Genomic DNA, 128257 nt, shown 5'->3' with positions numbered 1-128257 from the left:
CTGGGCTGGGCTGGGCTGAGCCGAGCTGGACCAGCCAGGTAGGGCCAGCACCACATGTTTTCTGGGCACAGTTGTAGCACACTTGGGAAGTAATTCCCTGAGAATAGTCCCGAACATGTGGAACACAGAAGGTAAGCAGTCCAACCCATATGGTCCTCAGTTTAACAGGACTGGCTAAACTACCTATAGTGCAGGGGAAAGTGCCGCTGAACCAGGCTGCTCATGCTTTCAGGGAAATCGCACCTCTGGTCTCAGCAACTCCTTCTCCCCACCAGAGGTCACCCTCCCTTCCTCCGTCTGCATGAAGTAGCATGGCCCCTTCTGTGCCTTTCCCTGCATCTGTGTGATGTGCCAAGGCAGGAGGTGCCTGGCTGAGCAAGGAGTTTTCCACATGAGGACTAAAGAAAGGAGGGCTTGGTGTCATGAAAAGGTTTATCTTCTTCAGCCTTCCCTGACATTCTTTTGTGAAGATAGACATGTAGTCTAAAGTGTAGAGATGTCCACAGCAAATGACAAATTCCAACAGCAGGCTCAATGTTTGAGCAAAGACCCAAACACACTGAACGGGAGAATGGCCAAGCATGACCCCTGGCAATCTACAGGAACTCACATGCCATTTTGGCAGGAGGATTTCATGTCCCCTGTTTCCCAGGAGTCTTCATGGGAAGGGAAGCCTGGTCACCACCAGCTGCTTGGAGTGAGTGAGATAGGGTTTTCAAATTATTTGTCAACATACTCCTGGGCAAAACTGCCTGTTTTTAACTGTAGTGTGATATAAAGCAGCCTTGAATTGCCCTGGTCTGAGCTGATTTTTTCATATAACAGTATTTGTTACTATTGCCCAAGTTCTCCTTATACTTCAGTTCCTATATGTAAGTGCTGTAAACTCACATCACCATGTTGGCCCCGTTTGACAGATGAGAAAACCAAGGTTCAAGGGAGTTAAATAACAGAAGGTCCCACCTTAAGAAGTGAAACCAAAGCTGCTGCCTCAGACATGCTCACAGTCCTGCACCTCACCACCTGCAGAAGGAGCTTCATTTCTCTGGATTCTGGTAGAATTTATATGATTTTCCTTAATAACAATCATTCAAGTAACATGACTTTTCAAATGACTATAGTTTACACATTAGACTCAGTATGCTTAAAATAAAAATCTTGAATTTTAGTCTTTTTCCATGTGAAATTAAAAGTTTATTTTCTAGGGAAACTACTATTACTTGATCCTTTTTTTTTTTTTTTTTTTTTTTAAAGTTTTGGGACATTTGACATTCTGTCATTAGAATTACAATTGTAACCCTTCCTGAAGAATTAAGGAAGAATCCTTGGGAAGGCTTGCTTCAGATTGATGAGTGCCTCAAAATAAAGATTTGGTTAGGCATTCTTTATTTACATTTATAAAGCTTAGTAATTATACTGATGGATTAGTGATGTTAATTATGACAATGTCTGACAAAACATCTGCACAGGAACTCAGTGACAGGAACAAAATAACTATAGAGTGTAGAGTTAAATCTAAAATCCTACTGATTATATGCTAACCACATGTTCTGCATAGGTCAGATCCCATCATGATAAAATCTTTGGAAATTTTCCAAATTTAATAACCCATTTTTGTCAAGAAATAAAAGAGAAATAAAGAGTACCACAAGCTGCCCCATCTCCCATTACATTTCTCTCCGCTAGTAACTTATGTGGCTGTTGTCATATAAAAGAACTCATACAAAAAAAAAAAAATGATGAAACAGATCAGAACAGGGGCTAGGTGCAGCCATTTGCTCCTGGGAAATGCCAGCCATGGTGTGACCAGGACCCAGTAGGGAGGCAGCTGATTGATAACTCTTGGGCCCAGTCAATGCCCACGGGTCCCTGAGCATTAACATTCACCAGCAGCAAATACTGAGCTGTTTGTGCCAGGAACTGTGCCACATGTTTACCCAATCTTCATATTAACCCTGTCAAGGAGGCAAGTTACCCCATTTACAGATAGGAAACTAAGGAGATTATTTGTCCACAGTGGTACCGCTGACAAGGACAGAGGGCATAGCTCCAGAGCTGGGCTTTACTGCTGTGATGTCCAGGCAGCAAATGTGGCGATGTTCCCAACCGCAGCCCAGGAGCAGACTTCATGTACATGAAATGTGACCTGATATAAGACCGGGTAAGCTTTCGTCACTGACACAGCCATTCACTGTTAGCATGACGGAATCAACTAGCAGCACATACAGTCAACCACTAAATGTCCCATCAGTACACAGGACCAAGTGGCTGAATTATTCATGCCAGACCTTGCTGGCAAAGTAGGCACCTTTTGAGGTAGAGCAGAGCGGGCTGAAAACTTGGCACTCGATTGTAGGCTTTATTAAATTTGTGTTGACTTACTAGATCAAAAGTACAGACTGGGGGCTGGGGATGTGGCTCAAATGGTAGCGCGCTGGCCTGGCATGCGTGGGGCGCTGGGTTCGATCCTCAGTACCACATAAAAATAAAATAAAGATGTTGTGTCCACCGAAAACTAAAAAATAAATATTAAAAAATTCTCTCTCTCTCTCTCTCTCTCTCTCTCTCTCTCTCTCTCTCTCTCTTTAAAAAAAAAAAGAAAGTAAGTACAGAATGGGATCAGTGGGTGTCAGAAGAGAAGGTGGCATAGAAGATGCTAGAGACTAGCAAGAGGCAAAAGGCAGCCCAGGAAATAAGGTGCTGGGGTGCCATAAACAAAGATGTCTCACACAATAATGGGTGGTGAGCAAATGAGGGCGCTTGTATTACAAGCCTTGGAACCATCCAAATCGGCACTGTGCAGAGGTCCAAGCGAGTCTGTCTCAAAGCAGAATGGCTGGCATATGCAAGCTCTCCTTTATTCTCTTTAGACCTTCAAGAAGCTCCACTGAAACCACAGTCAGACAATCTTTTGTTCACGTGTCTCAGACACTTGGTTCAGTCACCTGTTCCCTTGGTGGCAAGGTTTGAACTGGAAGGCATCCAGACCAAACTCCGTTGGTAAGACACAAAACAAAAGAGAAGCTGGGCGAGGAAAGACAAAGGAGAAGTTGCCTCCACCCATTCACTCTGGGTCAGCATGATTATAGCTAACTTGATACACATCACCATGCCAAGAAGCAGGTGACAGTATCTCCAGTTCTGAAGGGTGAGAATAAGGTTCAGAGTGACGCAGCTAGATCATGAACTAGATCTGTGCCTCATCTGTGGTGCTGGGTCTGTCCTGGCTAAGCCAGTGCATGTCCCTGTCTGGGCCCAAAGATGCAGATGCCATTGTGTGGGCCCTGGATAATTATTTATTCATAGTTCTTTAAAAATTATCATGAACACAATGGTACACTCCTGTAATCCCAGTTACTCGGGAAGCTCAGACAGGAGGACCAAAAGTCTGATGCCAGCCCAGGCAATTGAGTGAGACCCTGTCTCAAAAATGAAAACGGCTAGAATATAGCTCAGTGGCAGAGCTCCCCTGGGTTAAACCCCAATGCCACGAGTAAAAGAAAATAAAGGTCAGAAAGCGACCAAAAGCAGGCAGGAACTAGAGGTGAGTCCCCATCTGGAAGAAAGGCACCGTGCTGGACAAACTTCCTGCACTTTGTTTTTCACCACTTCGAGCCAGAGTTTGAGTCTTAGTCTACACAATGCAGAACATGTAAGCCTCCAGTGGAAAGTCTCTAGTCCTGCTGGCTTGAAGAGCCAGAGCAGAGGGTCTGGAGCAAGCATGGCCTCTTGGGAACAAAGGGGGATCAACAGAAGAGAGCCAGAGACGGATTCCCAAATTCTGCTATATAAACCCTGCTCAAGTCTCTGGCCACCAAACTCTGTACATAGGGCTAAAAACAACACTTTTAAAAGCTAAAAATTCAGTCTCTTAATTACACAGACCACATTTCAAGTGCTCAGGAGTCACTACATATTGAATAGAACAGATACAAGATATTTCCATTATGCACTAAGTTGCAATGGACAGCATTGGCTTAGTTCAACCCAATTAAAACATGGAAATCGTCAGAACCAACTCAGTGCCCTCCCAAAAAAGGGCCAACTCTATACTGCTCATAACAGATCTGCTTTAAAGGTAAAAAGACGGACAAATTAAGTGACTTGGAAAAGATAGATACAAATGTCAAGCAAGAGGAAGCTATGGTGACTGAATTAATGTCAGATAAAGTAGACTTTGAGACAAAGGGGTATTACCAGTAATGAAAAGAGACACTTCCTAATGATAAAAAATCACTACATCAGGAAGGCCAAATAATCATAAAGACATATAACCTAATTACAGCTTTGAAGTACATGAAAGAAACATCAACAGTTAAGGGAGGAGCAGACACACAATTATACCTGATAATTTTAAACTCACTAATTGATATAACTAGAACTATAAAGACAAGCAGAAGATCTGAAAAACACAATTATCCTGACTTACCATGATATTATAACTGTAGAATATACATTCTTTTCAAGTACATATGTACTAATGTAGCTGGACCACAAAACAAGCCTCAATAAATTTAGAAAGACTAGACACATGCTGAATATGATTCTCTGACCACATTGGAAATAAGTTAGAAATAATTTGCCTTTAAAAAAATACAAATATTTGGAAATTAAGCAACACATGTAAATATTTTATGGGCCAAAGAAGAAAACAAAACAAAAAAAAAAACATTTTGAACACAACATGAAAATAAAACATTAATTTCAGGATGCAGATAGCACTGCGCTAATAGAGAAATTTAGAGCTTTAAAATGCCAACATTAGCAAAGAAGAAGGATCTAAGATCAGTGTTATAAACATCTACTACAAGAAGCTTAAAAAGAAGAAAAAACCAATAAGAATAATAAAAATAATAGAGTAGAAGCTCCAAGTGGAATTTATCCCAGAAATGTAATGCTTTTCTTCTTAAAAGTTAATGCTTTCTTAAAATGTTCATGCTTAACAGTAGAAAATAAATTGATGAAATTCAACAAATATTAATAGAATAAAGGAGAAAAGTATTGCAATAGATGAGAGACAGCATGAAACAAAATTAAGTACTCATCCATGTTTCATTTAAAAACTAGAATGAAAATAAAAGGAAACTTCTTCAACCAGATAAAGGGTATCCATGAAAAACCTATAGCTAACACCATATATAATGATGAGAAACTGAAAGCCTTCTCCTAAGATCTTCAGTAAAGTACCTACTTCCACCTGTTCTACTCAGTAATAAACTAAGGTACTAGCCATTGTAATAAGACAAGAAAAAAAGATGGAGAAGGAAGAACCAAAACTCAGATGTCATGATTATTTATATAAAAATTCCTAAAGGAATCAGTAAAACAATCATTATAATTAATAATCAAATTAACAAGTTTGGAGGAAAAAAGTAATTCGCAAAAAGTCATCTGTATTTTTATATACCAAGGCAAAAACAAATGATCGAAAAACATTTTGAAATTCCATTTACAATGGCATCAAAAGAACATGACTTTACAAAATGATATGAACATGGCTTTACAAAATGACTTTATAAAAGTTATGCAAGATCTCTATACAAATTTTCTAAAAAATCAAAATAAATAGAGGGATATACATTACTCATGAACCATTCAAGATATCAGTTCTCCCAAAATTCAACATAATCCTAATGAAGATCACACAAGACTTTTTCTGATGAAATTTAATAAGCTGGTTCTAAAATTTTTTCAAGGGAAAAAATTATTCAAATAAATCTTGAAAATGACGAATGAAGTTGGAAGACTCACACTTCTGGAATTCAAGATCTACACAGCTACAAAATAGAACAGTAATCTGCATACTGTGGTATTAGCATGGGAGTAGAGAAATAAGATAACAAAATATATATTCCTGAAATAAATTCATTCCTATTGTCTTTTCAACAAATGACCCTGGAATAATTGGATATCCATGTGGAGAAAATGAATAACCCTGATCTCACACCATATAGAAACAAACTTAAAATGGATCAGGGACCCAAATATAAAAGCTGGGGGAAAGGAGACAAAACTGTGCACTCTTGAGGGAGGGTGTGTATGTTTTGTTTTTGTTTTTTGTTGATGGTCCTTTTTAAAAATTTATTTATGTGCAGTGCCTCACACATGCAGGCAAGCACTCTAGCACTGGGTCATAACCCTGGCTCAATGATTTCTTAATATACAGAAATTGAAGAAGATTGATACATTGAATGAAACCAAAATTAAAACATCTGTCAGAAAACATTTAAGAACATAAATAGGCAAGCCAGAGGTAGAAAATAGTTGCAAAATGCATGTCTAAGAAAGAACTGATATCCTGGATATATAAAGACACTCTATAACTCAATAATAGAGAAAACATTGTTCAGTGGGCAGAAAATTGACAAAGATATATAAATGTCCAACCAAGGATGCAAATTAAAACCACAGGAGATAATGCTATGCATCCAACAATATACAGTTTATTTAAAATTTAAATGACTGATAATGCCAAATATTCACAAGGATATGGAAGTTTCTGGAACTGTTCTACATTGTCAGTTATGATAGTTACTTTGAGAAAATGTCAGGTAGTTTCTTACAAAACTAAATAAATGATGAAACCCTATGATCCAGCAATTTTACTCCTAGAACTTTACCCAAGAGATATGAAAACACATATCATTATTTATAATGACCAAAATTTTCCAACATCCTGGTTTCTATCAATAGAAGAGTGAATAAAACTCTGTTACATCCAAACAATAAAAAACTAGAGGAAAATTACTAAGATATATAACATGAGTAAGTCTCAAAAATCTCTCAGGAGTAAAATTGCTGGATCATAGGGTATCATCATGTATTTAGTTTTGTGAGAAACTACCTGACATTTTCTCAAAGTAACTATCATAACTGACAATGTGGAACAGTTCCAGAAGCTTCCATATCCTTGATTTACATAAAAGACTCGACTGTAAGATTCTGTCTAGTTCCAAAGCAGGCAAAACCAAGTTCTATAAAAGCCGAAATAATCCATGGTAGGAGTATTGAGAGCAGTGGTTTCCTCCGAAGGAATGAGGGTGGGGATTTACTGGAAAGGGACTTAGGGCCTGTTGGTGATGGTGGTTGATAGATTGGATAGATTAGTGTTTGGCTTCCAAAGGTGTACACATTTGTGAGAACTCACCTGATGGTACCCTTGAGATCTGTCCATTTCATTATATGTAAAATTTACCGCAAAATTTAAAAAAAAATCTGTCAATGTTAAACTCTAGGTAATGGCAGAAGTACTGGGAATGCAGGCAGAAGTGTATCCATGTCCACCACTTTTTGAAATGCATCCTAACTGCGTTGATGATGGAGAGAGGGACAGAAACTACATAATAAAGTATAATAAATGTTAATTGTAGAATCTAGATTGTGGGTATCCCTGTAAAATCGGCTGAACTTTTGGAAATGTTTGAGTTTTTCATAATAAAATGGGGGTGGGGAAGGATCATTGTGGTCCAATCCTGCAGTGTACACATGTCCCTGTACTATTTACCCCTTATGCTCCTATCCCAGTGGGCTAAAGAGAGGCATTGGGGAGTCAATAACGGAGCCAAGGAACGCATCGGGGCTTCTAATGAAGTCGCCGGAGCTATTTATTCGCTTGGTTCTACTAAACAGGACTGGAAGCCCTTCTCTCTGTGTTCCTACTTGAGAATACTGGTAGGTGGATTCCCCTGGGAGCACACTCTGGGAATACGGAAAAATTCGACTCAACTCGCAGGTGCCCACGTATCCACTCCTTCTTGCATCCATATTCAGTCCCACGCGCCCGGGGCGGGTGACTCTGGGGGGGGGCGGTGTGTGGCTGGGTTCACGCGTGGGGGCGAGATGTGTCGGAAGAGGACCGAGCGCCCTCTCCTGGCTCCGGAGGGACCCACGCAGGCCGCCTAAGCACCCGACCCGCCTCCCCAGCACTGGCTCCCGGGATCTGTGCACCGGGTGGGAGCGCTGCAGCCCCGAGGTTGGCCCGCCGAGCGCCGCGAGCCTGCCGGCGGAGACCAACCCAAGAGGCGGCCCTCGCGGCCAGGAGGCGGGCGACAGGGTGGAGTCGCTTCGGCTGGCAGCCGCGCGGCTCCACCTGTTGCGGTGTCGGAGCACGCTCGCTAGGAAAGGCCGAGCTGCACTCGGCAGGGCAGGGCCAAGGAGGAAACCCCGGGACAATCCTGACAGAGCGGTACAGAGGGAGGTGAGACTGAGCGCAGCCGCGGCGCCCACACCTGCTACGAGGGGTGGTGCCTGGGAGGGGGCCCCGCGGTCTGCTGGCGAGCCTTGCTGTGGATCTGCATGGAGTAGCGGGAGCACCTGCGCGAAGCCCCTGCCTCCCTCCCCCAAGAACTACGAGCTGAGACAGCCAAGACCCGGTGGGCGAAAGGGAACTCTTTGGGATCTCCTGGTCGCTGTCCTTGAGGGGCCGCCAGCTCTCTGGAGAGCTGGCCTGGCCAAGCCAACAGGTGCGTGCAGAGAACACCCCGGCGCAGGACCCAGAGGCCAAGGACACGCCGGCTGGGGAGATGCTCCTAACTTCCTTATTCCTCCCTTTCTGGTCTCTCTCCAGCCGATCCACCTGCTGGATGCCACGCTGCGTGGGGGTCGGGCGGGAGGTTCAAGCCTGCAGATGCCACTCTGCACAGTCCCTCAGTTCGTGCGCCTGCCCTGGACGGGTATCCAGCTTCTAAGCCCAGGCAGTCGGGTCGGTGACTCGGGGGGCAAGAGGCTTGGCGCGACAGGGCGACTAGGACGCACCACTGCGGATCCGACTGGGTGGGCAACTCCAAAGCCAGTAGACACCCCACCACCCGCTTCGTAGGCATCGGCGGCTTAAGAAGTGAGGTCGGAGGGACAAAGACCCGAGGGCTCCGCTGACCTACCTACTACCTCTCTGGACTCCGACCTCCGATTCCCGGGAAGTTCAAGTCCTCTCCAGTTTGCCGTGAAGACGCGCCACGCCCCCTCCCCAGTCTGGGCCCAGCGGGGACCCCGAGGTGAAACCCCTCGCCCGCGTCATCGTGCCAAGCCTCAAAGGGCTCTGCGCTCGGACTCTCGAGTCGTCAGTGTTAAGGAGAACTCCAAGGCCGGCAGGAAACGGCGGCGACAAAGCGGATTCGAAACCAGGACGTGGGGAGCTGGTGCCGCAGAAGCGGCGGAGGCGCTGTGGGAGCGCCCGGCGGTCATGGGTGAGCCAACCGCGGGGCGTCCGGGAGCGGGCTGAGTGCCCGCCGAGCCGCGACCTCCCCGGGCTGCGGACCAGAGCCCGCCTGCGCCCAGGGCGGTCTGGCACGGGGCTGTCCCGGGGGCCCGGCCATGGCCGGCCGGGGTTGCAGCTGTGGTCCCGGCCACTTGAATGAGGACAACGCGCGCTTCCTGCTGCTCGCCGCGCTCATCCTGCTCTACCTCTTGGGGGGCGCCGCCGTCTTCTCCGCGCTGGAGCTGGCGCACGAGCGTCAAGCCAAGCAGCGCTGGGAAGAGCGCCTGGCCAACTTCAGCCGCGGCCACAACCTCAGCCGCGAGGAGGTGCGCGGCTTCCTCCGCCACTACGAGGAAGCCACCAGGGCCGGCATCCGCATGGACAACGTCCGTCCGCGCTGGGACTTCACCGGCGCCTTCTACTTCGTGGGCACCGTTGTGTCCACCATAGGTAAGTGAGCGGGGGGCCTCTAGGGGTCCCCACGGGTCCCCACTCCCCTCTGCCCCCGCTGAGCAGGACTGAGCCTTTCAGCCTTCCATTCATCTCGGGGCGCCCCGCCCGCTCCACCAGGTGAGCTGTGGCCTGATCCACAGGTGATGGTGCGGAGCCGCCTCGACTCTTATTAGAAATTCAGTCTGTCCCCTCCCCAGACCTCCTGACTCAAAGCCGCAGGTTAATCCGCCCCTGGGGATTTGAATGATCCTTAAATTGGAGCAGCTCTGCTGCAGGAGATTTTTGGATCTGGTTAAGGAGGCAGGACTTGAGTTCCTGGAACTTTGAGGAGAAAGCTTTCAAATAGAGACAGGAACCTATGAACGTGTACTGAGTAAGGACTTCACAAGCCACTGGTCAGAGGAGAGGCCCGAACTTAAGAATTGACTCTGGCCATGACTTTAAATTTACAAAGAGAAACCCAGATAGAATTCCAGATTGAATGTAAGGGACAGAGGTTTGATAAATGTTCAAAGGACAGAGGGTGTTCAGGGAGGGACGGGAATAAGTGACCCTTGGGCTGAACCAGTAGGCATGATTTGGGTTTGCATGGTGGAGCAGACGGGAATTGTATTCAGGGGTTCCATGAGCTGGTGGCTCTGGGGTAGTGGAAGGAAGGTGGGAAGGTCTGCTGGCTAATGGGTGGAGAAGGAGGTCTTTTCTGCTACTCTGGGCACTAGAACTTATCTGGAGGCAGTTGGGAACCATGGAGAATCTTGAGCAAGGGTGTGGCATGGCTACTTTCAGCTGTGCAGTTACACCCCAGCCTCAGGAAGCAATGGGGGGCGGTCTTTGTACCACCCTCCTAAAAATGCATGATCCAGAAGGTTGGGGGAGGTGCTGTGGAAATTCTGAGAAGAGGGTTGGAGCAGGGAAAGAGTTTTGAAAGACTAGATAGAGAGAAAGGAAGTGGCTTGCAGCTGCCAGAACACCAGGACAGCAAAAGGGCTCATGCTGGCAGCAGCACAGGGTGTGCACACTTTGTGATCTGCAGCTAGGTCCCCTTGCTCTCTAAAGGGCCTGTCGGTGAAGCAGGTGACAAGGTGAACCTCCTTGAGCCTCCCACACAGCCTCATGGCAGTAGACATTCTGCCAGGGGTACATTCTGCACAGAGTACAGAAGAGATCAGCCTCCATCCTGATTAGTCAAGAAAGACTTCCCAAGGTCAGTCCTGGAACCCGGGGTTCAGCGACTGAGTGGGAGGCAAGGCAGAGGGGATCAGCATGACTGGGAACACACAGGCCATATCTGAAGAGCTTTGTGATAAAGAAACCAGATCATGACCCCCTTCCCATCCTGGTGGCCCTGCCCATTAGCAGCCCTGACAGCACCATGGTAACTGGGTGTCTGGCAGGAAAACTCTCAGGGAATTGTCCATGTGACTAGAAGCCTAGGGCCCTGCAGGGGATGGCCCGGGGAGTATGTCCTTCCCCAGCTTGTATCCTCTGCTGGACTTTCTTAGCAGTGTTCTATGAGTCCCTCATGACATCACTTCCCATGTCTCTGAAAACCAGTTTCAGAATTTCTACATATGGGACACTTGGCAGTGAACAGACTGATTTGGAGGTGTCACTTTGAAACTTACCTTGAATCTGCTGTGTTTGCATAGCAAGTTCAGGTTTCAGTTAGATTGAATGATATTTGGGGTGGCTTGGTGTGAGATTAGGGGGCTGAATCCTCCCCACCATCATAAACCGTATGTTGGTGCTTCCCATGGACATGGAGGTAGGAGGAGCGTGCCTGTGCATGGGCTAGTGAACCTGGATACCATAGGCACAGGGAAGGCCATGGGCAGGGGACATGTAGGAACGTAGGCTTTGAGCTGAAAATATGATAAAGTAGCTGGTGAAGCAGGATGAGACCTGCACACAGAACCTGCAGCGGAGCCTCTGTAACTTGGGAAAGTTCCTTAACCCTTCTGAGTCTTGTGCTTCTCATCAAAGGTGTCTAGGAAGTGCCCACCTTAGAATCTGGAACTATGTAACTGTTGGGTGAATCAGTCCTGCTTCCTTCTCTCCTTGTAAGTCTGCAATGAGTCTGGGATGAGAACAATGAACTCCTGTAAGGAAACTTAAAAAATACAAAGCATTCTGAGTACGGGGGTGCACTCCTGTAATCCCAGCTACTCAGGAGGCTGAGGCAGGAGGATCATGAGTTTGAGGTCAGCCTCAGCAATTTAGCAAGACCCTGTTTCAAAATTAAAAAGAGCTGAGATTGTAGCTCAGCAATAGAGTGCTTGCCTGGAACGCCTAAGGGTTCAATGCCTACGACTACAAAAAAAAAAAAAAAAAAAGAAAGAAAAAAACAAGTCCAAAGTGTTCCATGGGTGGATTTATTTTGGTTTCTTATTTTTATAATATTTCTTTTAAAATTATTTTATTTATTGCTATTAAGACAACAGCTGTTCTTTATTAATCCAGTGAGAAGATACTTGTATACCCATGTTCACAATGGCATTATTCACAATAGCCAAAAGGTACAAGCAACCCAAATGTTCATCCATAGGTGTAGGATAAATGAAACGTGGTATAAACAATACAGTGGAATGTATTCAGCCATAAAAAGTTAAATTTCTGTGCAGTACAGATGGACCCTGAAAACAATTCTACTTGATGAAATAAGCCAGACATAGAAGGACACACATTGTCTGATTCCACTTGCGTGAGGTGCCTGGAATAGGAAAATTCACAAGAGACAGTAAAATAGAGGTTGCCAGGGGCAGAGAGAAGGTGAGAGGGAGCTTTGTTATTTAATAGGTAGATGAAACAGTTTTAGGTATAGATGGTGATGCTCATGCAACATTGTGAACGTGTTTAATGCTTTCAAATTGTGCACTTGCGTATGCATAAAATGATAAATCTGTATCATTTTTCACAATAAAAAGGGAAGCCAGAGCAGGATATTAAAACATGATGTAGGAGTGTTGATGGTAAAGGGTCGGTGACTGGCCTTGAAACGAGATTCAATTTCAAGTTCTCAAAGACATAGCTTAGCAGTATAACCTGTAAATGGTCTTCTGCAAATAGCTTTTTCCTGAAAGAGGCTTTACCTGGGATTGTGTTTCTGTGTTTACCTACTTGTTTATAACTGAGCACCTGGACATAAAGGATTCGAGGTACTTTGCATGTGAGATAGTCAGCAGGCACAAATTATGGTGCATTGGCCAGCCACCCCCAAAATCTTGATAGATGACAAAGTTTACTTCTGCCCGGCACAGAGTCCCCTTTGGACTCAGGTGGCTCCCTGGGGCCGTTGTCTCCTGCGTGGTCTCAGTGCTCCAGCTGCTTTTTTTTTTGCGGCTTCTCTTCATCGCCACCTGGTCCCAGGACTGACTGGGAAGGGAAAGGAAGGCTCAAGAATTGAGCACCACCAATGACGTGGCCACCACAAGTCATCTTTCCTCTTGTCTCCTTGGTCAGAGCAAGTCACATGGCCACACCAAACTTAAAGAGTCAAGCAGTGGGAGAGATCTGATACTGGTGGACAGAATGGATGATGCCTCCCATGCATCCCTACACACTGTTCTAGAAAGGATGCCAATAGACGTAAAACTCCAAGGAGGTGAGAAAAGATGAATGGGATGGGAAAATTAGCCCCATTTGCTGATACACAGGGACATATGGCAAAAGGACCTGTATCATTGCCAAACTGAACCCCAAATTTGGCTCTGAGTTTTTCCATTGTCAGAGAGGCGACAATGACCATTAAATGAGTCCCTTATCCAAGCTGGCTTCTTCAGTCTGGAATAAAAATTCCTCCTGCATCTTGTCATAAAGGGGCAAGATAATGTGGTGAGAGAGTTTCTCCACAGCTTAGCCAGAAGTATGAAAGAGAACTGTGGGCCGTACGTGGTGTGGCATCCCTCAGGACAAGTGCGATTAAACAAGAGCCCCTCTGCCAAAGCCCAGAGCTGCACAGAGCAAGTAGGCAGCTCTGGATGATCCCATTCAAGGCCATTTGAGTCCTCTCTGGTGGTCCCCAAGCTTTGAGTCTGGAAGAACCCACCTGGGAGAAATACGGTTAAGACACAGGTGCATGAGGCCTCCTTTTTCAGAGATGCTGGTGTGGTAGATGTGCACTTTCAGAAACTTCTTTGAAGGTGATTCTGTTGGGCAGGAGATTGAACAAGCACACCTGGAGGGACCTACATCTTTAGGCGTGTATGATAGGAGTGGGCATCGACTTGAAAACTGAGACCTTCCTCAAGGATCCTTGCTACTTAGAATGGCCTATTAACCAGATGCCTCAGCATCACCAAGAAGCTTATTAGACAGGGAGTCTCAGTTGGACCCCAGACCATTGGGATCAGAGTCTGCTCTTTAATGAAACAGCCGGCAAGTCCTGGGCACGTTCAAGGCTGGGAAGCCTGGAGCCTGGAGGGCTCTTACCTGTGGTGTTGCTGATGAGGGTAGGCACCCCTGGGACTTCAAACACAGACAAAGCGGGGCCAGGCTGGTCAGCAGGAGAGATTGCTCATCTGTTGCCTTGCTGGAGTTCCTCACCAGCTGGAAGCCAAGCACGCCCAGGGGCAATCAATCAAGTGTTATCCAGATGTGGGGATATGCTGGGCTTGAGCTTGGGCCACACAGCTTGTGGGGCCTGAGACACAGAGAGGCTTGGCCCTCCTTGTGGAGACCACTCAAGATGTGTGATCTGATTTTCAACAAGAGTTTTTATTCATTTTAGTTAAACAGAATCAATTCCACTGGTGCCCATTTGGGCCCGGCAGAGCTCATGGTAGCAGATTCCCGAGGGTCTTGTAGGGTCCCAGATCTAAGCTGGCAGGTGTGTGGCTTGGCCTGGTTCGTGTGTAGATGGATGGAGTACGAAACTGAATATTGCTTGGGGAATCATTTTTTCCCCACAAGGGAACAAGGCTGAGAAAAGAGTTTTTTCAAATCAAATGACATGAAGTCTAACCAATAAAATATTAGGAATTACTATTTTATAGTATCAAAATGATGTCAGCCGACATCAAAGATGAACGGCCATTCAGAAAGAATATAAACACCAATAAATGTCATACATGTGTCAAGATTGGAATCACACATTGAACGGGCACTTTACACTTTGTGAAATATCCATACACAAACCTTATGAGGTAGGTAGGCAAGTTGCCATTAATTCCATCTTGCAAAGGGAAACAGAGGTGCAGAAAACACCAATACCTTACTTAAATTGACAGAGTCAGAATTACAATCAAGTTTTGTTTCGTTCAGTGTCTGGTGGAAAAAATAAATGCATATTCGTTTTAGAAGACCAGTGGGTGTTTCAGTCTGTTTTCTACAGCTCATAACACAATATCACAGACTGGGTAAGTTATGGAGAAAAAAGATCTCTTCTGGCTCACATTTCTGGGTCCAGGTCAAGGTTTGAATCTGGTGACCATAGCCTTCTTGCTAGTCCCTAGATGATGCAAAGTAAGATGTGGTGAGGGACCCTGAGGGCATGTGTACATGTCTCTCTAATAAGGCCACCAGGATTCAGTCACGTAGGTCCCAACCTGCTGACTTTATGGATCCCTAATCACCCCAAAGGCCCCTGTCAACACGAAGTGAGATCGATCACATTCCCACACTCTGGAGCTCACAGCAGGGATTAAGCTCATCATGAGTTCCAGGAAACAAACCATAAAACCATGCCGAATGAAAAAATGTAAAAAAAGTAGGAAATCACCCCTATCCTGTCTCCCAACAAGAACCACCATTAATATTACAGTGTATCATATTATATTGCACATAAATGCTATTTTATTGACTGTACGACATGTCATTTTATGTGCCATTCAGAAAGAAAAGCTGCCAATTAAATTCTGACGTGCTAGCGGCTGTGAGGTACCTTTCAATTTCTGATATTAAAACCTTGAGGAAAAGTGTATCTTAAAGATGCTGAGATATGTCACATTGTGTGTCTCGTTGTTTTCCATGGAACCATTAACCCATGGACATAGTTTGATAAAAATGAATCTCATAATTTAAATGTCTTTAATTTGTACCAGAGTTGATTAATTTTAAATATTTATTCACAGTACTTTAAATATTTATTAAAATCATCCCCTCTTTAATCAACCGGCTCATTCTTTCCCCATTTTTCAATTGAGCAGAGGGATGTGGGTTAATTGATGCGACAGGTGGGCTTTGTATTTTAAGGATTTGCGCCTTTCATCCCAAGGCTAAATGTTTGTGCCATGCTTTCCGTCTTCGTTTTCTGTTCTGTGTCTACTACTGATCATTTAGAGGAGACATATTTTTCATTCCTCTGCAGTTTCATGTCTCAGTCTTTCCCTGCAGTGTCTGTGCTTAGAAAACCCAGAGGCTGTAAGAACGCAACTTTTGTTGGGTCCTTTCCTGGCTGGTCTGCACTTCCAGCCACAGTGGTAGCTTGAAAGCACTTTAATGTACTGTTTCAAGTGAGCAATAGAAGGTGCCTTTAGCTGGGCATCGATGCAGGGTCTGGAGAACGAGGGGACAGCGAGGCCCTTGGGGAGCGCGTTCTCTCGAGGCAGGGCGCCAGGGCCTTCTCTCTTGAGATTCCCCTTCTAAAATTTCCTGGGGAAGTTCAAGATCATTCCGAGAATCCTGGATTTGTTCCATGATTCCTTTTCTTTTTAGAACATTTCTGAGTCTGCTGCAAGTCACAGCCTCTCACTCTGTGTCCCGATCCTTGTCCTGTGTGTGCTCAACCGAGCCCACAGCATTAGGATCAATCGTGTGTCTGTCATAAAATAGAATGATTTTCTCTTTTTAACCCCTAGATTCCATCCTGTTTATGTTTTCTTTTGTGGCTTTCTCTATGAAGGAGGCATGGATCTGGTATGAATGTAACCCAAACAGTTCTTGGGTTTCTTTGGGGTCCTAAGAGTAGCTTTCTATTCAGAGGAGTGTGGTTAATAGGTAAAAGGAATGAAAGATACATATTTTTTTTGTTTTTTTTTTGCTTGCACCTTTAAAGAACCTTATAGAGTCAGGCACGGTGGTGCACACCTATAATCCCAGATACTCAGGAGGCTGAAGCAGGAGGATTGCAAGTTCAAAGCCAGCCTCAGCAACTTAGCAAGGACTTAAGCCATTAGACTCTATCTCAAAATAAATCCTAAAATGGGCTGGGGATGTGGCTCAGTGGTTAACTGCCTCTGGGTTTAATCTGTAATACCCAAACAAACAACAAAAAACCCGTATGGAGTCTCCAAATGATAACACAAAGGAACCGTCCCGCTTTCCTCCTCTCCCAGCCTCTCGTATCTCAACTCTGGGGCCTCCTGAACCTAAACCCCTTGCCAGTTTCTTCCTAGCTGTCAGCTCTCTGGTTTTTGTTTGTTTTCTGTCCTTGCTGGTGCCCTCTCCCTGATGTCTCTCCAGCTGGTATCAATATTGAAACAGCCTCCACAGTTTTATTATTCTCTCATTTTGTCTAATACCTGGGTTCCCAAAAGCACAGTGTAGTCTTAGGAGCTGACCAGCAGCAATTCTTTCCCCTCAGGAGGAAGGAGAGAAGAGGAAGGTATGATTACGATCCCCAGGATTAGGATGACTTTTGACATGGGGACCTTCTCAGCCTTTAGAGGACACTACCCAGGGCATGGTCCTGTGGAGGCGGGGAAAGGCCCATCCTGCTGCTGCTCTCCCCACCCCCACCCCTTGCCAGCCTCTGCCTCCTGTGGCTGCATTTATCTGAGACGCCCGGCATTTCACCACTGTTCTGAAATGCTGCACCTTTACACGCCCATCATGCCTTCCTCTGGCCAGGGAGCCTCGGGAGAAGCCTAGGCAACTGCCCAGGGTTTATGGTTCCCAACGTTTGATCAACCGCCTGCATCTCTCACTGAGCACATCTCCCTGGAAGGAAACTGTATGGTCAGCAAACCCCGGGGTCCGATCATGAAGGGAAATGAGTGCAATTCCAGGTGTAGGGCATTAGGGAGTAGTGGGGCCTGAGCCCTGGAGGCGTCATAATCTAACTTCAGAGCAACACTGGGCTGTCCAGACAAATCCAGGGAGCCCGGGGCCCCTGGTTGAAGCTTAGGTCACCTGTGAGCTCTAAGCCTTCTTGCCTGTGGGGTGAGAAGCACAGGGCACCCCAAGTCCGCTTGCTCTGTCACTGCATCTTGATCTCACAGTTCACGTATGTACCCATCTCCTCGCGCACCCACTTACCTCCTAAAGGAACAGGGACAGTTGTTTTCTCTTAACTCCTCCAAAGAATGCACATGGGTAGTCATCCTTAAGTTCACACTATGTCACTCTTCTTTCCTTTTACTTTCTTCCTGTATATTTTCTCAGGACTTTCAAGTTTATATTAATGTAGAAGAGCTGAGCTGTCCTCAAGAAGTTAGACATGGACAATATGTGTGATTTTTTTTTTTTGTGTGTGTGTGTGTGTATAGTAAATTTTATGAAACTTCTCAAATGCTCGCTGAGGGCTAAATCCAGGATACATCCTACAAGAAGCCCAGAGGGTAGGACCAGGAACAGCCTCCTGCTCAGCAGGGGTTCTGGGGCTCAGAGAGCTGCTGGGCATGTCTGCAGTTGCCCAGCCGGAAAGAGTGTGGGCTCCCCTCTGAGCTGACATGGAACCTTCATGCCCTCCTCCTCTTCCTTTGATGTCCTGGATGTGGAAGAATCACCAGTTAAACACGCCACCACCCCTCTCGGTCGTGGTCCTTAGGTGTCCTGCGGGGGGGTAAGCAGACAGAGACACTGTGGCTAGCAGCCTCCTGGGGACATTCGAGATCTCATAAGGTCTGCGTTTCCAGGGGCCAGGTTGGAGGAAGGCCCACCTCCCTCCCAGGAGACCAAGTGGACAGAGACGTGCCCCTTCCCCTTGCCAGGTTTCCTGGTCCTCTCAAAGTTGCAGCCTCCCTCCCATCTCCATGACGACTCGAGATACCTGCCCCCAGACCCTCACCTCCATGTTCAGACATGTAGGACCCCAGAGCCACTTCGGGCTTTGCCTGTTAGCTCTCGGCAGTTGGCACCAAGGTTCTCTGTCTTGGGTCTTCTTGTGGCATCAATCCTACTGATCAACCAGGGCAGTGATTTTCAAACTCTGTCCCCAGGAACCCATGGAAGTTCTCTGAGGTACTTTAAGGGCCCTTATTTATCCTCATTTATCCCCAAAAGCTCACGTGTGAGACAATGCAAGAATGTTTTGAGGTAAACGGAATGGGTTGAAAGAGTTTTAATGTAATCAGTGCATTATTCCCCTGATACGGATTAATTGGGGGGTACCATAGGCTGCTAGGGTGTGGCTGGAGGAGGTGGGTCACGGGGCTGTGCCTTTGGGGTTTGTATTTTATCTCTGTGGTGAGGAGAGCTCTCTCTCTGCTTCCTGGTGCTATGTCCTGACCTGCTTTCTTTCACCACACTCTTCTGCCATGATGTTCTGCCTCATCTTGGACCTAGAGAATGGAGTCAGCCACCCATGGACTGAGATCCCTGAAACTATGAGCCCCAAGAGCCTTCCTCTTGTAATTTCTTCTTATCAGGTCTTTTGGTCACAGCAGTGAAAAAGCTGACTCAAGCAACGGATCTTTATTGACTTGAACTCTTTTTGGAATGTAAATACCCTCATCTGACTAATTTTTCATAAATCCCAGTCCCCAGCATGGCTGACAAATATTCTCACCCATTCTGTTTAGCTCTGACTCTTCTCAAATGTTATTCCAAAAGGCTGCATTTCAAAAGGTTCTGTGAGGTTGGCTATATAATTATGCTTGGATTTATTGCTAAAATTATCACATAATGATTTGCCAGTGTGCCGGTTTCCTGGTTCCCTTGTTCATTTCTCGAGTGTTTTCTTTGTATCCTGTGCCTGTATCTATTTCAGCTGAGTTTCCTCTTGTGTTACAGAATTGGGGGGCTGGAGGGAACATCATTCCCAGCCGCACTGCAGACCTAGTAAACAAATGCAAAATAACATGCCCCGGTGTTTCATGGCGTATGAATTCAGGATCATTGCTTTTAGCACCGGCAAAACTTTGATTGTTAATAACTTTTTATTATCTTATTAGCGTCACCTTGCCAATTAGTATCACTCTTCATACTTTCTGTGTTTAAGCATAGACATTATTAAACATGTACATTGTGTTAGCAGATACTCGTTCCCCCTTGGACCCTCTCTTTAGTTATCATCTTTAGTGATTTTGAAGCCACCACTTGCCTCATTTTTATATTTTTATTTGTTAACACCTTTGGACAGTTCTCTTTGTAGGAGAGATCGGTGCATTTATTATTTGGTGCCATTTATATCTCCTTCTTCTTTGCCTCATCTGTTTTTCTTTGCACTGTTCTATTTCCATCCTGAGCTTTAGGTATTCTTTTTGACATTGTAAGTGTGATTAGAAGGAAATCTTATCTAAACTACCTGAGGATAAAAAAATCATTGCTACCACTGTTTTTCATGTTCCTAAATGAAACCGAGATGCCCTTCCTGGATAATAGTGAACCTTTTGTCTTTGAGGTCATGCCATTCCTCCCTCCCACCTCCTGCCTTCCAGACCCTTGTTACATCTTCTCTGGGAATGATGGTCTCACCCCTGGGTATCATCGTAGGTGATAAGGAAGAGCTGCCCTTTTTCTTCGGGGTTCTGGAAGACTTTTCCAATTTCTCCACCTTTATTTCTCACACCTTTGGACCTTTAGGCTTTGGTTGATCTTTTACTTAACATAGATTTTTCTCAAGCTTTGCTTTCAATCAGAAAGTAAAGAAAGTCAGCCCTCAGGAAATTGACTTTTCCTATGTGGTCTGAAAGCGATGCCCCGTTTAACAAGTGGAGTGGGAGAAAAGGGGAGACAAGAGCCACGTGGCTCCCTGCTTCCCAGAGCTCTGTGCCGGGCCTCAGCCCGCAGCCACCTGGAGGGCACTGAGGCCTTCAGTAGTGTTGCTCATTTTTGTCACCTAAGTAAAGTTTCTTTGTCTCAATAATAACGAGGAAAAGAGAGTGACAGACTTACCAGTGGCAGGTTGCATTGGGCTGATTGTAGCAAGACAACCCCCAAAACAAAACAAAACCAAACAAAAAACAATAACAATGGCTCAGAGGGTAGAATGGGCAGAGGCCCACAGTCTGGGACCGTGCAACAGTCCCTCAAGGCCACCAGCATCCCAGCCCTTCTGTCTTTCTGCAGTGGCAGACTCGGAAAGCAGGTCTCTCCCCTGTGCTCACAAGGTAGATCCAGGAATTGGGGCCACCATCAAGACAGGAAGGAAGAGGCAGAGGGCATGTGTCACCCAGCTGGACCCTTGAAGACGGCTTTCCTGGAAGTCTCAACTCCCATTGGATCTCATTAGGCTGAACTGGGTCACCTTGTCCCTCCTGTCCTCCATGTGCAGGAGAGCATTGCCACTGTGAACACAGGGTCATTTATGGAGGCAGAAGGGAAGGGTGCTACTGCAACTGAACGGTTTAGGTGACTGACTGCATCTGTGGGTGGGGGCTGTGGGAGCCTTCCTGCTGGGATTTTGGGGAAGGTGTTCTATAAGGACTTAAAAACAGCATACTGCAGGGACACAGCCACATCAATGTTTATAGCAGCACAATTCACAATAGCTAAACTGTGGAGCCACTCAGTAGATGAATGGATTAAAAAATGTGATATATATATACACAATGGAATTTTACTCAGCAATGAAAGAGAATAAAATCATGGCATTTGCAGGTAAATGGATGGCACTGGAGAAGATAATGCTAAGTGAAGTTAGTCAATCCCCAAAAAACAAATGTTGAATGTTTTCTCTGATATAAGGAGGCTGATTCATAGTGGGGTAGAGACGGGGAGCATGGGAGGAATAGATGAACTCTAGATAGAGCAGAGGGGTGGGAGGGGAAGGGAGGGGGCAGGGGGTTAGTGATGATGGTGGAATGTGATGGACATCATTATCCAAAGTACATGTATGAAGACATGCATTGGTGTCAACCTACTTTATATACAACAGAGATATGAAAAATTGTTCTATATGTAATAAGAATTGTGATGTTTTCCACTGTCATGTATTTAAAAAGTAAAATCAATTAAATATTAAAAATAAATAAATAAAATTTATACTGAAAAAAAAAAAAAAAGCTGCTGATGTGCTCATTTCCTTCTTTAGTCCTGGCAGGGTTTTCAGGCGTTTTCTTCCTTTTTCTTGTAATACTAGGGATGGGACCCAGAGCCTCACACACGCTAGCTGCAACCCAACCTCTCTCTTCCGATATTTTCTTAATGATAGTTTAGAGGATCCCTGCATTTTTGTTAACTGTGTCTCCAAATTAGTCTCAATAATTGGTTATTCCTGTTTTTTAAAGTCTACTGGATCCTTTTTCTTCATTGATTGGCTTAATCCTCCCTTTGGGGTTTGATCCTCCATTTCTCTCCCGTCTGATCACTGCCTGTTGACTCCGTGGGTTTCAGCAGGTGTTTATTAAGAGCCTGCTCCGTGTCAGGGACGAGTTCCTCTTTGCTTCTCTCCTGCTGCTATTTTACTATGGTGCAACAGTTCTTTCTTTCTTTCTTTTTAAACTTTTTTATTTGTTCTTTATAGTTGTACATGGCCATGGAGTGTTTTCGGTGTTTTATTCTTACGGGGGGTGGGAGGCAGTACCGGGGATTGAACTCAGGGACACTCAACCACTGAGCCACAACCCCAGCCCTATTTTGTATTTTATTTAGAGACAGGGTCTCACTGAGTTGCTTAGCGCCTTGCTTTTGCTGAGGCTGGCTTTGAACTCACAATCCTCCTGCCTCAGCCTCCTGAGCAGCTAGGATTATAGGCATGCACCACCACGCCGAGCGTTAGAGTGTATTGTGACATATCATACGTACATGGAGCATAACTTCTCATCTTGTGGTTGAGCATGATGTAGTTACACTGGTCATGTATTCATGTATGAACATAGGAAAGGTATGTCTGATTCGTTCTACTGTCCTTCCTATTCCCATCCTCCTCCCTTCCCTTCATTCCCCTTTGTCTAATTCAGTGAACTTCTTTTCTTCCGCTCTCCCTTATTGTGTGTTAGAATCCACATATCAGAGAGAACATTCAGCCTTTCGTTGGTTGGGATTGGTTTATTTCACTTAGCATGATAGTCTCCAATTCCACCCATTTACCAGCAAATGCCATAATTTCATTCTTTTTTATGGCTGGGCAATATTCCATTGTGTATATACACCACATTTTCTTTATCTATTCATCTGTTGAAGGGCGCTTACGTCGGTTCCACAGCTTAGCTATTGTGAACTGAGGTGCTATAAACATTGATGTGGCCGCGGTTGCAACAGTTCTTGATGCTTCTGATCTCTCTTTTATTTCTTAGAGTAGATTTCCTTCATTCTATTTTGCTCATTTATCTTTCAACTTCTGGGCCTGTTTCCCATAAGCCACCCCCACTTCCAACAGAATCTGAGACCCTGGTTTGGGGCTCCACTTGGCATTTCCCTGAGTGAGGCCTGTGACCTAGCTTTTGACAACTTCTTCTCCAGATATTCTGTTTCGGCAGGAAATAGGCTGACTACGTTGCTTCCCAACCCACCACATCATGAGAAGATTCAGTGTCTTTCTAAAATATCCAACACCCCGTAGTGAAAGCTACATAAAGAGATACGCTGAACAGCTGGAGAAAAGTAAGTCTCATGTCCCAGACGAGCTTGGGGCCAGCAATGACCGGTTCTCAGGATATTATCTGTCTTTTCTCTTTCTTCTTTGTATCCCCAGCTCCAGGGCTTCCTGTCCTCTGGGATGTCCCTGCTCTCCTCTCCAGACTGACTAGGACTTTCTGCTTTGGATGCCCAAGGGCCAGGAGAGAAGGTGAATCTGAACTTAACCTGCCCAGAGCTACTTCCCTCCAGGCAGGAGGGCCTGGAGCAGGGTTCTCCTCCTGGATGCTGCTGAGGTTTGGGGCCTATCAGCTGTGGTGGTCCCTTGGCCCTGCCTGGTAGGATGTAGCAGCATCCTGGCCCACCCAATGGTGTACTGGTTGTGACACTCCACATGTCTCCATGCATTGCCAAACGTCCCAGGGGTGGGACAGATCCCCTGAAGGGGGCACAGTACAAGAATCTGCCAGAATGGCAAGCCCTCAGTCCTCTCCTTTCCATGGCCTGTCAATCACTGTGAGTGAAAGGCACCTTTCTGGGCTCTGGAGGGCTGAGAGAGGGATAAGCCACATCCAGCTTCTAGAAAGTGAAAGTACATGGGATTTTTACCAATAAGAAGTTTCAGGCCAAAAATAAGATTTAGAAACGTGATTTTTGTGTGTGTGTACTTGGCCCCTCCCCACCTCCACCAAGTTAAGCTTGCATTATTAACTACAAGGTGGCCTTTTCTTTTTAACAAGTCCTAAAGTAATGTATGTGCATTCAAATAAACTTAAAATGACTCCAAAGTATTTGAAAACATCATTCTCCTAGGCTCCCCTAAGCTGCTCTCTAGAAGCAACCATCACCAAGAGCTGGATATATATCCTTGTAGAATGTTTTTGTTCATACACAAACATGGAAGTTTCTACACACATGTATGTCTTCCTGCAAACACATGTATGGTTCTTTATGTAAAATTAGTAACATGCTTGGGGTTTTTTGCTTTGCTTTGTTGTTGTTTTTGCTGTTTTACTAATTGCTTCTTCTAATTCCTTTTCTTTTTTTCTTTTGCTATTGGCAATTGAACCCAAGGCACTTAACCACTGAGCCACAGCCCCAACCCTCTTTTATATTTAGAGACAGAATCTCACCAAGTTGCTTAGGGCCTCACTAAGTTGCTGAGGCTAATTTTGAACTCATGATCCTCCTCCTCAGCCTCTGGAGCCACTGGGATTACAGGTGTGTGCCACCAAACTGGCTCCTTCCCATTCCTTTGTGAATGCCTTTATTGAGATACAGTTCACAGAACATGTCTATTTAAAGCATAAAATTAGACAGGTTCTAGCATATTCTCAGACTTTGGCAACCATCAGCACAATCAATTTTAGGCCATTTCAGCATTCAAAAAACCAAACAAAACAAAACTGCATACCCTGAGGCAACGACCCCCATCTCCTCCAGCTTCTGCTTTCTGTCTCCACAGATTTCACAATTCTGGATGTTTCACATAAATGGAATCACACTATATGTGACTTTTGGTGACTGTTATCTTTCACTTTGTTTGATGCTCTTTAAGACCTCTGTATTATATGTTCGTCCCTTTTTATTGGTACATTCTATTACATGTACCAAATTGTTTTTATTAATCAGTTATCAGGTGTTTAGGTTGTTTCTAATTTTAACTTTTATGAATAATGTGCAAAGTTGAGTAAGTAGATGTCCAAGTTTGTGTATGGATATGTTTGCATTTCTCTTGGGTATATACCTGGGCTTAGAATTGCCAGGTCACATTTTAACTCTAATCTTTACCTTTGGAAGAAGTGCCAGATTATTTTCCAAAGTGGCTGCACCATTTTATATCTCACCAAGACTGTAGAGGGGTCCCTGTTTCTCCACAGCCTCTCCAACACTTTCAATGTCTTAATAACTGGCCTTGTAGATTAAAATGGTATCACATTGTGATTTTGGTTTGCATTCTCTAATGACAAAAGATCTTTTTTTTAAAAAAAAAAACATTTTTAGTTGTAAACGAGTGTAATGGCTTTATTTTATTTATTTTTATGTGGTGCTGAGGATGGAACCCAGAGCCTCATACATGTGAGGCAAGTCCTCTACCACTGAGCCACAACCCAGCCCATAACAAATGATCTTAAGTATCTTCCATGTATTTATTAGTCATTTGAATACCTTATTGAAAGAAATGCCTATTCAGATCCTTTGCTCATTTTAAAAATTGAGGTATTTGTCCTCTTATTATTAAATCATCAGAGTGCTTATTATAATCTATATTCAAATCCCTTTTCAGATACATATTTGCAAATATTTCCTCTCTTCCGTTTTTCCCCTCCTCTTTTTGCTTACTTCTGAGTCTCCTTTGAGGCACAGAAATCATAAATTTTGCTGATGTACAGTGTACTATTTATCTTTTGATGCTTATGTTTCTGGTGTCATCTAAGAAACCATTGTCTAATTCAAGGTCACAAAGATTTATATCTATTTTCTTCTAAGAGTTGGGTAGCTTCGTGCTTGCATTTAGGATGTTGGTCTGTTCTGAGGTGGTTTGTATATGGTGTGGGGTCTGCGACCAGCTTCACCCTGACAGTGGATCTCCAGGTGTCTCAGCACCATATGCTGGAAAGACTATCCCCTCCACCGCCGGATTGAATTATTTTGGCATCCCTGTCAAAAAATCAGTTGACCATGAATGCGAAGGTTGTTTTTTGAATTTTAATTTCTCTTGATCTGGATGTCTGTCTTTATGCCAGCCTTGATTGTTGTAGCTTTTATAATAAATTTTGAAATCAGGAAGTATGAGTCGTCCAGCGTTGTTCTTCTTTTTCAAGACTGTTTTGGCTATTCTGGGTTCCTTAAACCTCCTTGTGAATTTTAAGATTGTTTTGTTCATTTCTGCAAAGAAGGCTTGGCATTAAATCAATTTGGAAATATTACTGCTTTTTTAGTCTTCTAATCTAGGAACATGAGATGTATTTCCATTTATTTAGATCTTTTCGTTTTTTTTCAACAATGTTTTGTAATCTTCAGAGTGTAAGTTTTGCACCTGTTTGGTTAATTTCCTCTTATTCTTTTCAATGCCATTGTGAATGAAATTGTTTTCTTAACTTTACTTTAGTTTTTTTTTATTACCAGTGTATAAACAGAATTGACTTTTGTATGTTGATCTCAAATCCTGTGGTCTTGCTGTTCATGTATTAGTTCTTGTCATGTTTTTGTGGATTCTAGAAGAGTTTCCCATACAGGACCACAGAATTTATGAATAGAGAGAGTTTTGATTCTTCTTTTGAAGTCTGGAAAATTTATGTCTTTTATTTCATTCCTGGCTGGAGTTTTCAATACAGTGTTGAATAGAAGTGGTGAGAATGGACGTCTAAGTTTATTCCTTAAGGGGAAAATGTTAGTTTTAGTTTTTCACCTTTGAGTTTGGTACTAGCATTTCCTTCAATTACCAGTGTAAGTCGCAACCTAGACGTAGGAGGGGTGAGGCCTGAAGCTTTGTCACCTATGGAAATCACAGGTTAGGGAAGTTCTCTTATAGTCCTAGCTTGTTAGGTATTTTAAATCGCAAAGGGGTTTTGCCAAATTATTGTGTATCTATTGAGATAATCTTGTGATTATGTCCTTTATGCTATTAATAGTATATTTCATTAATTTTTACATATCAAGTCAATCTTGGATTCCTAGAATAAATGCCACTTGGTCATGGTATGTAATCTTTTTTTGTACAATTTTGCATTCAGTTTGCTAATATATTATAGAGGATTTTTTTGCATCTGTATGCAAAAAAGGTATTTTTTTTTTGTGATGCCTTTTTCTTGGTTTGGCATCAGGATGATTTTGTAGACCTATGGAATGGGTAGAGAAGTGTTCATCTGTAGTTCTTGCATCTTTCTGAGGTTGCCCGGGATACACAGCCACAGCACAGATATTCAGTAACTTAGCTATTCCCCCCATCGTGGGCCATGTAGGTTGTTTCTAATTATTTGCTAGTACAACAGCTCTGTAGAGCATAGTTTTAATTTTAAATTGTAAATATGTACAGCAGCTGCAAAGTTTTGAGAATTTTTGAACTTAAATAGTCTTTTGGCCAATTTGCAAGAATCTTCTTCTTCTTCTTCTCCCTGGTACTCTTCTAAGCACTCTGCAGACAGTCGGTCATTCTGTGCCACAGGACTATTATTTTCCTTATTCTGTGAGAGAGAAAACTGAAAACACAGTGGCTAAGTAGCTTTCTTGGGGGGAGAATAGCTTACCGGAAGTTACACAGTAAGCAGGAGAACTTTGATTTAAATGTGTTCAGCCCTGACTTGAATGGCAGGCACGAAGGGGCCAATCCTTGAGATGATCAAAATTCTAGTGAAAATGAAAATAAAACCGTGACCCTTGTTCTGTTTTTATTTTTGCCACCCACGTGTTTATATTTGATGTCACTGATAGATCAGGCTGCATCAGGAAGATGTCTGGGTGCTGTTTCTCCCTTGTGACTCCTTAGGACCACACCCACCTAGCACCCACCTCATGCCAAACTCAAGGTTTAGTTTGGTTCCATTGGAATTTACTAAGTCCCTAACACAGAGGACTTGTCCCACTTGATGACAGTTCTTAACAGAGGCCATGAATGGAACTTGGGTGGGAAAGTAACCCCATGTTTCTAACCTCTAGCATTTCCTTCAATTACCAGTGTAAGTCTCAACCTAGACGTAGGAGGGGTGAGGCCTGAAGCTTTGTCACCTATGAAAATCACAGATCTGTTCCCCTCACTTCACAGTTGTGGAAGGTACCTCCTCATTCATCACAGCTTCAGAATCATGGAGCCTTAGACCTGATCTTGCTGCTTTATGATTTAACCATGAAGCACATGTTGTATATCACACTGTTTTAGTCAGCTATTTCACTGTGACTGAAAGAATCCAACCAGAACAGTTGTGGAGGAGGAAAGTTTATTTGAGGGCTCATGGTTTCAGAGGTCTTAGTCCACAGAAGGCCGGCTCCATTCCTGGGGGCTGGAGGTGAGGCTGGACATCATAGCTGGAGAGTGTGGCAGAGGGAAGCGGCTCACAGGATGATCAGGAAGCAGAGAGAGACTCCACTGGTCAGATACAAATATATACCCACAGCCACGCCCCAATCCCCACTCCTCCAGCCACACCCACCGCCCAGCCACCACTCAGTCAATCCCATCAGGGACTGATTCACTGACTGGGTTGAGTCTCTTATAACCCAATCGTTTCTCCTCTGAAGCTTCTTGCATTGTCTCACACATGAGCTTTGGGTTGGGGGAGGCACCCCACATCCAAACTGTAACACACACGTTTGCCCCATAGTTGAAGAACTGTGTTTTTAATATGGCTGCTTCTACAATCCTACACACTTAAATTCATTCATTAAAAAATAAAATAAAATAAAACATTCTGAAAAGCGACCCTTAGGCTTCATGACTGTCAAGGCTGCTTATAACCAAAAACAGGAATTGAGAACTGGACGAGGGCGGATTTTGAATAAAGAGGAAAAGGGAACCCACTCTGTGCAGCTGCCCGCGTGGGGATCGTGAGGACGTTGATCCTCCTGCCTGTGGATGGACACGCTCCTGTTGCTCAGTCAACCTCCTCCTTTCCTGAGTATTCAGAAGATGCTGCTGTGTCTTGAGGGTCACTCTCCCTCGGGGCAGTGGAGAAGAGACACCACTTAGAAATGCCCTCTGTTTTTCTTTCTTTCTTGCCTATGCTGGGATTGAGCCCAGAGCTGCTGTACCTCTTAGCTTCATCCCCAATCCCTTTTCAAACTTTTTAAGATCTTGAGACAGGACCTTGCTAATTTCTGAGGCTAGCCTTAAACTTGCGATCCTCCTGCCTCAGACTCCACAATGGCTGGAATCACAGGCATGGCGGCTCACAGGCAGGGACACACACTCCACCTAGTGCAGGGGGCATTGTTCATGGTCTCCTTTGCTCTTTCACCCCATGTGTTCAGCTAGCGATGGTGACCCTTGACCCTAGCCCACACCTACCCTGTTATTCCAGTATCACGGGTACCCTCTGTTGTGACTCTGATTTGGGGATGTATGCTACTTCATAGTCATTCAGTTCTACATTTCATTTGATGTTTAAATTAGAAATTGCAACCAACAGGCCTTGGATCAAAGGTGGCTTGTATTATTTGGTGGCAGATGGTGATAAGTTGATAAATTTTTAACAACTAGTTTAAAAATTGAAAATTGAAACTCTGACCCTGCCAGGCCCATGTTCCTACGAGACCACCATTCACTGAGCAGGAACTGAGCTGCTCCCTTAGGGCCTCATGCCACCTGCCACTCATCACTGTTTGACTTCTTTCCTGTTCCCTGCTCTAAGTACTGAGGTTCTTTCTTCCTTTGAGAAGAAACCAAGCAGTCTTATCACCTGGCTTTTTAATCAAAAACTCCAAAGAGTTGCAGAGTAGGACCCCCTCAGTGATCCTAGGTGATATTCATTTTTTCCTTTTTCTTTATTTATTTATCTATTGGTGCTTCAGCTTGACCATGGGGCAATCGAGTTTCGAGTTAGGGTGCACAGAGAGTTTACTTTTATTCTTGTTGATTTCCCTCTGGCCACCCCAAAACAGTAGGTAAAAGAGATTTGTCTACTTAGGACGTATCATTAATGAGAATCAAGCAGAAAAGCATGAACTCTGGGGCAGGCTAGTTTTCCTATGGGAAATTAAGACCCACTGACTGGAAATGGTGAAAAGCAATGAGTTCAGAGGAAACTCGGGACAGTAATTAAAAATGCATCAGTCAAGTTCTGTACAGTAAGCTGTTGACACAGCAGAGGAAAAGAAAAGTAGCATCTCTGAGGTCTCGTTGGATGCTGTCCATGTTGATCTTGGACAGCACGCCGGTGTCTGGGGAAGACTGCTCTTAACCTGGAATGTAGAGCACTCCGGATGCCAGCCCCGCTGGAATGACTGGACCGTGTCGCATTACTGATGAGGGTTAAGGGGACTGTAAAGGGTGTTAGACATTGTAAAACCCTGTTCTTGTCGGGATGCATAGAATGCAGGTGATTTATGACTGAGAATTGGGGAAAGGGGCTAAGGAGAGGGTGGTGGAGTTACCGACAATGGTGGGGGAGAAGAGGAAGTCAGGTAGAAAACAGTGGCAGGTATTTTAAGAATTACATTATGTACGTACTTGAACATTTCCGAGAGTTTTGTCATTTAGGAGTAAAATCAATTTCATTTTGGGAAGGAAAGCTGCATTGTTGAAGATGCTTTTTGTGAACGTGAACCTACACAACACGTTTAATGTCGCCTCCTGCACACCCCCGTGGCTGGCGGGGGGACTGAAAACCTCAACTGTCCCAGGCTCCACTTTCCAACGACATATATTAAATGAAGGGAGGAGAGAGTTTTTAATGCATAAATGTGGTTTACTAAATACATCTGCGGAGAAGGCACAACTAAAAAGAACTGATGTTTGTGGGCAGTTGATAAGGAATCATGGAGGACAGAGGTCAGAGGCTGCATTTTAGTTCTTGGTGGTTTCTTTTTAATTTTTATTTGTTTTTTTTTTTAGATATACATGACAGTGGAGTATATTTTGACATATCACACATACATGGAGTATAACTTGTCATTCTTGTGATTGTACATGATGAGCTGTTACCCTGGTCATGTATTCATATATGAACACAGGAAAGTGATGTCCAGTTCATTCCCATGTCCTTCCTATTCCCATCCCCCTCCTTTCCCTTCATTCCCCTTTGTCTAATCCAGTGAACTTCTATTCTTCCCCTCTCTACCTTCCCTTGTTGTGAGTTAGCATCTACATATCAGAGAAAACATTCGGCCTTTGGTTTTTGGGGACTGGCTTCTTTCACTTAGCATGATATTCTCCAGTTTCATCCATTCACCTGCAAATGCCATAATTTCATTGTTCTTTAAGGCTGAGTAATATTCCAATGTGTATATACACCACATTTTCTTTATCCAATCATCTGTTGAAGGGCATCTAGGTTGGTTCCATACCTTAGCTATTGTGAAGTGAGCTGCTGTAAACATTGATGTGGCTGTGTCCCTGTAGTATGCTGACTTTAAGTGCTTTGAGTATAAACCTAGGAGTGGGACAACTGGATCAAATGGTAGTTCCATTCAGGTTTTTTGAGGAATCTCCATACTGCTTTCCAGAGTGGAGTGGTTGCACCAGTTTGCAGTCCCACCAGCAATGTATAAGTGAGCCTTTTCCCCACATCCTTGCCAACATTTATTGTTAGTTATATTCTTAACAATTAGAGGCAGTATTTTTTTAAAGAGAGAGAGAGAGAGATGAGAGAGAGAGAGAGAGAGAGAGAGAGAGAGAGAGAGAGAGAGAGAGAATTTTAATATTTATTTTTTAGTTCTTGGCAGACACAACATCTTTGTTTTTGTATGTGGTGCTGAGGATCAAACCCAGGCCGCACGCATGCCAGGCGAGTGCGCTACTGCTTGAGCCACATCCCCAGCCCCAAGAGGCAGCATTTTGAACCAGCGGGAAACTCACAAGCGAGCCATGCAGTGGGTGGGTCTGAAGACAGACTTTTCAGACTTGAATCTTTTCATTTCCTTGCCTTTTAAGAAGCATCGCAATACTTAGAAAGGGTAGTGGGAGACTTAACAACCACCATTTATTAGGCATCCTCTTTCCATTAAGTACCAAGTCTCCTCTGGGCACAGGGCAGACACCCCAAATGGAGACCCCAAAACCAAAATTCAGTCTGCTGAGCCAGGCCCTGTACTAAGTGTGGAGGTCTGTGTGTTACCCCTGTTGACCCTTACAACCCCACTCCATGGTAGACGATGATGTCGCTACTTTGCAGATGAGAAAGCAGAGACTTAGAAAATCTGCTTCCCACCCCACAGCCAGCAGGTGGGGAAGCAGGAGAGTGAGTCCACGTGACTGCAAAGCCCACCCTTGTTCTAGACCACTGTGTCATTAATAAACTGATTAATGAGATGAACATATGTTCCCTGAATACATGAAATAGAGTCGATATTATTCTCCAGGCATTGATGAAGAAAATTAATTCACAATATCATCAGTGAAGACGGAATCAATCCCATTGTCACCTGAGTTTGTTCTTCCTTGATAGTTTGAGGGTTTTTTTGTTTTTGTTTTTTAAAAAAACCAAACCAACCAAAAAACCCCACCTGTTTCCAGGGCCCTGACTTCTCTTTTCCATCCCTACACAGGGTGAGGCAGGAAGTGTGGTGGACCCTTGTGAGGCTGTCTTCTGCAGCTCCCTGGTCCTCTCTCCAGCACACTAGTTTAGAAGGACATGGAAGAAATGTTCCAGAAGGGCCAAAGAGGCCCTGTAAGCGCATACGGTAGCTGGGGTTGTTTGAGGTTCCCTGTGAGGGTTCCCTGTCTCCTGTTCCTTTCCAGAAGACATCCTGGGCTTTGAGTCTGATAAAATGGGATCCCTGTCATCCCTCCTTCCAGAAGATTCTAAGGTCTCCTCATCTGTGGGCAGAGATTTATGTCAAATAGTTATTCATGGACTTCTGGAATGTGGTCCTAAATCTTTCTAGATACTTGGATTGCCTTGAAGGAGAACCAGGCATTCATTTAACCTCCCCAAACGGCTGTTTCTGGACGGTAGCCAGAGAGTACAGTGATCTGGTCATAGAACTGGACCGTTGTTGCTCAGCTGAATTATCACAGACGAGTCCAAAGAGCCTTATCTTAATGGTAGAGCTGATTCTATATCTTATCATCGGAGAGAGGAAACACCAGAGCATGGGTCTGGCTTACTCGCTTCCTTTTCCTGCATCTTAACCAGGTCATGTCCCATCTCAAGTCAACTCTGGGAGGTGGGGCTCAGCCACATTGTATATGCACCTTGGCACCGGGGCACGCATCTGCCACCTTGGGCGTGATGTGCTTCATTATCAAGGAATTAAATTTCTATAGAATTAAAGTTTTAACTAGAAAAGTGTTTGTTCCAAACTTTTTTTTAACTTATCCATTTTGGTGAAAGCGTTTAAAATAAAATAAAAAGGATTGTGTGTTACCCCACCTCTTCAAAATGTGTCTACCCAACAGAATTGAAGTCCTTTTGGATGTTTGAGGCTCAGTGCTATGGGCAGGACGCACGGTGTTTTTGAGCTGGAGAGGAATTTGGTCCAAAATTCAGTCTGCCAAAAAGGGCAATGCCAGCCAGGAACCAAGGGGGTTGCCATTCTTTGCCCCTCATGATCTTTCTTTCTCTCCTCAGATGTCCCCTTTTGCTAGGATCAAGTGACTCTAACAAGGATGCACATCAAGATCTCCCAGGAAACTTTTAAAAATGTATAACTGTCTAAGTGATTTGACTGAATTTTTTGATTCAATAGATCTGAGATGGGGCCTTGGTAGTTCTACTTAATTACCAAAACTTCCTTAGGTATGATTTTTTGCTCTTCTTGAGAGCAAGCGTCATAGTCAGCACACCTTCTGCTATTTTTACTTCAGCTGTCTTGGTTTTTTCGGTTGTATTTGTGGGGGGTACCTCCAGAAGGGTTGCTTCTTTCTTCCATCAAGTTAGAGCAGTGATTCTCAAACTCACTCAGAGGGTGGGATGCCTGAGGTTTTTCTTGCAAAATACCAGGAGGCGTTGTGATGTATATTTTTCTCTCATAAACACTCGGTTCGGTTTTGTTAGCGGTGAGTATGACTGTTCATTGTCTTAGTGTCACCTTCTATGAGTATTGGGTTCATTGTCTCCATTCAGCAAAGAATCAAAAAACAGGACACACAGAGATAGCAAGCAAGCAGCAAGGTTATTGCAAAAGGGACAGAGACAGACTTCTCAGAAGAGAAGGGACTCCAGTGCCAGTGGTGGAGTTTTGGCCTGTTCTTTTTATGGTCTCTGAAATTTTCTTATCTCCTCCCCGTCCATGCCGTTCTTCACTGTTATTGATTGGTGCCCTCTGTCCACTTGCCCCTTTTAGTTTTTCTAATGGATTTCCCCCACTTAGGAGCACAAGTAAGGAAGGGTCTGTCTCACTGGGTCCCCCACTTGTGTCCACCAGCACTTCTGTCCACCAGGAAGGTGACCTCATCAGAAGACCCTCTCCAGGCTCCTTTGTTCTCCTCACTCGCCCTCTTGTCCTGGCTGCCCGTGCCCTTCGACGTCTCCCTCATTAGTGAAGACCCTTGGATACAAGTATTGGGGACTCACTTGAATGAGCTCAAAGAAAAACATGGAATGTGCTGTAAGGATATGGGGATTGTTCGTGAAACTGTGGGGCAGGAAGTACAGGTGAGCCTTGCAGGAGTCCTAAGACCCAGGAGCTGAAATCCGGGTAGGAATTAGTGGCCATTTTCCCAGTCTCTTGCCTTTGCTTCTATTTCTGTGTCTGCTTTATTTTTCCCTCTCCCTTTTGACTTCTGCTTTCTTCTCTTCTCCATCCCTTAGCCCTTGAGTTTTTATCTCCTCAGTTGAAAAACAACTAACAATGACCACCTACTGCTTCTTGGTCCCAGTGTCCATTCCTGAGAGAATCCGATTGGTCGAATTCTCAGATGCATTGGTCAGATGTTGATCCCTTGTCCAGTCAGGTTAATCTTGGTGGCTTGAGCCAAACAGAATAAACATGGCCACCAAGGGAAAGTACTGTAGAAAGAAGCCCTGAATCTTGTCATGGGAGAAGAGATACCTCCAAAGAAGGGTTCAGGGAGTTTCTGGAGAGAAGAGGAAGCTTGACTCAGGGGTTCCTGGCATACATGATGGAAAAGAAATTCAGCATGTGCCAAAGACATGGAGATTTATTTAGGAAGTCGATACACCTTCAAGGGAGAATGGGCAATCTCAAGAGAGATGCCTTCAGGGTAAAGCAAGGAATATGCATTCCAGGGAGTATGTGGGCATCTCCAGGAAGAGAGACAGCAACCTGCTCTTGTAGGTGTTAATATTCACAGAAGGATGGTGCTAGGGGCTGGGCTGGAGATGGAGCCAGGACAGAGTTACACAAATGTGCCTCAGAATTCCCTTGCATATTACCCTCATTTTACAAGGTCATGGGTAAGGGCACATCCTTTGATACTCACCTTTGATATGCACCTCTCCCTTCATTACAAATTCCTATCTTGTTGTATTCTATATTTTATTTTACTTCTTAGCCTAAAGCCCCCTACTTGTACACCCAGAGACTCCTCTCTCAATATAACTGTCCATCTTATTAACAGTTGAAAAATATATTCCCCACCCTGGATTGGAGGCTAACAAAGTCCTGTTGAGCTGCAGCAAGCAGAGCCTTGCGGCTCTCGGATACGAATGCCCACCAGCCGCTATGTGTGGACTAAGCAATCAGATTGAACTACCCCAACACACCCAGGAAACAACACTGGAGCAAAGACAAGTCAAAGACAATAGAAATTCCCCTTTAGAGAAAGGACCGGGGTACAGGAACCCCCAAGTATCACATCTGGCTGTTAGCCACTCGTGCCCAGCATAAAGGGCATCCTGAAGGGCACAGGAAGGTGAAATGGGACTCCAGACATGGGTATCCAGACATTTTAAGCAAACAATGGGAGTTTGTTCCAAGGCTCCAACTCCCTTGATCTTGTTCAGCCTCCCTCTCTTCCTCCCTCCCAGGCAGACACTTCAGTGGATCCCCACGAGAACAGGATGACCCTCTGGGTCTCTCTGGGTCTCTCTGGGCCTCCTGCATCTCTTTACTCCTGTTCTCTCTTTACTGCTCTGGGCACTAACCTAGGGGTTCCTCAGAGGCTTCAAACTATGAAGAGAACCAGGATATTCCCACTGCAGAGTTCTTGAAATACCACTGAGACTATGCAACTTTAGCCTGCACATGGAAAACATAGTACTTTTTAAAATGTCCATTCAGCCTCCCAAGCTGCTGGGATTACTGGTGTGCACCACCTGCAATGAAATATTTCTAAATTCTGTTAGTCCACTCCACTTTCCCAGTAAGTAGGGTTTTCTTTTCTTTTTTGTCATTTCAAGAGACTTGACTTTACTGGATCACGTATTATCAGTATAAACAAATGCTTTATAGACTCATATTCATTGCTACCTTAAATAAGGCAGTGACTGGTCAATCACAAAACCCTGGCTTGATTTCTGAGCATTTTACTGCTATATAAAGCCTTTTCATGCAAGTTACACAGTGAGTTTCTAAAGCTCTCACACTATGGGGCATGCCCTTCTACTGCCTGAAACAAGTTTATTGCCTTCAGCCCAAGACACTGGATGAAGGACAATTTATTACTTTTATGTACAGAAATGCAACAGTGTACATTTATCCCTGTTTAGTGGCGAGTTCTTTAGCCTCTGCCTTTTCCAGCTTGGCAGTGCGAACCACAGATTTTGGACCCAGGACGTTGCCTCCCCAGTGGCGACGGATCTCATCATATCTGTCATTGTAGTTAGTTCTGATAGCTTCCACCAACTTCGCCAGAGTTCCTTTGTCTCTGAGTTAACCTGTGTGAAGGCAGCAGTGGTGTACGTCTTCCTGTGAACCAGAGGGCCCAGTCTAGCCTTCCCCTTGATGATGTAGTAAGGGACTCCCATCTTTCGACACAGGGCAGGCAGGCAGACAACCAGTTCTATGGGATCCACGTCGTATGTGATCACCACCAGCTGAGCCTTCTTGTTCTCCACCAAGGTGGTGACAGTATTGACCCCTGCTCGAAGGACAGGCTAAAGAACTCGCCACTAAACTGGGATAAATGTACACTGTTGCATTTCTGTACATAAAAGCAATAAATTGTCCTTCATCTAGTGTCTTGGGCTGAAGGCAATAAACTTGTTTCAGGCAGTAGCAAGGGCATGTCCCATAGTGTGGTCTCTTTGTGGGGACATCCTCTTTGCCAGCAGCCTTCTTCTCAGCCCGGGCCAACAGCCTGTGCTTCTTTTCCTGCTTGGTCTGGGGTCTGTACTTGTGGGCAAGCTGAAGCAGCTGGGTGGCTGTTGGGGGTCCAAGGCCTGGGTGAACTGGTTAATCGCAGGAGGCACTTTCAGCCGCTTATAGAGAATAGCCCTTTGCCACTGCAGCCGGATGTAGCGGGGCCATTTTACAAAGTGGGTAAGGTCCTTTTGGGCTGGATGTCCTGTCTGATGCCGAAGTTCTTCAGCCTCTTCTCGAAGAGCGGGTTCACCACCTTCTTGGCCTCCTGGTTCTTGACCACGGCGGGGGCCGGGGCCACCTTCTTCCCCTTGACCTTCTTTCCCTTCGGCATCTTGGTTGGCTGGAGGAGAGACAGCGTAAGCAGGGTTTTCTCAGTGCAGCTGAGGCCTGTCTTTGGCATCATGGTGGACAACGGCCGTGTAGAGGGAGTTAGAAACGGAGCTTTTTCCTCCTTGTTCAGGTTATCTCCTTGGTGGCTTCGTAAATGTCCTAAGTCGATCTCTGCCGCGTCTTATTTCTTGTTAATGGGCTCCTTTTCCTAAAATTTGAATGTATGAAAAATTCCAAGAATAATAAATTGTCTACCAGTTGGGTTCCAGGAAATTGAGGATAGATTGATCAATGAGCTAGTAGAAAGATGATCCCGGCTCACAGCTGGCGCTCTATGTACCCCGCGCTCCCCTTGGAGACAGCTGGGAGGGGGTGCTGGTGTTTTGTGAAAGTGTTGGAGACTGGATAGAATCAAGGCAAAGAAAACTTCAGAATGGATGAAGCATGTGAACAGCCATGGGAGCCTGACCACGCGGTGGACAGACAGACAGTAGGCGGGCCACATGATCACAGAATTGTTCAGAAGGGTTTGGAACATCTGCCTTCAGGAGAAAGTCCCCAAACTCTACATTTTCTCCAATCAAGTTTTCCCTTCTGGGGGAGGCAAGTAGCACACACCGTCCAAAAGCTGTGAACGTTCGGCTCCGGTGTCCCCAGCACAGATTCCCTTCCCCGATGGGGACATAACCCGACTAGCGTGCAGCTCTGGACTCTTCTCCAGCTGCTGTTCTGTAGGCACAGTGGCTAAGGCTCCGTCTCCCCACCCTCCCTTCACAGCCCAACGATAAAGTGAATTTGCATTCTCTGTTAGCTGTTTAAGGCTCCTTTGGAGTTAGACCCGCTTTGAGGTTCCTAGTGTAGATAATCTACACCCGGGTCACTGGGGACTGACCACGGTCAAAGCAAACTGAAGGGAACTGAAGAGACCTTCAGATAAGGAACCCGAGGCAAAGACGTGAGCCCACCTCTCCGACTGAGAACCCGAGGACAGATGCCAGGGGTCTTGGGGACTTCATTATTACCATTAGCCAATTCTCACACCTCAGCAATGCTGGCCCAGGGAAACCTAAACTGGAAGCAGATTCTGCATAATGAAATTATACTTCAATAAGCCACTTTGTGGCTGGGACTGATGGCCTGCAGGACAAAGGCTCTTCTGTTTGCTGGGGAGAGGATTGCCTCCGTGAACAAATGACAATGAGGCTTAATCAGCCTTGAGGGTGTCAGGTAGGCAGAGTGTGGCGCGGTGGGTGGAACGAAGGAAAACAGTAATTCTGTCAGACCAGAAGTGGCTATTTTTATAGCTCTGATTTGTCCACGTGCAACAGTGGAGTGTTTTGAAAAATTATTCTGAAGGGCTGCTGCTTTCTGAATCTGTGTTTGCGGCTCAGCACTGGCTGTTTGACGCGGCAGGTACCTCCACGCTCCTTATAGCCAAGTGTGCTGCGGCCTGCAGATGGGCACTCTGCTCTCCGTGCCTCAGTTTCTCCATTGGGAACAGAGTTGTTCTCAGGAGTGAACAAGGAAACAGGCATAGCATTCAGAACACCACCTGCCTTGCAGAGAGCACTCCATACCTGTCTGCCCCTTCACCAGGGGGATGTAGGGGGGGCACTCCCAGGACACAATGACTGGGACACTCTTTTTTTCTAACATCTTAATCAAGAAGTCCTGGCACGTCTCTGCCCTGAGACTTTATCTTGGACCAGCGATCTCAGGGAGGGTATCTGGTCTTCATAGGGATGACAAGAAGGCAAGGTGTCATATTCTGGGATCCTTAAACGGGTGCTCCAGCCATTCTGGTTAAGGTGAAGACGTTCAGCAGTTCTGTGGAACTGGCAACAACAAGAGCCAGTGTTCAGAGGTTTGCTGGATGCCATGCTCAGAAACAGCTCTTCTTCATTTATTATAACAGAACTTCTTCATTTATGGAGGTGAAAATTGAGACTCAGAAGCCTCAAGTGGGATTATTGCCAGCCGGGCGTGGCGGTGCACACCTGTCATCCCAGTGGCGTGGGAGGCTGAGGCAGGAGGATTGTTGAATTCAAAGCCAGTCTCAGCAACTTAGGCCCTAAGCAACTCAGTGAGACCCTGTCTCTAAATAAGGAATAAAAAGGGCTGGGGATGGGGCTCAGTGATAGGGTGCCTCTAGGTTCAATCCCTGGAACCAAGGGGGGAAAAAGACTATTGCATGTGCTAAAATGCCTCCTGGTGGAGACAGGACTCAATCCTGGATGGTCAGACTCCAGAATGCATCATCTCAACCACTCTGGTCCCCAGGCACATTCAGGAACATTCTCTCTCTCCCACTCCCTTCCTGCTGATTGGGGATCATTCCAGGGACACGTGCCAAGTTCCTCCCTAATCTACATGCAGCCTTTGGGAACTGGAGCTTTTCGGAGCCTCCAGATCAGCATAGTTGCGTTTGCATCTGTGTTAACTCTGAGTGTCTGTCATGGCTCTGCATGGCTGCCGTTTTCCAGCTGAATCTGAAGGCTTTGTCTCAAGTTTTAGGCATTAGATTGGGGGGGGGCGGTTATTTCTGTTCAGATTCTGGAGACTTCAAGGGCCACCTGGGTTACTTTATCCAGGTCCTTTTCTCATGGAAAATGATGTATTTTTGGAGCTTAAAAAACACATGAAAACTGGAGCATCCTGCACCCCCAGGGAGAGAGCGCCTTCCTCCTCCCTCTCAGCCCTGAGAGAGATGCAGGCGCATCTCCTGCCCCCAACTCTGCCTGGCTTCCTCCACCCTCCCTGGCTTAAATGAAGCGCAGACCTTGCTCACGCAGGCCAAAGACCCTGCCTCCTTCTCTTCCAGTTTCTGCTGCGCAGGGTCCAGCCTCTTGGGCTTCTCCTCCTCAGCTCACTGCCCTCCTCTGACAGCTCGCCTCGCTCCCCAATTTCCCTCTGGCATCCAATTTCCTCCTCTTAACTCAGCCTCCTGGTCTTGCTTCTCCTCAAGGACACCTCACTGGACGCTGTCCGCTGTCTTTGCATGTCATCTGCCTCCTCCGGATGTTGTCCTCTGGGTCGGGCACTGAGTCACTGCTGAGCTTTCTCGCTGGACCTTTTTCCTCCGGTGAAGGAGTAACAGTCATTGTTTTTTATCGAGACTATTTCAAATTTATTGTTATATAAACCTCTGATGAGTTTCTGGAAACCTCATTGAAAACACAAATTCTCTGGAGATGTTTTACTCCCTGGGCACAGCTAGCAACCAGATGGCAGTGAGACCCATTGTCCTGGTCACAGGACATACCTCCATACCTGTCTGCTCCTTCACCAGGGGAAGGACCATGTTTGGAGACCTCTGTGATTTGCTCAATCGTTTCTTTTGTTTGGTTCTTTGAAGCCTTTGTGTGATAATCTGAAGAACAGGAGGAAGAGTCACGTTCTTTGTTTCATTCTCTCTTCTCTCCTGGGCCACTAGTCCTGTGGGATGGCCAGGGAGGCTCTGCCTGGTTAGCCAGAAAGGCGGGGGAGCCTCGGAATCCCCTCCCTCCTTGGGTCCCGGTCATTGTCTTGAATTCGAGGCTGGACTGTTTTCCAGCTCTCTCTGCTGTTTAATGCAGGGGAGGGCGGATCCTTCCACACATCCAAGCCCCAAGCCATCAAGGCCATTGCTGAGCCCGCAGCTGCTCTCCTTGCTGATCTCATTATGGAAGCTCCTTGTTTCCACCAAGACTTGACTTTTCTTCACTGAGCTCCTTGTAAAATGGGTCCTCATCTTTCAGCTTTTTATCTGAAGATAGAGATCTTCTCAACTTCCTGTGAAGCATCCTGCCCTCATTTAATCTGCTCTGGGACCCTTCCCTGAAATCACAGATGTTAGGAGTAGAAGGGGTGCCTCATCTCCGTACGCAGGATGACGCAAGTGTGACACACGTGCTTACGTGGCCTGTGGCTGCAGGCTAAGTGCCACCTGCCCTGTGGTCCTGTGTTGCCATCCGGGGTGTCGGCATGCTAGCCCATAAGAACCCAGATTAGCAGAGTCTTACCTACAAAATCCATTCTTTTCAAAATCAAGGGAGTTGTTGGTTTTTATTTCTTTTTTTTTTTTTTTCAATTCCATTTTCCTTTAAAGTCCTTGAATCCGACACTACACAGAACAGGCAGCAGATTATGTCCAAATAGAACCAGGCCTCCATTTATGTTCTAATTGAGAGTCCAGCAAATGTTCCATGACTCTTATGAGACTGCATATGACATCAGGAGTCACTGTCCAGGCCTTGGCAAGAACGGGGGCAAAAACATTTTTCTGTGGAGATGAGGAACTCTCCAGAGACAAGGCCACTGTGCTAGGCCCAGGAGGCCAAGCCCTGGCCAGGCAGGGGTCTTGGGCTCTGGTTCAACAGATGCCAGTTGCCCTATCACCTTAAACTCCCCCCTCCCCTGGTCAAGTCCTTTGTCTTAAAAATAAGGTGATTCAATCAGAATAATTCATCTCAATGGCTGTCATATCTAACAACCTCCTTTTTTTTTTTTTTTAGTTACAGTCGAACACAATACCTTTATTTTATTGATTTATTTTTTACATGGTGCTGAGATTCGAGCCCAGGGCCTCGCATGTGCCAGGCAAGTGCTATACCTCTGAGCCACAACCCCAGCCCTGTTGAACAACCTCCTTTTTAGGTCAGAATTTTTCTTTTGATACAGAATGAAAATTTTTAACTAAAGCATTCCTTTATCATCCCAAGGTGAACTCTAGATTAAATAAACCATCTCTACATAAAATTTCAAAAAGACAGCCTGCTGCCCAATAATAAAGAAACAACAGAAAATATTTTGTTTTGAAACAATATCTATCTTGGAACATTCATGCTCGGGTCTGACTATACTGAAGTAGGCAGGTGCTGGCGCCCGCAGGTTGACTGACAGGTATGCTGCCCTGTTCACCATAGCAGTGATGTCCGTGGTGAGATGGCCTGGTGTTATGGTATGTAAGAGGTGTCCCCCAGAGCTCACGTGGGACACGGTGCAAGAATGTTCAGATGATGAGATCTGCAGCCTCATGTGCTCCTTTGGGGTTTATGTTTTGTTCCTGGCTATCATGAGAACACCTTTCCTCCACCACGCCATTCTGCCATTTCGGTCTTACCTCTGACCCGGAGCTATGGAGTCTGCTGACCACGAACTGGACCTCTGAAGCCATGACCTGAATAAGCTTCTCCTCCCCTAAGTTTTTCTTGTCCAGTGTATGGGCCATGGGGATACAAAGCTGGCTGAAACAGCTGGGATGAAGCCCAACTCTTGATCATGTTTCAGATTAAATACAGTCACCCCCGCCCCAGTATCCAGGGGCAATTGGTTTCAGGACCCTGCAGACACCAAGTCTTTTATACAGAATGGCACAGTATTTTCATGTATCCTGGGCACGTTCTCCCATATACTTTAAATCACCTCCAGATTACTTATAATACCTAAAAGAATAAAAAGGCCATGTAAATGGTTGTTATCCTGTCTAGGGGTAATGACAAGGAAAAATGTCTTTGCACACCCAGTACAAACGTGAATTTTTTTCAGGATATCTTTGATCTGAGGTTGGTTGAATCCACAGACATGGATCTGAAGATACAGAGGGCCAACTCTAAATGTTGGTTATCGCCTTGATGTATATGGAAGTTGCATTCCTGGAAATGTTGGTGTATGTTGACATCATGCAAAAAATAAAAGTGGTTATTTATAAAACAAGAATTAGGGAGGTTCAAATAAATGCAGATTAGCTTTCTGTATGCGAGACTCCCCAGCAAGACATTTGGAAGCCATTCAGGATACAAGAGAATTCTTTAAAGAACTGGCCATCTAACTTCCCTGGCTCCTGCCCACTAAATGCCAAACCATTATGACAATCAAATCATCTGCCAAACAGATTTCCTGAATGTCCTGTGGAGCAGCGCCATGCCTACTCAGAAATTGGTCAGCAATGAACCCAGAGATGCGCCGCTACAACTTCATGGGCATGCAGATAACCTGGGAAATTAATTATTAATATGCACCTGATCTGGGAGCTCCAGCATGAGGCCCTAGAGTCCACATTCCAAGTGATACATTGCTGCCAGCCTCCAACTACCCCTGGAATAGCATGGACCTAGAGGATTTGCACAGCGCCTCCTGGGCTAAGTATCTGTGCATTCAAAGTAGTTCTCCCTAGAGCGGGATGTCTTTGAGGACTACCTATGCTATTAAAGCAGAACATGAATCCCTGAGTCTCCCTTGAGACAGCCTCAATCAGGAACTCCTTGCCTCGGCTTCCTAAACTTAATTCCCTGAACGCTGCCTCAACCTCACTGAAGTTGAGAACCCCCAGTACATCTCTAGACATCTCAAGACCTTGAGGATCTTTGCAGAACAAAGCCCCATTTCTCTATCCGAATCTCAGATGCTGTCCTGGGATGTCAGACAGAGGCTGGGGAACCCACCACTCAGATGAAATTTGGGAAACAGAATTTCTTGATGGTTACCTAGATGCTCGAGCCCTTTATACCCTTATTCCTGTTTCTCCTGAGTGTATGTTGCATTTCCCACACACACGGATGAGAAAACCTCTTCTCGGTGGCTTTAATGGATGTGGTCGACTCATCCAGGGAAAGAAGCAGGGAGCTGGGCTACTCGGCCCAGTTATCTTTCTCTCCCAGCTGTCCTCTTTTACTTTTGATCTCACTCCCTCTGACCTGGCACTGGGAGGGGTGGGGAACACAGTGCAGGGTCCTCTTGTTTTTCTGGGACCAAGCAGAGGTTGACCTGCACTCACTAGGAGGAGGTCAAATGGGGGTGTCGAATCTCCCCATCTCTACAGGTGAGTGTCCTTCTTCATCATTTCTGGCCCCAGTGGCTTGGCCACAGCAATAAACCCACCCTCCTGTCTCTGGGCTTGGCTACCATAGACCATTACAGCCAACCCTTCTAATGAGAACGTTTTTATCTACGTGAGAATCGACGTCTCTGGGGATTTCTTGCCTCTGTCCTGGTCTTGCAGCCGTCCCAGGTGGGTGGGTCACTGTACCCCACACCAGCCTCAGGAGAGAGAATTCTTCCCCCAGGGGAATCTAAGGAGCCTTGTCTCGTATTCAGCAGCCGATGGACCTTGGGGCTGTACTGACCCTGACTTCGCATCCTGACTCTAGAACCAGTGCTTCTTCCCTCTGCCCACACCTCTGCCTGAGACCCATTTCTGGTATCTGGGTCTTGGCCTGGGATTGGCCTACACCCTGTCCTGCTTGCTCTGCTTTGCTCTTACTTCCGCATCTGGCTGCGACAGCAGGCTGTGACCCCGCATGGTCCAAGGGTGCCATTTACGTTGTGTTCCATGGGCCAGGCCCTGCTCATTACAGGCAGGCATCGGAAAACAAACAAACAACAACAACAAACACCCTGAAGTTTTGTTTGCTTGTTTGTTTGTTTTTTAATATTTATTTTTTAGTTTTCGGTGGACACACATCTTTTTTTTTTTTTTTTTTTAATGTGGTGCTGAGGATCAAACCCAGCGTCTGGCGCATGCCAGGCGAGCACTACCGCTTGAGCCACATCCCCAGCCCTGTTTGCTTGTTTTTGATGAAGCAGGTCATTTGAACTAATTGACCCTTCATTTGTTCTTTCTCATTTCTTCTGAAGTAAGCACCAACATTCAGATGAACTAGATGAGCGATACCATAGTAAAGTCTTCCTGGAAAAAATCTAAGAACCTCTCAGTCTTTCTACAGATGAACTCAAAAAATACAAATTATCCATCTTTTATAAGGTCATCACAAATGTTATTGATAGAAAAATGCACAATGAAGCTGGCAACAGTTAATTGCACATGATTAAATGTGTTACAGTTGGGAAGCTAAGGGAAGTAAGCTTGGGGAGTTCAACACTGGAAGTGGGAATGACTTTATGTGATAGGAAAAATCCACACCAACTAAAAACATCCGAAGGAGGATGCACATTTAATGCTTAATTCCCTGGGTTCTACCTTTGTCCACCACGGTGCTTCTCAAAATCAGTAAGAATCAAATAATCTTGGCTTGATTGGGACACACAAAATTTAACCCAGGAAAATGAAAATTGCCTTTTTTTTAATACCAAGGATTGAATACTTAAACACTGAGCCACATCCCCAGCCCTTTTTAAATATTTTATTTAGAGACAGAGTCTTATTAAGTTGCTGAAGCTGGTCTTGAACTCAGGATCCTCCTATCTCAGCCTCATAAGCCACTGGAATGACAGGCATGCACCACCACGCCCAGCAGGAAAATTGATATTGGTAGAAATGTGATCATCAAAAAAAAAAAAAAAAACAGATTATCCAAAGTCATAGGGGACACCATTTATATAAACAAAAAATAATCGATGAACCAAATGTTTTTAGTAACATTTGTGTGTGTATGTCTGGAGAAAAGTTCTGTCAAAAAGAATTTCTTAAGTGAGCAAACATGATAATAGTTTACTTGCACAGAATAGAAAATTGTCCAAAAATAAATAAATAAATAAAGTGGCTTTTAATTGTAATCACTGAAAATACTTCCTTAAAAAAATTTATTTTTAGTCAGGGTCTCGTTAAGTTGTTCAGGCTAGCCTCAAACTTGCAATCCCCCTGCCTCAGCCTCCTGAGGCTGGGATTATGGGCATGCACCACCATGCCCAGCAACAATATTTTCTTCAATAAAATTTCTTCAGTGGTGGTAAAATTCAGATGAGAATCTAATATATTCCTATTCATATAGACAGGACAAAAAATGTGTTTAAGATCAAAGCATCAATGGGGTCAGATATTCCAAACTGGTGTGATACAAAGAAACATGATGGCTAAATATGAAGCTAAACGACAAATGCTAGATTGGATTCTGGATGAGAAAAAGGATATTACTTAAAAATCACTGGTGAAACCCAAATGATGCTGGAGTCCATGAATACTAATGTGTCAATGTCACTTATTAACTTTGGACAAATGTCCCTTTACAGTTAAAGTGTCACCATTAGGGGAACCTGGGTAAGGAGTATGTGGAACTCCCTGCACCATCTGGCAACTTTTCTGCAAATCTAAAACTATTCCTCCACATCTGCAGCCCCCAAAGCCCTGCATCAAAGTACAAAGCCAACCAGCACCCCGCTGCCCTCTATCTTTGGTACAGTCTTGGCTCACCACCCCACAGAGCCCATTGCTGGTGCCAGTTGATTTAGTTTATTTCTAGTGAATCATGTCTGCTGCCACATATGCCCTTGTCACCCCTATATAGGCTTTGTGCCCCCCAGTCACTGGTCTGTCCCCACTCCTGTCTTTTTATTGCTCAATCCCAACAGCCAGTCTTGGGCTTCCTAGGGGATAGACCAGGTGGCTGAAAGCCGGCTGCACCCGGCCATCACCAGCCAACGGAGCTTTAACATAGCTGATGCCCGGTTGCTGTCCCCAGGGAGAGTCTGGTTTAAATGGACCAGGGCAGGGCCTGAGCTGCTGGAGTCTGAAGACCTCCCCAGGTGATTCTAATATGGAGCCAAGTTTGAGAAACTAGTGTCATCTGCCTAAAATTTCTGGTGGTCCTTGAAAGGCCCTATTAAGCTCTGCCTTAAAACGGTAGCCTTTCTCCATGCTCAGGACCACGGAGGTCACCCGAGTCCTCACTCAGATGCCTGCAGATACATGTGGCACTATCATTGCACGCATGGCCGTTCGCACCCTGTGGGTGGAGATTTGTTCCTTCTTGTGTCTCCACCACCAGGATGTGCAAGCCCCTTTTTCTCCAGATAACCCTGGGAGTGAGGATGGGATCGCTGTGTCTCTTCTGGAAACAGAAGGCATTGAAGTCCTGAGGGAGCGCCTTGCTAGTTGACATCTCTCTTCTCACTGTGTCAGCTTCCTCTTGGGCTAGGTGGCCCCCACCCAGGCAGACAGTGCTGTTTACCTCTCTTCCCGTGCAGAGCAGAGGCTTTTGGCTGCTGTGCCAGTGTGGCTTGTACAGAACCATGTCTCTCGTTTGCTCTTCAAGTGGAACTCAATCAAAATCACGGACTTCTGCCCACCCAGGGTGGATTCTGGTGTCCAGGAGGATCTGTCCCTTTAAAATGCTGAGTCTGAGACCTGGTCTCATCCCAGCTCCTGAACATCAGTGTTCCTACAGAGAGGTGGCCTTGGCTTCTGCTTTTTCTTGTTGGTTGGTTGGTTTGTGACAGCAGTTTGTGACCCACTGACTCTGAGTTGCTGAAGAGTGGTTTCTGGTCATCTGAGTTTTGAAAGTTCCTGAGGTGGTTCTGGGACAGTCAGCGCATGGCTACTGGTTCCTGGGTTCCCCTGGGAACAGCATCCCTACAAAACATCAAGGGCACTGGTTCAGACTGGGAGTTTCTCAAGAAAGCTCTTGTGGAATTTACCAAGAAGTCAGGCCCACCCCTCATTCCTGGAAAGGCTGAGCCTGTAGGATCCAGGTGATGGATCCTACAGGCTCAGATGGATCCTCCCAGGCATGGCAGGCTTTTTCTGTAAAGGGACAGCTAATAAATACAATTAGACGTGCAGACCATATGGTCTCTCTTGCAACTGCTAAACTTTGCCATTTTAGCCAAAAGCAGCCAGAGATTTAAATGAATATGCATGGCTGTGCCCGGCTGGGTTCCACACACTACATTTACAAAGACAGGCCCACAGGCCCACAGCTCATGGGTCATAGTTTGTCCCCCTCAATAAAAATCACTGGGGGAGCTATAAAATGTTCTTCTATGCTCAGGCCAATTAAATTAAAATCTCTGTGGGGGGTGCCCAGGCATTGGTATTTATTAAAAGCTCTTTGGATGATTTTTCAATCTGCTAGGATTAAGCATTGCCACTGTCATTGCCCAGCGGGTTCCAAACAGCAACGACTTGCTCTGAGACAGTGCTCAGCCTGCTCCCCCAGGCTTCTTGTTCCTTTATTATGTTTGCTTGTTTTGTTTGAAGGAAGGATTCCAAGTGTATTGTTCTATGCCTGCCTTAGACAAATTTTTTTATTGAGATATGACAGATACACAGTCAAGTACATAATGAATTTTTACATTTTTTTCTTTGCACTCTTCACATACATCGTGTCATAGAACTGCTGCTCAAATCAAAATATAGAACACTCAAAGGAACCCTTGTTCCCCTTTCCAGTCAATAGCCTCCTGAAGTTTTTTGAAGCCTGCTTTTCAATCTGTCTTCTCTCAGAACAGACATCACTAAGGCACCAAGAATTTGATGACTTTGTTTGGCCATAAATATTCTTAGCCTTATGGGGCACAAGCCAGCACGGGGTGTGATGGGGGTTTCCCCGTGCACATTGAATCACTGGGGCTCGCTGCACCCCTGGAAAGGATATACCCCTGCCGAAGGCCTAAACATATCAGGGGACTCTTTGAGGAACTGCTGTGCTGTTTCCTATGACATTTTACATCCCACCAGAAACATACAAGGGCTTGAATTTCTCTACATCCTGGCTGACACTCGTTTTCACTTTTTAAAATTGTAGCCATCCTGATGGATGTGAACTGGTACGTCGCTGTGGGTTTAATCTGCATTTCCCTAGTAACTCATGATGTTGAGCTTCTTTTCCTGTACTTGGTGACCACCTGTATATCTTCTTTGGAGAAATTTCTATTTAAATCCTTCATCCATTCCTGATTTGTTTGTCCTTTTGTTGGATGTCGGCACGGTATGTACGTGTGCCGTTCCGGGGAAACAGGACCAAGTGATCCCCTCCAAGAGTTTGCTTTGAGTTTCATCTACTTCCTGTGCACTCAGAATAATCACCGTATGTTTATCACATTCATAAAAGCAGTCACATGCACATGGAAACCTAGGCTGGGAGCTGGGTCACTGTCTGGCTCTGTTTTCCTGATGGTGGAGCTCATGGGCATATCTGGGTTTAATCCCATGCACTTCTGACCAGAATTCAGCCTTTGGACCATGAAGAGGCCTCTTCCCACCACCAGGCACTCCGTGTGGGAACCAGCATGTGAGGCCTAACCCACTGCAGACGAGGAGGGGAACTAGTGAGGGGGTGAGCAGGGGACTCTCGGTGTCTTGCCTGCTTGCTTTGAAGTGGCAGACGCAGCCTTTGGAGTACCTCTGACTCTCAAGGTCCAAAGAGACTTCCTAGCCTTGGGGTTCAAAGAGAATATCCTCTCAGGGTCCAGGTAACATGTGGGGCTCTCTGGACCATCCTGCCCCATAAACAGTTGTCTTCAAACCTTTTGTTCATGATGACAAAAAGAATTTTGGAAAACTCACTCATTTTTTAGGTTGCCATCTAGAATTTCATCATGAATACAAGAAATTGGCAAAGATAGATTTTTAGACACATTGTATCTATTGATATTTAAAATAAAGCTATTATCTTTCTCTTAAATGTGCCCAATGGAATCCAAATACCATAGCAATTTGATTTCCACCAACCACCATCTGTTTTTAAAATATGTGAACAAAACTGTTAACAGTCAGAAATTATAGAGTCTCATTTTCTTTTGGAACTTGTGTATCATTCCATCTCCCCAGAGATTCATACTAATGCAATATAATTTATAGATGTCTCTTTGATCACCATTTTACTGCAATAAAAATATGTATATAAATTGAAATTTAATTTTTCATTTTTCCTGTAATCATAAGGTTTAAATTTTGTGGGGGAGGGGGTTACCAGGGATTGAACTCAGGGGCACTTGACCACTGAGCCACATCCCCAGCCCTATTTTGTATTTTATTTAGAGATAGGATCTCACCGAGTTGCTTAGCACCTCGTAGTTGCTGAGGCTCACCTTGAACTCACAATCCTACCGTCTCAGCTTCCCGAGCTTCTGGGATTATAGGCATGCGCCACCGTGCCTGGCAGGTTTAAAATTTTTTAAAAGGATAAAAAGTTTGTCCTTTGATCAGTTTTTCTAATTGAGTTATTCTTCACTTATTAGCAGTATACAATTGATCAAAAACACAAAAATTTAATTTTAAAAATAAAAGTGAAATTTATTGAAAATTCATTTCTAAATAAGATGAGTGGAACTTTGTAATTTTTTCCAGTTAATATATTAATAAATAAACATTATTTATTGCTTTTATAAAGTTGTGTTTTCAGATAAATATTGTTCCCATTTTTTCATTTTTAAGGTAAGCACCTAAGAACCCTTGTCTAGATAACTGTGCAAATGAGAAAGAAGTTTCATTTAATTATGCCACTCAGTTCTTTGAATGTACTCTGGGTTCTATGCCCAAAATCACATATGCGTTTTGATAAAAAATTCTATTTAATGGCTTATGTTAGGCTAAATAAGACCCCCCTCCAATATGTCCCCCTCTGAATCCCCAGTGCCTGTGACTGTTGCCTAGCATAGCAAAGGGAGAAAGGATCTTGAATGGGGAGAGAATCCTTCACTGTTTGATGGGCCTGCTGTAATCACAAGGCTATAACACAGGAGGGGTCAGACGCAGAAGGTTATGTGAGGAGAGAAGCAGAGAGACATTTGAAGATGCTGCATTACTAGCCTTGAGGGATGGAGGCCATCCACGGGTTGCATGTCACTGCACATGGAAACCTAGTGGATAGAAACATCTGGTGTCTGGGAATGACCAGTGGACATTTTCTCTGGTCAATTGCCCAGGGACAGTGTGAATTTCTATCCCATCCTGCTGTGGCCCACATAGCACCTGAGATGGGTGTGACCTGCCAAGATGTCAATCAGCCTGCTGACTACAAGACATCATGAAGCAAGACTCCGCCCTTGAAACCTTATCCCTGCCTTTGATGTACCCCCTTAAATAACACCAGGGCCATCTTTTCTTTGTGGACTAGATCTATGCAGGGTTTCGCTTTTGTAAATATATTTCCGAGTATTTGTGTTTTGTTATTCACTGATTATCTAAGTTTTAAGGTGGCTTACATCCTCCTGGGCAGGAAGAAGAACCCCTCAATGAGACACTGGCCACCGCCCCCATTAGACAGGGACCATGAGCCAAGGAATTGCAGGTCAAGAAGCCAAAGAGACAAAAGTATCCTCCCCCAGAGCCTTCCTTCGGAAGGAACTAGCTCTGCCCAATAAAACCTGATTCAGACTTCTGATCTCCAGAATTGTAAGAGAATAAGTTGGTATTGTTTTCCGCCATGATATCTGTGGTAATTTGTTACAGCAGCAACACAAATCTGATACAGTGACCTGTCTACTGATAGCTGAGTTATGAGCTTCTAGCTAATAAAGAATTGGAAACCATATGGGGAGTGGCTGGTCAAAGGACACAAAGTTTCAGCTAGAAAGGAATACATTTTGAGATCTGTTGCACAGCAGGCTGGTTATGGCCAATAATGTATATTTCAAAGTAACAAGAAATTTCAAATACATCCTCACAAAAAATGTTAAGTAAGTGAGGGGATGGATATGTTAGTTACTTGATTGAACACTTCCACTGGATCTGTGTCTCACATCATACTCCGTAAATGCAACTCAATTATGGTTTGTCAATTTAAAATAATGTTAATTTAAATATTTAGTTGATTAGTTAATTAAAAGAATTGGAGATGATGACTTCCATGTCCTCATTCCAGCCCACAGGGGGGGAAAGGAGAAGAGGGGAGTACACATAACCCAAAAGCTGCCACATCACTTAGTCACATGGCCTCCCCTAACTGCAGGGACCCTGGGAATGGAGTTTTCCCTGGGTGACCTGTGCTCAGGTCCTTTAGCTCTGTGGGGCAGAAGGAGAGGCTGCACTTAGAAGGAAAGTCAGTGCTGCGGTTTGGATCTTGACTGTCCCCAAAGGCCCGTGTGTTAGAGGATTGGTCCCAGGTTGTTGCTTTTGGGAGGCGGGAAGCTTTAGGAGAGGGGCCCAGCGGGGAGCTCCTTAGGTCACTGGGAATGTCCTTGAAGGGGAGTGTGGGACCCTGGCCCTGCCTCTCTCTTTTTGTTTCCTGACACTGAGGTGAGTGGTTTTGCTCCCCCATAGATTCCTGCCGTGATATGCTTCCAAAGCAATGAGGCCAACTCATCACAGCCTGCAACCTCCGAAACCATGTACCCAAATAAACTTTTCTTCTTTCTAAGTTGATTTGCTGAGGTATGTTGTCATAACAGACAGTCCGGCTTGGGAGGCAATGCAGTTGTTGAGGGGGAGAAACGGACTGGCTGGGGGGGAGATTTGGAGCCCATCATCAAGGAGACTTGAAGGACAGGATAACAATGAGGGAGCGAGGGGCAGGTCCATGCCTAGATTCCTGGCTCTGCAGAGGGAGGGACAACTGCGACTGCGTAGAGCATGGGGTGAGGAGGTGTAAGAAAAATATATGTTCCTTATCAGAACTGCCGGTTTATGTAAATATTGACGTTCATTGACAAGTTTCTGTTAAATTAATTAAGGAGACTGTTTTGGGAAAGGGGATAGAAGTGAAGTTGCTGAAGCAGCACTTGGCAGCCTCTCTCCTTGGCCTCCCTTAAGCGCTGGGATTTCCTTAGGATGTTTTACACCCACACCAGGAAAACTTTCTGGGCAGGGACATCATTATGCCAGAGCCGTGTCATTAACTAAATGGCACTTGATCGCTTGCATGCTTTGCAAGGAGACAGCTAAATCCCTAAGCCAAATGGATCTCCTGGGTCCTGGGCCTGTTGTTTGCTGTTGATTATTGAACATTCCCTCTTTCTTATTTCCTCCCACGATGAATGCAGCATACACTCTCTGCAGACATTGGGCATGTTCTGGAACTCCAGAGAAGAAAAAGGAAGGCTGTCTCAGGCCCACTTTACGAGCACCTTGTTGGTTTCCTTTCAGCCTGATAGCTCTCATTGTAAACCCATGTTCTTGTGTCTTAAGCAGGCACCTTACTTAAAGAGTTTTCAGGATTTTGATAGCTTTGTAATGGTCTGTGATGGGCACGACTATATTTTATCCACCACCACCACCACCATGTCAGTTGTTGCTGCTTTTTCACTGTCATTGTTATCCTCAAATTTGGGACCCCCAAAAGACCACCAGAGACCAAGATCGATGTAAACAGCAAAGAGGTGTTTATTGCCAGCTAGCCTGGTCCTCAACTGGTGACACCGAGAGGCCCCCAGCCCAGGGTTTGCAGCAGTTTTATACACTCTTTGGAGAAGGCAGGGACCCCACATACATCATAGCATCTCTTAGCAAATCATCACACACCGCGGGAAAATCAAACAACAACTCTAAAACATGATTAGCACATTCACTGGCGGGAACAAGTTGGGTAGGGGTGATTGGTTACTACAAGAGGAGGATTCGTTTGAACTGATTGGTTTAAGCCACGAGGGGTGTTTGTGCTGAACTACATGGTTTCCCAACACGTTATTAACCACCATAAACTACTGGGAGGGTCATCTGGCATCCCAGGTATTTCCCTGTCTCATGCTGATTGGTGGCTGCTAGGAGGTTGCTATGGATCCCCACCTAGCCTGACTGAGTCAGGGACACCTGGCGCAGCAGATCTCTCCTGCTATTTGTAGATAAACAACTCAGCAGGGTGGGTATGTGCCTAGGAGTGCTCTGTGGGTCTTTCCAAGGTCATGCCCCTTCCTTGGACAGGCTTTGCTCTGAGGAAGAGACTGGTTTTTCATCATATATGATGTTCTGAGTAGTGAACTTAAAACAAAGCTATTTCTGTATGGAGCATCTTTTCCTCAGAATTAAGTAACAAAAGTGAAATTCCTTGATAACAAAGTGTGGGTATTTTGAAGACTTTTCACCCAGAATTTGACATTGACTTTGTGTGTGTGTGTGTGTGTGTGTGTGTTACTAGGAATTGAACCCAGAGACACTCTACCACCAAAGTACATCCCAGTACCACCACCCTTTTTTGTATTTTGAGACAGGGTCTTGCTCAGTTCCCATGCTAGCCTCAGCCTCCTGAGCTGCTGGGATTACAGGTGCGTACCAACACACTGAGCTGACACTGCTTTTCAAAAGAGTTGTACCCTGTTATATTTTAAAGATCATGTGTGAAACTGTAGGGTTTTGTTTGGAACATGATATTCACCAGTTGGCCTGAAAGAATCAATCCACAAATGTGAAAAGAGGGTACAGCTATTAAGGGGTGGGGGGGATCAAGGTCAGAACTAATTTAAATAATCCTGGCTGAGTTATTAGAAGGAATCAGGTGGTTTGCTGTGTGGTACTCTGCATTCATTCACTACTTACCTAAGGAACCTGCCTTCGTAGGCAACTCGGATTCAGGCAAGCCATGGAAGGGTCCCGCAGTCACCCCATGGCACAGATTCTCCCTCTCACATTATCTCAGAGCTCTCATGAGTAGCGGCCACTTTCAGACAGGAACTCCAAAACTTAATGACTGAGCCAGGATCACACAGCCAGTGTGGGCTGCTGGGACGCAAACCCGGTTTGGTGGCTGCTTTGACTGTATGTACTGAACTGCAGCCTGGCTGTCGCAGAACAGCCTGATAAACATCAGAGGAGACCAAGGTGAAAAGCAAGTCCCGTCCCTGGCAACCTGCTCTCAGGAAGCTCAACAGGCATCTGGTACTTAAGACATGTGAGCTCGTGAGGGTGGCCGTACAGAGCGACAGAATGCCCCACACTGGGTGGCTTAAACAACATGCATTTACTACTTCATGGTTCTGGAGACTGAAGGTATAGACCAAAGGACCAGCAGCACTGGCTTCTTCTGAGGTCCCTTCCCTTGGCACGTACACAGCCAGCTTCCCCCGTGCCCACAGGGTCTCCCAGTGTGTGCTGTGTCTGGGTCCCAGTCTCCTCTTCTGAAAGGACACCAGTCACTTGGATTCAGGTCTGCTCCAATGCTCTCATTTTAACTGAATTACCTCAGTAAGACTCCATCTCCAAATACAGGCACTGGGAGTTAGGGCTTCATGCACTGGGAGGTGGGGACACCATGCAGTCTGGAGCTAAAGGTAATGGAGAGAAAGGTGCAACCCCTCAGTTGTGAAATGTGGCTCATTCTAAGCCAGTGACACCCCCTGCCACCCACTGCACTTCAGAATCACCTGGGAGGTTTTACAACTAGTCAAACCTCCAGAGATCCTTACTTAATTGGTCTACAGAGGGCCCTGGCAGAGGGTTTAAAAAAAAAAAAAAATCTCTGTAATGATTCTAACATTCACCCAAGACAGAATCTTGTATAACTGAAATCCTAAAGAGAGATCTGAGTCGCTTTCATTATTCCAAACTGTCATGCTTTCTTCCCAGCAAATAATTAGTTTTCTATTCATAGAATACCTTCTCCCCGGGGCAGCAGCTGGGCTGCAGGTCTTGGGCTCCTGCACTCAGCCTGCAGTATTCTTTAGCCAAATAAATGATGGACCCCCAGAAATGTCCATTCCCTGGAACCTGTGAAAGGGAGCTGGCCTAGGGATCTTCAAAGAGAGAGTCTTGGCTAGCCAAAGTCGGAGAAATATGACATAGAAGAATATGAAATATGACATAGTGGTGACTCTGTTATGGTCTGGATGTGAGGCGTCCCCCCCAAAGTGCACATATGAGACAATGCAAGAAGGTTTAGAGGAGAAATGATCGGATTATGAGAGCCTTACCCAAATTGGTGAGTTAATCCCCTGATGGGATTAACTGGGGGGTGACTGAAGGCAGGTGGGGTGTAGCAGGGGAGGTGGGTAGTTGGGGGCATGGCGAGGGGTAGATATTTTGTAACTGTAGAGTGGAGTCTCTCTCTGCTTCCTGATGACATCATGTGAGCTGCTTCCCTCCGCCACACTCTTCTGCCATGATGCTCTGCCTTACCTCAAGCCCCAAGGAACAGAGTGGCTGCCCATGGACTGAGACCTCTGAAACTATGAGCCCCAAAATAAACTTTTCCTCCTCCACAATCATTCTGGTTGGGTCTTTTAGTCACAGCAATGGAAAATCTGACTACAACAGACTCTGTCTACCATTGCTGGCTCTGAAGACAGAGAAAGGAGTCCACCAGCTACAGGAAATATCAGCCTCAATGAACTGTAAGCCCAGGAGCTGGAACAGCTTTCGGCTGACAGCCAGCAAAGAAATGGGGACCTCATTTCTCAGCTGCATGAGACTGGACCCTCAGTGACCTGAATGGGCAAGGTAACATTTCTCTACTAGGTTTTCAGAAAAGAATCCAGTCCTGCAGAACCCCTGGCTTCAGCTTGGTGAGACCCAAGTCAGCCTCCCAACCCAAGAACTAGGAGATTATGAATTATGTTGCTCTAAGGCACTAAATTGGTGGTCAATTTGTTACAGCTCAATAGAAAACAAATTCAGCTAAACCCTGAAAAATAAAAAGGCATTCTACCTGTTGTCAGAGAATTGAGCAACTGAAATATGCAAAACTGACCAAAGGAGAAACAAATCAACTTCACAGGAACTCGAGTCTTAGGCTCTAGAAGGGACAGAGTTTGAGGGTCCTGGGAGTTAGGTGACATATGAGGCCCATCTTCTGTGCTTATTGATGGAAATTCCAGCCAAAAGGAAAATGCGGAGCCTGTTACAGTGTAGATTGAAGGAAAAACCACATTTTCATAGGAAAAAATACAGAAAGGACGGATTAGTTAGAATAGGTAGGCTTTTGGAAAAGAAAATTATAGTAATAATAACTCCTTGGATTTTCTTCCCCACCAGTCCCCAAATCTGCTTAATTAGAGTGAAAGCTGATGGTGAAATCATGTACACCAACAAAAGAACTATGTGGAAACAAAAATCACCATAATCACAGAGAACCAACAGAAAGAGCTTCCAGTGACCAGAGCTGCAGTGACTGAGCAATAAGAGAAAAGCAGTTGTGAATAATAACCTAAATAGAAATGCCCATGAGTCCACACTGATATAAGTCAAAGGCTCAAAAAATCAACGGGGAGCAGAGACTAATCTCCTCTACACAAGGATTCCAAATCATTTACGTAGCTTCCTGCCTCAGCCTACCTGGGCCACTGTGGCAAAGTGCCTCAGGCTGGGTCACTTGTAAACAGTAGAAATTCATTGCTCACAGTTCTGAACGCTGGGAAGTCCAAGGTCAAGATGCAGCAGAGGCCGCAGCATCTGGTGAGGGCCTGTTCCTCCCCACGGTATCCTCTGTGTTCTCACATGGCAGAAGAGGAGGGGACAAGCAAGCGCCTGCAGGCCTCTTTTTTGAGGGCACAGTCTCATGCATGTGGCTCCTTCCTTACCACCTAGAACTCCCCAGGCCCCAGCTCCTAAGGCCGACACACTGGGGATCAGACCCCAACTTAGGAATTCTGGGGGGACACGAACACTCAGACCAGAGCAACACTCCAGGATCAAGGGTGGGCCGTTAACTCCCTAGGGCCACCTGTGGATGGTGCACAGTGACTTCCTTCCAAAGAGCAGGGTGACCGGTGGGGTGTGGGGGGGGGGGGTTGTACGGTGGAGAAGCTGCCAACACGACCTGAGGGTGGTCCACGATCCAGCGTCCTCCCTGGTAGGTCGTGTTGATGGGGTGTGCCCGTCCTGCCACGGGATGAGAAGTCCCCTCTCTCCTTCCTCCCCAAACCCCATAACTCCAGTCGAATCCCAGGGAAGCCTCAGACAAATCTCAATGGAGGGTCATTCTACAAAATAACCCGCACACCTCCAAACTGTCAAGGTCACAAAAAATAAGGAAAATCTGAAAAAGTGTCACAAATCAGCAGAGCCCAAGGAGACATGATGACAAAATATCACGTCTGATGACAAAACACGAGATCACAAATGGGATCCTGCTACAGAAAAAGGACATTAGGGGAAAACGAAGGAAATCTGGATACGGCGCGAACCCCCTTCCCACCCCCATTTTTTAACTTGCTATTTGAGACAAAAAGAATGTCCGTAACGTAAATGTTATGAATCCTTCTAACGAAATGGGCATCCATAAACTGGCCACTCACCCTGAGGACAGGGCATCACCAGTGCTGTCCATCTTCCCTCCTGTTTCCACCTCCCCTCCCCCAGAGAGGACCACCACCCTAAACTGTGTGGCTATCATTCCCCTGGTTTTTCAAAATTTACATTTTGTAATCCTAAGTGATACATGGACTCATTTTTGGCTATGAGATTTGTAAATGCAGCATCAAAATGAATATAAATGGCCACATTCTTGATGGCCACAGCGCTGGATATCAGTCTCATCTGCAGTGTATGTGTGACCTCAAGCCACAGTGCACTGGTTTGGGGTTCTGAACAGTGGGCTATTATGTGAATATTCAACGGTTTACTTACTGCTTCTCCTGATTTGAAGCACGGGCATTTCTTTGTGTTTTTTCTGCTTCTGTGGACATTCTGGGTCGGAGACTCCTTGGTGCCCCACGTGTGAGCATTATCTAGTGCGACAGTTCTCTAGCCTGAGCCTACATCAGAATTCCCTGCAGGGAACGCAGAGGGCTGGCCCCACCCACTCCCAGAGCTTCTGATTCTGTGGCCCTGGGATAAGTCCAAGATTTTACACTTCCAGTGAGTTTCCAGGTGATGCAGCACTGCTGTCTGGGACCCCACTTTGGGAACTGTTGTCCTGGGATAACTGCCAAGGAGTGGCATGGCTGGGCTCTAGGACATGCTCCTGTGCCATATTATAAGATACGCCCAACTCCTAGGAAGCAGTTGTAACATGAGTCTCTCCTGAGTGTGTGGGAGTTCCACGGAGCCACATTCTGACCAGCCCTAGGTGTTACTCACCTCCTTCCTCTGCATTCAGTGTGGCTGGAACGTGGGGACGGAAGGCATTTATATACAGAGCCAAGGATGTTTTACACTTGACTTAAAGAATACGGGGGCTCCCCATTGGGTCTGTTTCCCCAACACGCAAAAGAATTGGCTCTAATGGGTCTCCCCAGGAAAGCAGATGGTGAACAATCCATAGAACTTTCTCAGAATGACTTCCACCGGCGTCAGCGAGAGGCAGATGGTTTAGTCATTTAGGTTCATTTCATGTCACCACAACAAAACTGGAGCTAGACCCTAACACAATAGCTGAAACCGTCCACAGGAGCGGTTTTGTCAATTCTTCGTTAGAGTGTGATTGCTGTTAGTTAATCGAAAGGCACTTTATTTTGAAAAGATGAAGACTCGGGAGAGATGTAATTGAAATTTCATGGTGTTGTGACAGTGAGGATGATCATGGATTGATTTATCACGTGCCACAACTGGAAGGAGATATTGACCTTTAGAATAAACGAGGTGGTGGATTGCTTTGTGCAGGAAATTGTCCAATTACCTGGCTCATGGGTGGCCAAGCAGAGCGTGGTAGAAAGGGTATCAGCCTGCATTAGCCAGACTGGAGTGTAAATTCCAGCTCCTCTAGCGCAGCCCCAGTGTGACAACTGGAAGGTGTCCCCTGGTCTCTCTTGCGCTTTAGTTTCCTCACCTGTCAACTGGAGTCATTCCCGTCTGCCTTGCAGGGCTGTTGAAGTTTATGCGACATAACATGTACTCTGCCTGCTGCGAGGTAGGGCACTCAATAAGTGATTGGTCACAGGCATGAGGTTTTTTTAGGGGTAGTGATGGGAACGCTCTGGGCTGGAGCTCATGGAGATGGCTGCAACTCTGCGAGTATCCTAAAAACCACTGAACCATGCACTTTAGGTGAATTGAGAGGCATTAAAAATAAACCTCAATAAAGCTGATTTAAAAAAAAAAAAAAAACAACCTTATTTAAAACAACAACAATGACAGAAATTGGCTCACAGCAGTTAAGGAGCTTGCCCAAGACTGCAGAGCCAGCAGGCAGCAGCTGGGATTTGAACCAGAAAAGTTGAGTTTGGAGTCCACGCTTTCTGGTTCTCGTCTCCCCTTTGTCTGCCTGAGAAAGTCTTGGGGCTCTGACAACTCAGCTAACCCCACTCCTTCTACCGGGTGTCCCTGATTTCCAGGCAGCCCCCATGGTCGGTCTCGCTGTCCTGAAGACACCTCCACCTAATGCTTTCTGTGTGTGCTGCACGGCTCAGTGGGGTGACCTCCACTTGGAGAGAAGGGCGATTGGACTCTTTCCACCATGTACTCATTCCCAGGGCCCAGCTTGTGTCTGGCACCAGTCATATGTATCTAGTCCTGAGACTCTGGCTGAAATCGAGGGATGCAGGCCACACCTGTCTTCAAGCCAGCCTTTGCCACAGTTCCAAAGGGGACTCCTGAAGGAGGTGACCCTGTGTGCACTGTTGATGTACAGCCCTAGGCCCGGTCACAGTGCCTGGCTTGCTCTCCTGGGCTGGCAGCATGACGCCTCCACCCAAGCGGTCATCTTGAGAAGCCTGTGCGCGGTGAGATGGGACACGAGGAAGGGCTGAGTGTGACTTGAGGAAAACTCATTGTCACCCGTGGAATAATATCTGCAGGTTCACGTCCCAGTGGTGGAATGAACGCCATTTCCCGTGGTCAGAGGCAGCGCTTCTTGGCTTTTCTGAACCTCCTGTGCCTCCTTTCTTCCTGTGCGGTTTGTGGAACAGCCTCAGGAGGTGAGTCCTGGCTGAAATTGGACATAGGTCGGCATTTTAAGGAAAATTAAATTTCTTTGCAAGAACTGGCCCACGGTGCTCAGCCCCTACTGTGAACTGGGCGCTTTGCGTGGTCTTCTCGGGTTCTACTGTCCTTCCTCCCCCGTTTTACTGATGGGGAAGCTGAACTGCAGAGAGTCATGCCCCCTCCCTTTGCTGGATGACATAATGAGTGATTTTTTTTCATTTCTCTGCATTTTTTGCATTTTCTACAATGAGTGTGAGGGTTATGGTTTGGATACGAGGTGCCCCTCCCAAGCTCCTCTGGTGGACAACTCAAAATGCTCAGAGCTGAAATGATTAGGTTACGACAGCTAATCTGTGCGTTAATCTGGATTAATCCATTTGGTGGATTGATAATGTAAGAGGATTACTGTGCTGGGTGGTAACTGTAGGTAGGTCAGGTGTGACTGGAGAAGGTAAGGAACTGGGGCCGTGCCTTTGGGGTTTATGTTTTGTCCCTGGAATGCCTCCCCCGACTCCCCAATTCCTCCTAGTGACAGAAATCTGAGTAACAGTGAATATTCAATGTCCTTAAAAGCAAGTATTACTAAAAATAAACCATAAAGGGCTTGGGGTGCAGCTCAATGGTAGAGCACTTACCTAGCATGTGAGAGGCCCTGGGTTGCATCCCCAGCACCCCAAAAAACAAGCAAACAACAGCAACAACAAAACCCCACAAAAGGCAGCAACTTCTGAGAAGAAAACAAGATGAGGCCTCCCTATTGGGGGTCGCGGAGCTCGAGGCAGCCTGTTAATTGGGGTCCTGATGGTTGGAGGGCTTTTGCAATGTCCCCGGGGCTTACTGAAGCACTTCAACGTCTAATGTGGTCAGTGGCCACCCGAAGTCACAGTTGTTAACATGCAGAGGGGTTGCCCTGGGGGCTCCCTTGGGGGACCCACACCTCTACACTGCTGACCCCGGGCTTCTGATAAAAACGCCCATCTGAACCAAATCCTGCCACTGGGACTCTTCTGAAAGGAAACAGAGATAAGGGTTCAGGAGAAAACGCCTCTGTGCTGGATGGCTTCTCGGCAAAGGGAGGAGGGAAGGGCTGACGGCCAGTCTCCCCGGGCTGTGTGGTGCGAGGCCAGCGGAGGGAGGGAGGGAGGCTGGGGTTCACCGGTCTCCCTGTGGCCAGACAGGGAGAGGACGCTCCGTAAGTGATTTTGCAGATTTTCCAAACACAAAGATGTGGCGTTCCATTGTTTGCTATCTGATGGCCGCTGCCCGGTGCCAGGTCTGCAGAAGACCTTTGCAGCCTCCTCCCCACGTGGTGGCCGATTCCCAGGGACCGGGGATGGAAGTGATGATAGGACTCCGCCCGCGTCATGCTGCGGGTGGAGGCGCCTGGCCTCTGGGAGGCTGCAGGGCACCTGGCCGGCCTCTCAGCTGTGGGTCACGACGTGCTGCCAGCCTCTCTAAGAAGGGAGGCTTCCGCCCCGTTCTGAAGCGTTTGTTCCTGAGGGAGCACAGGGACCCGCCACGGCTCAGGGAGTGTCCAGAAGCTTCCTAAAGTGCGTCCAGCTGTCTTTGCTCAGTGGCAGCAGGGAACCCCTTCTCCCCCCCAGGCACATGGGGCCACCTGCTGTCCTCCCGTGCCACCTGCTGGCACTCACCTGCCTGATGAGGCGAGGCCAGGCAGCAGGACGGTGGGCGGATCAGCTGGACCCTGGAGGGAGGTTGGTCGGTCCAGGGTCGTGGAAAGCGACCGAGTGTGATGGGAGTGGGTGGACGGGCCACACGGAAGGCAGAGGTCTGTGCGCCCTGGGTGTGCCCGCAGGGGACTCTGGCCTGCTGCTCCTGCATTTCCTGCAAAACGGAGTCACTGGGGTAGAGAGCTGGTCCCAGACTATTCTGCAGACCCATTGTCCCTATATGGTCACTTTTTATTTAAGTGCACTGTGGGGTTTCTTTATTTGTTTAATTGGTTCTGATTAGCCATATGTGACAGTAGATGCATTTTGACACATCACACACACTGGAGTATAACTTCCCATTCTTGGGTTTGTACATGACGTGAGGTGACACTGGTCGTGCCTTCACCTATGAACATAGGAAAGTGATGTCCGATTCATTCCACTGACTTTCCTACTCCCATCCTGCCTCCCTTCCCCCACTCCTCCCTGCCCAATATGGTGAACCTCCACTCCTCCCTTCCCACCCCTATTGTGAGTCAGCATCCACATATCAGAAAAACTATTCAGCCTTTGGTTTGGGGGATTGGCTTATTTCACTTAGCATGATATTCTCCAGTCCCATCCGCTTAACAGCAAATGCCATAATTTCATTCTTCTTTATGGCTGAGTAATATTCCAATATATATAAATATATACACATACATACACACACACACACACACACACACACACACACACCCCACATTTTCTTTATCCATTCATCTGTTGAAGGACACCTAGGGTGGTTCCATAGCTTGGCTATTGTGAATTGAGTTGCTATGAACATTGATGTGGCCACCTAACAGTAGTGTGCTGATTTAAAGTCCTTTGGGTACCATCATGGTCACTTCTAAGTGGGAACAGGCTACTGACTGAGTTGAGTGTCCAGAGACGGGCAATCTGGAGACCATCAGATCCTGAGGCCAGGTGAGCAGGAGAGAAGCAGGTGAGAAGCTGTTGGGAAACAGGAGACTGTCATCTCTGTCCCCAGCGTCTGGCTGGACCCGATTTGGCGGATGCTCCAGGGTGGCTGAGGGAGAGAGACTGGAGGGGGGGCTCCCCCATGGAGCCCAGGGGACCACAGACCCAGCCATCTTTAAATAGCACCTGGGATGGCGAGAGGCGACCACCGTTGGACTTCACGGCATCTCCGTGTCCCTCTCTGGTTAAGACCGACAACGGAAGAGGAATGAAGGTCACCAAGTCACAGAGCAGGCAGGAGAAGCCCAGGGTGTACGTCAGGTCGCCCACACGTCACAGAGCTTCTCTGACTCGTGCTGCTTCCTGCCAAGTTTGTGCTCAGGTGAAAGAGCCAAGGTAAACACGGCCAAGTGACGAAACTTCCTCACCTGGTGGCCTCTGCCTTCCTTCCTCCTTTCGCCAGCGAGGTCCGCTGGCTCCTTACCCCACCTACATTTCCTGCCAGTAACGAGGTCCACTCTGACCTCCTTGGCCTTTTTCTTTTCCAGTTTTTCTACCTGTGGCCAGCTCTCCTATTCTTGCTTTAAAAATGACACATTGAGAACAAATGAACAAAACCATGAGTTGGGAAGTTATTCCAAAAAAAAAACGAAGGAAATAAATGAGTTGTAAAAATGGGGACAGTGTAATTGACTCCCAGCTGTGTGTTTATTGCATTAGAACCGCAAACGTCAGAATTCATTTTCCCACTCGGTGGCTTGTCGGGGCGTAATGAGCTGCTTGCACACATAACTGTGCACTTAAAGAGCTTGTAGCTTCTTATAATTAGAGATCGATTTCACCCTTAGTCTGGCGAGGAGCTTAGCTTTTAGGGTGAATGCCAGATCCGTTCTGCCTCCAAGTGGTTGCTGTTACCAGGCGAGTGGCAGAGACCCTGGGGCTGGCGAATCAGCCCTTGACCTGCCTTCCTCTCTGACCTAAGCCGTCTTGGGTGATTTCCCCAAACTGGTAACAAGGAGCCAAATGGGAGTTAAAGCACCTGCATTTCAAAGCAATTAATTTAACTTTTTATTTGCAGATTTTTATCCCAGGTTATTTTTTTCTAAAATGGAAATCACTTGATTATTATTTTCTGTTTACAAAAGTGATAATTTATGCTCTTTGTGAAGAATAATAATAAAAAATTGGACAGCTCAGAAATACCAGGGGTAAAATCCCATTGCAGAACCCACTCCCCCCAAATAACGACTATGAAGAGTTTTCTCTCTCTTTATCCAGATTTTTCTACATACACATAAAACATTCATTAGGATTTTGATTTTCTAATGCATTAGATCTAATGACTTCTGTAATTTTTTTAAATCTTTTTTCACAATGTGCTGATGTTACGTGGTTGATAAAATGTGCCAGTCGGTGTGCTTCAAGTGTTCAGACCAGCATTGGGCACACACTTTAGGACCTGGTTGGTAGTGAGATTTATTAGAATGGGGACTGGGGATTGTTTGGGGCTTCTGTATGTCCATGGCATGGTTCACATAAAATGTCAGAGCACAGAGGATTACAAGAAGGAAGCTCAAAATCCAACCAGTGGGACTTCAAAGAGATCTCTGAAATGACCAAAGATACCATGTACCGTTGTGTGATATGTGCGCTGCACAAGGGTCCCCAACTGAAGTACAAGTGAGAGCTAGAACCCAGCCTCCATGTACTCTGCACCCTGTACTCGGGGCTTTTCTGCTTAAAGGGGAGCCTCTTTCTGATTTGAGCACAGATTTCCATCCCAACTAGTGGCATCCCTTGGACTGATAGTAAGAGGTTGTTGCTTCTTACAGGATAATTTTCTGTTTTGTTCTGTTCTCCTAGAAGAGGAGTAAGGGGAGGGCCAGAAGGAAACACAGGCCGGCAGGCAGCGGTTAGAAGGCAGCGGTGATGCTTCAGGGGAGGTGGCGAGATGTGCCAGGCACACCAATCAGTGTGGCTCAGAGGACTCTGGGAGGAGAAGAGCACACTGGGACCGTGTGGCTCAGGCACCTGCTTGGCTTTGGAGATGGAGGGTGAGACGCCTGGCTCAGGCCGGGCTTTCGTTCTGTTATAACAAGCACATAAACATGGGGAGATGGTCTGGGATCCGGTGAGTGCCGCAAAAACAAAACAAACTGAACATTAAATGACAGCATGCCACCAGGGAGAGGGAGAGGTGCAGGCGACTCCCCAGGTGGCCGGGAGTCTGGGGAGGCAGTCAACATGTGAATGAAGAGTTGGGCAGAGACAGATGCAAAAGCCCTGTGGCCTCCCAGTGCAGCTGTACACAGTGAGCGGCAGAGGGTGTAACAAATCAAGGTTGGGGACAGGCAAGACTCAGAGCCTGCCGGCCCCCGGAGCCATGGTGAGGAACTGGAGCTCTTTCCTTCTGTGCAGTGGGTGCCCTGAAGGATTTGAAGGGAGGGACAAGGCCAAACTTGTATTTCCTGAGGATCCTGCTCATCATGTACAGTACCCTAAGCTTCACTCTGGCTGCTGGGAGGGAGGGGGCTGTTCAGTGGCGAAGAACAGACCCAGAAAAATCTGTTGGGAATGTCTGCAGTGGCCAGGAGGGCAGCGGGGTCCTCCACCGCGGGGTGACCTCGTAGATGGCAGGAGTCAGATCTAAGATGTCAGGGAGGCAGGACCCGCCGTCTCTGGGGACCCAGGGATGTTAGCGGGAGAGAGACTAGAGCAGGAGGGGCGCAGGCCCGGGGCAGGTTGGGGTGGTCATGGGAAGCAGCAGGAGGCTGCGCCCACACCTCTGGGCCAGCTGGAGGACCTCTTGAATTCAAGAGTCGGACTCTCCAGTGCCCGGGCTCAGCCACGGCGAGAAAACACTCAGGAGACTCGTTCGTTTCTTCTGGTTCTGGAAGACCCAGTAAGGCGCCATGAACTTGAACATTTGGACAATCGCACGGCCCGGCAGTCGTTCAGACCCCGGGGACAGGGAGCCGGGACTGTGCTGTTAACTGACATTGCAGAGGGCTGGGACTGAGCCAGGGCCCTTCCAGGTCCCTTCTTGCTCCAGAGACCTCCACCTGGTGGGGACCTGGACGTGCATGGAAATAAACCAGAACCTTCCCATTAATGTCGCTCCCTTGAATTTCCCACAGGGTTCCCCAGGAGACCCTGATGAGCCCCTGAATTATCGGAGGCAGTTAGAGCTCGATGGGGAGGGACTGGCCCGGAGCTGGAGGGGAATGTGCCGTCATCACAGGTTCCAGGATGAGAAACAGGTCAGCCAAGTCAGTGTCTCCCTGGCCGGCGGTCATTCCTCTGGCCACTTTTGGCCAGTGCTGACATTTCCGGGGGAATAAGCAAGCAAATGAGGGAGGGGGCCGTGCCCCGCCCCCCGACTCCAGGCCTCCACCTCTTGCGGCAGGGGAAGGCAGCTGGGCTCCTACGGAGGGATTCAAGCTCCTGTCCAGCGGTGACCAAGAGGGAGGGCATCACTCCAGCACCTGCCCCCAAACCAGGGGAGCTGGGCCCTGTTAGCAGCCCATCCGCCCCTCCCTGGCACCCCGTCTCTTCCTGGGGAAGGGGCTCGGATTGACCACATCGCCAGGAGCATCCCCAACCCCACCCCATGCAAAGTCATGAAAGCAGCCTCAGACCTCAGGGCTCAGTACTCCAGTTGGAGCTGCTTGTTACAGACCACTGTGTCTGCTGCTTACAGCTTTATTGGAATGTAATTGACCCAAATATGCACACACTGCACACATCAAGGTGCAACTTGATGCGGACATGAATGCGTCCCCAGGTGGGCCTGACCGGAGCGCGAGCAAACCCCTGAGGGATGCAATTCATCCCCCCTTCCCAGCCCGGTAGCCACGAGCTGCCCGCTCTCTAGCACTAAGAAATAGTTTGCATCTTCTAGAATTGTATATAATTGGAATCGTTCCTCGTGGGTTCTTTTCTGACTGGCTTCTTCCACTCAGCATAGTCATTCTGAGATTTATCTATCCTGTTGCACCTCTGAATGATTCATTCACTTTCTTGGCTAATGTTAAGCATCACTCGTTAAAGGATTAGTCTGACAAGACCTTGTCTCTCTACCCTCCCAGATTCTCCAGCTGACCCTGTGAATTAGGCTGACAAGAGACAGACTAAGAAAAAACAGACAAGTTTGTCAACATGGGCATCCTGCTTACACAGCTTTAATTTAGGTCTTTGGTTTTTTTCTGGAAGCACTTAGTGGAGTAACTGCAGAGGGTGGCTAGAACCTGGGCTTATGTAGCGTCCTAACAAGAGAACGACACATTTTTTAGAGAAGTGAGAAGACAAAGGAAAAGGAGTTTGAGTTTCTCGAATGTCAAATTATGGGAAGATAAATACATGGGGGAAGTAATGGAAGATAAGAACTAGAGGATAAGTATATGGATTCCTCTGGTGCCTCCATGAGCTGATAAGGATCCAGAATTGTCTTCCGTGATGAATTTCTGCCCTTCCTGGTCAAGAAGGAAGAGGAGGGGTACTTACAAATTTATACTACTCCCACTTTATTCATGGTCCCTCTTTTTATAGGTTCAGTTATCTGTGGTCAACCATAGTCCAAAAACATTCAATGAAAAATTCCAGCAATAAATAGTTCATTCTGAGTCAAATGATGGGCTCTCATGCCATTCACTGTGTTCCACCTGGAACATAGAATCATCTCTTTGTCCAATGCATCCACACTGTTTATGCTGCCTTCCCTTTAGTCACTTAGTAGCTGTCTTGGTTATCAGATGAGCTCTAGTGGTAATAACCCTTGTTTTACTGATAAGGGTGCCAGGACTGAGGTTGTGGCTCAGCAGTAGAGCGCTTGCCTAGCACGTGCAAGGCCCTGGGTTCAATCCTCAGCACCAAATAAAAATAAATAAATAAAATAAAGATATTGTGTCCAACTAAAAAAAAAAAATAAGTATTTTTTAATATTTATTTTTTTAGTTGTAGTTGGACACAATACCTTTATTCCATTCATTTATTTTTATGTGGTGCTGAGGCTTGAACCCAGGGCCGCTCTACTGCTGAGCCACAATCCCAGCCCCAAAAATAAAATAAATATATTTTTTAAAAAGGTGCCAAAGTACAGCAGTAAGTATCCAAAGGAGACTTGGAAGACAGCTTAACTCTGGTGTTATGTGGCAATGCTGCAGAGCATTTGGGGGAAACATGCACATACAGGGTTTGGGCGCTCTGCAGTTTCAGAGTCCCCTGCAGACTACTGTATGCCTTGCTTCGAGGCAGATAAGAGGAGGGCAGTGAGCTTTTCTTCTGTCTGCTTCTCAATCGCCTTCCATGCAAAATAACTCTTACGCCCAAGTGGTGTGTTTGAGTGTAGCTTATTCCACCCTGCATTCGTGTGTCGGGGGCTTGGTCCCCAAAGGTGGCAGTGTTGAGGTGGCATGGACCTTTAAGAGGTGGCACCTAACCGGAGGTGCTTAGGACCACTGGGAGCACCAGTCCTCAGAAGGGATTTTCTTGTGGGGACCTGGTTATTTCTCGAGAGGGGGCTGTTAAAAAGCATGAGCCTGGCTCCTCCAGTCTCTCTGGCTTCCTCTTCTGAGATGTAAGCTCTTCCCCACACCTGTGTTCCTGCCGTTGCCATCTGCCATGATATGATGCAGTCAGGAGGGTATGGCAAGTGCCATGCCCTTGAATCTCCAAAATTATGACCTAAAGAAACCTCTTTTCTTTATAAAGATAAGCTACCTCAGGCATTTGGTTATATTCATGAAAACCTGATGGCTACCCTTCAAAACCTTTGTGAAAAAATCAACTGACTGCGTGTGCAGGTTTAGTTCTAGACTCTATCGAGTTCCACTGATCTCTGTCTATCTTTACACAAATACCATGCTATCAACTGTATTAAGAAGTCTTAAAATCAGGTAGCATCAGCCTCTAACATTGTTTTTAAAAGTTGCTTTGCCATTCTAGGTCCTTTGCGTTTCTATATAGATTTAGAATTAACTTGTCAATTGCTACAGAAGAGTGTGGTGGAATTTTGATTGGATTGCATTGAATTATAGATCACTCAGGGAGAAACGGACATCATAACAAAACATTAAGTCATAATAAACTCATGAACTTGGCGTGTTTCTCCATGTATTTAAGTCTTCTCTAATTTCTCTCAACAATGATCTGAAGTTTTTCAGTGTACAGTTCTGACAGATCCTTTGTGAAATTTTCCTGAAGTCTTTTATATTTTTTGATGCCATTGTAAACAATTTTTAGTTTATTTTAGTTGCTCATAGCTAAATATAGAATTTCAATTGTTGTATTTGTATCTTGCCACTTTGCTAAACTTGCTGATTTAATTATTAATTTTTTTCTAGTTTCCAGTGGATTTTTTACAAAGGTGTGAATGAAAGCCACCTTACTTCTTTCTTTACAACCTGCCTTTTACCTCTTCTGCTCGCCGGATTGCTCTGGAACCTCGAGAGCATTGTTGAATAGACGTAGTGAGAGACGACATCCAAGCCTTGTTCGTGACCATGGGGGGAAGCGTGGTCCTGTTGAAGACGCTGGCCACAGGCATTGTGAGCTTACTGTCACATGGATGAAGTTCCCAGAGAGTCCTTGTTGTCTGAGAGTGACCGTCAGGAACGGGAGGGAGGTGGCTTTTGTCAAATGATTGTCCTGCAGCCAGCAAGTGACCTTGTGGTTTTGCTTCTTCCGTCCCTTGGTAAACTGCATTGGTTTTCAAACAGTAAATCCACTGAGGGTTTCGGGGATAGACTCTCCTGGGCGTCCTATGCCTCTTAGGCATTGTCGGGGTGACTTGCTAAAATCATAAGCGTCGTTGTGTCTGTGTTCGTGAGAGGCTTTGGGAAGCAGCTTTCTTGTGGGCGTGCTGTTAGAGGAGTGCTGAACTCGGGGAATGAAGCAGGAAGTAGCCCTTCCTCTTCTGTTTTCTGCCAGTCTGTGTAGAACGGGTGTCATGGGTGCTTCAAGTGCTCAGCCATCTTCACCAGTCGGGTCGGCTGGGTGTGGAGTCCATGGGAGATTCAACCACAAACTCTCTTTCCTTAGCACTTCATGTTATCTCCTTCTTCATGAGTGAGGTTTGATAGTTGCATCGTTCAAGGAGTTTGAAATTTTTATTTGATTTGTTGAATTCATTGCCAACAAATCGTTTATAATATTCCCCTGTGATTCTTATTTTGCCGCCAGGGATGGAACCTGGGACCTCATGCATGCAAGGTAGGCGCCCTCCCAGGGAGCTGCACCCTTATTAATTTTTAATGTCAGTAGGATCAGTTGTGATGCCCCCCCCCATCATTCCCGATATTAGTGTTTAATATCTACTTTCTTTTTTCCTGATCAGTCTAGAAATTTATCGACTTTACTCATCTGTTTTTCTCTATTGCCTGGCCTTTTAAATGTTTAAAAATCTCTGCTCTTTATTGTGTTCTTTCTTCTCCATATTCTGAGCTTAATTTGGACTCTGTACCCTGCCCCTCCCCCAGTTCCTTAAGGAGGAAGCTGAGGTTTATGAGAACGTTCCTCTTTTCTGGTAGAAACATTTAGTGCTATAAATTCCCACCTGATAACTGGATCACTGTTTTAAGTGCATCAGTTTTCATATGTTGAAGTGATTTTCATTCCATTCAAACTCCTTTCCAGTTTCTATTTATCCTTTTACACAGGGTTATTGAGAAGTGCATTGTTTTAATTCCCAAGTAATTGGAGATCTTACATCTATCTTTCTCTTGTTATTTTCTAAGGTAAGCCCATTTCACACCTCAAGATGCTTGTTAAGATTTGCATGCTTTAAAGTTTATTGAGTTTTGTTTTAGGGCCAGCAGAATCACCTATCCAGGTTGAAGTTCCACTGTACTTGAGAAGAACGTGCATTTTCGGCTGTGGGATGGGTGCTCTATAAATGTCAGACAGGCCGACTTGATTGATAGTGTCTTCTAGATCTTGCAGATTTTCCACTTGTTATGTTACTTATTGAGATATGGTTGTCAAATCTTCAACTAAATTGAGGCTGTATCTATTTCTACATACAGATCTAGCGGTTTTTGCTTTTTGTGTTTTGGAGCTCTACTACCAGGTCCATAAACATTTAGGATATTGATGTCCTCTTGATGAATTTTTCCCTCCATCTAATATAGAAGACCCCCCATAGAAATGAACCTCTGCCAGAGGTGGTGGCACATGCCTGTGATCCCAGTGGCTCTGGAGGCTGAGACAGGAGGATGGCAAGTTCAAGGCCAGCCTCAGCAATGTAGCCATGCCTTAAGCAACTTATCAAAATCCTATCTCTAAATAAAAAATAGAAAGTGACTGGGGATGCAGCTCAGTTGTAAAGTGTGTCTGGGTTCAATCCCAAGGATGGAAGGAAGGGAAGGAAGGGAAGAAATGACCCTCTTTACCCTGACAACATATTTGGCTCTAACCTGTACCTTAGCTTTTATGAATATAACCACTCCCGCTTTCTTTTGACTGCTGTTAAAGAGCTGTCTCTTTTTTCCATACTTTCACATCTAAAATCTTTATGACTTTATACCTAAAGTGGGTTTCTGATAGACAGAATATAATTGGATCTCAATTTTCCTTTTTTCCCCCCAAACTAGCAAGCAATATTCTTCAAATTCGATGCTTAAAGAGGTGTTCAATATCTTTATTGGTATGATTGTGCTTAAATCTGCCATTTGGCTATTTGTCTCTAGTTGTTCCATCTCATCTTTGTTCTCTTTTTTTCCTCTCTTACCTTCTTTGGGAACAATCAAGTATTTTGACGGTTCTGTTGGATCTTCCCTGTTGACTTATTAGCTAAAACCCTTCCGTTATTGTAGTGGTTGCTTATGGTTTGGAATCTCTGCGTTTAACCAATCGCCGGCCACCTTCAGGCGATCTTCCACCACCTCCCCCTTCCTTGTGCTGCTGGGCACCATGGTCACGTGTGTGCACAGTGGTCAACGGCTACACACTGTCGTTCCACATGTCACTCTATGGCTTTAGCTGTCTGGGGCAGGAGGGTAGATATAGTCCCTGTTATTCCATCGCAGTCAGAAGCAGAAGCCCCCAGAGTTTTTCAGTTATGTCTTTTAACTTTTCAAATAAATGATTTTCCATCTCTCTGTTGGTTGTGGAAATTTCAGACAGTACTAAGATGAAAATGTTACCTGTCACCCAGAGTAACTCTTAACATTTTATCATAGTAATCCTTTGTTTTTACATTTGTGCATAATGGAAAGTGAGTAGATTCTTATTATGATAGAAAAGAGGAGCATTTTCTTAAATAGTTAAAAGCTCTCCATCAGCACCCCGTCACTGGCTGGCTGTCAGGCCATGGTCAACTGGAGGTTTACTAACTTACTATCCCCCAATTTGGGTACTTAACATGGCTATTGTTTCCTATCATGAATAACATTACATGGGACTTTTTATTTCGGTGCTGGGAGTCAAACCGAGGGCCTGGGTATGTAGGCAAGTGCTCTGCTACAGAACCACCTCCCAGGCCCCTGCATCAGACACGTTTTAAAATTTTCACATCTTCAAAATTTTTAAATCGTCTCATTTTCTCATTTCCACATAACTGATTCAAAAAGTCCAGGAAATGATGGTTTCTGGGGCTCCTTATATAAACCCAGTTGTTTTCTAGGAACATAGTACTTATCGATACTTAATAGTACATATTAGTGACTGGTGATGACGATAAAAGAAATCTTCACCAATTTGATAGGGAAAAAAAATGTTTCGATTGGCATTTCTTTAGTAACTAAGTGAAAACTAATTATTTCATGTTCCTTCACATTTGTGTTTCAGTTATCTATTTATTTATTTATTTTTGGCACCGGGGATTGAACCCAAGGACACTTTGCCACTGAGCTACATCCCCAGCCCCTTTTCAAATTTGTTTAAATTTACAGACAGGGTCTCATTAAGTCACTTAGGGCCTTGTTAAGTTGCTAAGTCTGGTCCTGAACGCGGATCCTCCTGTGTCAGCCTCCCAGGCTGCTGGATTAGAGGCATGTGCCACCACACCTGGCTCCTTTTTTTATTTTTAAGTGACATAATAATTGTATATTTCTCGGGGTATAATGTGACATTTCAATACATGTGTGTAATGTGTAACCATCAGATCAGGGTCTACCATCTCAGATATGTATCATGTCTTTGTGATGAGAACATTCGACATCCTCTGTAGTAGCAATTTTAAAACCTTCAATTAATTGTTGGCCTCATTCATAGGAATCCTGCTGTGCTCTCTCCTCCCATCCAGCCGCCCCTGTGCCTCTCATCTCCTCTCCTCCACATCCTTTCCAGGCTCTGGTAACCGCTGTTCTCACTTCACTTCTATGAGATCATCTTTTTAACTTGAGTGAGAATACACAATCTCTGTCTTTCTGGGACTGAGTGTGTCAGCGTAAAGACCTCCAGTTCTATTTATGCTGCTGCAAATGAAGACTCCTTTGTTTCCGTGCTGAATCACTTTCCTTTGTGTACACACCCCACGTCATCTTGCCATCCATCCACAGATGGACGTCTGGGTTGCGTCCACATCTCGGCTATTACAAGTGGCTCTGCGGTAAACACGCAGGCGCAGACGGGTCTCTTTGACTTGCTGACTCCATTTCCTTTGGAATTGCTGGATTCCATGAGTTTTCAATTCTAGTTTCTTGAGGAACCTCCATACTATTTTCCATGATGGCTGTCTGGTTGACATCCCACCAGCAATGTTTGAGAATCCCCTTTTTTTCCCCACTAACCAGAATTTGTTATTTCCTGTCTTTTCATATTAACCCCCTGACTAGGGTGAGTTGTCTCACTGTGGTTTGGGTTGGCCTTTCCCTGATGGTTCCTGATGCTGAGCATTTTTTCATATTCTTCTTGGTCATTTGTGCATCCTCTTTTGAGAAATAGCTATTCAGGTCATTTGCCTATTTTTTAATTAAATTCTTTCTTTTTCTTTTTTTGCTTTTGAGTTGTTTCAGTTTGATATATATTACAGAAATTAATTCCTTGCCAGAGGTAGTTTATAAATATTTTCTCCCTTTCTGTAGGTCGTCTTTTCACTCTGTCAAGTGCTCCTTGTGCTGTATAGAAGTTTTTTAGTTTGATGTAATCCCATTTGTCAATTTTTCCTTTTTTTGTCTGTGTTTGGGGTCATACCCCCGCAAAATCTTGCTCAGACCAATGTCTTAAAAGTGTTTTATTGTGTTTTCTGCTAACAGTTCCATAGTTTTGGCTCTTACATTTAAGTCTTTGATTCATTCTGAGTTAACATTTGCACGTGGCTAGAGAGGCCTAGTATCTTCTGCGTGAGGATATCCAGTTTTCCCAGCGTTGTTTATTGGAGAGACTTTCCTTTCTCTAGTCCATGTTCTTGCTGACTTTGTTGAAAATCAGTCGGCTCTAACTATGTGCATTTATTTCTGGATTCTCAGTGCTATTCTACTGACAGGGCACCTCTCAGTGTCTAAGGATTGCTGGGGTGACATCCCATGACCTCTGAGGGTGCCTCCTGGGTCTGGACCGGGCTTTGCGCCTGCTGCTCTGAGCCTTGCTGGCCCTATCCGGTCAGGGCAGGCTACTCAGCTGCTTCCCAGGGCCCTGGGTGAGTGGCGAGGGCCCCCTGGCTGCTTCCTGGTGCCTCAGGGACCCAAGCTTCTGAGAAAGGGTGCCCAGCTGCTTCTGGGGTCATGGGGAGGTGGGTGGGCCTGATGGCGAGGGAGTTCTACAGGGCTGCCGGCTCCTTTCTGAGGTCCAGACTGCCATGACTGAGGTGCTCAGGGCAGGCCTCCAGGTGCTTCCCAGGACAAGGCCACCTGGTTGGTTGGGGGCTGGGTTGACAGAGTTGCTTCCCAGCTGCTTCACAGACCCCCAAATGGCCCATGCATCAGGGGCCTGGGTAGAGGAGGGTACAAAGTGGCTGGGCTCTCTCCAGGACAGTGATGCATGAAGTAACCCAAGTCCTCCAGCCCAGACCCAGGGGGGCTCAGGGCCTGTGAGGGCGGAGGGCTTCTCCAGGAGCAAGTGGTTCAGGTGTCCTGCGTCCTGCATGGGCACTGCTGGGGACCTCCCGCCTAGTCTTTTCCCCAACAAGAAGCACCCGTCTTGGTTCAGGGTTGATCAACAGAGATGGGACAGCAGGTGCTGTGTGCTCAGTTCCCTTCTCATAAGGACATTGTATCTTTGTGCTCAGCAGCCTCTCTGCCTCGGTCCCCTGCGCTCCAGGGCTCTGCCGCAAACACGCTGGTGAAATAGCTGTCATTTTCTTCTTTGTTGTAGCGGGGACCACACCAGGCGCCACTAGACAGCCCTCCTGCTCTATTTCCTATTCAGGAAGCATCCGTGCAAGTCCTTTGCTGTATTCTGGACCAGTTGTGTTTTTCTTACCAGTTTATATGCACTTAATAAGTGAAAGATGATAACACTTTAATTTGTGGCAGAGAACTTAGGTTTCTTACATTGTCATTTGCCTGCTCTTAAAATATAAGAGGTTTAAAACTTGATATGTAGTTAGAGCTATTATACTATTTTCCTCTGAGATTTCTTCTATTGTAGCTTTAAAAGGTCTTCCTTGCACCTGTCAGTGAATATTTGTGTTTCGTTATCTCTAGTATTTTTATAGCTCAATACTTTTGCATTTAATGTACCTGTGATTGAATTAATTATATGCTGTGAGGTTAAGTTATAATTTGATGCTTCTTAAAAATATCTGATCTTGGGGCTGGGGTTGTGGCTCAGCAGTAGAGTGCTCACTTGGCACGTGCAAGGCATTAGGTTCAAACCTCAGCACCTCATAAAAATAAGTAAATAAAATAAAGGCATTGTGTTCACACTACAAATAAAAAAATGATTATCTATACACATTTTGTATTTACATATATAATATCTAACCTCCCCAGCTCGCTGACCGAATGAGCCTTCCCTTCTTCCCGGTTGTGATGTGATCTTCACCACTCCTCAGTGGCGGACGTCCAGGGATCCCTTCTGGCGCTCCATTCTCGGTTCTGGATGCGCCTGTCCATTTTGTTTTAGTTCCACACTATTAATCCCATAAGATCTTTCCATCAGGGGCCCTTTTCTAGGGCACCTTTGCGTGACAGGTGGCAGCCTAAGTCGTGAGGCTGTCAGGAGTGAGATCTTCTCCCTGCATCCTAGAACCGTGAGGTCCTCGTCCAGGAGGGAAATAACCTGGAAACGACCCTGTCCTTGGACAGTGAATGCGGCTGGAACCAGCAGGGGAGAATTAACTGTCGGGAGAGGTTGGATGAAAGCGTCATGGAGAAAGTGGCCTTTGAACTGGGTCTTAAACGGCAAGGAGAGGGACATGGTGAACAGGAGCGGCGTTTCAGAGGTGCAGAGTGACTTGTGACACGGAGACAGCAGACGCTCTGCTGCTTGGTGGGAAGGGGCAGGAAGTGATGGGGAGCCTGAACTGGCCGGATTCGGGGACGCAGCAACAGGAGCTAGCAGGGGTTTTGTGAAGGGGAGTGCTCCACACCCCACGCCTCGTGTTTGCTGCGGTGATCACGGGTCACCTTTCAAGATCCTGGAGAGACAGTAGCAATGCACTGTCCTTGCCCTGACGCGGGAGGTGACATTTTGCATTTAATTACAAATGTTCTGTGAAAGTGCTACACTGTGATGCTTTCAGCTGTGTCTCCCAGGAGGCGAATGGGGTGGTTCAGGCGGACACCATGGGACCTGAAGGAGACCTCCACTAAACCCACAGGGCCGTGGTGGGGGGAGGAGCTCCCAGGCATTGGTTAGAAAGGATCTGGAGCCAAGGGGATGGGGATGATGGAGCTCTCTGACTTCAACCCACACGTGCTGTAGAACTCTCTGCGCCAGGCTCTGTGCTTGGCCTGGAGACACACAGGAACTGAGTAACCCCAACCTTCTAACTGCTGAGACTCCAGGAGGCCAGACGGACGGATTAACAGGGGACACAATACAGAGCCGCAGCTACCGAGAGAAGCAAACCTGCCTGCCATGGGTGGGGTCTGAGGTGTCCCCAGGAGGCCCCTGTGAGACAATGCCACAATGTTCAGACCGAAAAGATGAGGTGATGAGAGCTGTGACCTCACCAGAGGCTTAATCCACCTGATGGATTTGAAATTTGCAATAACCAGTGAACTGGATGGTAACTGTAGGCAGGAAGGGTGTGGCTGGAGGCCGTGGGTCACCGGGGGCATGCCTTTGAGGTTTCTCTTTTGTCCCCAGCACCTGATATCTGTCTGTCTGTCTCTCTCTCTGTCTTTCTGTATCTCCCTCTCTCCCACCTCCCCTCTCTCTGTCTCTCTGCCAACATGAGCTAAGTAGCTTTCCTTTACTGTGTCCTTCCACCGTGATGTTCTGTGTCACCTCAGGCCCAGAGCAGAGGGCTGAACTGCTGACACAGTGAACCAAGGTTTCTGTTGTTATTGCTAGGTGTTTTTGTCCCAGCACACAGTGCCACCCACATGGGCAGACTCAGGAGCTCACAGGATGAGCACACAGCCCAGGGCAGATATCCTGGAATCCTGATGTCTGGACCAAGACTTGAGATGCATGGTAGAAATTGTGCATCCCAGGGGGAGGAGTACGTAAGTCAAAGAGTGTCTCAGGCTAAGGCCAGGAAGGTGGTGAGAACGTAGCTTGTTTGGGATCGCAGGCTGGGGCTAAAGAAGGGGAGGGGGCGGTCTTAGTCTGTTTTGTGCTACCGTAACAGAATACCAGAGACTGGGTAATTTATAAACAAAAGACATTTATTATTATTTATTTGTCACAGTTCTAGAGGCTGGGAAGTCCAAGGTTGAGGCCATCTGGAGAGGGCCTCCCTGCTGTGTTACCTCATGGCAGAAGGCAGAAGGGCAAGGGAAAGCAAGAGATTGAACTAGCAGCCTGGATCCTTCTGATGAACGGCATCAATCCATTCAGGAGGGAAGAGGCCTCAGGGCCTGATCACCCCTCAGAGGTCCCCAGCCTCAGTACCATTTCCCTGGGGATCAAGTTTCCAACATATGAACTCTGGAGTTCCCATTCAAACAACTTCAAGGACGCAGCAAGTATTATGGTTTGGATGTGAGGTGTCCCCGAAAGGCTCCTGTGTGAGATGATGGAAGAAGGTTTAGGAGGCAAATGACTGGATTATGATAGCCTTAACCCAGTTAGTGAAGTAATCCCCTGGTAGGGATTAACTGAGTGCCAACAGGAGGCAGGTGGGGTGTGGCTGGAGGAGGTGAGTCCTGGAGGCCTGCCTTTGGGGTATGTATTTGTATGTAGCAAGTGGAGTCTTGCTCTCTCTGCTTCCTGATCATCAGGTGAGCGGCTTCCCTCCACCGCACTCTTCCTCCATGGTGTTCTGCCTCACAGGAGCCCTGGGGAATGGAGCCAGCTGTCTATGGACTGAGTCTTCTCAAACTGTGAGCCCAGAATAAATTTTTCCTCCTCTACGATTGTTCTTGACAGGTCTTTCAGTCACAGCAGGAAAAAAAAAACCTGACTAAAACAGCAAGAGATTAGAGAGGCAGAGAGGAGCCAGGTCATGTGGAAGAGTTTGGCTTTGTCCTGAGGACACTGGGGACCACTTCAGGGCTTGAAACTGGAATGGGCCAGGACCAACACTGCGTGTCCGAAAGCTCCCTGAGGTTCCAGCCACAGCAAGGAAAACAGATACGAGTGCAGCAAGACCCGTGGTACCTAAATAAGATAGAGGGCGGCCTGGACCAGACGTGACCGTGATGGGCAGGAGGGACGTCCCAGAGCTGGGGATCACTGGGACATGAAGATGGCCAGACGGGGATGTGGGGGGGGGGGTGGAGCAGCCAGGCCAACCCCGGAGCTCTGTCTTGGTTAATATGACCCCCTTCACCCAAACGCAAGGGGCAGGCTCGGAGGTTAAAGGAGATGACTCCAGATGGGAGCGGCTTGAGTTGGAGGAGTCTGTGGGACACGGACACGGAGGAGTGTGGAAGGCAGTTACATGCGCGGGTTTGGAGCTCTCTGGGGAAATCTGGGTTGAGGTATAACCTTGGTAACATCGGGATAAAGAGATGAATGAAAGCCATGCGAGTGAGTCGGCTCGGTCGGAGAGTTTTGGACACGGAGGAAGATAGAACGCCCGCAGTCTTGTCTTTGACCATGACGTTGAAGGGGTCACAGAAGAGGAAACCATGGGAGAACAGGACCCACCAAGGCCAGTGGGAACCAGAGGGGTGTGGCACTGTGGAAACCGAGACTACAGAGGGTCTAAAGTTCCAGTGGTCATTTGTGTCCAAGGTTGCAGAGAGGCCAAGGACGAGGAGTTCTCTCATGTGCCACCAGCTTTCCCGACAAGATGCTTGGGGACCTCATGAGAAGAGTTTCCTGGAGAGGCGGGAAACTAACAGCACACTTCAGAGGTTCCAGAGCAGTGGACTGGAGTGACATTAAGTGCAGATGGCTGCTTTGCTCAGCACTTTGAAGACACTTGGCAGGAAAGCAGAAGAGACAGAGCAGAGAATGGAGGAGATGAAGTGTTTAAATGCTGATGGGATGGCTCTGGAGGAGATGTGAGGATTTAGGAGGAGGAGGAGATAACTGATGAAGCAGGCGTCTCAGGAGATGAGGGGGGATGGGCACAGGTGGAGGAAAGCCTCATCCACGGTGGAGAAGAGGACTGAAGGTGTGGGTCAGGGAAGGCGTAGGTTCCTTGTTTGCTCTGGGAGCTGGCAGAAGATGAATTCATGCAAAGAGCAGCAGCCATCCAGGAAGAGAAGGCAGAAAAGGGCCACAGGGTGGGTGAGGTGGAGGGCTGATGAAGGGACGATCAGAGGAGGGAATGACCCAGGGAAGCATGTCAACCTAGCATTGTTGCAGGACACACAGAATGGTGCCGACTGGAGGTTGCCCCCAGACCTGGCCATTCCAAAAGCAATGGAGGCAGACGCCAAATTGAACTGAATCAAGGAACCATTGGAAAGGGGTATGGAGCCCCCGTGTGCAGACTACCAAGCTCATCTACGTAACTGGTTGCTTCTAGTTGAGGATGTTCAAGAGCCACTTATTGTCCTAGACTACTGCATTATTATCCCTGGAACCCTGGCTAAGGCTATTGATTTAATTATCTGACTCTTCCCATGTGTGTTGTGGCACAGAGACACATGGAGTGCACTGGAAGAGTTGAAGTTGTCAGGCTCGGCACTGTTCATACTTATAAAAATAACACTTATCAAAGGCTGGGGCTGGGGCTCAGTGGTAGAGCGCTTGCCTAGCATGTGTGAGGCACTGAGTTCGATCCCCAGCACCACATATAAATAAAATAAATGTACTAAAAAATACAATAACATTATTTTTTTAAATAACATGTATCAAGCCCCTACTGTGTTTCAAGCATTAAGGTAGACATGGGGAATAGATCAGTAAACAAGATCAGTAAACCCCTGTCCTACTGGAACTAGCAATCTAGCGGGGAAAGATGACAAATAAATACTCTAAACGTAGTATATGACTGGTGTCATGCACTATGGAAAATATTAATAAGGCAGGGAAGAGGGACAGGAGTTCTGGAGAATATGTTACAGTTTTCAGTAGGATAACTGGGGGCCTGGCTGAGAAGGGGGTGGTTAAGCCAGCATCTGAAGAGGTAGAGGGGTGAGCCGTGGCCTCCCCAGGAGAAGGCAGAGGAAACAAGAGGCACAGGGCCAGGGAGGGAGATCAGCGGGAAGCCATCGTGGCTGCCGAGGAGGGAGTGACCGGTGGACAGGGTCAGACAGATTAGGGGTGGAACTGGGGAGGACGTTGGGTCAGCTTTGTGGGCTCTCCTAAGGACTTTAGCTTTCATGGCAAGTGTATGGGGGTCCTGGAGGGTTTGGGGCTGAGGAGTGGGTTCCAGTTCTTTTCAGAAGGGCCATGAAAGCAGCAGGGAGACTCGTCAGGAGGCCATCACGCTACTATAAGGATCCAAGGAAGACAGAATGTCTTGGGCCAGGGTGGTGGCTGGTGGAGAGCAATGGTCAGGCTCTGCACTTATTTTGGAAGGGAAAACAAACAGAATTTCTTGAAGGACGAAATCCGAGGTTTCAGAGAAAGAGAGAATTCCAAGGTGACTATTGGGGACCTGAACCACTGGAAGGAGAAATTTACTATGGTTCAAATAGAGCCAGTTGGAAGTCAGATCAGGGACTCCATTTGGGACCTGTTCATTTGGGGCATCATTATTGCATATTCAAGCAGGAAAGTAAGACGGGCGGGGGGTGGGGTTCAAGTCAGGAGTGCAGGAGGAAGAGTCACACGAGAGGCAAACGCTGAAAGTCATCAGCTTACAGGTGGCATTTAAAATTGTGCCATTGGATGAAATCGTCAAGGGAAGGAAGAGAGTGGAGAAGAGGCCCAGGGCGGAGGGCTGAGGCACTCCATTCTTGAAGGCAGAGAGGAAGACGAGCAAAGGCCAAGCCAGGGCGTTGGGAGGAGAACCAGCGGAGACTTGGATCCGGAAACCAAGGGGGAGAAGTGACGGAGCTGGGAGGAGGGTCAAGGACGGAGGGGCCTTGCCCGGTGTTGCAGGAACACCTGTTCTGTGTGAGTACTGAAGCCACCCAGAGTTGTCACAGGAGTAGGTGAGCTGGGACCAAACTATTCCAAGGGACGGGGAGGCACCTGGGTGTGTCCAAAATGCTACTATTAGGTGTCAGTTTAACTGAATTCAGGATTGCTTAGAGAACTCGTTAAAATAAATGAAGATCTATATTCCTGGCTCTGTCTGGGTGCTTCTGGAGGAGCCTGGTGTGTGGCCAGTGGACCGACTAGGGAAGAGCTGCCCGCACCGAGGTGGGTGCCGTCCAGCAGGTGGGGAGCCCAGATGGAACCATCGGCGGAGAAAAGGCAGGTGCGTCTCTTTCTCCTGGGGCTGGCTTATCCTCTGCTCTCCTGTCCTGGACATTAGAAGTCCAGCCTGCCTGGTCCTGGGACTCTAGGATGTACAGCAGCCCCCAGATTCTCAGGCCTCTGCCTCAGACTGAGTGAAACCCTCTGCATCCTGGGGTTTGAGGCCTTGGGACTTGGCCTGAGCCTCACTGCCAGCTCCCCAGTGTCTGCAGCTGGCAGAAAGCCCGTCACGGGACTTGCAGCCTCCATGATTCAGTAGCTGATTCCCCTAGTAAGTCCCCCTCACTCACGTTCACAGTTGGTCCTGCACGTCACCCCCACCCCATGTGGAGAGAGCAGGAGGGCCTCCGTGTCTGCATCTAGGATTCCATAACCGGGGGCCAGAATATTCCAAAGGAAAAAATTGTATCTCCACTGAACACATACAGAGTGCTTTCTTGTCATTATTCCCTAAACAATGCAGCATAGCAACTATTTATGTGGCATTTACATGTAAATGTACATTTGATGTGCTTTGCTAATTGCGTATTATGTTGAGCATTATAAGTAATCTAGGGATGGTTTAAAGCAGATGGGAGGAGCTTGTAGGTTATATGTAAATAATGGGCCATCTGAGCATCCTTAGATTCTGGTAAGGTCCTAGAACAAGTCCCCCATGGATCCCAAGGGATGACGGTGCGCTTTGTGTGTGTACATACATGTTTGTGTCCTGTTGGTTTGTGTTTCTGGAACCCTGACCAATACAGGGTCTGAAACAAGGAGAAGGAGAAGCAGAGGGTACATCATATACTACATTTCACTTAATCTGACCAACAGTCCTGTGGGGTGTTGTTACCATCCTACTTAACAGATGAAGAGACTGAGGCCCAGGGGAGGTCAAACACCATGTCCAAGGTCACTCTCCATGGGTGGCAGAGGTGGGGTGTTCCAGCCTACCACCTCCCATGCAGGACACCCTGCCCACTTTCTCTTTCCCATTGTCTACACAGGATCCTTTCAGGCCTGACCACTGTATCTCAAGGGCATCTTTCCAACTGGACGTGTTGACTCTGGGCCAATAGGTGCTTTTTCATGTTGCATAAATGTGTATGTTTGGATTCTGGAAAAACCATAAGAGACTCACGCAGATATTTGTGCACCCTGTCCACAGCAACAATACTCACAATAGCAAAAGGAGAAAAGAGCCCCAGGCATCCGTGGCTGGGTGAGTGGGCGAGCAAGACATACGTACATCAGAACCTTCTCCAGCCTAAGGCAGGAAGTTCTGATGCGGGCTGTGACAAGGTTGAGCTGTGACAACATTATGCCAGGAGAGAGCGGCCTTCCCCAAAAGGACAAATGACATATGATTCAATTGCAAAGGCCAATTCAGGGGGTCATAAAGTAGAATAAGGGGGCAGGTAATTTAATGGGCACAGAGGCTCTGTCTGATGATGAAAATGTTTTGAAATTAGCGGTGACAGTGGCAGAACATTGGGAATATTGTGCCGTACACTCAAAAAAATGGTTAAAATGCCAAATTTTATGTTATGCATATTTTGCCATAATTAAAAATCCATAATAAGGAAACAAACAACCAAAATATAGACACAGTAGGAGGCAAGAGGCCAGCCCTGCCATCTACCATAGCCGTGAAACAGGGATCGTATGCCAAGATGTGTGCCCACTTCATACAAAGAGATGACAAAACCCTACTAAGGCTCATTTTTAAAAGATTTCTATAAATGGAGAGAGATACACTGTGTTCCTGGTGGAAAAACTCAATTTGGTAAGGATGTCATTTCTCCACAAATGAATCTCTAAATATAAGGCAACCCCAATCAAAATCCAAGTCTCTTTTCTGGATCTTCACCAAATGACTCTAAAGCTCATTAGGAGAATTGAGCAAGAAATAAGCAAGGACAGTTTTGAAAAGAAAATGGGAAAGAAGGGAGGGAGGGGAGTGGGGGTGGGGGAGAAGGAGGGAAGAGTCTTGGTCGACATGAAGAGGAAAGAACTCTGTTTCACTAACGGGCCTCAGCCTAGACAATGGCTGACAGATCAGTGGAAGGAAATGTAAAATTCAGATACAAATAAAGGTAAGAATTTTGACTTCGATAAAAGGGACATTTCAAGAGACTGGAGAAAGAACGGATTATTTAAAAAATGATGCTGAGGAAACAAAACTGTATAGAACTCAGTACATACACGCGCACAGGCGCCCAGCAATCCAGGAAAACGTGAAAAAGTCCATGGATTGTGCCACAGGTCGATATTCTCGATATGATTTTACACTAAAGTTTCGCAAATTGTTGTCACTGGGGGAAAGTGGGTAAAGTATCTCAGTACCACTTCTTACAACCGCACATCAATCTGCAACTTCCTTAGTTGAAATTTCCCTTGAAAATGGTGCTAAGGAAAATGAATGATTTTTAAAATGCCAGATCACTGCAGTTTAGGACTCTGTATTACATTGTTTCAAAATATTAGAACCATAAGGGAACACTGGTACATTCCCTGGATACAGAACTTTCTGTCACTCCCAAAACCAAAAGCTACAATGGAAGAAACTGATATGTCTGTGTGAAAACCAAACTTCTGCATAGCAATAAAACAAAAGGCGAGCACAAATTGAGAAAAAATGTTTTCTAAAATATTTGCAAAAGACAGAGCTAACTTCCTTGAAAATATGTGAAGAAACTTACAAATCAACAAGATAAGTGATGAACTTTTAACTTGGGGTCGGGCATGTAGTAGGTGCTCAATAAATGTTGAAAGAATGAAAAAGTAGAAGCAAAGAATTCAGGTGACCTGTCAAGAAGGAACATTCCAGAAGCAGGTGGGAGAGAAAAGTAGAGGTATAAGACAATTTGAAGGGGGGAAAAAGCAAATTGGGTCAGCTTTAATTGTACAGCCTATTTTGCCAATAAAACTAGATGAATTGTGTCATTGGAGAAAATCCCTTTAAATCTCAACTCCAGAAAGCCTCCCAGATGGAGGACGATGTCCACCCTGGTCCTCGATGCCCTTGGTTTGCAGCTGCATCTGTCCTTGCTCTTCCTGTTCCCCAGAGGATAACAGGGACTTTGTCCCTTCTCCTCACCAGTGGGTAACAATGACTTTGTGCTTTCCTCGCCATGGGTTTTGCCACCAAATCTGACCCCACCGAGCATCACCTGTGACAGGGGGCATCAGGTGGAGGTTTGCACCACGGGCCTCGTTATTATTGTTTGCATCTGCAGCTCTGTCTCGTCCCGCTGCACATTTTCTATTTTTCAAAGGAACTTATTAGAGACCCTTTGTGTCCACAGCCTCAAGTTCACAGAAGTGTATGAGCTCATTGTTTGCTCCCCCGGTGGAAAAATGAACCCTAATGAATCACCCGTTTCTTTCCCCGTGATTAGCTAAACAAGGCGTGGTGTTATGATCTCTTTGAACATTTCTTCTGGCAGTTAAATTATTACACCAACCCCGCTTGTGCCACAAATATCTCCATATTTTTTTTTTAAAAAAATGGGTTCCTTACTGGCTTTAGGCATAGGAAAGCTATAACTGCTTTCTGGAACTAATAATGACAAAATTAAATATTTTTAAGAGAAGGCCCCAAAGGACTCCCTCAAAGAATGTAATTATGTCTGTCGGTTACAGAACCGTGATTCCTTTTGAGGCCAGGCCGGAAGATGTCTCTGAAGGGAAGGTTTGGGTTGTGTGTTGCTAAAAAGACTCCAAGGAGAGAGGGAGGAGGGAGACGAGGAGAAAAGGAAAGAAGGGAGAACGGGGAAGGTAAACTTAATTTTCTGTCAAGAACTTTGATTCCCTAGAGCTACCTCCATAGCAAACATGGGGGTGTTTGCACCTGTTTCTGGAAAATTCTAGAGAATACAGAGCACTCAGTGGTACAATAGGAACATAGGAAAGTTCATGAGTTTACGGGGAGAGGTTCAGACTGTGGAGGAACACAGGTCTGATCCTGTAAATAACATGTCTTACTGATGTGGCCATTCCACATCCCTGGGCCTCAGTTCATTTTGGGGGTGGAGGGGGGACTAGCAATTGAACCCGAGAGGAACATAACCACTGAGACACATCCCCAGCCCTCTTAAAATTTTTTATTATTATTATTTTAAGACAGACTCTCGCTAAGTTGTTTAGGAGCCTCACCAAGTTGATGGCCGCCATCCTCCTGCCTCAGCCTTCCAAGCCCCAGGGATTACAGGCTTGCGCCACCACGCCCAGCCATACTTCATTCTTCTTACAACATCGCTCACGTGGGTGAGAGTCAGCAATATTCTGTCAGCCTTTGCTGGTGTCAGGAAGCACCAGGGCCCCTCAAGGGGACCGAAGAAGCTGCTGTGGGGAGAGAAAGGATGCTCAGGGGGGCAGCGTGAGGACTGGCCCAGGTGAAGCCCAAGGCTCAGGGTCCTCATCTGGTACACTGACTGCCCTCTGCAGAGCCCGCGAGCTGTCCTCGGCAGCAGGATCAGAGAGCAGGCAGGTTCACATAGGCCTCGTGCAGAAGCGCATCAAAACAAAGGTGTTTTCCGTACAATTCCTCAAAACGTCTTGAAGCCAGACTGTTTCACTCTTAATCTGGGGGGAGGCAATTTGGTTCAGGAGAGAACGTAATTCTGTCCGCTGGCTTTTAAGGGAAAGTCACACAACTTCAAACTTAAGAGGCCCTGAAATCAGAACACCTCCTTGTGTTGAGTCAGTCACAGGATCCCCCTCTTCAATGAGGGTAAAGTCAGAAATAGTAACAGCATTTACAGCCTCTGGCACTCATCCCAACCATCATGCGTGCACCCCAAACGTCTGCATACAGGGAGAGGGCTTAAGAGGTCATAGAGCGCAGCATGAACACCCCAGGATTCAGGTCTCTCTCAGGGAAAGGAAAGTTTTAAAATTCTGCCTTGGGAGCCCATGCATTCTGATTCCCGTTGGGGCCAATTTTTGTGACTCTCAATATAGCAATTGCTGCGACTGATAGTGATGCAAATGACTGAACTCTTATCATGTCCCAGTTGTCAATTCTTATAGTGAGAATAGCAGTAATTTATTTTTTCACTTGGAAAATAATCAGGTGTGTAGAGGTCTCCCCTCGCTCAGAAGGGACGTGGAAAAATAGATGAATTTTAAGATTCTACAATCTTCTGTCAAAGATGCTTTACAGTTAATAAATGAGAGAGGAGTCTGCCGCAGTCTGGCTGGGCACAATTCAGGAGCCACTTGTCAAAAGAAACAAACTTTATTTTTAGAACTACACACACCAAACAAAACAGCTCCTCAGGAAAAAACCCTCAGAGCCCAATTGCCACCACCGGCTTCCCACAAGCCTCTCCCCCACCCACAAGCCTCTCCACCTCCCACAATCCTCCTGCTCTTGAGGCCCATTGGCTGGGTCGTGTGGGCGGAGCCAAAAAAGTTCCCCAATGAGCAGCTCCGTGGCCTGAAAGGACAGGGAAACAGCCCAATGAGCATCACCGCAGAGGAGCCAATCAGCTAGATGTTGATGGGGCTGCTGTGAGCCAATCAGTCATCAGCTGGCAGTCTGAAAGTTTGCTGGGGCCCCTTCGGCTGTGGCTCTCAACAGGAGTCATCACCCTGGGAGTATCAAATCCCAAAAACATCCTTAACTTGAGGAAGAACTGGAAACTCCAACGTCCGTGTGGTGACTGCTGTGGAACAGGAGAAGCCTCGTCCCTCTGGCTCGCTTGGTCCCTTGCAAAGTGCTTAGAATCAGCCCGTGGAGTCTTTTCTTCTTATTATTATTGTTATTGTTGAGAAAGTTACACATAGAAATATTCTTGGGGCTGAGGACGTAGCTCAGAGGCAGAGCACTTGGCTGGCCCATGTGAAGCCCCGTGCCACAAAAACAGAAAGAGAAATCCTTCAGGTCGGGTGCAGATCTACCTGCCTGGCCTGCGACAGGGGCTGCTGCAGGTGCCCCAGGTGAGTGCTCCCAGAATCCTGGGGTGATGGAGTGAACAGCAGGAGCTCAGATTCATGCCAGCACCCCAATCGCAGACCACTGCAGTCAAAGACCCTGAACTCACCAGAGCACCTACCCTCGTGTTACCTAAGGGACAACCACAGTAGTTTGGGCCATGGTCCCCTTGGGTTATTAATGGTCCAGACTTAGACCCAGGCCCCCAATTAGCTGGCTCTGTGACTCCGAGCAGGTGACGTGACCTCTGTGCATGTGACCCGACATGACCTCCTCCTCAAGTGTGATGGGGAGGAGGGTTCCTGCCTCACGGGATCCCATGCGGGGCTCCTGGCTGCTGAGAGCCACAGCCGAGTCGGAATGGCCCCTGGCATTTTGCCAATAGTATTGGTTGAGAGGCGAGCCATTAAGATGATGCTGGATTGATTCAATAGTATATTAGACCTTTACTGTCCTCCTGGGTGCCCGCTACTTTGGAGTTCTTACGAGGATTGCCTGGGGGAGTTCGCATTGGTTGGGGAAGTTCCGGGAGAGGAGTTCAGGTTGGTGTGTGGTGTGTTCCTGGAGGAGCCGCGTGGGTGGCATTCTGGAGAGTTCCCGGGGAGCATGTGTGGAGTTCAGAAATAAAGTTTGTTCCTGCTTGAGTGGCTCATGATTTGTGCCCAGCCAGACTGCAGCACCTGGCTGGGATGAGCATTCAGTCGTATGGACTGCCATGGCGGTCACTCACCCTCCCCTGGACACTGACCTGCCTTCCAGGAGCTGGGATGAGCATCAGACAGCTCAGGTGCCCAGAGAGGTCGAACGCTCTAGCAACCCTCAAGAACCACAGTACAAAGGAGGAAATTCCTAAAATCAATCCATTTTCATTGTTTTCCTCTGCACCAGGTAATGTAGAAATGAGAGCAATTATCAGCTTCCTGAGAGCAGAAAGTTGATTGAAGTATTAATTGCCAGTCCTCTTCTGGCCTGTTGGATCATTCAACAATCCTGCCTCGAATGATTCCGGAGTAATCATTGTTACCTGTGGAGAGGACTGGATTCAGCCCCAAACACAGGTCCTGGCTCAGGACCCAGCGGGGAAGGCCCAAGATTCTGCATTGAAACAGGTGGCTTTGATACCAGGGTTCTGGTGCATGCTTGAGAAATGCCACCCAGAACGTGGGACCCAGAGCTGCTCATACATCACAGTGAAGCACAGAGCCACTGCATGCTCAGCAAATGCCATTTGGAAAGTCATTTTAGAGCCAGGGACCAACTCAGTCCTTGGTCTCACTCCCCACCATGATGCCATCTATCATGATGTGATGTAGTCAGGGGACCCTGACCAAAGTTAGCACCATGCTGGTCAGACTCTCTGTCTCCAAAACTGTGCACTAAATAATCCTCTTATCTTTATAAAGCACCCAGCCTTGGGTATTTTGTTATAGTAACAGAAAACAGCTGAGAAGTACTACTTTATTCTATTCATTTCCTTTGTTATAAGTTGAATACTTCGGAAAGCATTTCAATCCAAAGGAAGAAATGAGTAGCTGCCATCATGTCTGCCATGAGGTTCCACAGTTAACCCAGAACTTCTCAAGATGGCTCATTTTGATTTAATGGGTCATCTGGAATACTTCCTGCATTCCCATATTAATATAACAAAGAAGTAAGGAGTTCTGTTTGCTTCACTGAGCTTTAACGGGACTCTTGGGAACCCTCATTTATAATCCTCCCCAAGAAGGCCTGGGTCTTATTGTCTTCCACACACCAACCCTTTCTCCCCACAGCACTCCAGCCCAAACTGGCGGGTGCTTCTCTTAATGGGGTCTGCAGCCCTTGCCTCAGAATCACTATGGGCACTAGCTTAAATGCCCGCTCTACCTCTTGAGTCAAATCTCTGAGGGTGAGACCGAAATCCCAGTTTACAGGTTCCTGAGAAAGTGTTCAGGTACACCACAGTTCACACCTCTGTCCTGTGTGATGTCCACAGTTCACACCTCTGTCCTGTGTGATCTGCACAGTTCACACCTCTGTCCTGTATTGATCTCCATAGTTCACACCCCCATCCTGCGTGGTCTCCACAGCTCACACCCCTGTCCTCTATGATCTACACAATTCACACCCCTGTCCTGCATGGTCTCCACAGCTCACACCCCTGTCCTCTATGATCTACACAATTCACACCCCCGTCCTGCATGGTCTCCACAGCTCACACCTCTGTCCTGCATGGTCTCCACAGCTCACACCCCCATCCTGCGTGGTCTCCACAGCTCACACCCCCATCCTGTGTGGTCTCCACAGTTCACACCTCTGTCCTGTATTGATCTCCACAGTTCACACCCCAATCCTGCATGGTCTCCACAGTTCACACCTCTGTCCTGCATGGTCTCCACAGCTCACACCCCTGTCCTCTATGATCTACACAGTTCACACCCCCGTCCTGCATGGTCTCCACAGCTCACACCCCCATCCTGCGTGGTCTCCACAGCTCACACCCCCGTCCTGCGTGGTCTCCACAGTTCACATCCCCGTCCCGCGTGGTCTCCACAGCTCACACCTCTGTCCTGTATTGATCTCCACAGCTCACACCCCTGTCCTGCGTGGTCTCCACAGTTCACACCCCCATCCTGCGTGGGGGTGTGAACTGCGTGGTCTCCACAGCTCACACCTCTGTCCTGTGTAGTCTCCACAGCTGACACCCCCGTCCTGCGTGGTCTCCACAGCTCACACCCCCGTCCCGCGTGGTCTCCACAGCTCACACCTCTGTCCTGTATTGATTTCCACAGCTCACACCCCCGTCCTGCGTGGTCTCCACAGCTCACACCCCCGTCCTGCGTGGTCTCCACAGCTCACACCCCCGTCCTGTGTGGTCTCCACAGCTCACACCTCTGTCCTGTATTGATCTCCACAGCTGAAACCCCCGTCCTGCGTTGTCTCCACAGCTCACACCCCCGTCCTGCGTGGTCTCCACAGCTCACACCCCCGTCCTGCGTGGTCTCCACAGCTCACACCCCCATCCTGCGTGGTCTCCACAGCTCACACCCCCATCCTGCGTGATCTCCACAGCTCACACCCCCGTCCTGCGTTGTCTCCACAGCTCACACCCCCGTCCTGCGTGGTCTCCACAGCTCACACCCCCATCCTGCGTGGTCTCCACAGCTCACACCTCTGTCCTGTATTGATCTCCACAGCTGAAACCCCCGTCCTGCGTGGTCTCCACAGCTCACACCCCCATCCTGCGTGGTCTCCACAGCTCACACCCCCATCCTGCGTGGTCTCCACAGCTCACACCTCTGTCCTGTATTGATCTCCACAGCTCACACCCCCGTCCTGCGTGGTCTCCACAGCTCACACCTCTGTCCTGTATTGATCTCCACAGCTGAAACCCCCGTCCTGCGTGGTCTCCACAGCTCACACCCCCGTCCCGCGTGGTCTCCACAGCTCACACCTCTGTCCTGTATTGATTTCCACAGCTCACACCCCCGTCCTGCGTGGTCTCCACAGCTCACACCCCCGTCCTGCGTGGTCTCCACAGCTCACACCCCCGTCCTGCGTGGTCTCCACAGCTCACACCCCGTCCTGTGTGGTCTCCACAGCTCACACCTCTGTCCTGTATTGATCTCCACAGCTGAAACCCCCGTCCTGCGTGGTCTCCACAGCTCACACCCCCATCCTGCGTGGTCTCCACAGCTCACACCCCCATCCTGCGTGGTCTCCACAGCTCACACCCCCATCCTGCGTGGTCTCCACAGCTCACACCCCCATCCTGCGTGATCTCCACAGCTCACACCTCTGTCCTGTATTGATCTCCACAGCTGAAACCCCCATCCTGCGTGGTCTCCACAGCTCACACCTCTGTCCTGTATTGATCTCCACAGCTGAAACCCCCATCCTGCGTGATCTCCACAGCTCACACCTCTGTCCTGTATTGATCTCCACAGCTGAAACCCCCATCCTGCGTGGTCTCCACAGCTCACACCCCCATCCTGCGTGATCTCCACAGCTCACACCTCTGTCCTGTATTGATCTCCACAGCTGAAACCCCCATCCTGCGTGGTCTCCACAGCTCACACCCCCATCCTGCGTGATCTCCACAGCTCACACCTCTGTCCTGTATTGATCTCCACAGCTGAAACCCCCGTCCTGCGTGGTCTCCACAGCTCACACCCCCATCCTGCGTGGTCTCCACAGCTCACACCCCTGTCCCGTGTGATCACTATTTCCTCTGATCTTGCCACCCCTCGTTGATTTTTATGCTACAAGTAGAGGTGTAACCGCCCCTCCTCCCTGGAGCTTGACAGCAGTTCTCCATCTTTCATGTCATCTGCAAGTGACTCAGGGAAGGCGTTGGTCTGTTCTACCTTGTGCAGGTTTCGTTCTTGTGTGTTCTTTCCTGGCTCCGGTTTCTGGAGGGCAGCACCGACTCTCCCCATGCCATGCACAGCGTCTACAACCTAGAAACACCGAGACCCTGACACCTTCAACTGCCCCAGCAACACTCCCCCCACCCCGCACCCCACACCCCGGCACTCCCAACACAGAAGGTGACGATTTCCCAGAGAAAGTCAGTTCCAACTGCAAACACTTGACCTTTGCGTATTAAACCTTTGATCGGCCTTTAGGAGGCTCACAGAGCTTTAGCCATAGACTGCATTGTGTGTCCAGAGCCCTCGGGACTGGAGAAGGTGTTCAGTGACGAGAAGCAGAGTCAGAGGGTGTCCTCGGGATGACTCGGCTGGCGGGAGCGTCCTCATGAAGTCTTTGTCGGGTGAAGAGATAACCTATGGCTATCAGAGCAGTTGAGATGTTTTGGGCAGCCGGGAACAGCCAGTCCTAGAAAGAGGTGGCGGAAACATGAAGGGGCCACGTCATCCTCTGGAACGTGGCGTGTGGAGATGGGCTGCTGCAGGGAAGGTGCACTTTGAGGCTTCGGGATGTGACTGTGGACCATTTCCATGACTGCTTCCCCGAGTCACTCCCTGTCTCTGCTGTCACAGTTGCAGAGGGTTTTTATCATTAAAAGTCAAGACGTGGCAGGTGTCCACATGCAGAACCAGTCACGTGTCTGATTATAGGGGATGGGTTCCTAAGAACAAGCAAAAACCAGAAAAGGATATAGATAGTTTTAAGTACGTTCTGCCAAATCGCTCACAGACAGTGTGGGCCTCTTTCTGTGTCCCCAGGAAGCATTTGAGAGTTGCCATACACACGGGGCCCGTTCATAACACACAGGTGTTCTCCTCCCACCCCCAAGTTGTCCCTAGAAAAAACTCTGAGCCAAGTCTACAGTCTGCGTTTACCCAACAAATCAATTGCATGAACATGGGAAGGGAGACAGAGAGACGGCGGAGACACACTCGGTGTGACCTTGTTGGGGTCCTGATCAGTTCCAGTGATCTGTAAAGAGACATTTTAGCATGGGCTGGGCATTATTGGGCGTGAAGGATTTCGTGTTGGTTTTATTAGGAGTGTCGCTGTGGTGATGTTGGGAAATAAGGTCCCAGGAAGTCACAGACGCATCTTTATTAATGTACGAAGCGGCATGCTGTTTGGGATTCATTTTGAAATACCATCGCAAATAAAATACCATATCCAGTGGGCTGGGATAGGGGAGCTGGGTGTCCCCCAGATTCCTAAGTGCTAGAGGCCTGGCATCATTGGGAGGGGTGGAGACTTTAGCAGGAGAGGCTCAGAGGGAGGAAGTTAGCTCACTGGGGGATTCCCCTAAAGGGGATTATAGGACCTTGGCCCCTTAGTCTTTCCCTTTGCTTCCTGGCCACCATGAGTTGAGCAGCTTCTACCACCAAGCACTCTCATCGTGACATGCACCCCCAAAACAGACCAACTGTCCATGGTCTGAAACCATGAGCCAAAATAAACCTGTCCTCCTTATAAATTATTTTTCTCAGGCATTTTGTTAAGTGATAGGAAGCTGACTAACACAATTGGCAATATGTTGATAATTGCCAAGCCTGAGAAATGAAGGCACATTTAACTATTCTCTCTAACTTTGTATGTTTGAAAAATATCATAATACAAAGCTTTTAAACTTTTCACCTTGATTAACTTTGGAAAAAGACTTTCTAGTAGACAGCATATACATCTAAGGCTTCATGGTCTTCATGGTCTCAGTGAAGGGTTCCACGGAGGTTGACTGCCACCTTGGCAGTGCCCATTAGCTTCCTTCCTAGCCCCAAGGACAAGGGGGAGCCTGGATTGGCCCCAGAAGCTGCCCTGGAGGCTGTGGTCATATGAACACAGGTCTGAAGTAGGTTAAGGGAACTTCAGGGCCTCCCGACAAAACTCATGTATCCCTGGGCCTCAGTCGGCTCGGCTGCTCCCAGACTCAATGACTCAGGCTTGAAGGGAATAAATCACTCATTGCTAGTGCCACCTGGGGCAATCAGTTCCATTTGTGAGTCTGTGAAATAAAGGAAGGCACAAGTGGCGTGGGGTGTAGCAGGTTTATAAACAGGTTTCATTATGTCATTTGTTGGAAGAAACACAAATACATTCAGAAGCTTGTGTTTTGGTAAGTGAAAATCATAGGTTTTCAGCTTCTGATGCCAGCTAATCCCCCCTGGTTTGGATACCAGATTTGGCAGCCCTTATGGTCTGATATCTATATAGAGGGTGAAACTGTAGACGCTTGGTTAATTTCCTTCCTTCAATGCTGCTTCTGCTTCTGGCCTGTATGCCCGACACTGGCCTGCACTCAATTAGCATAGTCAGGTGGATAAGCCCAGGCCCGGCAGACAAGACCATCTTGGTTCTAATTCTGGCTCTGTGCCTTTAGGCAAGTTCCTTACCTTCTACGGTCTTTTTTTTTTTTTTTTTTTTTTTTTTTTTCCTGTCAAAATGGGACTAGTAGACTAGTAATACCCAGTTCCCCAGTGTGTTAATCTAGTTTTCATTACGGTGACGAAATACTCAAGACTAAGTCCCCTTATAAAGAAAAGAGGTTTATTTTGGCTCACGATTCTGGAGGTCCAAGGTTGAGACGCCTCATGTGGTTTAAGGCCTTCCTGCTGGGGAGTCCTAAGTCAGCTGAGGGCATCGTGTGGTAAGAAACAGGAAGCATGTGTGTGAGTCTGCTGAGCATGCACGATCTCTCTCTCTCCCTCCTTCCACCAAGGGGCTCCACCCTGATGACCTCATCTAATCCCAGTCACCTCCGAGGCCCCACGTCTGAACACCACAGTTAGACCAGACCTCACCAGACAGCCCCTGGGGACTCACCAGCACGCCATGGGCCAACCGCAGCACCCAGCATGGGAGAGAGGGGAGAGAGGCTGAGGGAGACCCTCAGTGATGATGCTGTGTCCTTGGCCTCCACCGGGAAGGACCCCCAGGGCTACTCACAGTCCAGGACACCTCGAGGCTCAGGGTTAACGGACTCAGAAAAGGGAGGCTTTCTGCGGAAGGCCCACGTCCGTCCCGCGCGCGCCTTCAAGCTCGGAGAGTGGTAAAACCACAGAGACAGCTTCTCCCTCGCTGCCACCAACTCGCCACCTGGGCCACTGGGGTTCTTTCTGCAGGAGAGGGAGATGGCCGATGTCAAACGCAGTGGGGGACCAAAAGTCACGGCTACCCCTTCTTCCACAGGATGTGGGGTTGCGAAAGCAAGTAAACAAGTCGGAGCTAGATCTTTCAGGTCCTTGGAACGCGTCCTACGCCACAAGAAGACTCCTCAGCTGACCTCAGGGAAGCACCCGTGCGCACCCACGTGAAGCTGCCTGGGGACCCTGGGGGACGGGGCCCTGACCCTCTGTGGCTCACTGTGTACAGTTCATTTGTGCCAGCTCCGATGCTGGGCTCTCTGAGGAGGTCACCTCAAGGTGAGGCTGATTTGGTCACCAGGACTTCTGTGACAAAATGCCATCGACTGGGGGCTGAGCGCTCTAGAGGCAGGGCGCCACCTCCCTTGAGAAGCACCTTGCCGAGTCCTCCCTCGGTGGCAGGAGAAGAGAGCTCCAGGTCCCCTTTAACGAGGGCACTGATGGTGTTCATGTAGGTCCCACCTGTGTCCTAACCACCTCCTTCTAATTCATCACGCTCAACAGGAGCTCAGTAGAGGACGGCTGTCACCTGTGGCTGGGAGCTAAGTCACAACAACTCCCCTGGCTCTGCTTCCCAAGGCCAGGGAGACCGAGTCCTCCCTCAGACAGGAGCGGGGTGCACGAGCAAGTCCCCGTGGTCCTAAGGTGCCCCTGCGCCCCACTTACTGCTCCTAAATCTTCCCTGATTCCATTCACTTTATCCAGCCTCTGGATTTATTAAAACGGCCTGGATGGGGGTTCCCCTTTTCCGCCCTGGTCTGCTGTTCTCGGGGACTACAGCAGCAGCCCTCTCTGGTCTTCCAGCTTGGCAGCAAGGGGCTCCTGTCTTCCTTTGTTTCTTCATCTTCCAAGTTGGGGGAATATTTGCAAGATTTTCTGGCTCCAGAAATTCACTGAGCCAGTGGAAGTGACTCCGAGTTCCTCAGAAAACCAGGAACTAATTACTGGACGCCATGGTCGACTCCTCAGTGCTCTTTTGAATTGGGTGGAAAGAGACACGGCTCTCAGCTCAGCCATGAGACTCCAGACCCTTGAGCCGTTAGACTTGGCTCTCCATGACTCCACTGCAACTTGAGCCTGGGGATGAGAATCAAAGATTCTAACAAGAGAAAAAGGCAGCAAACCCAACAGACATCTCTTTTTTTTGCGGGGGGGGCGGTTACCAGGGAGTAAACTCAGGGCACTTGACCCCTGAGCCACATCCCCAGCCCTATTTTGTGTTTTATTTAGAGACAGGGTCTCACTGAGTTGCTTAGCTCCTCACCATTGCTGAGGCTGGCTTTGAACTCGCGATCCTCCTGTCTCAGCCTCCCGAGCCGCTGGGACATCTTTACATAATAAGGACACCTAGCAAGTAAGAGCCTACACTGGCAAGAGCTACTGAAGGGCCTTTGATTTTGAAAACAACATTTTCCAAAGAAGAGATGATGGTCTGATTTTTTTCCCCTACCATTAAGGGCCCTAACTAACTCTCAGTGGGTTGTTCCCTGGCCCTCGGTCCTTTCTTATCAAATGACCCAGTCCATTCCATCCATTCCACATCACCCCATCCCGCTGAGAAGCTGAGCTCAGCACGTCTTTCTATCCTCTTGGTCACATGCTGTTCATTTCATAGCCAAATGCAGCTCCTCGGATGCTGAGAAGAGACAATTGAATTCAGCTAGAAACAAAACGACAACACAGTGCACACATCTGGGCGTTGGACTCGACCTTGGAGACCAGGAGGTCACGTCCCAGAAGCCCACACCTTTCAAGATCCACTCTGGCACTCCCCAGGGCGCACCGCAGGCAGCCACAGGTGGAGCTGTAGTGACAAGGAAACAGATTGTAGGGGGCGGTTATCAGGAAAGAGGACAGTGGGTGAGTCCTTGGGGTCCCAACATGGGCTCAAGGAACTGAACTTGAAAGTGAAGTTAAAAACAAATGGAAAGAAGGAGGTTTCACTCCACTGAGAACCTGAGCCCCGGAGCATGCTCAGTTCTCAGCTTTTATGGTGCTTTTACTCAGGACGGCTCTGATACCAGTCCTCCCCACATAGCAGCCTTCTCCGTGGTGAAGGAGCCCATGTCCCTCCAGTAAGCTGGGCTGGCCCTCGCTGCCACAAGTGGAAGGGCTGCGTGTCACTACCGTCTCTCTGATTCTGTTGTTCCTAAGGATGCTCACTGTCCCACGTGATGCCTATTCTTAGCGGCACACCTGTGTGCCCAGGAAGCAAAGTCAAGAAGGTGGAACTAGCTCGGCGAGAGGCAAAGGCAAGAGGGAGATTGTGTATTTTATCTAACTATAACACCCGGTGCCCCTCTCGGCACCGCAAGAGCATAAGGTGTGTGTCAAAGGGCTTTGTTTAAAAGATGGGAAAATCTTGAGCGAATTTCTCATTTCTGCCTTTGCTGGCGCCTGGTGTTTCTCTGTGGGAACCATCCCCTGCACTCACACATGCCCTCTCCTGTCTGCCTAACTGCCTGTGTAGTCTTTCCAGAACCCCAAGCAGGAGATGGGACGTCCTCATAGTAGCTCCACAGAGCCCTGTAGTCCTCCAGCACAAGACCCACCACACAGTGTACGCTCACTGAACCAGTTAGTGCTCCAGGAGCGCAGGGGCCAGATCTGTCTTGCCCACAGTTCCATCTCCAGCTCTGCAAGTGTTTGTAGAATAAATGACTTCTGACGAGTCTCTATAAGCCTTTTCCATGTGTGAATTTGCTTATCTCTAGTGACAAGGCCTGATGGGTGTGAATGTTCAGGTTCCTACTGCACAAGGCCATCTAACAAAGTGGGGGAGAGGAGGCTGGAGTCCAGCCCACAGTGTCATCACCAAGCCATTTCTTGCTGGCTGCATCCACCCAAGATGCAGAGCAAGAGGTGCCTTCTTCTGCTGGCACAGTTGCCCCACCTGGATGTTCAGCAGCCCAGCTCTGTGCTCGGAACCAAGCTTAGCCTCTTCCAGAGGAGGCCAGAACTCTCCTGCTGCTGCCTAGAAAGGCTAGGAGGCTGCGGTTTGCTCAGAGGGTTCCTTTAGGTCCTCTGCCCGGCAGCCAAGCCAAGACCCTGACCCCATTCTCAGGCAAGACCCCTCTCACCCTTCTCTCCTCTGATTTCTGTGTCCTTCAGGGTTTGGGATGACCACTCCGGCGACCGTAGGAGGAAAGATCTTTCTGATCTTCTACGGCCTCATCGGCTGCGCAAGCACCATCTTGTTCTTCAACCTCTTCCTGGAGAGGCTGATCACGGTCATCGCCTACATCATGCGGTCGTGCCACCAGCGGCAGCTGCGCAGGCGCGGGGCGCTGCCCGCGGGCAGCCTCAAGACGGCGGGCCGGGGCGCGGACAGCCTGGCCGGCTGGAAGCCCTCGGTGTACTACGTGATGCTCATCCTGTGCTCGGCCTCGGTGCTCGTGTCCTGCGGGGCGTCGGCCGTGTACGCGCCCATGGAGGGCTGGAGCTACTTCGACTCGCTCTACTTCTGCTTCGTGGCCTTCAGCACCATCGGCTTCGGGGACCTGGTCAGCAGCCAGGGCGCCCAGTACGAGAGCCAGGGCCTCTACCGCCTGGCCAACTTCGTCTTCATCCTCACGGGCGTGTGCTGCATCTACTCGCTCTTCAACGTCATCTCCATCCTCATCAAGCAGACGGTGAACTGGATCCTGAGGAAGGTGGACGGCCGCTGCGTCCAGCCGTGCCACCGCAGCCTGGCGCGGTCGCGCAGGAACGCGGTCACGCCGGGCAACGTCCGCCACCCGCCGGGCGACCTCTCCACCGAGACGGACGGCGTGGCGGACAGCGACACGGACGGGCGCCGGCTCTCGGGGGAGATGATCTCCATGAAGGACTCCAGCAAGGTGTCGCTGGCCATCCTGCAGAAGCAGCTGTCCGAGATGGCCAACGGCGGCCCGCACCAGGCCGGCACGCCGTCCCAGGAGGACGAGTTCTCGGGCGGGGTGGGCGCCTTCGCCATCATGAACAACAGGTTGGCAGAGACCAGCGGGGACAGGTAGAGGACGGGGCGCTGCCGGGCGCGAGGCCTGGCGGGGACTGGAGCAGGAGACGCTGGCCCTCCACGGCCGCCCCGGGCCCCTTCCCATCCGGTGCCCCAGGCCCACCTTTGGAAATCTGACCTTGGCCCCAACCAAGAATCACCATCCAGGGTTGGGGGCACTGGAAGTCCCATGCCCGACTCCTTACCTTTACCCTTCCTGCCCAAATTCAGTCTTCTCTGAATGAATCACAGAAGCAACAGAAGACACTGTACTGTCACTTCTCTTATCTTTCTCCCAAGTTTTAACTGCCCAAGGGAAATAGGTTGACTTTGAGCCTGATTCTCCCTGCAAGCCCCCCCCTCCACTGTTTCATTTAGAAATGAAAACCTGCAAGACTCTAGTTCTTTCCCTAGAACACTGAAAGGAGACATTCTCTGCCTCACCTAGCCCCTTCAAGAAAAGGGAAAGAATGTTCCAGAACGTGCCAGGGCTATGGTGGTTTGGTTTGGTTTTTTTGTTTTGGGGGGATTTTTTTTGGGGGGGGCCATTCTTCCAAGCAGATTTATCAGTGGTTCCATGAATAGGGAGAATAACTAGTCTACTCTTTCTGCACGCTTCTTAGGTTTTTTTTTTTTTTTTTTTTTTTTTTCTATTTTGTTTTCCTTTTCTGTTTAAGGCTAGAGTGTTTGGCTAAGGTGTCTTTGAGACCTCAGTGTGATAAGAAAACTGAATTTGGTTTCGGGTGTTTAATCTGCCTCAAGATGGAGGGGGGCAGGAGAGAAAGTCACTTTTGTAACTGAAGAACACACTTTAACCTTTTCTCTTTGAATGGTCACTTAGATCATTTCATTTTTACCAGGGCTTGGGGCCCACTGCAGAGATAATGACTGACTATTTATTAGAACTGAAAATTTAATAAATTCTCATTTTATTAACTAAGATTCCATGGGTCCTCATTGTGAATAGCAGAGGGGACGTGCTTAATTAAATAGACATTTGTTGCACTCAGGGGGAAAAGGGAACAGGAAATTGGCCTTAGGGATATGATCATCTTCTTAGAGAGTCTTGGCTGGAGAAACATTCAAGGCCCAATAATGAAATTTGGCTTTTCTTGTCTAATCTGTTACAGTTCAACCTTCTGAGACTGTAGCAGGTCTAGTTGTATTTATCCTTCCACGCAGTTAAAACGTCCTTACTAGGGGCTGGGGCTGGGGCTCAGTGGTAGACCACTTGCCTAGCATGTGTGAGACACTGGGTTTGATTCTCAGCACCATATACAAATAAATGAATAAAATAAAGGTTCATCAGCATCTAAAAAAAATAATTTAAAAAAACAAACCATACTAGGAACGAGACTTTTGACCTTCCTAGATGCAGCAGAGAACACTTTGGGAGATGCCAGTCGATAGCTGTTGCTTTTACAAGATACGAGCGGGTACCCGCTGTGCTTTGAGAAGTGATCTGGAGAGATGGGCTAGTAAGGGATACCAGGCTGGAAACCAAAGCCTGGTGAAACGGGAAGGTTGAGCAGAGCACAAGTGAGCTTGGAGGACCCTTGGCAGCCATCTCCTCCAACCCGCTTATTTTCAACCCAAGGAAACAGGGGCATAAGGGACTGCTCCCTGTCTGTGGTCTTAGGGTGGTGGTGTACAGGTGGGGAAGGAACCCACACAGCCCCCAGTTCTCCCTCCCACTCCCTCTGTAGGCTGAGTTGCTTTTTCTACCAGTTTGCAAAACCAGCTATTTTCTTTACAATAGCAGAAGTCTGGTAAGTGGCAACATTGGCTTTGAACTTGGGGTTATGTGGCTACAGAGCAGAGATTTTAAATCATCACCTGCTTCCCTCTTAAAGGGGAACTTCCCAGAGCCGCTGCAGCTGCAGAACCCTCATCAGGAATCTCTGAGCACAGACCAAGCTGCGCCTGGGCTCTGCACTGACAGCAGCTGGGGCCTGACCCATAGGGGTTTCTAGGTCTCCGTGTTCCTGGTCCAGGGATGGCATGAAGCATCTCAGTGTGAGTCACCAGCGACCTTGGCCATGTGCCAGGAAGCCAAGGCACAGCAGTGTAAACGAGGTTAATCTGACAGGATCAGCTTCACAAAGGATTTTACAGAGATATTATATCAAAGCACATAGACTTTTATGAGTAGGATCCAAAACTGGCATACACTTTTATGCTAAATTTTTTAAACTGAGTTTACATTTCCCGAAAATCTTCCTAGGGTCTCAGAAAGCAAGTCTGTTCTCCTCTTCTGAGTCAGGGGTCCCTGGAGGACACATCTGAAAATCAGTGTAGGAAGAAAAGTGCAGTGTTTTATGATGGGTGTATGGATGGATGGATGGACGGAAGGAAAGATGGATGGATAGATGAATAGATAGGTGGCTGGATGGAAAAATGAGAGGAACTTACAACAAAAATTGCAAAACTAAGAATCCTTCTTTAGTGAAGTCTCTCTGCAATTACTCTTGGGCATGGACTGGCCAAGAAGGACATTTCTAGATAGTAACGGTCAAAGCTGCAGTTCAAAACCTGGAACCCACTAGTCTCCTAATATCGCTCCAGGCACATACCTGGGTGTGGAAGAAAGCAGGTGTTGTGCACACGTGTGCATCGTCCTGGGCGATGCGAGTCCTGATGTCCTGTACAGAAGGAACTCTGCTGCTGTTTTCTCCTGTCACTCTTGTCCCCACTCAGTGTGCTCCCAGCCCTCCTCACTGGTTCTCTTTTCTGTCCTCTGATCTGTCACCCTCTGGCCTCTCCATGGGAGGCAGCTTCCAGGCCGAGAGGAAAGTGACTTCACAAAGGGTCTCGTGGTGTGTCCAGGCTCCTGTGCGTTGGTGCCAGAGTCTCCCCATTGACCTGCCCTCTGGGAGGTGCTCAGCCTGCACGGTGGCTGGGCTCACAGCTGGGCAGCCTCGGAGCTCTCTGAGATGCATAAATGTGACCTGGCCTTTGGTGTTTCTCTTGTGACCATGATCCCATGCCATTTGCCCAAGTTGTGCCATGCCTGAATGCTAACTGCGTCTTCTCGACATTTTCATCAAGTTTTTAATTAGTTTTGTTTTAGAAAAGGAACCTGGTCACACTAAACCAAAGACTCTTATCACTTGCCACAAATGGGAAATATAGTAACTTGAGAATTGACAAAATGAAGATCAAGCTGGGTCACTAATTCTAGCCAGATCCTGTATCCTAGCAAAGGCTCTGAACCTAGACTTTTTCTCACTTTATTAAAAACAGAGAGCAACTGGCGTGATGGCACATATTTATAATCATAGCTACTCTGGAGGCTGAGGCAGGAGGATCACAAGTTCAAGCCCAGCCTGGGCAAGTTGGTGAGATCCTATCTCAACATAAATTTTTAAAAGTGCTGGGATATGGTTCAGTGGTAGAGCATCCCTGGGCTCAATCTCACTGTGTAACACACACCCACAACACCCCCCTCCACATCCAGAGAGATTAGAAGGTGTAAGGCAGGTAATAAAGACACACAGTACTAGAGAATTTCTCCATAATATAACCGAAAGGACTGGAAGAGAATCGAAAAGGGAATCACTTTCTCACCATGTGATTTGATGTTAATTCATTTCACACCCGAACATTGTTCCACATTCCATCCAAATCACTGGCATACATCCCACATTTGGGGCAACAGAATACATATAGCTCAGTACAGCACGGTTGCTGAGGTCAAGTTTATCGTGAAGGACAGCTCTTGGCGTCCAGTGGAGGAGAGTGTGGGCAAGTCAAGCTCGCTGAGCCCCAGCCCCTTTGCATCTCTGATGTGGAATGCTAATGCTGGCTCCTCACAAGTTATTGAGAGGATCAAATGAGGCGATCCTCAGGGAAGGCTTTGGGGACCCCCAGGACTGCACAGGAGTGGGTGCTGTTGACCTACATGCTGGGTTACAGGAATGGGGTTGGGGGGACAATGACAAAACATCCCAAAGGGGAAGCTTTTGCTTTCCTCCTGCCCCTGGCACCCAGCACCTCCCTCACTGTGTGACAATAATGGTTCTTCTCGATTTCTAAATGCTATCTGTCTCCGTGGGCATTTTGTACCAAGTCAAAACCCCACAGTCCTTATATCTGTTCTAGCCCTTTCATGTTGGTATCAGCTGAGCCAATTAGAATGTTCAAAATAGGAAATGTTTTGCAGTATCTTCTATCTTGCTAACATTTCATGATTTTAAGACTTAGCCATTCATAATTGTAATATTTTAAACTCCATAAACCACATTGTAAAATGGGAAGACACTGATTTTCAAAGTGCCCTTAATCTTTTCTGCAGTGAGAGGATAAATAATGATCTTATTTTGTGTATGAGTTAAGTGGAGTGAACTGGTTGACAGTGGTTTGAGAAGGAGGCTTGAAGTTATTTGTTTTGTGCTCTAACGATCATTCTCCATTTTCCTAACTCCTAACGGCGATTCTTCTGCATGGAAGAGTTTTTCCTTCTCCCCCATTGTTTTAAAATATTAAGGAACTGTCTTTAATATTTCTTGTAGGGCAAAGTTACTGGCAACGAATTCCCTCGGTGTGTGTTTGTCGGAGATTGTCCTTGTTTCTTCTCCATTTCTGAAAGACACTTTTTATGGATTCATAATTCTGTTTTGACAGGTTAAAGCAAAATTTTTTCCCCAGCACTTTAATGCTGTTAAACCACTGTCTTCTGATTTATATGGCTTCTGATGAGAAATGTAATGTTCCTTTTTTCTCTAGCTGGCTCTAAGATTTTCTCATTGTTTTTTTGTTTCTTGCAGTTTGCACATGATGACCTGAGTGTATGGGGGGTGTGTGTGTGTGTGTGTGTGTGTATGTGTGTGTGTGTAACATTCAAGTAATAATTGCCACATCAAGATCCACTGTTGCTAAAATTAGTGATGTAAAAGTTTAAACAAATACAGGATGTTTTTAGTCTCAAAGGATTGCCACCAAAATATTTGGTAACTACAAAGAAAAAAATAATAACAGTAGAGAATCCTGACAGCTGCCATGTTAACGAAGTAACCAAAGTTAAGGTCACAGTAGAACCCACCAGCATCTTGTGCTCTCATAAGCTGTGTGAGAAGGGCCCTGCATCTCTGTGGTATTCTTTGTCATGAGGCATAACTTCCGTCTAATTATGACAAAACATCAGATAAACCCAAATTGAGGGACCTTCAACAGAACAACCGACGAGTGCTCTTTGAGGCTCAAGATCATGCAGGATAAGACTGGTAAGTTTCTATAGACTGGAAGAGACAGAGGAGACATCACAGATAAATGCATTTTGAGTTAGATCCTGGAACTAAATGTGATTTGGGATCCTCAGTCAGATCCTGAAACATAAAAAGGACATTAAAAAAGGGGGGGGAGTGAAGTCCACTTAATTTTGTCGTCTAGCTAATAGTGTTATCCCAAGGTTAGCTTCTTAATTTTGCTGATTGCTCTGTGCTTATGTAAGATGTTAACATAAGGGCAAGTTGGGTAAAGGATATATGGGAACTCTACTATTTTTACAATGTGACTAGGAGTCTAAAATTATCTCAAAGTAAAAAGTTAAAGAGAAAAGAAAAACAAGACTTTCTGAAGATTGCACCGTCATCACACCTTGCCTGGGCTGTGACTTGAGCATACACCTATGTACGTGTCAGTTTCCTTCATATGTTCTAAGCAGGTTTTAGCCATTGATCTAAAGCACCGCTTCTGTGAGTGTGGTCCCCAGGCCAGCAGCAGCAGCACCTGGGCACTAGTCAGAAGTGCAGATTCTCAGGTCCCATGCTCAGTCTGAGAAACATGGAGGGTCAGACCCAGCAATCTGTATTTGAACAAGTCCTGCAGGCCGTTTTTATGTGCACTGAAGTCTGGGAACCACTGATGTAAGGCACTAACAAATCTAACTCTTATAAATTGTGTATTTTTTTCATTGCACCTTTCAACTTTGCAAATAAGATCTCCTGTAATCATGGGTTAGGAAGGAAGATGTGACCCCTAACTTGCACCAGGGTTCAGAGCCATTACATGACCTATGCTGGTAATATAGGGACTGGGACAGACTCCCCTTCCAGATGGGTACCACTCTGCCATCGCTCCTCTGCTTGAGTAGGATAAGGATTAACTTTTGTTAAAAATGAATGCCTAGGGCTGCAGCTGGGGCTCAGTGATAGAGCGCTTGCCTGGCACGTGTGAGGCACTGGGTTCCATCTTTGGCACCACATAAAAATAAAATAAAGGTATTGTGTCCACCTACAACTAAAAAAAATACATATTAAAAAAGTGTGGGGCTGGGATTGTGGCTCAGCGATAGAGCCCTTGCCTAGCACAGGCAGGGCCCGGGTTCAATCCTCAGCACCACATAAAAAAATAAAGGCATTGTGTTGTGTCCTTCTACACCTAAAAAATAAATATTAAAAAAAAAGTGTACACCGACATGGAGGCAAATGTGAAATACAAAAGCAATTAGAGCCTGCCTTCAACAAAATCCTAGAGTCATCATTAGCTCTGAGCCTCCCTTGCTGCCTTGCAGGGCCCTCCTCTCCCTGTAGCCTGCCTGCTCTCCACCTTCCTCTAATAAACCAACCTGGCCTCTGGCTCCTCTGTACCCTGAGTCACATCCTGCACCACTCACACACAGTCTAGTAATGATTTCTTTGTGTCTGGCTTTTGTTGAAATGTCCATGTCTAATATCTTGTGGAGTTGTTTTTTGACTCCGCAAGTCCTTTAAAAGTTATAACTGGGCTTTACCTCTCTCCTGCTGGCACATGACAGGAACCAGTAAATAGGATTGTATTTGACCTTAGAAGAAAGGAACCCAGACATAAGGTCTTAGAAGCTGTGCTTATTATTTTCCTCAATCATGATTGTACTTGAAGACAAAACTGTGTGGAGAGGGAAAAATAAAGACATTTTTCCATTGAAGAATGCACTCCTGAGCATCAGCTATAAAGGTCAGGAAACTAGCCTTCCCTCGTACCTCACCTACCCCTTCATTGTGGGGAAAGAAAAACCTTTCCCTCTACTCTTACGATCACTAAAGGGGGTCCTACAAATTAAACTGACAAAAGATAGGTTACAGGAGAAAAGGCTGTTGTATTTGACATAAAATCACTTAATAGTGTATATGGCACAGAGCCCCCATAGAGAAGACGTGGAAACCCTGGGAAGCAGTTAAGTCCGAGAGTTTACATCCATTTGAACAGAGGGTGATCAATTGTGACAATGCAGCAAGACAAAGGAAAAGGGGTTTGGACTTCAAAGGACATTTAATTGTGGTAAGGTAAATATATAAAAGAAACGTGTGAAAGATAAGGGTTTGATTATGTAGATTCAAGTCAGTGCCATTTCATGGTGTCACCTCCTCTCCCTGATACAGGCAAGGGGACAGGGGACACATTTACGATGGGAAATTTATGTCCTGTTTTCAGACAGAAAGGAGGGAGGTAAAGAGGTTTTCCTGCATCTATTATTTCTCAACTGACTTTAATTCAAAATAATCCTCAGGCCTAAGTGACAGACTTGGGTTTCCCTCATTCTGAGACCCTTCACCATCAAGCTGTTGCCAGATCCCAGCATCTTGCAGAAAGCAATCTTCCTCCTGCATCTCAGAGCTGTCTCTGGTCATCTCAGAGCTGTCTCTGGTCATCTCAGAGCTGTCTCTGGTCATCTTCCATCACCCAGGCTCCAAAATATTCTGGAAACTATGGATCAAGTAAGCACTTAACCTCCTCCGTTGGCACAGAAGCTGGTGCTGTTTGCGTTGGTGAGTTTTTAAACATACATGGTCATGACCATAAATGACCGTAGTCACACATGGACATCCTTGGGTAGAAGATCTCTGTGTATTCTTAGGGCATTTCCTGAGTGAATTGTTCAGTCTTCCCTGCAGGTGTCTTGGACTTTAAGTCACTGTAGAATTACCCACTCACGGGAGCCTCTTCTCCAGTGGACACCATTTTCATCAAAAACATCAGGATTGTTGGGATTACAGGCCTGTAATCCTAGCAGCTTGGGAGGCTGAGGCAGGAGGATTGCAAGTTCAAAGCCAGCCTCAGCAACTGAGTGAGGCCCTAAGCAACTTAGTGAAACCCTGTCTCAAAATAAAAAATAAGAAGTGCCGGAGATGTGGCTCAGTGGTTAAGCACCCCTGGGTTCTGTTTTGTTTTGTGGTGCTGGGAACAGAACCCAGGGCTTCACAATGCAAGGCTACTGAGCTACATCTCCAACCCCCAACCCTCAGCCAGAGAGATAGAGATTTATTTAAAGGGGGATTTTTCAGGCCCTTCCCCAGAACTTCTCAATTAGAATCTCTTCAAGTGAAGCCAAGGAACCTTCCTTTTCCATATGCACTCCTCTCACCAAAAAAAAAAAAAAAAAATCACCCCTTCTGTATGCAAACCTTAAGAACAGCGGCGTTATGGAATGGGGTGTGGGACAAAGGGAATCACCTCAAAAAAGATACAGGACTTGCCTCGGGTTTGGTGACAAGGGTCCGTAGACACCTGAGACCTCATGCATGCAGACTGGTCGGGCTGATGACCACTGAGACGATCAAAGCCCCGTGAGGTGCTCCCCCCACCTCATGATTTCCTCCTGACTTTCTCCAGCCCGTGTGACCCTGAGCCTCACCCCTCCATCTTCTCTGTGTACAATAGAGGAATTCAATTCATCTCTGATTTCTCACAGAGTCAGTTCAGTCAGATGCTTAATAAATACCAAGTCTGCTCTCTGTGAGCTGCTTTGAAGGCACAAAGCAAACCCGGGGCAGTCCCTGGCTTCAGAACACATTAGATAACCAAGGACTGAAACCAAGTCTCCAGAAAAGTGACGGGGTAATGAGGAAGGGCTGAGAGTCACGTGGACAGAGACGGTCAGGGAAGGGCACATGAAAGAGCTGCCTGGACAGCAGGCCTGAGAGGAGCAGAGCTCTCAGCTGAAGACATGAATGGGCAAGAAGGACAGATTCCGTGTCTTCCATCCAACATGGAGTCTCCGGGGGCATCTGCCGTGAGCAGGAGCAGTTCAGGAGTGAAAGCAGGCAGGTCTCAAGTAAAGCAAAACTGTATTCTTTTTCTTCTTTTCACAAAGGAAAAGTAGAAATAGCCATAGGTCAATCGGGCCACTTTCAAAGACTCCAGGTGACTCAATCAGGGAGACCATCTAAGCCACCTGGCTGAGTTAAATCATGGTATGGGACGTTGAGGAGAATTTCAATGGAGAGAACAGAGCTGCTCAGAACATGCCCCTCTCATTCTGCCATTTCCTGGTGCCATGCTGTTAGGGTTTAGATTCTGCCATTTCCTAGTGCTATGCTGATAGGGTTTAGGTAAAACTCATGTGTGAAACAATGCAAGACAGTTTAACAGTGAAATGATTGGATTATGAGAATCTTGACCCAATCGGTGCATTAATCCCCTAATAGGAATTAAATGGTGGTAACTGTAGGTAAGTAGGTAGGGTGTAGAGGTGGGTCAGTGGGGGCATGCCTTCGGGGTATATTTCTGTACATGGTGAGTGGAATCTATCTCTCTCTCTCTCTCTCTCTCTCTCTCTCTCTCTCTCTCTCTCTCCCACACACACACACACACACACACACACACACACACACACACTCCTTTGTGTTGTGATGACCCGAGATACTTTCTTCCACCACAATCTCCTGCCATGATGTTCTGCTTCTCCTCAGGCCCTGAGAAATAGAGCCAGCTGTCTGTGGGCTAAGACCTCTGAAACTCTGAACCCCCAAATAAACTTTTCCTCCTCTAAAATTGTTCATCTCAGGTGTTTTTTGGTCCCAGCAACAAAAAAAAACTGACAACAGCAAAGTAGTTATAATAAGAAATATCATATCCAGCTTCCAACCAGAGCTTGGAAAAGAAAATGAACTGATGTTTGTTATAGAAGGGAGAGCGGTCAAAAGCCACCCACACTATAACCAAGTGTCTACACCTGCAAAAGATGGAAAGGACTATCATGAGAACTAGGCAAATGAGTGACAGCCTAAAAGTAAAAATGGAGAATCGTAGGATGCAAAACCTGAGTAAGTGAAGAATCCAACTCAGAAGAAAAATATGAAAAAGAAGAAAGTTTATCATGATTGTTTCACACAATAAAATGTTATCAAAAGAGTATAAAGTAACAAGTGAAAGAAGAGATAAAACAGAATGAATTTTAAAAACAGATGGAAAACTTCACAAACAAGTTGAAGACTAATAAATACACCAAAAGAACAAACCAGACCTTCAAAGTATTTTGTGACTGACACAGAGAAAAGTGTTGAGGTGATTAGGTAGAATAAAAAGATTTTTAAGGCAAAGAAATGAAAGCAACTAAAACAATCTGACTTAAGGATCATTAAAGATCCAAAGTCACAGAATTAAAAGAATAGAAGATGCATTCAAGGAAAAAATATAAAATAAAAATTTCCCAAAATGAATAACAAAAAATTGAATCTGCAAGTCAAAGAAATATAGTTAATTTGAAGCAAGGGAAGGAAGGAAGGAATCTGCAAGCTCCATCCTGAAGGGTTAACAATGTGTCTATGGGGTCAGGGTCTCCGGCAGTTAATAGCTGTGTCTTCCTGGACCCTTACTTAAGCTCCCTTGCCTGCATTTTCACATAGGTAAAATGTAGATATACATGGTATTTTTCTTTTTTTTTTTACATGGTATTTTTCATCAGCATTTTATTAGATCATTCTAAGCACAGTGCCTGGCTCATAACTGGTGCTAAATAAATTGTTACAATAAGGGTACAGAAGTCCCAGAACACAGACAGAAGTCTTCTGGAATCCATGCCTTCAGAGAGGGTAAACCCCAGGCTCCTCCACAGCAACTCTACATGCCAGGTGATGATGGAGTCACATCTTGCAGTACCTTATAAGCTCTAAAGGATCTAAAGTGCTCTCCAGCCAGGTGCAGTGGTACATACCTATAATCCCAGCTACTCGGGAGGTGGAGGCGGGAGGATTTCAAGGTCAGCCTGGGCAACTTAGAGGGATCCTGTCTCAAAATAAAAATTGGAAAAGAGCTGGGGCCGTAACTCAATGGTAGAACATTTGCCTAGTGTTATGGTTTAGATATGAAGTGTCCCCAAAAAACTCATGTGTGAGACAATGCAAGAATTGTTTGGAGTTGAAATGGTTAGACTGTGAGAGTAGTAACCTATTACTCCATTGATGGAGTAGTAGGATTAATCCATTGATGTGGATTAATTGGGTGGGGAGTGATAGAGGGCATGGGTCACTGGGGATGTGCCATCGGGGTTTATATTTTGTCCCTGGTTGGCAAAGCTAGCTCTCTCGGCTTCTTGTTGCCATGTCCTGAGCTGCTTTCCTCCGCCACACCCTTCCACCATGATGTTCTGCCACTCCTCAGGCCCAGAGCGATGGTCAGCCCACCATGGACTGAGCCTCTGAAACCATGCGCCAAAATCAACCTTTCTTCCGCTGTGTTTTCTTGTCCCGTCTTTTGGTCACAGCAACAAAGAAGCTGATTGTAACACACCAGCAAGCTGGAAGCCCTGGGGTCAATCCCCAGTACTGCACACCATAAAGTGCTTCCCGAGAACATTACGCTTAACCCAGTGTGACTCCGGCATGAGGGCAAGAAGCAGATTCACAACTGGGACAGACCTTGAAGAAGACAGGAGAAGCCATCTGACCTAAAATCCAGCCAGCTGCTCCACAAACCCAAACATTCCTTTTCTTAAAAGAGAGAGACACAGGGCTGGGTTGTGGCTCAGTGGTAGAGCGCTTGCCTCACATGTGAGTCACTAGGTTCGATTCTCAGCACCGCGTATAAATAAATGAATAAGATAAAGGTCCATCAACACTAAAAAATATTTAAAAAGAGAGAGGGACACAGAGGAAAGAAAAGGAATGGGGAGAGTAGTGATTGAAAGTGAATGCTATGAACTAAAATAATGTAAAAATTAAATACATGAGAAAAACTCATGTTTTGGGAAAATGGGATAAAAGGAAAAATGAAAATGCTCAAATGTTCATCATTTAAACCAGGGAATCAGTCGACACAAATGAGCAAGACATCTAACTTTAAAAAAAAAAAAATGCTTTTAACGAAAGAAATGCAATAATTTCAACATCTTAATTTTTTTTAATTCCTAGCTTTATATGGCTCTTTTGAGAAATATCTCTTAATGAAAAAAACACTTATCTGAAGTTTAATGATTTCTTTATTTCTTGTCAGTTATTTTACCTTTTTAATTCAAGTCAAATTTAATTACTGATTCAAATGTCATGTGAATTCATTGTATTTTTGCAATAGCTTTTATTTCTATAGCTATATCTATTATCTAACCATGTTCTGATGCCTAAAAAGATGTTTGAAATTATGTTCACTCAATAGTAATGATTTTTCTCTAGGTTGACGGATTTGAGATGATTTCTAACTTTTAGATTTTTCTGAAGTGTTTGAATTCTTTATATAAAGCATTTTTATTAATCCAGTGGAGGTATTTTACTTAAGGGGTAAAAAAGAACTGGAAGCAAGTCTACCAAGGTCTAATGGTTATTGACTCTGAACTGTAGCAATGTTGTTGACTATGAATTGTTTCTTGGTACTTATTGTTTTTAAGTAGTCACAAATAACAGAAAAATATGACATAAAATGTATTCCATACTATAAAGTAGGAAAATGGACATTTTTGGATTTGGATATTGGCAAATTTATGAATTCCTCCAAATTTTGGTTTCCCCATCAGTGAAACCGATTAACTGATCTAACCCCACAGCTGAGTTGCATATCTTAAAAGATACAATGTCGGCCAGGTGGGTTGGCGCAGGCCTGCTATCCCAGCAGCTCAGGAGGCTGAGGCAGGAGGATTTCAAGTTCAAAGGCAGCCTCAGCAACTTAGTGAAGCTCTAAGCAACTCAGCGAAACCCTGTCTCTAAATAAAATACAAAAAAAAAAAAAAAGAGCTGGGGATGTGGCTCAGTGGTCTAGTGCCCCTGAGTTCAATCCCTAGTGGACACACACACACACCCCAATAAAAAGACACGACATCTGTAAAATGACCAGAAGTTCCTGAGTCAGATTAGTCTCAATAAAGGGACAGGGACAAACTTCAACCCTGTTCTAAAGATGCCGGGCTGTGTTCATGGACTTAGGACTGTCCCCTTCTCATCCTAGACTCACCCTGGCAGCTGTCTCTCTTTCCATTGTCATTGTGCCCATTGACCCAGCCACCTCCACTATCTCTCCTGTGAAGGGCTCCTAAAACGAGACACCTAAATGTGTCCTAAAGTACTGATTAAACACAGTCCAGTCCAGCTGAAAGTGGAGCTATCCAAGAATGGCTGCCTCACTGTTGGGGTTTCGTGGCAGCTATTTCAAGCCTTTGGGGGCCATACCTGTGTTCTGCTGTGTTCACCCAACCATCATTCATTTAACGAACACTTACTGAGCTACTAGCACCTGCCAGGTGCTGCCCCAGGCATTAGAGGTAGAAAGAGGAAAGGCACAGCCCAGGCTTCCGAGCTTCAGACTTCAGAGCTGATTGTGCAGCAAGAACTTACCAAAGAATGGTCCCAGATGCTCAGAGGGGTGTTAATGTCGATTTTTTGCCCCTTACAGTCTAGATAAGATGCATCAAAACCCTCCATCCCTCCTTTCCCAAGACTGCCGTGAATTAATTCTAGGGGCCCTCTTTTGTGGTCATCTCTGACTCTGAGACTCTGAGTAGTCTAAGGAGGGTTTTTTCGTGGGCCCTAAATGTCTTCCTATGCCCCCTGCCCCGCACACGTGCACCCGTTCTTCCGGCTCCTCCTCCTTCCTTGCCACCTCACTTCCCTTCTTCTCTGGCTCATTCTGGGGAGCGACCCGCTCTCAGTTCCTATGAAGAATGGAGTAGCTCCCTCCCTCTGCTGCTCTTCTTCCCTTTCCAATTTACCCCTCAATGAGACAAGGCCCCACTCCCTTGGATCTCCAATAACTACCTCTAAGTAGCTTCACAAAGAAGAATGCTTTAACATCACCGCTGATGAGGATGTCATTATAGACGGTGGTCCAAGGTCTTCCTGGGACGTGGAGCTGTCAGGGTGGGAATATCCAGTTACAGCCTTTTGTCTTTGGCTCCCAACACTTCCTGTTTATTGTGTCACTTGCTTCTCATCTCAGTGATGGAAGCTGTAGGGCGAGTCACAACACAGTCTGAAACTCCTTGCGCCGGGCAGACAGCTGCTCGCTGAAAGTCTCAAGTATCCATTCTCTGTGCTGGAGTGTGGCGACTGTCACTCACCGACAGACAATGGCCTCTTACCAGAGAATCTCAAGGACGGTTTTAGAAAATGCCTCAATCAGTTCCCTTTCAAAGCCCTACCTCAGAGGAAACTTCACTAGAGCCCTGGAGGGTTCCGTGAACAGTGGATGTACTGGGCAGTAGCTGCAGTGGGCAGAGGGGTGGGCCCTGCTCCCCCGGCTTCAAGTTGCCTGCAGAGTTTCTTAGTCTAAATCGCAGTGACGAGCTCATCAGACGGTTCTAGGGTGACTTCTAGTCCAACCCCTCACCCGCATTTCAGCCGCCCAGCAAGCTCTGGCCCCCACGGGAAGCAGGGGAGGGTGATTGATTTGCAGGTGTTAGAAAATCCCCTAGACACTTCTCACCCTCGGACTCTCCATTTTCTTATTAAGTTAAACCCCATAGTCCTTCCCTTCTCGCTTTCTCTTAATTTCCTCATCTTTTTATCTCCTGGCTCCAAAAGCTCATTTCTGGTGTTTCCTGTGGACCTGACCCACCTCAAGGGATTGGGTCATTAACGACTCTTAGATTCTCTGAATATTAAGTGATGGTGTCACCAAAACCCTGAGGGGAAGGGGGTCAGCTGCTCCACCCAGTCTTGCCCCAGGACTAATGACCAAAGGACTCTCAGACCAGGTGCCACCCTACATATCCACATTTATTAAACATTTTTTTATTAGCATTCAGATCCCAAACCAGTTCACACAGCACGTCCGTGAGCATGGAGTCTCAACTCCTGTCCCCCTGCATTCTCTGTACCCCCCACCCTCTAAAAAAAACATCAAGGTGCTATAATTAGGATTCTAAGTGCCCCCAAAGGCCTACGTGTTGCAGGCTTGGTCCCCAGCCAAGTGGTGCTGTTGGAAGGAACCTTTAGGTGTTGGGGCCTAAAAAAAAGAAGTTAGGTCACTGGAGATGTGCCCTTGAAGGAGAGATCAGAACCCCAGTCCCTCCTCTCTTTCCTCTTTGCTTCTGGCTGCCATGAGGTGAATACACCTCCTTTGCCATGCACTGCTACCATGGTGCTCTGCCTCCCCAGGGCCAAAAAGCCACAGGGCCAACCACGTGGCCTGAAACCTCCAAAACTGTGAACCAAAATAACCCTTTTCTCTTTATAAATTGTTTGTCTCGGGTATTTTGTTATAGTCATGGACAGCTGACTAACACAAGAGCCCATGGAACAAAAGGTCAACACGAGGGAACCAGAATCTCTAGGTTCTGTTAGACGAAGGATCATTTAAGGATACCGCTGAGGACTGAGCTCAGTCACTCCCCCTTTCTCTCCAGTTGCTCCCCTGTAATTTTAAGAAACGCATTTCTGATGTTCACTATGAGCCAACCCAAGTAACAAGTCCTCCTGTTCATTACCATATACAGCCCCCATGATAATCACATGACCTAGAAACAGTTAGGATCCCCTGTCTTACACCTAAGGGTCTGGAGCCCAGGGAAGGGACTTGCCAACCTTACAGATGTTAAAGGATTCACAGATAGGTCTGGGCGATGTCAAAGCTTTGAACACTTGTAACATGATTCACCATGATACCAGTCACGCCAGTGACACAAACAAAAAAATTAAAGAGAAACAAAAATAGCCCCTTGAATAGCCACCTCACTTCCTTCAAAGCAAAGCTTCCCTAAGCAACATTGAAAGTTTCTATTTCCTCCCTTCTCCTTCTATCACACCACAACCTTCTCCTCCTATCTCACCACAACCTCCTCCTCCTATCACACCACAACCTTCTCCTCCTATCTCACCACAACCTCCTCCTCCTATCTCACCACAACCTCCTCCTCCTATCTCACCACAACCTTCTCCTCCTCTCTCACCACAACCTCCTCCTCCTATCTCACCACAACCTTCTCCTCCTACCTCACCACAACCTCCTCCACCTATCTCACCACAACCTCCTCCACCTATCTCACCACAACCTCCTCCTCCTATCTCACCACAACCTCCTCCTCCTCTCTCACCACAACCTTCTCCTCCTCTCTCACCACAACCTCCTCCTCCTCTCTCACCACAACCTCCTCCTCCTATCTCACCACAACCTCCTCCTCCTATCTCACCACAACCTTCTCCTCCTACCTCACCACAACCTCCTCCACCTATCTCACCACAACCTCCTCCACCTATCTCACCACAACCTCCTCCTCCTATCTCACCACAACCTCCTCCTCCTATCTCACCACAACCTTCTCCTCCTCTCTCACCACAACCTCCTCCTCCTATCTCACCACAACCTCCTCCTCCTATCTCACCACAACCTTCTCCTCCTACCTCACCACAACCTCCTGCACCTATCTCACCACAACCTCCTCCACCTATCTCACCACAACCTTCTCCTCCTACCTCACCACAACCTTCTCCTCCTATCTCACCACAACCTTCTCCACCTATCTCACCACAACCTCCTCCTCCTATCTCACCACAACCTTCTCCTCCTATCTCACCACAACCTTCTCCACCTATCTCACCACAACCTTCTCCTCCTATCTCACCACAACCTTCTCCACCTATCTCACCACAACCTTCTCCTCCTATCTCACCACAACCTTCTCCTCCTATCTCACCACAACCTCCTCCACCTATATCACCACAACCTTCTCCTCCTATCTCACCACAACCTTCTCCACCTATCTCACCACAACCTCCTCCTCCTATCTCACCACAACCTTCTCCTCCTATCTCACCACAACCTTCTCCACCTATCTCACCACAACCTTCTCCTCCTATCTCACCACAACCTTCTCCACCTATCTTACCACAACCTCCTCCTCCTACCTCACCACAACCTTCTCCTCCTATCTCACCACAACCTTCTCCACCTATCTCACCACAACCTCCTCCTCCTATCTCACCACAACCTTCTCCATCTATCTCACCACAACCTCCTCCACCTATCTCACCACAACCTCCTCCTCCTATCTCACCACAACCTCCTCCACCTATCTCACCACAACCTCCTCCTCCTATCTCACCACAACCTCCTCCTCCTATCTCACCACAACCTTCTCCACCTATCTCACCACAACCTTCTCCACCTATCTCACCACAACCTTCTCCACCTATCTCACCACAACCTTCTCCACCTATCTCACCACAACCTTCTCCTCCTATCTCACCACAACCTTCTCCACCTATCTCACCACAACCTTCTCCACCTATCTCACCACAACCTTCTTCTCCTATCTCACCACAACCTTCTCCACCTATCTCACCACAACCTTCTCCTCCTATCTCACCACAACCTTCTCCTCCTATCTCACCACAACCTCCTCCACCTATATCACCACAACCTTCTCCTCCTATCTCACCACAACCTTCTCCACCTATCTCACCACAACCTCCTCCTCCTATCTCACCACAACCTTCTCCTCCTATCTCACCACAACCTTCTCCACCTATCTCACCACAACCTTCTCCACCTATCTCACCACAACCTCCTCCTCCTACCTCACCACAACCTCCTCCTCCTACCTCACCACAACCTCCTCCTCCTATCTCACCACAACCTTCTCCACCTATCTCACCACAACCTCCTCCACCTATCTCACCACAACCTCCTCCTCCTATCTCACCACAACCTCCTCCTCCTATCTCACCACAACCTTCTCCACCTATCTCACCACAACCTTCTCCTCCTATCTCACCACAACCTTCTCCACCTATCTCACCACAACCTTCTTCTCCTATCTCACTACAACCTTCTCCTCCTATCTCACCACAACCTTCTCCTCCTATCTCACCACAACCTTCTCCACCTATCTCACCACAACCTTCTCTTCCTATCTCACCACAACCTTCTCCTCCTATCTCACCACAACCTTCTCCACCTATCTCACCACAACCTCCTCCTCCTACTTCACCACAACCTCCTCCTCCTATCTCACCACAACCTTCTCCACCTATCTCACCACAACCTCCTCCTCCTATCTCACCACAACCTTCTCCACCTATCTCACCATAACCTTCTCCTTCTATCTCACCGCAACCTCCTCCACCTATCACACCACAACCTTCTCCTCCTGTCTCACCACAACCTTCTCCACCTATCTTACCACAACTTCCTCCTCCTATCTCACCAAAAACTCCTCCTATCTCACCACAAATTTCTCCTCCTACCTCACCACAACCTTCTCCTATCTCACCACAACCTTCTCCTCCTACCTCACCACAACCTCCTCCACCTATCTCACCACAACCCCCTCCTCCTATCTCACCACAACCTCTCTTCTCCTCCTATCTCACCATAACCTTCTCCTTCTATCTCACCACAACCTCCTCCACCTATCACACCACAACCTTCTCCTCCTGTCTCACCACAACCTTCTCCACCTATCTCACCACAACTTCCTCCTCCTATCTCACCAAAACTCCTCCTATCTCACCACAAATTTCTCCTCCTACCTCACCACAACCTTCTCCTATCTCACCATAACCTCTCTTCTCCACCTATCTCACCATAACCTTCTCCTCCTATCTCACCACCACCTTCTCCTCCTATCTCACCACAACCTCTCTTCTAAACCTATCTCACCACAACCTCCTCCTCCTATCTCACCACAACCTCCTCCTCCTATCTCACCACAACCTGTCTTCTCCACCTATCTCACCACAACCTCCTCCTCCTATCTCACCACAACCTGTCTTCTCCACCTATCTCACCTACCTCGTGACAGGCTGAGGTCATCACGGGCTCTGCATCACCAGAGCCCATCCACACTTCAGCCCGTACATGGCCAGTTCTTGGCACTGTGGCCTGTGCCTCCCTGAAACTTCTCACTCGCCTGCTGCTGGTTTGGGGTGCCCCTCTCCTGGGCCCCCTTCCTTATGCATCCTATTGACATCCTCCAGCAGTGCTTTCACCCCTGCTCCACAAGACCCTTCTGGAGGCTGCGCTGATGTCCTTGGCTTATCCTGCTGGTTGGGGACCAAAAGGCACAGCAGGCCTCGGTCTCGTGAGCGAAGCTTTCTTTGCAGGTGCTCGTTGTATTGCAAAACCCCCAATAAGAGAAGCAGGTACATTCACCCGCTGACCCGAACCTGGAAGACTCCTTAGGGTTAGGTAATTAGCATGAGGAACGGCAGGGCAGCCTTTGATGGAGGGACTCGCGGGGTCAAAGCAGGACATACTGTGATTAAGTGTGATCACCCGTGAGTCCTTATGATCAGGAAACCCCTCAAAGTCTAATGTGGCCACAGGACTTGCCTGTCCTGCTGGGAGAATACTGTCTGTTGCCCAAGGCATTCATGTGATGGGTCCGATGTGTGTCCCTGAGATGAAGGGACACTTTTTCTGAAATTCCGACCGCTTCCTGATCAACGTCTGCATGTGTCAGCACTTGGGGTGGGACTCCCTTGCCTTAGAACAACTGCGGGTGAGCTCAGGAGCCCCCACCCCCAACACTCAGAGCCGCCTCCAGGTTCAGCAAAAGAACTTGACAGCCAGTGAGTTATGAAATCAGCTTTGGGTCCACAGTACGCCCTTTGGAAAAGATAGAATCTGAGGTGGTAAAAATATCCAGCTAGTGAATATTTTCATTTTTTTAAATGAGTACTGTATTTCAGAATCATTTTCAATGTACGGAAAAGTTGCAAAGATAGTACAGAGTTCCCCGAATCCTTTATCCAGCTTCTCTGAATGTTTACATCCTACATAACCTTGGTACAAATGGCAAAACCAAGACATTAATGCTGATCTTAATTTAACTCAGCTGATTTTAACTGAACTACAGACTTTTCTCATATTTCACTACTTTTCAGATTTTCTCAGATTTCACTAAAACTCTTTCTGTTTCAGAATCCAATTAAGGAGACCACATGCATTTCGTATTCTTGTCTCAGAAGTCTCTCCTCTGACCTATAACAGCAGCAGTTTCTTAATCTTGACTTCCTTTTTTTTTTCTTTTTTTTTTTTTTGGGGGGGGGGTTACTAGGGATTGAACCCAGGGGTACTTAACCACTGAGCCACATCCCCAGCCCTTTTTTATTTTTTTATTTTGAGACAGGGTCTCACTAGGTTGCTTACAGCCTCACTAAAATTGCTAAGGCTGGCTTTGAACCTGTGAGCCTCCTGCCTCAGCCTCCTGAGCCCCCTTACAGATTGCACCACCATGCCTGGCTTACCCTTGTCTTCTTGAAGACTACTTGTCAGGTATTTTGTGGAATGTCCCTCCGTCTTGGTTTGTCTGATGTTACCTCGGGATGAGACTGCAGATATGAATTTCAGAGGTGAATCCTGCTGGGGTGACCCATCCCTCTAGTTGCCTGTCATCAGGGGCTGCACAACATTGGTGGGCCTTGCTGCTGCGGAGGTTGACCTTGATCCCTTGGGTAAGAGAGTGCTTGACTGATTCTCCCAAAGTTACTATTTTCACTTTGCACACCCTGTAAGCAAATGATTAATTCCAGTATCCCCATCCCAAAATGCACACACACACACACACACACACACACACAGGGAGGGAAGGAATTAAGCCTCACCTCCCGGAATTATCTGAAACGAAGAGATGTCTGTGGACATGGTAAGGCTTAAAATGTTTTGCAAATTGGGGGGCAACTTTCAATGGCACAGCCAACATCTACCCTGACTTATTTGATTTATCTTGCTCCCTACTCTCTCCCTCGAGTGAGAATTAAACTCCATACCACTGTTTTGGTCTTGGGAGGAAACTAAGCCCATGAGACAGAATCACCCTCATTTCTGATGTCACCACCTTGGGAGCCAGGAACAAGCGAGAAGCTAAGCTTCCCCTGATGACGGGACCCAGGAGTCTTGTAAGAGCTCTAAGCCCTCCTGAGGGCAGGACCTGGGTAGAGTTTCTCTTTTCCTGTTGGGTTGATGCTGTGACCCTTGGTCTTGCCCTCCCAGACGCCTTTGGAGCATGAAGGAGAGAGGCTCAAACAGAGATGCTCAGATCCTGGAGTAGCCATTGACTTAGACTCCGTTCCATAAGCCGAATGTCCCTGGAGCCAGAGGAAAGAGAAGGATGAGACTGGAAAGTTGATGCCATTCTTTTTCTTGGTGGCCATCTTGAGTTATTTCCAGTGCTCAATCACCAGTGCATGCCTGTGATCCAGGAGGAACTAAAACAGGCCATCTGTAGGTTATCACAGAAGCCGGGCGTCCACTGGGCAATGCCATCTCAATCCACCAGAAACCTGAGGATCATTCTAGTTCTCCCTCCACCTCCACACCCATCCGACCCCACGCCTGCTGTTTCTGGATCTTACAGACATCAGTGTGCAATCAAAAGGGCTGGAATGTTCCAGCCCTGCACATTCCCAAGAAGGTCTGGCAGGGACGAGCTCCTGGGAGACAGCTGCTAAGCCCTGGGGACACCCTGCCTCGGAAAAGGGTCTGTGCTTACCTGGAGCCTCGGGCCATGCCACGTGGTCTATCCTGCCCCTGTGGTTCAGGGCAGAAGCCGTGGGCCTGCAGCATCGGGGAGACTCCAGGAGGCGGCGCTGGAGACAGAGTAACGAGTCACAAAGCCACGTGGGGGCTCCATGTCTAAGAGACCGGTGTGCAATAAACTCTCAACAGCAGGGCTCAGCGGAGCTTCCCTGGCCGCACACCGCCCACGTTGCCACACCTCACCGTGGAGAGAACGCAGAGCGTCTGTGTGATTCCACAGGGCAGGCCGCCCGAAGCTCACCTCTGGTCTTGCCTGGTCTGCAGCTTGCGCCTTTGCCGATTTGAATCTGTGACTTTCACCATGAGAAAGTGCGTTGCCAGTAGAGCAGCCTTCCTGAGACCACCTGAGGGTAGTCGTGGGACCCGTCCCCTCTGCCCCTGGCGATGCCTTAGTTTCCCTCTCCTCCCCTCCTGACAGCGCCCTCCCCAGGCCTGCTTCCTCCTCCTCCTCCTCCACTGCTGGGCAAATCACTGCCTACGGCCTTCAGCGGGTTTTCTTTGCCTGCAGAATCGAGAGCCCCCTTGGCATAACACTGAAGCCTTTGCTAAATGGGGATTGGGCTGCCAGCCCAGCCCCCGTCACGCTGAGAACCTGCCATTCTCGTCATGTTGTACATTTCTTGCGCTCAGCACACTGGAGGCTTCCTGCCTCCGTTCCTGGCTCAGGCCGCTCCCTTTCTACAATTTCTTCCCGCTCTTGGCCCTCGTCTAATCCTACTCGGCTCTGCAAACCCAACTCGGGTTCCAGCTGCTCCCTCATCACGCCAACACGGGGGCTCAGACCTTCCAAGCTCAGAGCACTGAGCGCTGCGTGGGCAGCTAACGGCGCGCAGCCTGGCTCTGCTGGGCTATGTCTGGTCTGCTCTTCCCACCTAGAAGGGACAACCCCGAGGGCTGGGACAGGGTCTGGTTCCGCATCAGCATGGACCAGTGTTTGTTGCTTAGCATCCCAAGGCCCTGCAGAACCCAGCCGCCGCCTCCTGGTCATGTGCACGTCTCTCCCCATTAACCCAGGGTCTTCCTAGGCCCCCTTCCCCAGACGTCCATCCCCTAGAGTTAGTGAAGCCAGATTTAAAGTTAGGTAGTCAGTGTAGTCAGGTAAATCGGGTCTAATATCGAGTGAAATCTAAAATGGAGGCCATGCTGGGAATGACTCAGGGAAAACGCAGGACAACTCATGGAATGTTAATGAAGTCCTGAAAAGGCCCTAGGCCAAAGTCCACCTCAAAGAAATGTTAATGGAGCCCAGGAAACAGCCCCAACAGATTTGGAGATAGCCCATCCTAGAGAAATGATAAACCCATCCCAAAAGGTGATAATTGGGCCCACCTGTGTCCTAACCCCTTCAACCTACATTCCATCACCAAAACTATAAAAAGGGGAAACAACCGCACTTCCACGGATTCCACCTCTTGGGTCCCCTTCTTCCTCCGGGAGAAGTCTTTTCTGCTGTCCTTTAATAAACTTCTAATTTCTGTTCTGACCTTGCCTCGGCGTGCTTCTTTGGTGTTATTCTTCAACATTGGGGAAGCAAGAACTCGTCACCGGTCAACAGCGGTTTCATATGTATCACCCTCTTCTAGCTGCTAGAACAAGTTGTTTCCTAGGTCTGCTGTGACAAAACACCAGAAACCAGGTGGCTGAGAATTCCAGAAAGGCATCGTCCCACAGCTCTGGAGGTGGGAAGTCTGCAAAGCCATCGGCAGGGCCAGGCTCCCTCCCAAGGCTCCGGCAAGAACCCTCCTCACTCACCTCTTCCGAGCTCCTGGTGTCTAGCCCACAGTCATCAGAGCTCCATGGCTTGCAGATGCAACAGTCTACTCTTGCGTTGTTCTGGAATGTTCTCCCTGTGTGTCTCTGTCCTCACACGGTCACCTTCTTATAAGGACACTAGTCATAGTGGATCAGGGTCCCACCCTACTCCAGGGTGACCTCATCTTAGCTGCAGTCATGAACCACTGAGGACATTCTGGTCAGCCATGGGCCACATGTATAACAGAGGTCCCGTAAGATCACAATGGAGCAGAAAATTACCTTTGCCTTGCAATTTGCTGTACTTACCTGTGCTTAGATGTTTAGATGCACAGACACTTACCACGGGGTTACAGTTGCAGCAGAATTCAGTACAGTAACAGGCTGTGTGGATCTGTCACTAGGAGTCACAGGCCACACCACTCAGCCTCCGTGTGTGTAGGTGCCATCATCCGGGTTGTGTGAGTATACATCCATCCTGTTCACACAGTGACAAAATTGCATAACAAGGCATTTCCCATTATTAAACAATGTACTACTATAATGATATCTCCAACAACCCTGTTCCCAAATTACGTCACCTTCTGAGATCCTGGGATTGGGGCTTCAACGTACCTTTTTTCAGGGGGAAATCCAACACAGGATACTGTTGTGTGGTAGCACACTCACTCTCCAATAGCATCTCTCCTCCCCTAAACCCTGGGCTCCCTGAAGTCAAGGAGGGTTCTCTCCATGTGTGACTCCTCCAAAGTGCTTAGAGGGAGCAGGAGAACTGCGGGTGTTCCCCAAAGGTGTGCAGAGTTTAATTACATCGATGTGACATCACACCTGACCGTGTGACCACGGACTCCAGACCCCACTCACATCAGCCAGCTGAGGAAGGGGCCTTGACTGGGCCGGCCCATTTGAACCCCGCAACAGACAGCCCAGTGGCCCTCGGCTCCTGACCTGGCCAGCTGGTCCCTGCACTGCTGGCTTCTCTGTCGCAGCCTTGGTATATCTCCCTGTCTACCCTCCCCTTCTGGAAGCCTCGGTCCCGTGGAGGGAAAGGAATGGGCAGCTGGTGGAATGGCAACCGCAGCGCCAATCACCCTGCCTGCAGGGCGGGGTGCAGCCTGGGTGCCATCGTCTGGATACCTGAGGCTCAGGGCACCACGTCACCGTGATCATCTGGGTCTTTCATCAGGATTTCTTTTATTCTAAAAGGAATTCAAAAGCTCATGCCTGCTTCCCTTTGCATAGCACCTATGCATAGTCCCACGTAGTATTCAACATAGACAAGTGTTGAAATAGCATACTTTGATATTAATTCCTCATTAATATGCACGACTTTTTATATTTTTATGTATCAAATAAAAATCAATTTGAAGAAAAGAAAGAAAATCCATTTGGTCATTATCATAATCCAAACTTCTGATTCATCTTTTGACCAACTTAAAATATACTCTCTGCTGCCAGCCAAGCCTGATTCTACCTCTGCTGCCAGGAGCCAAGTCCAGAGGGGGAACCAAGCTGGGCTTTGTGGGGAGACCAGAGCCTCTTTCCACAGTTCTGGGTGGGTTTTCCATTAAACCCTCTCCTTCCTCCAAGATCATTCCTATCCCATGACTATGCTCGTGGCCCAAGAGAGGCAAGCCCACCTGAGCCCATCTGATCTGCCTGCTGCCCACAGAAACTTCTGGGAGGATCCCAGCTGCCGTTCCTTAGCAGGAGTTTGGGGACATCTGCTACCTGGAGAGGGTAAGGAAGCAGAAATCTTAATTGAGTGGCCACATCTCAGGTTTAAGTGCTACGCAAAGGATGTGTGACCCTGCACATTAATTTTTTAGGGCCCCAGAAACAGAATGTGCTATTACTGGCCCCCCATTTCCTTGGGAGTCTTTATAAGACAAAGAGCTCTGATTGAAATGGCAGGGATTCCAGGGTCAGTGCCTCCCTGATGGGACTCCACCTGGGAGCTTGAGTTCACTTATGTGGGACCCAGACTGGACAGTTCTGGGTCCCACAGATTGGTATGATCAAATGCTCCCCCAGATTTGTACCCATCACGGGCCGGTTGCTGATGGGACACAAGAGGGGGCCCTTGTTCACAGTTTGCTGATTCTCAGACACACTACGGGCATCTGGTTGGTGGGGAGGCAGCTAGCGTTGCTTTGACACCTCCCTTTCCTTGTTGGGAAAGAAAATGAAATCACCTTAAAAATCATGTTCCTGATGAAAAGTGACATCTGTCTACAAGTCGAAGTTAAAGGTCATAGAACATCCTAATTATTTAGGAGAGGGAGAGGCTATACCACCATCATTAACAAAAACCTGCTTGTAAATTGTGAGTGGGGAGTGGAGGTGGAGGGTGGGCAGGTGTGTCCTCCCCACCTGCTCAAACTCTGACCATCATTTGTCACCTTTTCTGTATATCAGGAGACCATTCAGATCTCGGCTCTGCCACTTGCTACTGTGTCACGGGCCAGTTATGTGATCATTTGTGCTTCAATTTGCTCATCTGTAAAACGGCATGGGAAGCCATGTCTTCCAAATCGTGGGGAGGACTAGAGATGGACTAGAAGTGGATGAGATGGACACCCACCCTGCCCAGTGCAGAGGTGGCCCTCGGCCAAGACAGAGTCTGCCATCACCATCATTGCCGAAAACCTGCTTGTGAATTGTGACCGTTACTACGTCTGCCCAAAGGAACCTTTTTATTAATGAACAGCATAAAGACAGCATTTCCTGTCTCTGCTGCCAAATTCCATTGGGGGCCGTGGCTCCTGAGAGCCATCCGTGCGTCATCCTGCTTTTCCTGGCTGGCAGGGTGCTCCTGGGACACCACCAACATGCTCTCCTCTCTCTCCTCCTCACCCTCTCATCCTAAAAGGATGCGATGTCCCCTCTCCTCTTTCGGAGACTGAGCTAGCCCCACCCTCCACCACCATCAACCAAGAGTGACCCTCCTCTGTCCCTCTTCCCTCATCCCCCACGGGACCTTAACACAGAGCCTCACAAGGAGGGGGGCAGGATTCAGGGAGAAGCATGAAATTGCTTAGCTCAGTGTCTGGCACATACTAAGTAGCCAATAAAATGGAAGCCTTGTAATTATTGTCTTATTTCTATATTTGCCCCTGATTTCCTTCACTTCATTATGAGTTTTTGAGTCAAAGGTTGAGCTCTGGAACCATCTCCTGATGATTCCCAACATGAATTGTAGATCAGTGTTATAGTTTGGATAAGTGTCTCTTAAAGGCCCGTGTCCTAAAGGCTTGGTCACAGTCTGTGGCACTATTGGGAGGTGGTGGAACCTTTAAGAGGTGGGGCCTAGTGGGAGGAAGTTAGGTCATTGGGGGTGTGTCTTTGAAAGGAATATTGGGACCCAGCTCCCTCCTCTCTCTTTACTTTCTGGCTGCCATGAGGTGAACAGTTTCCTTCACCATGATGTTCTGCCTTGCCCTCAGCCCCAAAGCAACAGGCCAACCAAGCATGAACTAAGACCTCCAAAACCATGAGTCCAAATGAGCCTTTCTTCTTTAAGTTTATTAGCTCAGGTGTGTTGTCACAGTGACAGAAAGTCAACTAACAGTTTGAAACAAGAGAGTGGGAAGACACAAATGGAGGAAAGAATAGAAGGGTGATGAGTTGTCCTGGCTCACAGAAACATTTGAAAGGAACCATCAGCAGAAGAGGGCAGGTGTTTACCACCAATGTGGTTTACACTCCCTCCTCCTTCCTGGGAGAGGGCCTTGCTTCCACAGGTGGGTTCAGGTGTGTGAATTGGGCTAAGTTCCCAGAATGAAAACTCTGATGGCTTTAAGTGCTAAGTGAGGGGAAATACGAGAGGATCGAGTACAGAGAAGATCTCAGTACCTGGTGCATAGAGGATCCCAGTAGCTGTCGGCTCCTTAGCAAGTGGAGCAGTTGGGGCCTCGTGTTGACTGCATATGGACCCAGACGAGGTCTGTCCTCAGACGTTAACCACAGAAGGTGTTGTTAACCGTGCAGAGCTTGATTAATGTGCCTGGATTATGCTCTTCCTCAGTGGTGCAGGCGGGAGTCAGATTTGCTGGATGAATAGTGGGCAAGGTAAATAGGCCCCGACACCGTAAGGACGGCACCGAAGGGCATCCATGTGTACAAGCTGACGTGCCATCCATGTGGGACCTCCAACCACCCCGCTTGCTAAGGAGCCAACACTGTCAAGAGCTTCTCTGGGCAGGCGCTGTGCAGAACCTCTTGTGTAGTTTCCTTCATTTAGTACTCAAAGCGCTCTTAAAAGGAACATATTTTTTGAAAGGCCAAGGTTCGTCGTCGGAGATTAAAATGCACACACACAGACAGCAGTGACAAAGATGAAGTGCCTTATTGCAAGTTGGTGCTAGCTTATATAGAAAGTGAGAGTCAGTTATCTTAAACCAGGAAGCTCCCGGGGCCAATCATAGTAAAGGTCAGGTCATCACCTACGGTGCACGCACGTCCGCCCTGCATAAGATTCATGGGGGGCACGAACTGTCCACGTGTACGGAAGACGGGAGGGCCAATTAGAAGGTTTTCAAAACAACTTGTTAACCGCCCACTGGCAACTTGCCCGCCACCATGTTACATTAGGGGCTCCTTATCTGAAAGGCCCGGGGAGTTCTAGCCGTCCACTGGCAATTTGTCCACCGCCATGTTTGAAAGGCCCAGGGAGTTCTCAGGGAAACTCCCAAATTACCCCTTTTTTGTTATTATATGGAAAGGGACGGCGATTCATTCTGGCTACTTCCTGCTGAGTGGGGGCGTCGCCGGGGAAGGGGTCTGAAGGAGGGAAGTTAGGAGTCCCCACAAGAGAGCTGCAAAGATTGGTATAAGGTCAGATGTGACATCACAAAATGTTCCCTGTAGCCAAAGGTCCATTATCACTTCAGTCCAGTCGGTATAAGTCTCTATGGCAGGTACAAACCAGACATCATCAGATATCGCTCTCCAGAAGGTATCCCAGGAATCTTTGAAGGGTTTTTCAGCATTGTGAGGGATGTTCTCTGGAGAAGGCAGTTGATTCATCTGTGGCCAGAAGCTGATAATTTCTAAGTAGAAACTGGTTAAAAGTTTGGTTAGAGATTTTACCTACTTGATTTTGAATAAACTTTATA

At 47.1% G+C, this 128257-nt stretch overlaps 1 protein-coding gene and 1 pseudogene across 1 annotated transcript; one reads left to right on the top strand and one right to left on the bottom strand.

Annotated features, from left to right (window-relative positions):
• The first annotated feature begins 9312 nt into the window (after positions 1–9312).
• On the top strand, positions 9313–99747 carry Kcnk13 (potassium two pore domain channel subfamily K member 13). Its single transcript, XM_076848027.2, has 2 exons — positions 9313–9646; positions 98864–99747. The coding sequence occupies exons 1-2, from the start codon at positions 9313–9315 to the stop codon at positions 99745–99747; spliced, it is 1218 nt and encodes a 405-aa protein (XP_076704142.2).
• LOC143393637 (large ribosomal subunit protein eL8-like) lies at positions 36518–37457 on the bottom strand (annotated as a pseudogene).
• Positions 99748–128257: the final 28510 nt, after the last annotated feature.

The sequence above is a fragment of the Callospermophilus lateralis genome, chromosome 3 (genome assembly GCF_048772815.1).
Source record: "Callospermophilus lateralis isolate mCalLat2 chromosome 3, mCalLat2.hap1, whole genome shotgun sequence".
Classification (NCBI taxonomy): domain Eukaryota; kingdom Metazoa; phylum Chordata; class Mammalia; order Rodentia; family Sciuridae; genus Callospermophilus; species Callospermophilus lateralis.
Note: the sequence above shows the minus strand (reverse complement) of the source record. Positions and strands in the feature narration are given on the sequence as shown.

What these genes read in the sequence shown, in the direction of transcription:
- Kcnk13 (XM_076848027.2), top strand. Translation starts at nt 9,313, where the DNA reads ATGGCCGGCCGGGGTTGCAGCTGTGGTCCCGGCCACTTGAATGAGGAC. An exon ending in CACCGTTGTGTCCACCATAG is followed by an intron (nt 9,647 to 98,863) that starts GTAAGTGAGCGG and finishes TGTGTCCTTCAG; the next exon opens with GGTTTGGGATGACCACTCCG.